Consider the following 144179-nt stretch of genomic DNA (forward strand, 5'->3'; position numbering starts at 1 on the left):
GCTGATTTGGACATTTACGAGCGTAATGCCCCTTTTGACCACAAATGTAACACCGATCAGTCCGCTTATTCCTGTTGGTCTTTTTCTTGAAAAACTTGAATCGTTTCTGCCGTCTGGACCCTTGATATGAATTAGGGAATTTAGAGAATCTAGAGAGCTTCTTGTGGTGTTTCTTCTTTGAGGGACGACAGTCACATTTGCTATCCTTGCACTTGATATGTAGGTAAGATTTGTTGCAAAATTTCTGAGCAAGATTTCTTTGGGACATGATATTGCTGAAGAGGCGTTGTTGCTCACACAATTTCTCTAGAGCAAGAAGAGTGAATTGGTGAATTTCCCCAATGCTGGTGTCAGCGAAATTTCTGCCTGTAGCTGTGATGAGACGTTGTAACTCTGGTTGGAGTTCGGTTGGTAGAGAGGCAATGTAAGTGTACCAAAGATTCGGATCATTATACCCATTTAGCATGTAGTACCTCTTCACCATTCTTTGATAATGAAAGTCTAGATCTTTTTTCTTCAAAGAGCAGCATTTCATATCAAAGAATTCTTGTTTCATCTGGTTGTGATATTTTTTAGTATCGCCGATGAACTGTTGATGGATCTCTCCCAGAGCATGACTGGCAGTAGGAAGATTGAGAAAGGCGGCCATCTTGTATGGTCCAAGACTTTGGTACCATTCTCGAAGCGTGCCTGTAAACCGGGAGACAAATTCAGTTAGCACCTCCTTCATGGTGACATCTTGTTTAGTCATTTGCAAATCTATCCATGCTGCCATTTCATGGAGATGGTCTCTCCATCGATGGGGAGGGAGATGATCAAATGTGAACCAAGGACTAGATGTTGGCTTGGTAGTTTTAGGTTCTTCATAGAACATAAAATCTTCATCAGCTGGTTCTTCAACTGTGGGTTCTGTCACACCAGGGGTTGGTGCAGAAGAATGTTGTTCATCAGCCATGAGTATCTGAGTAATATCAGTAATATCAACATCAGGTTCTGAAGGAAGATCTTCAGATGTTCCTTCTAAGGAGTCTGTAGAATACTCCGGGACAGTGGTGAGATGGTTAATCATGGAAGCCATATTGGAAAACATAGGTTGTTTGTCTTTTGAGGGCATGTGATGTTTTGGCTTCGGAGAATCTTCTTCAAATGAGCCGGAAGAATATAAAACTTTTGTGGGTGGAGCTTGAAGTTGTTCATGGATCATCTGAAAAGGAGTATATGTTTGTGCTGGAGGTGGAAAAGGTGACAAATGATGAGGGGATCTGGAAAAGGGATCCACAAATTCTGGAGGAGAGGTTGAAGGTTGAGATTTAACCTTTGCCAAGTCTGCTTCTACTTGAGCTAACTGATCTTTTAACCTCCTAATCTCAGCTTCTTTCTGGTTGAATTCTTGACCAAATCTTCGCTGGGAAATCAAAGTTCGAAGATTGTTGTCAACCTTTTGGATCTGCTATGTCAGATCTTTCTGCGTTTTGAGTGCAAACTCTGTCAAAGAATCAACCTTTTGGGACATGTGTTTCTGGGAGGAAACCATATGCTCAAGCTTGTGATCAATCTTTTGAAGATAATTATTCTGGGCTATGGCATTGTTAGTCTGCCAGTTTAGTACAGACTCAAAGGGTTTAGGTTCTTCAAGATGGCCCGTATGGATTACCGTATGGGAAGGTATGTAAGGAAAGGATACTGTTTTAGACTGGGTGTTGGTTTGTTTTGTCAAAGGTGGGAAATCTTCTGGGGTAAAACTGGTGTTCATCATACATGGTTGTACAAGAGGTGGTAGTTCTGGAGAATGAACAGGTGGAGAAGGATGACACCGTCTTTTTAATTTTTCAAGAAATTCAAGGTCCCTTTTGTAGATTGCAAGAGGCTTTAGATAAGCTGGGGTGACCTTAAATTGAGGGTCTGGAGTGATATCTTTCCTGGGATGGATACCGATCCAGGGCGCATCATCATCATCAGGCTTTGTCGGAGCTCTAGTTGAAGACGAGCGACAGGCTCCTTTCTTGGATGGCTTTGCTGTTTTCTTGTGCGAGTAATTATCGTAAGAATCATCATCAGAATCAAGATCTTCTACACATGTGCACGATGGATCACACATCCCACTACCGGGAACATCCCAGATGAAATGACCATCTATGTGTGAAACATAGGTGTGTCGACCATCAGGCCCAAAACTATGGATGGGAATCTTCTTTTCTCTCGGAAAAGAGGCCGGAGAGATCATCATGGTTTGGTGAAAGGAGTGCCTTGGGGGCTGAAAAACTGTCTTTACCAGTCCATCTTCCCTGTTTTGAAAGGATGAAGAAGTGGTTTGGACATGCTGAGAAATCTGGTGCAATTTCTCATATGCAGTGAGCCATTCAAGAGGCATCAACTGAGTAAGCTCTTCCCTGGAGATCTGGCGAGGGATTTGTACAATTGTTGGATTATCATCTTCCTCCGCAATTAAAAACAAGGCTTCAAATGAAGTACTCTGGGTTGGCATGTTAAGTGCATGATTCTGGAGCCGATTTGACACTAAGTGAATGTTGACTGGCTTGGCAGGGTACAAAGTTGTACTAAGAATTTGGTTAGCATTGAGATCATAACCATTAAGGCAACAAAGATAATTTTTGAGTGCCATTTTTTCATTGCCTTTGGTTTCCTGTATTGGAGTTAAAAAAGTATTCCACTCATAAGCTTCATTTTGAGTCCAAAATTTCCCTTGCATGTCTTGGAAGTATGGCCTGTGGATGATAAAGACTGCACTGGTTGATAAATGGGACGTTGCACTATCCCAGAGCTTGAGTCTTTCAATTATTTTCTGGAGTTCCTTTCGCCACCACGAAAAGGGGGCATACCAGTCCATTAAAGTCCATAACAGAGAATCACATTGCTGTTCTTCATGGAGGTGATGAAACATTTCCAAGACTGGTATTTCAATGGCAATAGAATAGAGAACCGTTAAGCACCAAATGCACCATAATTCGGAAGAGAGGAGATCTTGTGTAGGTTTCAGACGGAAAAGGATAAGGAAAGGGAAATCTTGGTAAAATTCATCAGGTTTAGGGAGGTTCCTTGCAGTGAGGAAGTCTTTGAAGTGAACAAACAGGTGGGTTTTGGCATAGCACTGAATCTCAAAAATATTTTTGAAATTATTTCTAGGAGGAAAGGGGTGAAGGGCTACAGGATTCTTAGGAGTAGAGGATGCCATGAAGATGAAAGGTAGGGAGGCTATAGAGGTAATAAGTGAAGGTTGTGGTCTGGAAAGTAAGTCTGGGATGAGGTTCTGATTTCCTTTTATATGCTCCACATGGAAGTCATATTTTGCAAACCAGTCCTTAAGTCTCAATAATTGTTGGCTAGGGAGAGACTTATTTTTAAATTCAAGGATTTTCGGAAAAGATGAGTTATCCATTCTGATAGTGAAATGATGGCCGATGAGATGGAATTCAAATTTCTTTATACCATTTTTTACCGCAAGAATCTCTTTGATCGTGGTGTGATAATGTTGCTCTGCAGCTTTGAATTGTCCACTAGCATGTCCACAGTAATGAGAAGTTCCATCAACTTCTTCAATAAGCAATGCACCCCAATGTTCATCACTAGCATCTGTTTGTAAAACACGCTTTCCAGTGCCAGGTATCTTTAATGCTGGAGGATTTTGAGCCACAACTTTAAGTTGCTGAACAGCTTTAGTTTGGACATGACTCCGCGATGGTGCATTCTTTTTCAGCATTTTTGATAATTGGCTAGTGTGCTCAGAGACATGAGGGATGAATTCCCGGATGTAATTGATGATTCCCAAGAATTGCTGAATTTGCTTTACAGAAAGATTCTCATCAGGGAATTTCAATAATTCTTGAGAAATGTGGAGTCCAGGCTGATATTGCCCATCATGGAATTTCATGCCTAAAAACTCCACTGAGTCCTGTCCAATAATGCTCTTCTTTTTAGAAAGCATTATGCCATGCTGGTCTACAATGTGCTGGAATTGGGCCAAAAGACTATTATGGGCCTGGACGTCTTTTGAGAAGAGTAAGATATCATCAATGTAGATAAGAGCACTATGAAGGATGGGCTCAAAAATCTTGACCATGGCCTTTTGGAACAGAGATGGGGCTGTTTTCAGCCCAAAAGGCATAACTCTCCATTGATATTGTGCTGTAGGAATGCAAAATGCTGTCTTGTAACGATCTTCTGGATGAATCCCAAACTGCCAAAAACCTGCTTTGAGATCAAATTTTGAAAAGATATGGGCTTCATTGAGATGGACAAATAAGGAATTAATCCTTGGAAGGGGGAATTTGTCATCTCTTAGAAATCCATTGAGGGGCTTGTAGTCAATCACAAGCCTTTTCTTTGCACGAACTATTTCTGACCGCTTCTCGACATAGAATGCTTGACAAGCCCAAGGAGATGTGGTTGGTTCTATCAAGCCTTGTTGCAATTATTGAGCACATTCTTCTTTTGCTAGGAGAAGGTCAGCAGGTGTCATGCCCGGATGCGTTGCCTTTGTAGGATTGACATCTTCATTAAGCTTGAAAGGCAATTTGATGAAGAAATCTTTATTTTTCCAAAGTGGTGAGGGATGCAAGAATTGTGAGTGAGAATTAGCACATGACTTCAAGAGAAGTTTTGTAATTTGTTGAAAATCTGGTGAGACCTCAGCTAGAGAGTACATCTTAGGGACGCACGTGTACAATTTTAATTGTTGTTTGAAACGAATCCCTTCAGGAAGAATTTGTAACCCTTTAGCTTTCTGGTAGACATCAAAACCAACTAAGATGTCTTTGTCTGGAAGTGCCGACCCAAGGACTTTGACCCAAATGATACAGTTAGGAAAAAACTGAATCCCAATAGGTTTTTTGGATCTGAGTGTAGTGGAAAATACCTTGCCATCTGCAGCCTTGAAATACTCATAGTGGGTTTCCCATGAGGTATTAGGCAAAATTGATGGATTAACCATCGTCTTTTGAGCCCCAGTATCCATAAGACCAATAACAGAAATGGGTCTGTCATATTTGGACGGTAATAGATGAATATTTACCAGGGGATAAGTGGGAGTAAGACTCTCTGATGAGCATGATTGTAGGGAATAGATGGGAAGCAAATCATCAGAAACTGGAAAATCATCATCAGAATCTTCTGAAGAAGAAGAATCTGTATAATCTTCAAGGGCGAAGATGGTTTCTGGTGTTGCTTCATCTTGCTCTGAGTACAAGGATTCAACATCTGCATCTTCAAGATTGTAGGAAAGTTGTTGGACCAATTTTTGAGCCTTTTGTGGCTGATTTGGACATTTACGAGCGTAATGCCCCTTTTGACCACAAATGTAACACCGATCAGTCCGCTTATTCCTGTTGGTCTTTTTCTTGAAAAACTTGAATCGTTTCTGCCGTCTGGACCCTTGATATGAATTAGGGAATTTAGAGAATCTAGAGAGCTTCTTGTGGTGTTTCTTCTTTGAGGGACGACAGTCACATTTGCTATCCTTGCACTTGATATGTAGGTAAGATTTGTTGCAAAATTTCTGAGCAAGATTTCTTTGGGACATGATATTGCTGAAGAGGCGTTGTTGCTCACACAATTTCTCTAGAGCAAGAAGAGTGAATTGGTGAATTTCCCCAATGCTGATGTCAGCGAAATTTCTGCCTGTAGCTGTGATGAGACGTTGTAACTCTGGTTGGAGTTCGGTTGGTAGAGAGGCGATGTAAGTGTACCGAAGATTCGGATCATTATACCCATTTAGCATGTAGTACCTCTTCACCATTCTTTGATAATGAAAGTCTAGATCTTTTTTCTTCAAAGAGCAGCATTTCATATCAAAGAATTCTTGTTTCATCTGGTTGTGATATTTTTTAGGATCGCCGATGAACTGTTGATGGATCTCTCCCAGAGCATGACTGGCAGTTGGAAGATTGAGAAAGGCGACCAACTTGTATGGTCCAAGACTTTGGTACCATTCTCGAAGCGTGCCTGTAAACCGGGAGACAAATTCAGTTAGCACCTCCTTCATGGTGACATCTTGTTTAGTCATTTGCAAATCTATCCATGCTGCCATTTCATGGAGATGGTCTCTCCATCGATGGGGAGGGAGATGATCAAATGTGAACCAAGGACCAGATGTTGGCTTGGTAGTTTTAGGTTCTTCATAGAACATAAAATCTTCATCAGCTGGTTCTTCAACTGTGGGTTCTGTCACACCAGGGGTTGGTGAAGAAGAATGTTGTTCATCAGCCATGAGTATCTGAGTAATATCAGTAATATCAACATCAGGTTCTGAAGGAAGATCTTCAGATGTTCCTTCTGAGGAGTCTGTAGAATACTCCGGGACAGTGGTGAGATGGTTAATCATGGAAGCCATATTGGAAAACATAGGTTGTTTGTCTTTTGAGGGCCTGTGAAGTTTTGGCTTCGGAGAATCTTCTTCAAATGAGCCGGAAGAAGATAAAACTTTTGTGGGTGGAGCTTGAAGTTGTTCATGGATCATCTGAAAAGGAGTATATGTTTGTGCTGGAGGTGGAAAAGGTGAAAAATGATGAGGGGATCTGGAAAAGGGATCCACAAATTCTGGAGGAGAGGTTGAAGGTTGAGATTGAACCTTTGCCAAGTCTGCTTCTACTTGAGCTAACTGATCTTTTAACCTCCTAATCTCAGCTTCTTTCTGGTTGAATTCTTGACCAAATCTTCGCTGGGAAATCAAAGTTCGAAGATTGTTGTCAACCTTTTGGATCTGCTGTGTCAGATCTTTCTGTGTTTTGAGTGCAAACTCTGTCAAAGAATCAACCTTTTGGGACATGTTTTTCTGGGAGGAAACCATATGCTCAAGCTTGTGATCAATCTTTTGAAGATAATTATTCTGGGCTATGGCATTGTTAGTCTGCCAGTTTAGTACAGACTCAAAGGGTTTAGATTCTTCAAGATGGCCCGTATGGGTTACCATATGGGAAGGTATGTAAGGAAAGGATACTGTTTTAGACTGGGTGTTGGTTTGTTTTGTCAAAGGTGGGAAATCTTCTGGGGTAAAACTGGTGTTCATCATACATGGTTGTACAAGAGGTGGTAGTTCTGGAGAATGAACAGGTGGAGAAGGATGACACCGTCTGTTTAATTTTTCAAGAAATTCAAGCTCCCTTTTGTAGATTGCAAGAGGCTTTAGATAAGCTGGGGTGACCTTAAATTGAGGGTCTGGAGTGATATCTTTCCTGGGATGGATACCGATCCAGGGCGCATCATCATCATCAGGCTTTGTCGGAGCTCTAGTTGAAGACGAGCGACATGCTCCTTTCTTGGATGGCTTTGCTGTTTTTTTGTGCGAGTAATTATCGTAAGAATCATCATCAGAATCAAGATCTTCTACACATATGCACGATGGATCACACATCCCACTGCCGGGAACATCCCAGATGAAATGACCATCTATGTGTGAAACATAGGTGTGTCGACCATCAGGCCCAAAACTATGGATGGGAATCTTCTTTTCTCTCTGAAAAGAGGCCGGAGAGATCATCATGGCTTGGTGAAAGGAGTGCCTTGGGGGCTGAAAAACTGTCTTTACCAGTCCATCTTCCCTGTTTTGAAAGGATGAAGAAGTGGTTTGGACAGGCTGAGAAATCTGGTGCAATTTCTCATATGTAGTGAGCCATTCAAGAGGCATCAACTGAGTAAGCTCTTCTCTGGAGATCTGGCGAGGGATTTGTACAATTGTTGGATTATCATCTTCCTCTGCAATTAAAAACAAGGCTTCAGATGAAGTACTCTGGGTTGGCATGTCAAGTGCATGATTCTGGAGCCGATAAATGAGTTGGTGGTGAATTGTTGCTGCAACAGCTGTTGAGATTTGTTCAGCACCAATTAGCTCTACTTGAATCTTAAAGGTGGAAGGAAGGTTTGGGTCATGTAATGAAAGGTTGAAGTTTGGAAAAAATGTTAGAACAATACTACCGGCATTGAGCGTTTTTAAAACTGTACCGATGACAGCATGTTCAAACTTAAGAAATCTAGTATCCAACAAGCTTACTCGTGCTGTGACTGGAAGACCCTTCCTACCATGAAGAGTCAGAATAATACGTACTGCCCCAAGGTGGAAATGGGAGTATCCTTCTTGCCTCCATTTGGATATGAAAGAAGTAGGAATCTCCAAGGTTACATATTGTTCTGCACTGGTAGCCTTCAGAGAACATTGGTCCATTTTGGAAGTTTGGACATATTCTTTAGCATGCGGTCGTCTGGTGGAGATCAAAGACCTGATACTGCGTGTGATAGAAGAATCACGCCTATAAATGTTGTAGGGATTGATCAAGGGTAAGTTGGTTTAGTGGATTTGAGCATCTTCTGGAACATAAGAGTATTCCACAAGATTTTCAATTTTTGAGGTTTTGGTTTGTCGAAAGGATGATGGGATAGAAATAGAAGAAGAAAGTTGGATGGGATTAGAATTAGAAGTTGAAGGTAATTCCATGATTGAATGATCTTTCCTCTGTACTCCTTAATTTAATCAATCATACCTCTATCTTATGGCTCTGATACCAGCGACTAGAGCACCAGAATCCACCAGATGTCGTCTATTTCTATCAGAGTTAGTTAGCAGCCTATCCTTGACACCGAGCCAAAGAAAGCTCCTGATGTAACGCCCATAAAAAAGAGAGATCAATATTATATTCATGCATTTAAATTTAAATTTTTTAAATTGAGATTTTAAATTAATTAATTAAGATTTATTATTCCAATAAAACCAAATATTAATATTATATAATTATATTTGAAAATAATATTCTTATATGTTAAACAATGGTAAATAATTAATATTAAGGGAAGTTTAAGTACGTTTTTGTACTATTTTATTTGAACAAGTTTACAGTGCTTAACAAAATATATTTGTCATTATTAGAATTATTAAAAACAAAAAACAAAAAAAATAATAACTGTTTCATTTACGGTACAACTCTAATCCCTATCTATATAATATATATGAAAGCTTATTTGTTTTTTTTGGGGAGGGAGGCCGCAAACCCCAATTTGATATTCTGAAAGAAAAAAAGAACTTAGATACTACCCATGTACGGTTTGAAGATGGATCATCATCGCTTCGTAATTTAGCGTTCTTTTCGGAATAGAGGTTAGTGGTTAATTATAAGTCTAGTGATATTGTTTGTATGTTCTTTGTATTTGATTGTTAAATTGGTAGTTGATGTGTTCGTTGATTAATGTGTTAAGTTTGTGAATATGAAACGATTGATGATGTCTATCCTTTTTATTTTTCAATGATAATATTGATGATGTCTGAAAACGAAGGGACTGATGTGACTTGCCTAATGAGTGCAGATCGTGGCATAATTATTTTTGAGGAAAACGAATGTTGGATGTCTTTGGTAAAGAAAGGAATTGTGAATAATTAAAAACTTGTCTTGACGAAATATATTCAATGGTTCATTCGTGTACGTGTTGATGGTATATTTGGTTGAGTTGAGATATGATTTGCTAGGCACTTGTCTTTGAGGATAGTGTCGGAGTATCTCGGAATGCAGAGATACTTTGTGCTATTTTTGCTACGCACCGGGATGGTGCGGGGATACCTGGCGGAGAGCGGTATACTGTGCTGTTGATTATGATGAGATTGTGATATTTTGAATTGACCGGTGAACCATTGGGTATATCTCTTCTTGACAAGCAGGGCCCTTAGATAGATGTTAATAAATAAATAACTAAAGTTGTGTTTTGATGTTTGGGTTGCCTATTAATTATTAAATGCATGTAGACTGAATTGTATGTGCGTGTCGTTGTGCTATGTATATAATTAACTATCTTACTGAGCCTCCCAAGCTCACCCCACTCTCCATCAGTTTTCTTTTCAGGTTAAAAGTATTAATTGACTAGCGGTTCAATTGTCAGGATGATCAATATGTTAAACTATGTTGCAGTCTATAGTAAAAATATAGACTTATTGTAAGTTTTAAGGTGTAAAGCTTTGATCAATTAATAAATCGGTGTATTTAAAATATCTACTTGTTTTAATGATGTTTTAGTTGTCTATTATAGCTAAATGTTAATTAAATAAAACGGTTTTTGATACGGGTGTTACACCTGATATGGTAGGGGATTTTTAAAGCCCAAATAAGCTTCCAGACTACAGAGATGGAACTTTCCTCATTCTGATTGAAGGCCTCAAAGGCAGACTTACAGGTATAAGCCCCGTTTTTAGACAAGGCCCAACAATGAATATCCTTATCTTCCTCCTTATTACTTATCTTAACCCCTCTAATCCTTAGCTTCATTAATAACACTTTGTTATTGTCCTTGGCTTGTCTAATCCCCAGGCCACCCATGTTTTTAGGTTGACAAACCTCCTTCCAAGGAACCAGGTGGATCTTTTTCCCCTCCGTGGAGTCCCCCAAAAGGAAGCGACGATTAATTTTATCAATATCATTAAGAACAGGCTCATGCAGCCTACATGCTTGCATAATATGATTCGGGACCGCACCATTGACAGACTGAATCAAAGTAAGACGGCCCGCCAGAGAGAGAGATCTAGCTTTCCAGCTGGCACAATTCGCACTAGTTTTGTCAATAGTCTCTTTAAAGGATGCTTTGGAGACTCTATCACTATGAAGAGGAACCCCCAGATACTTACCCAAAGAATTAGTCAAAGGAATACCAGAGATTTCACTCAGTTTTTTGCAGACACTCTTACTCATGTTTTTAGAACACAACATCCTGGATTTTTGGATATTGAGTTTTTGGCCAGAAGTAGTTAAGGATGTCCATAACCACACCAATTTGCTCCTCATTCCCCTCCAGAAAAATCATAACATCATCCGCGAAAAACAAATGGGTGATCGATGGACAGAATCTGTTAATGGCAATCGGGTGGAAGTTACCATTATCCACAGCTTCTTGGATAAGATGAGACAACGTTTCCATAGCAATAATAAATAAGAAAGGGCTCATAGGATCCCCTTGCCGGATACTCCGAGAAGGAGTAAACTCTTCAGACATATCACCATTGATCAGAACCTGAAAACAAGGAGAAGAAATGCAGGTCTCGATCAATCTCCTCCAGCTATTCGGGATGCCAGCTCTCTTCAGACTATCCAGAAGAAAATTCCAGTTTAAGCGGTCATAAGCTTTCTCCAGATCCTGCTTAAGAGCTACAAAACCTTTCCTACCCTTCTTTATTTTCATGGAATGAACCATCTCCTGGGCTATAACAACATTGTCCATCATCTGTCTGCCAGGAACGAAACTTCCTTGGTTTTGGCTAATAATATCAGGAAGAATACACCTGAGCCTGTTAGCCACAATTTTTGTTATAGCTTTGTACAAAACATTACACAGACTAATAGGCGTCATTTGTAAAAAGGAGGAAGGTTTCTCAACTTTCGGAATCAAGACCAGAAGAGTTTTATTAACAAGCCTAATATCCTCAGTACCATTGAAAACACCTTTAATAAAACTATAAATACCTTCATTCATCGTATCCCAATGCTTGTGGTAGAAACAGGCAGGAATCCCATCAATTCTAGGAGCTTTGGTGGCTCCTATACTAGAGAAGGCCAGATCAATCTCTTTTTGGTCAATAGGATGAAAGACTTCCTGAATAGCTTCCTCATCCAAACTAGGAAAAGAATTCCTAGACAGAGCTTTATTCGGATCCACACTCTCCTCCTTGAATAAGTCTTTATAAAAATTAAGGGCCAATCGACGAATGTCCTCATCCTCATAGACCCAGTCTCCATTTGAGTCTTTGATAACATCGATCTGATTCCTCTACCTTCTAATAATAGTAGAAAGGTGAAAAAATCTGGTATTTCGATCTCCATCTTTAATCCAGACCTTTCTTGATTTTTGAAACCAAAGGAACTCTTCCTGCCTCAACACAGCTTCTAATTCCTTCTGGAGAGATCTAAGAAGACAATTCAGACTAGGATCAAATCTTACCTCCAAATTGCATTGAATGCCTTCAACTGTTTTGTATATTAAGTCTATTATTTAATTAGCTATATTTCATCTCGAACAATAATTATTTAAAAAAAAAAAAATTCTCGAACAATAATTATCACCTACAGGGGTTGTCACTTTGATCCGATGTGTGGACTTGACTTCGGACAAGTCAAGCCAAATTAAATTGTACCGTTGAAGAAAACTCCAGATATGCCGATCAATTTATATAAAGATTTGTAAAAGAAAAATAAATTAGATAAGACATTTTAATTAGTTATATATATATATATATATATATATATATATATATATATATATATATAGTTGATTTGATATAATTTATTGGTTTAATATATCAACGGCCCTCTAAATTTGTCCAAAAAGGTTGATTGACTTTCTGAATTTACATATTGTCTTGTTAGTTCTTTAAACTTGCTTAAAATAACCTATTGATGACCTGAATTTGTTTAGAGTGACATATTGTCCCTACGAACTTACTTACAGTGGTTCATTTGTTCCATGAACTTGTTAAGTGATATATATTGCAATTTATCTAAATCTGTAAAAAAAAAAAAAAAAATTAAGACTTAAAAAATAAAGGTCTAATTCGTGATTTTAAGTTTTTAAAACAAATTAACTTTCTGTTTTGTATATTTTTATAACGTTTTTATAGATTTAAAGACTTAACCATGATATTTTAAGCAAGTTTTGGAGATTAATAGATCCAAATGAGCTCTGATACCAAAATAATGTAGAAAGGATCGAGCGAAGAAATGCATTGATTTTAATCCAAAATCAAAAAAAAAAAAAAAACGAGCCAAGGTTGAAGGAATTAAGGAAAATTCTCAATTTTGAGTTAAGAACTCTAACTTTGTCTTCAAAGAAAAAAAAAATATTTTTTATCATAAAAAGGTCGGTTTTATAAAGAAAAATGTGAATTTATACTCTATAAATCCCAGGAGAAAAAATTAACTAAAATCTCACACTTAAAAAACATAAAAAAAACAAGAAAATACTCAACAATAATAAAATTTTAATTCTGAAATGATTCGGGATCGGCTAACATGAATAGTGATACGAAACCGTAAAATTAAATCGTATCAGCGACCAGTGGTGAATACATGATTGCTCGTTTGGGGGCCGATTTTACACGTGGCGTGTAATTTGTTTTTTTTTTGCTAAATCGATGTCTAATAAAAAAAATCGGATTTAGACAGGGCCTAATAGTAAAAATTTAGATTTAAGAAAGGTTTAAAAGACCAAAAAAATTAGAAATTTGGATTTAATTAGGACCTAACAGGGCAAAAAATTTAAAATTTTGGATTTAGAGAGTGCCTACTAGATGAAAAAAATTAGAAATTTGGATTTAATTAGGGTCTAACAGGCCAAAAAATTAGAAATTTGGACTTAGAGAGGACTTAACGTGGGCCAATTTTGGATACTAATATAGCACCCGGGCTAAATTTCTTGGAAACAGGAGGCTGTAATCACCACAACATTATATCTTGTGGAGACAAGGGGCCGAAACTATTAATGACCATGGTGGTTCCGGCGGTTGGAGGGGTCCGACCCTCCTATCTCTGCCCCTGTTAGCGATACAAATTCTCTACCTTCATTCTGTTCTATCCACTACCATATTTTCTTCGATCCTCAATAAACTCATAAAAGATAAAAAAAAAATATATAACATAAAAAATAGTATAAATTTCAAATAAAACCCCTATGGTTTCATTAATTTTCAGATAAAGGACTGTGGTTTACTTTTGTCAAAACGAGGATTGAGGTTTTCAACTTTAGCAAAATAAGGACTTTTTCGATTGATACTATTAAAATCACCATTGACGACTTCAAAAATGACATATTTTAAGAACTACTAATATTCTAAACAACTTTAATTCTTCAACTTTTTTTATTTTAAGATTATTTATATGATATTTGGTAAAGAGAGAGAAAGTTAATGTTTAGAGAGAGAAAGTTCCAAAAAACATGATTTTCGAAAATCGAAAATGTAGTTCCATAAAAAATATGACATTGAAATACTTTAATTCTTGAAAATTTTCATTTTCAGATAGTTAAAGTTGGTTTTAATATCATTAATCCAAGTGTGAAACCTCAATTCTCGTTTTGACAAAAAGTAAACTACAGTACTTTATCTGAAAATTAGTGAAACTATTGGGATTTTATTTAAAATTTACCCTAAAAAATAAAATTGCAATCGAATAAAACAGGAATGATCAAAAGAAAAATAAACCCAAATGAACGAGGGACTAATCAGCATAAATATCATGAGAAGAGATCAAGAAAGAAAAAAGGGAAAAAGATTAGCTTTCTTAGTCCATGCCCATGTTTTACTGTTTTTCATTTTCCCGCTTCGCTTCTCATCCGATTTTCTCTCGATTTTCATATATTAATTCTCTTCGGAAGACCTCAATGGCCCTGTTTGGGAATTAGCGGTTAGCTGATTACATTAGCTGATTTGACTAGCTGTTTTTGTAGACATGTTTGGTAAAAATTAGCTGATTGATAATAGCGGTTTATGCAAAAAGACGAATAAGGGCATTTCTATTTTTAATACATAAAAATATATTTAAAATAATTAGGGTTAAAGAAGTCTATTAATTTTAATATTGCAAAACGCTAATTGAAAAAGCTCTTAAAATGAGCTTTTTCTAAATTAGCGTTTTCATCCCAAAACTCTCTCCCAAACTTCTCTCCCCCAAACATTCCAATCAGCGGTTTCAGTGGTCAAACCGCTAAAGTTGGTCAAAACCGCTCTTTTTATCCCAAAACGCTATTTACCAAACAGGGCCAATATTTTCTTTTATGAATTAATATATTCGTCATTAAATAAAATGGCTTGATTTTCTTTCGATCGATGCTTCTGGATGGTCCATTTTATGTCTCGATTGGCTTGATCATTTGAGTTTATCTCTTTTTCATTCTTTATTAATTTGATGTTCTTATCTATACCACGTGTTATAATGATAGATAAATAAAGGAATAGAGAATGAATGATAAACGGGATGTTGACTGTGCTGGAGGTGTCAAGGTGCCAACCTAGTTGGGATATCCGACCTTCCTTCGAATCCCAACCTTTATTCAAAAAGGAATAGAGAATGGAAACAACGTTGCGGTAAAATATCAATTTAATGTTATAAACAAACCCATTTCATTTTAAGGGTGTTTTTTTTTGGTTAAATTCACCGGGTCAATGAATTTATATGGTTGTATCAAAATGGTCATTCAACTTCAATTTATCTTAATAAAATCATTCAACTTTGAGTTTCATCTCAATTAGGTTATTTAGACGATTTCAGTGATTAAAAATCACCGGAACGATGACATACGTGACACGTCTGCACGAGTTAACTCAAATATTTGATCGAAATGACACATGATATCCACGTATGCACCACATGGCTATCACATGTCGGTTACTTCTATAAAAAAACAAAATTTAGTTTTTTCATAAACATAACCGACACGTGGATGTCATGTGTCGTTTCAGTCAGAGATTTGAGTTGGCTCATGCTGGTATGTCACCTACGTTATCATTTCGATGTTTTTTAATCACTGAAATCGTTAGGGTGACCTAATTGAGACAAAACTCAAAGTTAAATGATTTTATTGAGATATATTGGAGTTGAGTGACCAGTTTGAGACAACCATGTAAGATCAATGGTGCATTTAACCCGTGTTTTTTGACCGAATGAATCAGCAAAAAAAACCGATGATTTGTTTCAGTATAAGAGGTGTAAACACGGTCGGATCGAAATTTTATAATAAGCAGAGTGTTTCAATACTTATAGATGTTTAATTATTATTATTTTTTTCCAACAAATGAGAATTAGTCTGAATGTAGAACTAGCTTAAAAGTATCGTGGTGGTGATCTAGACCATTCAAAATTACATTGTGATAATGAAAAAGTTTAAAGTTAAACTATACTTACTTTGTTTTTTACAAAGTAAGTCTTACTTTGTTTTTTTCACCATTTGATGGTAATGAACTTTGACAAAATAAGTTCATCCAATGCAGTATTGATCACATACACCTTAATGAGCAGGTAGAATTTGCTCATTTACCGTTAGATCTAGGCTTATTAGAATCCTAAGGTGGAGATTCAAAACATCATGAGGCTTAGATTTAATAAACCTTATTCATTTGCTCATTAAAGTGCATGTGAAAATTCCTGCATCAAATGGTAGAAAAAACAAAGTAAAACTTACTTTATCAAAAACAAAATAAACATACGATGCACAAGTTTATTATTAATTTTTATTCGAAAAAATGTCAAACCTTATACAACGTATTAAATAGAGTTTTCTTTTTTGTGCTTAAAAAAAAAGAAATTAGAGTTTTCCGACAATTAATACCATTAATTGGTAAGTTGTGGAAAAGTTTACAATTGTCTTTGTCGTGGTCTAATACCATTAATTGGTAAGTTGTGAAGTTGCTTCCTTGTCGGAAAAAGATCAAACAGTGAAATAGAAGAAAAAAGAGCAATTTTTAAGAACCGTAGATTTTTCGTTATCCACAGCTTTGACTTATAAAGACTTTTGGAGTCAACTGACCAATAGTCTTCGAACCAAACAAACTCAGTTACTCACTAATTATTAAAGATAAACAATATCAAACTCATTGATTGTGGAAGATAAGACTTCGTTTTCACGGCCACCACAAAATTACGTTTCTCAGTATAGTTTTCGTGCAATATAGTTGGGAAGTCAATTTTATATATAATGCGTTCGTGTGTAAATATTTTTTTTTTCTAAATCGAATTTGTTCAATTTTTTTCCTATACATATACATATTGTTATTTGAGTGGTTCAGAATCAATTTCTATATATACAATTGTAAAACTTTTTAAAATTAAGTGAGATTGATATTATAAAAGTAAAATTGTGTGGTTTTGGATAAAATTAGAGAAATTAATTTTTTTTTGAATCAAAAGAGAAATTAACGTTATGGACAAAAACTGAAATTGCAAATAACAAATTTGAAATTGTAATTAGGATTGATGAATCTTCTGCGTCTGGAGTTAAAATTTGGCCTTGTGTTATGGATGATAACTACTGTGATTGATTAGATGAAGAATTGTATGAATGTATAAATCGAAGACTAGAATTTGTGTTGAGGGATGTTTTTAAGCTTTCAGGGAAGATGGCAATAGTGACTTGATGGAAATTTGGTTTCAAACAAATTGAAGGCTCAGAGAATGAAATTAAAGACTTAAGCACGAAATCAAAGCTTTAGAATGAAGCTTGATCGTTTGAGAAGAATGAATTTTGGAAAAAGAGGAAGAACTGAATTTTGGTTGGGGTTTGGAAAGATGGTTTAGTGTCCTTTTTAATTTTTATAATCCAAACTTCAATTCTCATGAACTTCTATTTTTATTCCCATTATTCCCATTAATCATAATGTGGAGTTTTATGGCAAAAAACGTAGGTAGTGGACGATTTTATGCTGAGAAAATGGTATTGAGAACCTCGTCTCTCTGAGATTAGAACAAATCTCATAATAAAATTAATTTTTTTTTATTATTTTTGCTAATTTTTGATATTTTTGGATATTCTAATAATTTTTATTATTATTTTCACCCCAACAAATACTAATTTTTATTTATAATACATCGATCAACGTATATATAGAAACTATACAATACTCTTTAATCAGTACAGTACTAATTAATTGATATCACTTGTACATATTTATTTCTTAATACAAATTATCTCACATAAAGTGGTACACACCGTTCATTTAATTTCTCGAATATATTATTGGAGGAATATGGTGGACCTCAGGAATATTCATATGGACCTTAATGACCAAGTAAATTTGGTCATTCACCGTTAGATCTAGAATTATTAAATCTAAGTTGTAGGATGCTTCGAATCTCCACCTTAACGTTTTAATAAACCTAAATCTAATGGTGAATGACCAAATACTGCATGGTCATTAAGGTCCATGTGATCAAAACCGGATAGGCCTATCGAGAATGTAGTTCAGTAACAGACATTTCATTCACTGATTGAGCAGTGGAATATGTCCTTGAATCCACATCTTTTAGTGGCATAGTCTCACCCAATCTGCTTTGCATAACAAAACCAGGTGGTTGAGGCACTGGTAGGGTTACAGAATCACTATTGAGCATTAAAACTATTGTTGCCATTGTAGGTCTGTCTTTTGGATCTTCTTGAACACATAATAACCCAATTTGAATGCATCTTAATACTTCATTTTTTGAATATGAATCTTCCAAAACTGGATCCAACACTTCTATAGGTGTTCCCTCTTTCCAATTTTTCCACACCTGTAAGCAAATTTACGAGCGGAAAAATAAAGTAATAATAAAATACGAGCGGAAAAATAAGTAAAAAAGAGACAAATTTACGTGGAGGATCCTTTTGAAAATCATAGAGCACCGGAAATATTTTATTAATTAATAATAATAATAATAATAACAGAAATACAAGAATTAAGATTCTCAATTGTGGATTTCTAAATACCGCTCCAATTTTACTTATCGCTGTTCTTATTTGGACTTTTTTTTTCCCTTTTTATAATTTTGATCAAAAACTGAAAATTCTTTCTCCAAAATCACTAACCTGAATAACAATAATTAAAATTATGAAAATAATTGATGCGTGGCAACCCGAGAACCATGACAATTGATGATTACGAGTGGGAAACATTAAAATTTACTTTTTTTTATCAAATAAATCATGAAAATCATGTATGCTTTTTGTGACGAATTTGCATTTTGCGTCACAAAAAATTGGATGATTTTGCATTTTCGTCTTAAAAAATTGGATGATTTTATGTTTTTCGTCACAAAAAATGTAACGATTTGTCATAAATATTTTTATGCCTAGACGAATGAATCTCCCGCCAGGCCTTCCCGCCTGCCCATAGGCCAGACGGAAGATTCATCCGACTACCCATAGGCCAGGCAGGAGATTCATCCGTCTAGGCATAAATTTTTTTTATGAAAAATCATCAAATTGTCTAAATAAAGACAGTGATAAGTAATTTGGGGTGGTAAATAGCAACACTCTTTTCAATTTCACCCAAAACTTGAGGTATATGATAATTTAGGAGACAGTTGGAATACTCATATGTAGCCTTTCTGAACTCTCAACTCTCTCTATTAATTCTCACTCTTTTCTAGGAGTATGAAACTAAATTATTTGCGAAAATATTTGATTTTAAAAGAATATCCAATGCATCCAAAACAGGTGATAAGAGTCCGAATAAAATGGGACTCCCACAATGCTACGTAAGAATGTGTTTTTAATCCGTTATTAATAAGTGAGATAATGTTTTATAACTAAGGAGAAGATTGTATTAATGATGTTTGAAATTGTCCCGGTTTACGAATAACTGTATAATAAAATTGAGTGTTTTGTCCGATAAAGGTAAAATTAAACTTTTTCAATAACTTTAGAGGCAAAAATGATCTTTATCCAATAATATTATCAACTGTTTAGGATAAATTGCTACTTACATAGCTTATAAGATCATCAGCAGCATCCTTTTGGTAGGAAGAATTGTTCTTCTTTCCACATATAATCTCAAGAACTAAGACTCCAAAACTGTACATGTCGGACTTGACAGAAAACTGGCCGTGCATTGAATATTCCGGCGACATGTATTCACTGGAAAACATAACATAATGCAGTAGTAATGGATTAAAATAAGTTTGTCAAATTGAATAGATCGAGAAAGAAAACAAATAAGAAATTTCACAAACTTACTATGTTCCGACGATTTTACTTGTGTTTCCTTGAGTTTGATCCACCTCGAGAATCTTAGCCATACCAAAATCTGAAACCTTCGGATTCATATCTCTATCTAACAAAATTTTACTAGCTTTAAGATCACGATGTATAATTCGTAGCCTAGAATCCTCATGAAGATAAAGAATTCCTCTCGCAATTCCTCCTACAATTTTGTAACGCGTCGACCAATCCAATTGTCCTCATTTTTCCTCATCTGCAGTTGAAAAACCAGATCAAATACTCATGACCAATGGACAAAAATTTATTAAAACCTACAGATTTTTTTTAAGATTATCTGACGAAATTCATCACGAATTCCGTTGTGATGTTAAATCCGTTGCAGATTCTAAATTTAGTAAGACTACAACGGAATTTTATTATTTAGAGACAAATATTTTCCGTTGCCATTCTAAATCTATTTTAACTATTAGGTGGACACTACAAGAAAAAATGCTATCACCAACGGAAATATCTGTCGGTGATTGTCATATTTGCATTGTAATCATGATCACGACGGAAGACCAACAAATATTGATGTGTCGGCATTGACCTATTGTCCCTCCACCCTTGTTCGTGTGCAGGGATGGATCTAGGGGGTCTAAGGGGGCTTGAGAACTCTGTGGTCGTTAGAAAACGCTCAAAAATTCTATAAAAATTGTGTACAAGGCTTTACTTTTTTTCTTTTAAAACACGTAAAAAATATCAATTTAACTCCCATAAATCACGAGAGACCACTAGAAGCACCCCTGTTAATGAATACTGGATTGGTTAGTGCTCGTGTGCGATTTCATCAATCAAACAAGAAAGAATTCGAACCGAAAAGGAAGAATTCAAGGCTTTTGTTGGGAACGTATTCGTATACGAGTATCTTTTCTTCTCCTTCCAAGCAGAATCCGAGCAACCTTACAAGATTCCTGTGTTGGAGCTTGGCTAACAATAAAACTTCATTCTTGAATTCTTCCGAACCTTGTGCAGAGCTTCTGCATAACTTCTTCACAGCTATTTCTTGACCATTAGGATATGTTCCCTGCGAAATTACATACATTGACATTGACATTGACATTGACAAGCTCACTTTAATCAAATCAGGAATGTGCATATGGACAAGTAAAAAAAAAAAATTACCTTGTAAACTTCTCCAAATCTGCCTTCTCCTAACTTGTTATTATCTGAGAAATTATTTGTTGCCACTTGTATTGTGTTTAGATCAATTTGTAAGGACTCCCCGGTAATTTCATCTACACCTACGTTTAAACAAATCCGAGCTCATTGTCAGATATTAATATAAGATTTGTGATTCGACCTTAACTATCAGCTTGAGCTTTTAGTTCAATCGGTTCTATGACATGGTATCAGAGATCAAAAGAAAAATAACAAATTATAACAACAAACAATAATATCAAATAACAGTTAAATCAAACTGGCCGAAATGTTCTTACCACTGCCTTCTCGCGTAGTGTTGCCTTTGTTTTTAGCCCGCCTCCTTAGGAAAATGCAGCCAATGCAAATAAGCAAGACAGAGATAGAAACAGGAGCAACAATGGCAATAATTGTTGCATTTGAGGTACCGCTGCTACCTAAACAAATGAGAAAAAAAAAAGCAAAAAAAATAATTGTTGAATTAAATTATTATTTATTGGATTCGAAACACAAGCAATATATATTTTAATGTTCATTTTCAACTATTTAATCAACCTCAATCATTTTATACAAAATTCTTTCAATAAAGGGTAAGAGTAAAATTTATTGATAAGATTATCTCGTATTTTACGGAAGAAATAATGTTGTCTCCAATTTAATGTTTCTTTTCATATCTCTCTCACGTAAAAAGGTATTATTTATTTAGAATAAAATATTATATAGGTCAAGAGGACCTTTAAAATAAAATTATTCATTTTTTTTATATTAGAGGAACATAGAAAGACACCAAATTGGAACATCTGATTTTCTCCCAAATTTTACCATTATCCTAATAAAATGATCCAATAGTATTTTCATGGAAAAAATTTGAGTTCAATTTTAGGTGTAATATATCATTTTTGTTCAAAAATATTAATTGGATCTCTGAATTTTCAAAATATCCTTATAGCATCATCAATTTACATAAATTGTCTATACAGTCCTCAACTTGCATTAAACATAATCAATTAACTACCCGCTTACAAAAAAAAATTTGCATACAAAAGTTATGTGAAACTTGTTTTCTCTAATATTAGAACTCTATATCCGACTTTGATCGTTTTACTTTTTCAAAACGTATGCAACACAAATTCCGCATATAACCATTTTTTTTTTTTGCAACCCATAGATTAATTGATTAAATTATATGCAAGTTTAGGAGACTAAGGAGGTATTGAAAGGCAAAAAAACAGTTCTACTAGTTTCAAAACATATGCAACACAAATTCCGCATATAACCTACTTTTCATTTCCTGTTTGCCTTTCAATTTTAAAAGGCAGAGTTTAAAGTGTTTGGTTAGACACCTCCTATTGTATTTTATAAATACACAGGAACAACAAATAGCCAAACCGACCATTGAGGCAGCTATTGGACACTTAAAAAAAAGAGAAACATACCTGAAACTGTAGGCGGAGGTGGAAGAATCCCCGGCGCCTGAGTTGATGTGATATTATAAAAGGGGTACACTTCGTAACGCACAATACAACTAGGTGTCAGGTATCGTGCACCTTCATTTCCGCTACAACAGGCGGACAATTCCGAGATAACGAACTCAAGACAATCTCTACAATCGGAGATTGACAGATCCGGCGTGCACTGCACAAGGTTATACAGCGTCTGAAATGTAGTAAAATTGGCTTGTTTGACAGCAAATTTCTTATTTCCCGATGAAGAATTTACAGCCGCAGTTACAGCTTCTCTCAGACTAGTCGCCACTAGACTGCTAAAACGAACATGATCGGTGACATTCAACTTATTCTGCAATAGATACGCCGGCGCGTAGGCCACGGTGGAGAAGAAAGACTGGTTTGAGTAACGTAAAAGGCAGCCCTCGTACCATAGGTAAGCATTTACAGCGACAGGGCAATATTGGATTATGCTTTGAACCGCCGATGTGACACAAGTTTTGCAAAGCTGGTTTGTCAGATCGCCTCGGCAGAGAAAAAGGCCAAACACATCGCCGGCGGTGGTGTAATAGAACCCATTACTGCGGTCTGCGTTCAAGGAAAGAGAAGAGAGGGTTTGGTTTAGATTGGTATGATAGGTGCTGTTCTTGGCGAAAACGGTGGCGTTTCGGCAACGATGATACAGATAAATGATTTGTGAATGACTGATAATGGGAAGGCCTGAAAGGAATACTAAGATTATGAAGAAATTAAGTGAAGTTTTCATTTTATGTGTTTTTTTTGCTTTTCTTGATTAACCCATACCATACCATATTTTATAGGCTCAGCAGCACGTACACTTCTGAAATAAGAGGTGAGAGATATCGACAGACTTAGAGCTTAGAGCTTAGAGCTTAGAGCTGTGTTGTTATTAGTTGTTTGTCATAAACACTAGATATTAGTTGTTTTTTCTATAAAAAAAACAGTTGTTTCAAAATTTTAATAAATAAAATCTATCTCCTATTTAGTATTAAAAGGCAAAAAACAGTTCCAAATAATGGAAATAAACGGAAACACTTAAAGCCCATTTGTTTCGAATGTTCCTGTTTGTTGTTTGTTGTTACTGATAAGCAGTAAATATTAGTTGTTTTTTCTGAAAAAAATATATATTTCAAAATTTTACAAAACACTTTTTTATCTCTTGTTTAGTATTGAAAGATAAAAACAATTCCAACAAATTGAAACAAACGGACACTTAGTTCTCAATATTTTTAGCATATTCTATGCAACTTTATTAGTAGTAACATAAAAAATCATTCAATTTTACAAATGAACAATAGGATGTTCAAATTTTCTTTGAATATAGGTAAAAATCAATCTAAATTAAAGAAAAATATGATAAAATGTAAAAATATTCATAACGTTTAGATGTAGAAACAATTTTATTCATAATGTTTAAAATTGTACAATTTATCTTTAATGTTGGCGGCTAAAAGCAATTTTGTGAATAATAATGTATAAAATTAACTAAACTTGCCAACATTAGAGTTAAATTACTTTTAGCTGCCAATATTAGAACTAAAATTGCAACATTTTAGATATTAAGAGTAAAATTGTTTCTGCCCGTAAATGTTAAGGGCAATTTTACACTTTATTCCTAGAAAAATTAAAGATAAGTTTATATTATTTCATATGCTATAGATAAATTTATACTTGTAAAAAAAATTAATTAACAAAATTGTTTAAGCAAAATTTAAATTAAAAAGGATTTATTTAAGTGTTAGAAAGCAAAGTCAAAATGCACAGCGCACAGCGACTAATTCATTACCACTCATTTCAATTTCCATGGAAGATAATGAGTGTTAGAAATATAATTTCCATTAGTTATATTATATTATATACATATTATTTGAAAAATTTAGAGTCTGTTTAGTTCAACCGTTAGCTAATAATTGCTATTAATATTAGTTGTTTGTTATTGCAGTAAAATATTTGATATTGTTGCCACTTCTTGTTATTAGTTGTTTAATTTATAGTGATTGGTAAAATTAGGTTGAAGTGTTATTTTTAGTATGTGAAATGTCTAATATGAATATATTTTAAATTAATTAATAAATAAATAAATTATAAAATAAAATATATTACGCAAATTGATACAAATAATTTAAATAAAAAGATAAAAATTTTAAAATAAAATTTTATTCCTTGTCCTTTTGGCAGTGATATTGTCGAAATAGAAATAATGTTAAAGAAAAACATATTTTTGTATAAATAAAAATGATAATTTTATTAATATCAAATAACTACAAACAGTTTTCATGGAAAAGTTAAAAACACAATTGTTTCCATAAAAAAAAACTAAAGGGGTGTTTGGTTCATTCTTTTCATGCTTCTGTTTGTCTTTTCGCTTCAAAAGTGAGAGTTTTAGATATTTGGTTAGTGATCTCTGTTTGCTTTTTACACTTGAAAAGTAACATTTTACAAAAGCAGACTCTACTTTTTTGGAAAACAGTTTTTTCTAACAGTAACTAGGAGTTAAAACAGACAAGCCATAAATGGTGTTGGTGTTTTAAACTCATTCAAACAATATATTTTATACTGTTTGGATTAAAACGTTAAAAGCTATTTCAAAATGTTGAAACAAACACCACTTACTTATCCCTTCTTTATATTAGCTGATCAGTTGCGTTCACATGGACCCTGATAACCGCGTAAATCAGTCTATAATATGTAACGGTGAATAACCAAATTTACGTGGTTATCTGAGTACATGTGAAGGCAACTGATAAGCTAATATATATCCTGCAAAGATGAGATTATGAAAAGTTGAGTATGAATGATTCAAAGAATATGTCTTATTTTATTTTATTTCTTTTCCTAGTTATTAATTTCACGGATCTCATAGCAGCCCAGCAGCCTGAATTGCAATTCAAGGAGTGTGCCGGGAAAGGTAACTATTCCGACAACAGTATCTATCAGACAAATCTGAACAACCTCTTCACTCGGATCTATACCAACACTGAAATAAACTTCGGATTCTACAATTTCACCTACGGAGAAGATCCCGACAAAGTTTACATCATCGCTCTCTGCAGACCAGATTTTACCCCTGAATACTGCCGTTCCTGTCTGAAATACGTCGGAGATTCTCTCCTAACACTTTGTCCAAGCTTTAAGGAATCAATTGGAGGAACAGATGACTGCATGATAAGATACTCATTCCGATCCACATTCAGATTCCCGGAGTTCCGACCACACTTTTTTGTTTATGGAGAGAGAAACGTTTCTGATGATGATGTTACCGGTTTCAACTTATCCCGGTCGACCTTGCTACAGAGGCTATGGAATCAAGCAGCTGCCGGAGATTCTCGTCATAAGTTCGCCGCCGGAGAAATTGGCCGTGAAATTCAGACTATATATGGACTTGTACAGTGCACTCCTGATTTAACAGCGTCTGATTGCAGAAACTGTTTGTATAATGCTTGGGGATTAATTCCCCAATGTTGTGTGAATAGAACTGGCGGAAGAGTAATTCTCCCAAGCTGTTATGTTAGATATGAGATAGATCCTTTCGTTAATCAAATAGCTTCTCCATCCCCACCGGCAATTTCTCCAGGTAATCTAAGCTAATTTTGAAAATTTTGATTTTAGAAACTATTTGAATTAGTTTGATTTTCAACTTATCCAAAAAGTTTGATTGGGTTTCTGAATTTTAAACAGTCTCGGTAACCCTCTCAACGTGTATAATATGTTCAGTTAGCCTCCTAGACTTACACAAAATGTAATTAATTGATCATTCGGTTGTAAAAAAGTAAGTTAAATACGGAAAATATATTAGACGTTTCTTAAAAAAGATAAAACAACGAAGATCAGTGTATGTAGTTCTAACATTAGATAAGATTATTTTTATAGTTGAGCAACTAATAACTTCTTTTTTAATCTATTTTTTAATTATGTAATGACATTCTAAGATGTATGAAATACATCTTCCACATCTAACTTACGTTTTTTCAGCCGAGTTATCAATTAATTACATTTTATGCAAGTTCATGAGGCTAGCTGAACATTTTATGTAAGTTGAGGGGCTATCGAGACACTTGGAAAGTTTAGGAAGTCAATCAAACTTTTTGAACAAGTTTAGAGGGCAAATAATGTATTAAGCCTATTTTATACAAACAATTATTAGCAATCGGCTAAGTTTTAGCTAAAAGTTTACACAATCAACCAGCCAAATTAACTAATAGGTAATGATTAAGATCAAAAAAAAAAAAAAAAAAACTAATAGGTAATGAACTTGTTTGGTAAAGAGTTTTTTTTGAGGTAAAATTAAAAGTTTGAGATTTGAAAGAGCTTATTAGATCTAAAAAGCTATTTTTGAAAAAACTCATTTTATAAGTTTTTTTAATTAGCTTATTGGTCCATTTTTAAGGACATTTTTACCCCTAATTACTACTCTTTAACTCCAAATAAATGCTTTAATATATCCTTATTTGTCATTTACACAAACATCTATTAACAATTAACTAAGTTTTACCAAACAAGTTTACACATCCACTAGTCAAATCAACTAACGAAAAAGATAATATAATCAGCTAACAGCTGACTGCTACTCGCCAAATAGGACCAGTAGCTAACGGCTATTTGCGGAACAGGGATAAAATGTTTCAATTATGTTTTCTTTTTTTTTCCAGGAAATAGAAGCAAAAGGTCGCGGACTGTGATAATCGTGGCTGCCGCTGTAGCTGTTTCTGCAATAATACTTGCAGTTTCCATCTGCATCTTCATAAGAACAAGGAAGAAGAAGGATGAATTTCAACGTAATTAGTTGATTAGAACTTTTTCCTTTCAATTGAAATTCTTAATTAGATTCTTTAAAATGTTTATATCCGAATTTTTAAAATATAACTAACTTGGGCTTTCTGAATTTACTGCAGCTGTCGATTCCGAAATTCAAGAAGTGGAATCTTTGCAATTTGACCTTGTTACTATTAGAGCTGCTACGGATGATTTTTCTGAAACCAAAAAGCTTGGAGAAGGTGGATTTGGTGTCGTATACATGGTAATAATAAAATAATTATAATTGATTTGGTAGTATAATTTAAGTTCAGCTTCATCAATCAAACTTAAAAATAAAATAGAAAAATGATTAAGGATGAGGTCCACGAAAATGATTCTGAAAAGTATGTAGTTTAGAAGAGAAAAAGGAATGAATCCGATAGTTTTTATTTATAGGAGGATTGAGTTGTTCGACCTAAATGAGACATGAGGTCCACGTGGTGGCTAGTTAATTAATAATATGAGTTTGCTGTCAATTTGAAATAGTTGTCACAGCTTCAATTGTGATTTTAAAATCAAGGTGCCAGATTCGGGTTGAATGTGCATGATCTTGACGACTCTTTTCATTGGTTTATGCGGCTTTGACGGTTACTGTTGAGGGGGATACCTCATTGGGTCACATGTAATATGATTAATTATGTAATATCATATGCCCCCAACAAAAGTTACAGATCGATGTGCTTTAGGGCTTCGTGGCAGTAGATGACAGAAGGCTAAATTCCTTAATTGAGACTTCAACCTAAGTTGAACTCAAGTTATCATTCGTTTGAACCTGGTGTTGAGAATTTCCTTCTAATTAAAGAATTTGTGCTTATGTATTTTCGCATGCCTAGAAGAGAAGTAGATGAAGACGTGAGATAGTGATATTAATTGTTGAGAGATCACGTGAAGCGGAAATGTGACATTATCGTTTCCGCAGTTATCGTTAGCATTCTGAATATCTCACATGTGTCGTTTTCGCTTGCCTTTTCTCTTTAACCGATGTTATTAATGAGTGTAGTTCTACTATCGTTTCAACCTTTGGGTTACTTTGAAACAATGTAATGATTGACCAAACCAATCTCTTAATTTCGCCGCCTAATCATCTTCTTTCATAATCCTATGAAAAGATGAGACTAACTTTCTAAGGATTTTTATGCTTCATTTCTTATCCTTCAAGTTTCTTGCAAGTGTCTTCGAAACACAGTAAGTTTTTGTCTTTCCAATATCTCTCCCTTAGTTTTCTTATTGTATGAATGGATTGTGATATAAGAACTCTAAGAAATTCGCTTCCCTTGAAAATCTCGAATTCGACCCCTTTCGTGAACGTTCAAAAATACATTTGGCGCCTCAAAAGTCAAAATATGTCAAGGATGCTAAAAAAATCAAAGGATATAGAGAAGGTTGCTTCTTCTAAGCAAACGAATCCACATGTTTGTAAGCAACCATTGTCCTTAACTACAGAAGAGTTGATAAGCATTATGGCTTCATATCCAGAGTTGGATAAGATGAAGGCTAGTCTTCCCAATGAGGACCAAAGGGAGTTTACGGGCCCTCTCGAGTATATAAGGGCATTTACCCAACTACTAAAATCAGGGCTGGGGTTTCCCCTTTTTAGGCGGAATGATCAATGCGTTGAAGAAGTTCAATCTATGTCCTAGCCAGATTTAAAGAATGCTTGACTGGAATTTATTGCCTTTGCCAAGATCTACAAAGATCTGGAAATTAACTTGATCGAACCCCTATTTCGTTCCTATTGGAAACCAATAAAGAAGGTTTTGGATGACATTACATACTGGTAGATGAAATTGCATTGAAAAGTGTTTTTATTGGTAAGATGGAAAGGGTCAATGATTTCAAGTTGAAGTGGTTTTGGTTGAAAGGTAGCCCCGCAATTTCGATTGGAATTTATACTGAGGACTTCCCTTTTTAAACAACCTAAGATCATTATAATCGAGACAAATGGAAGCCTAAGAATGACCTAACTAGAAAAGGAGGAAGTCGATTGTGCGCTTATATTAGAGTATTTCGCTCAATGGAGTTACAATGAAATGGTATGGGATAATGTCCATTCGGCCCTTCGTAACAATGATGTGAAGATAGTCCATAAAGATGATAAGGGTTACTGAAAGCTCTATGAAGGTGATTTGTGTTTTCACTTCATTTTTTTGGTTCATGTACTTCTGCTAACATGTCTATTCGTGCCACCATGATAGACCGCCTGAGAGTTTTTGAGCAGGCTAAGCCAATGGAGGAGAATGCTGGAGAAGGTACATCTCTAGCTGCTGGTAAGCCTCTTATCATACAACCTAACGACTTCGTTCATGTCAAGTCTGACAAATATGTTGGTGTTGAAGTTCACAAGCTTTCTTCTTCTCCTGAATATGAACCTCCAGCTCAAGGGGGGCATTGAGACATACTTCGAAAGTGTAGTAGAGATTGAGTCTTTGATGTCGAACAAAACTATTTTTTAAGCTGTTGAACCGACTACGCAGGAAGAGAGGTATGTTACCTCCTTTGAGCCTTTGAGTGTTGATAGGGATGAACCTGAGTTGCAGGCTTCGGTTCCTGGGACTGGTGCCACCTTTTTTGCTGAGTGGGCCTCCTTAGAAAACAAAAGACCGTAAGAAGTATTTGGTTTACCGTGATTCCTTTTGCTACTCTCCTCGGTAAAAGGAAGGAGAAAAGGCTTCTTGTAAATGATTTTGATTCATTCGAGCCTGTGTTTAAGAAGATGAAGGTTGTAGATGTTGAAACACATTTTCACACTGATTTTGATTTGACAAATCTATTTAAAATTAGAATTAAATCCCTAAGGTAAATTTCCAACATATTAAATTTAAATGCTTTGATTTGTTATCACTAATGTGTTTGTTGAGTATTTTTGAAGTAATTAAAAATATAAGTGCAAACGATATTAAAGACAAATCCCAAGTCCAGTAAGTCAAATCAAGGCCCAAACAAAGCCAAGAAGAAAGTCAAACAGATTAAAAGGCTTTTGATCCACTCAGCCTAACAGTAAGAAGGATCCAGAAGAATGGCCAACTCCTTCACAACGAAGCCGCTGAGTTGGATGGACAAGCAGACAAAGTGAAAGTTGACTTGTTATCTTGCGGAAAAGACTATCCAAATGAGGAAAGGTTTAGACTCAACAGAGAAGCTGGCGCGGTGCTGTCCAGGAATCTTTGCCTAAAATGGAGAGACAATCTGACGCTTACGGACTAAAGCAACTAAATCACTGATCAAACGACAGAGAAGACTACGTTCCTATTGGTCGTGACGCTGAGCAATGAGGATAAAAGGGATAGAATAGCCGTTTCCCTCCAACGGTTATTTTGAAATTTGAAATGATCGATGGCTTCAAGTGTCATTATAAAAAGCCTGTCATTTGCTTCATTGGAACTTGATCTTCAACAAGCCGAAACTCTGAACAAATTCATTCTTGAAGTTCCCTACAAAAGCAAAGGAAATGCATTTTACACCAACTCTTATTTTCATGTAAACAAATAGATTATATCGTTCAAAGTGTTCTTTGTTATAGAACAAAAACCTTATCAATTACTAAATTGTTAGGAGACTATGAGTTGTTCGGTATTTAGCACCCAGAGGTAGATAGTGTTGAGTATAGGTTTATAGAGGACGATATTTTGTAACTGCTCGCTGACTATTGTAAGGGGTTTGTGCTCTACCCAAAAGAGCTTAGTAGTGGATTAAAGCTCGGAAAGGAATTCCGAGGATGAGATGTAGGCAGGAGGCCGAACCAGGATAAAGCTGCTGAGTAACATTTTCTATCCCTTCTCCTTTATCTGCTTGCTTTTATTTTTACCTAGTAAACGCTTAACTTAAGTATTCTTAGTTGTGTGATCTGGTGCTGAGTTCAGGAATAGACTTCCAAGTACTATTTCTTGACTCAACGTTAGAAACGACTTTAGTTGTTGATCAACTAAAGCTGCCTCTGACCACATCCAATATCATTGTGCTATTAATCAAGGTGAGCCGGTAACAAGTCAGCCTCAATACTCAAAATTTTAAATAGTTTCTTTACCCCTCCCCCCCACCTTTAGGAACTTATTCTCATATCACAAGGGACCAACAGTAGAGACATGAAAGGGAAAAGAGAAATTGGTTCTAGAGCCTTTAACTGAAGAGGAGGGGACAATGTATTGTAATAACAATCATGTAGTTTTAAGTTTTCCCTTCCATTGTTTTGATTCTTATAATATGATTTGTTTCCTATGGTTGTTGAACCATATATAATTTTAGTTGTGGGATCAGTCGTATGGAGAGTGTGGCACTTTGAACAATCTTATTGGCGAGACAGGTCCTGGTCTCGGGAGATAGGATCCTTATACTATTTTTGTGGCACAACCTCGTGCGTGTCCACTAACAACATGTTTTGGCTCCATCTCTACCAAATCAATTAGTGGAGATAGTGGAAGTAAAAGTAGGAAGTTATTGGACATGAAGTGTGAAACTTTTAGCTATAAATAGGACTCCAAATCACCATTCCAATTCCAAACAAAACATCCAAACAATACAATACAATAACCCAACTTCGTGTCATGTTTTCTTTAGCTTTCGGTACCCAAATTTCGTGTTTACAAGCCTATAATCCTTCATTAACAATGTGTTTTCCAGTTCTAATCGTTTGTTTGTCAATCCCAAACCCGAAACTTAACGTTCTTCTTGCCCAAACACTACAAAAAAAGGGTTTATTACGACGCTAAAATAAATAGTTTAGCGATGCTTTTCAGCGTCTCTAAGTGGTTACCCACGCTTCTCAAAGCGTCGTTACAAGAGTCGTTAAATCACGTGTCGTTAATTTTAACGACGCATAAAACCTTATGTGGGTAAATTCAATCTGACGACATATCGCGGAGAAACGTCGTCATGCTTCCAATGCTTACATTTTAGCGTCACCGATTTTTCATATTATATATTTTTAATTTTCCAAATCTCAACTACGCTTTTAATAAAGCGTCACAAAATTAACAACATATAATTTTTGTTATGTCGTTACGTCGCTTCAGAAAATATTCATTACGTATTATTGAATATCACGACACTTTAATTTAAAAGTGTCTCCAAATTAAGGATATTTAGTTATATAAACGTCTACATTTAGCTACATAATGCAACAACATTTTGAGCTAAAATATTGTTTCTAAATTACAACACTTGAATATTATTATGTCCTCATTATAACAACATTTCATATATAAACGTCTTGACGACACTTCGATTAAAAATCTTTAAATTACGACATAATTACATAAATGTCTTCATTTAGCTATATTAAGAATAAATGCAAAAACATTTATTTGTAAAAAAACCCTCAAATTACAATGTATAACCATTCTTACATTATCAACATAACATTTTTACGAATAAACATTTTAAAATTTAAAGTACATGGTTATAATAATAATATGCCCCTATTTTCAACAACTCATAATGCTGGAGAGAAAAAAAAAAATTCTACTACAAAAAAGACCTTGAAAGTTCTAATAAAACCAAAAAAATACATAGCAACTTCCACTACAAAGAGTTGCTTAGTCAGAGTCAAATTCTTGAAAAGTTTATAGCAGAGCAAAATTAACTTCTTGAAATGCAGTTGGATTTGTTTTCCTCCCTTATTGAGCAATTAGGATGCATTCCCTGCAAATATGAGAGAGATAAAGTTAAATTCTTGAAAATCTTGTTCTTTAATATACCATAGATTAAGTGAGAAAAAAATACCAAAGAGAAAGCATATAAAATAAGTGAATAACATCGGTAGAAAACTAAAAGCCTTCTCAGTGTACCGAAACAAAGCAACAAATTAGTGGCAGTAATATGATATTAAACAGAAATAGGAAGCTTACTTACCTGTAAAAGGAACCACCACTTAATTTCCTCATCCTTTCCCATTTGCTCTATCCTTTACACTTTACCAAACCTGTAGTTCCCCAACCTCTTTTCCACAAAAAAAATCAAATCAAATCAATACAGAATGTTCTGAATCTAAATCAAACTTAAAGAAAGAAAACCCAATATTATCATTTTTTTAATAGAAAATTGTCTCAACCTAAATCAAACTTGAAAATGGCATACAAAGTCATGAAATAGAGAAAGATACTTGAAGTCAGAAAACCGTGTTATGGGTCCAGCCCATATTTAAGGTCCATTTAATATTAATTTTGGCTTCTTATAGAAGCTAAGTTAATATGTATTTAAGTGTATGAGTTGTCATTTATTGAGATAAGTGAAGGAAGAAGAAAAGACACACCAAAAGGAGATTTTCGGATTTGGCATTTTCTCTCATTAGGTCAGTTCACGTTTTTGTCGATTCCCGGAGATTGAACCGTCGGATCGTCACGATTTTTGGACAGGAGCTTCTAGACATATTGTTCCTTGTTCTCACCGTTGGGATCGCCGTTCGGAGGTCGGAAAGGTCTGTTCGGAGTTGGGGCAGATTGTAGACTGATTTCTTCTCTTTCTTGGTATTTGTCTACTTCTTGAAATCTCTTATTGTTTCACGATTGTTGGTGGGTTATAAACCTTTTGTAAGACTTTGTTGGGTTTGTTTTGCCCTCAATTTTATCATAATAAGAGAACTAGGGTGGACTCCTCAAACGTCCCGTGGTTTTTACTCTTCACACCGAAGAGGTTTGATTGTGGTTTTGGATTTCCATTCTTGTGGTTATAGTTGCTGTTTTGATTTGGACTTGGGTTGTGCTTTGGTTGATTGTTTGTTAGATTGATCATTGTGGTGTTGTTATTGGTATTCCGCGTATTTGATTGTTGTTATTGGTAACCAGTCTTTTGGGTCCTTCAATTGGTATCAGAGCAAGGTTAATTTTTGAAGTTAGCTATGGAATCTAATAACAGTAATAGTTCCATGGTCAAATTGACATCAACCAATTATTCTATATGGAGACCTATGATGGAAGATTTGTTATTTTGCAAAGATTTGTATGACCTAATTGATGCAGAAACCAAAGAGGATGGTAGTTTGTCCAAACCAGTCAAACCAGAAACATTGGAAGATAGAGAATGGGAAAAGTTGAAAAGAAAGACTTTAGGGACTATCAGACAATGGGTTGATATTAGCATTTTCAACCATGTTTCTCAAGAGTCCGACCCATATGATTTGTGGAAGAAATTAGAGGGTCTTTATGAAAGAAAGACTACTCATAACAAGGCTTCTTTGATTAAGAGGCTTGTTAATTTGAAGTTGAAAAGTGGGAAGTCAGTTTCTGAACATCTTAGTGATTTTCAAGATATAATCAACAAACTTACCACTATGAAGATTATTCTTGATGATGAGTTGTAGGCTTTATTTCTGTTGAGTTCATTGCCAGATAGTTGGGAAACTCTTGTTGTGACTATTAGTAACTCTGCTGCTCCAGATGGTGTACTTTCTTTGGATGTGATTAAAGAGAGTATGTTTAATGAAGAGATAAGAAGAAAGGAGATGGGAGTTGATAATTCACAAGCTCTGGTTGTTGAGAACAGAGGTAGAGGCAAGAGTAGAGGTCCAAAGAGGCGTGGTAACTCAAGAGGTAGGTTTAAGTCCAGAGATGGGAAAGAGCCTATGGTATGTCATCACTGCAACAAACCGGGTCACATAAAGAAATATTGCTACCGTTGGAAAAGAGAACAAGGCAAGAAGCAAGATTCTCAGAAGGAGGGAGATGATAAAAATACTGCAGCTGTCACTTCTAAAAGTGATGATGATGTTTCTTTGATTTGTGCAACTAGTGAGTGTCATCATGTTGATGGTTCAGGCACAGAGTGGCTTGTTGATACAGGAGCTTCCTATCATTGTGTTCCTAGAAAGGAATACTTCTTGAACTACAAAGCATGAGATTTTGGTAGTGTCAAGATGGGAAATCAGAGTTCGGCAAGCATTGTTGGCATGGGTGATATTCGGGTGAAGACAAGTGTTGGATGCATGCTTATATTGAAGAATGTGCGCCATATTCCCGATCTACGCCTTAACTTGTTGTATGCAAATGTTCTTGATCAAGAAGGCTTCAGGCATACCTTTGGAGATGGCAAATGGAGATTGTCCAAGGGTTCATTGACAGTTGCTCGAGGTGATTTGTGTTGCTCTTTGTATAAAACATACTTGAATGTATGTTCTGGTGAGCTAAATGCAGTTGAAGAAAAGAACTCTCCAAATTTATGGCATAGAAGATTGGGACACATGACAGATAAAGGGTTAAAATTTTTGGCAGGTAAATCTCTTATTCCTGTTGATAAAGCTGTTTCTTTTGACCCTTGTGATTATTGCTTAGCAGGAAAGCAACATAGAGCTTCCTTTTCTAAGAAGTCTACAAAAAAGGAAGGAAAGTTGGAGTTGATACACTCTGATGTTTGTGGTCCTTTAGAGGTGGAGTCTCTTGGTGGCAGTAAATATTTTGTCACTTTTATTGATGATGCTACTCGAAGAACTTGGGTTTACATGTTGAAGACAAAGAGTGAAGTGTTTGAAACTTTCAAGAAGTTTCATGTCATGGTAGAAAGGGAGACAGAAAGAAAATTGAAGTGTCTTCGATCTGACAATGGTGGTGAGTACACTTCTAAAGAATTTGAGAATTATTGTTCACACCATGGAATTAAACATGTAAAAACTGTGCCCGGCACCCCTCAACACAATGGTGTAGCAGAGAGAATGAACAGAACAATTGTGGAGAAAGTGAGATGTATGCTTAGAATGTCTAATCTTCCAAAGACATTTTGGGCTGAAGCTGTTAATACTTCAGTGTACTTGATCAATCGTTCACCATCGATTCCTCTTGGCCTTGAGATACCCGAGAGAGCATGGAAGGGTAGAGATCCTACTTATTCACATTTGAGAGTCTTTGGATGCAAGGCATATATGCATGTGCCAAAAGAACAGAGATCAAAGCTTGATTCTAAGACTAATCCTTGTGTATTTATTGGCTATGGTGATGAGGAGTATGGTTTTAGACTCTATGATCCAGAGAAGAAGAAGGTAGTGAGAAGCAGAGATGTAGTATTCTTTGAGCATGAGATGGGCTCAGAACTTCTAAGTACAAGATACAATTCTACTCCTACATTGTCATTTGATACTACTGATGTTTCTTCTACTTCTATTCCTATTCCTATTGAGCAGCCAACAAATGAGAATGTTGAACCAACATTTGATGGTGTTGAGGAGGTACAACCAAATGAAGATGGTGATGCACCAGAATTTGATAATGATGGTGATGGTGTACCAGAATTTGATGATGTTCCACATGATGATCAGAATGATATAGAGGATGTTCATGAGCAGGGGGAGCAGCCAGCTCCTTTGGTGGAAGAAGCACCGGTTCGAAGGTCAACTAGAGAAAGAAAACCTTCTACAAAATATCCAAGTTCGGAGTTTATTCTTGTCACTGATGAGGGGGAGCCAGAGAACTTTGAAGAAGTGTTGTCTAGTAAAGACAAAAATCTTTGGCTTGATGCTATGAAGGAAGAGATGGATTCCTTGAAAAAGAATGAAACATATGTGCTTGTGAAGCCTCCTAAAGGCAAGAAGGTCTTGAAAAACAGATGGGTTTTTAAGAACAAGAAAGATGGTGACAAGATAGTGAAGCGCAAAGCCAAATTGGTGGTAAAGGGTTGCAATCAGAAGAAGGGCATTGATTTTGATGAGATCTTCTCTCCTGTTGTCAAGATGAGATCTATAAGAACTGTTTTAGGTTTAGCTGCAAGTCTTGATTTGGAGTTGGAGCAGCTTGATGTGAAAACTGCTTTCTTACATGGTGATTTGCATGAGGAGATATATATGGAGCAACCTGAAGGGTTTGAAGAGAAGGGAAAAGAAAAGCTTGTTTGCAAGTTGAAGAAGAGTCTTTATGGGCTCAAACAGGCACCAAGGCAATGGTATCGGAAGTTTGATTCTTTCATGACAAAGAATGGTTACAATAGAACTTCAGCAGATCCTTGTGTGTATTTTAGAAATCTCCCTGGAGGTAACTTCATTATCCTTCTTTTATATGTGGATGATATGTTGATAGTTGGACAAGATGCAGGGATGATTTCCAACTTGAAGAAGGATTTGTCCAAGTCATTTGACATGAAAGACTTGGGTCCAGCTAAGCAGATCTTAGGCATGGAGATAGTTCGTGATAGAAAAGCTGGAAAGTTGTGGCTATCACAAGAAAAGTATATTGAACGTGTGCTTGAAAGGTTTAATATGAAGAATGCCAAGCCTGTTAATACACCTTTAGCAGCTCACTTCAAGTTGAGTAATAAAGCTTGTCCTAAGTCAGATGAAGAAAAAACGAGTATGTCTTCTGTTCCTTATTCATCTGCTGTTGGTTCTTTGATGTATGCTATGGTTTGTACTAGACCAGATATTGCACAAGCTGTTGGTTTGGTGAGTAGATACTTATCTAATCCGGGTAAGGTTCATTGGGAAGCTGTTAAGTGGATTTTCAGGTACTTACGTGGAACTTCCAGATTGAGTTTGTGTTATGGAGGTGGCAAACCGATTCTTGAGGGATATACAGATGCAGACATGGCTGGTGATCTTGATAATAGAAAGTCTACCTCAGGTTATGTTTTTACATTTTCAGGGGGAGCCATTTCATGGCAATCCAAGCTACAAAAGTGTGTCGCATTGTCTACTACTGAGGCATAGTATATAGCAGCCGTGGAAGCGTGTAAAGAGATGATTTGGTTAAAAAGGTTTCTTCAAGAGTTGGGTTTGAAGCAAAGTGAGTATGTAACATTCTGTGACAGTCAGAGTGCTATGGACTTGAGCAAGAATGCCATGTATCATGCTCGTACCAAGCACATTGATATCAGATATCATTGGTTGCGGAATGTGATTGAAGAGAAAGAATTGTTGTTAAAGAAAGTCCACACAGATAAAAATGCAGCAGACATGTTAACCAAGGTGGTTCTCGGAAGCAAGCTTGAGCTTTGTAGTAAGCTCTCCGGGATGAGATTCAAACGTTGAAGAATTTGAGTTTTTTCTTCTCTCCGTGATGGGCTGGAGGGGGAGATTGTTATGGGTCCAGCCCATATTTAAGGTCCATTTAATATTAATTTTGGCTTCTTATAGAAGCTAAGTTAATATGTATTTAAGTGTATGAGTTGTCATTTATTGAGATAAGTGAAGGAAGAAGAAAAGACACACCAAAAGGAGATTTTCGGATTTGGCATTTTCTCTCATTAGGTCAGTTCACGTTTTTGCCGATTCCCGGAGATTGAACCATCGGATCGTCACGATTTTTGGACAGGAGCTTCTAGACATATTGTCCCTTATTCTCACCGTTGGGATCGCCGTTTGGAGATCGGGAAGGTCTGTTCGGAGTTGGGGCAGATTGTAGACTGATTTCTTCTCTTTCTTGATATTTGTCTACTTCTTGAAATCTCTTATTGTTTCATGATTGTTGGTGGGTTATAAACCTTTTGTAAGACTTTGTTGGGTTTGTTTTGCCCTCAATTTTATCATAGTAAGAGAAGTAGGGTGGACTCCTCAAACGTCCCGTGGTTTTTACTCTTCACACCGAAGAGGTTTTCCACGTATAAATCTTGTATTGTTGATTGTGGTTTTGGATTTCCATTCTTGTGGTTATAGTTGCTGTTTTGATTTGGACCTGGGTTGTGCTTTGGTTGATTGTTTGTTAGATTGATCCTTGTGGTGTGGTAACCCGTCTTTTGGGTCCTTCAAACCGAAGATACTTGAACATCATAGGAATCTGAAATAGAGAAAGATAAATAGGATTTGATCAATCCTAAATTCTATTTCTAGGAAAACAGAGGTCCACAACCAATAAATCGGAAAATTAAGAACGTACCTAGAACCGAGGATGAAGAAACGGAGTGCGACAACAATAAAGGATAAAGCGTGAACAATGAACAGGTCCATCAACAGAAGGAGCCACGGAAAGGAATAGCTTGAACTGTCGAATAGTCATGTAGATTGGAATGTCGAAGTCGAGCTGCGGGAGGCATCACTGGAGCTTCATTGTGGGAGTCGGAGTGGGAGAGAAATTTAGGCTGATAGTGGGAGACGTGTGGGGAACGTGTGGGGAGTTGAGGTTAAACGGAAAAGGAAATACATATTAAATACAAATATATATATACATATATTAGATTAATTTAAGATTAATTTTTTCTTTTTAGATTAAGTGAACAACCGATTTTAGATAGATCTTTTTTGAGTTTAAATTCTTTATCCATCCTTTTTAAACTTTAAAAAGATATAGTTTTTAATTTTAAAAAGATATAGTTATTTTCTTTCGGTAAAATTTGCATTAAAAAAAAGATATAGTTTTTTTTTTTAATTTGAAAGTAAAATTTTAAAATGCCTAACATAAAAGTTAGAAAATGTTATTATATAATTATAAAAGGTGGACACAATTTCAAAAATATATGTTGAATTTATCAAAATATGGAAAAAACTAAACAAACGTCTTTAAATAAAAAAATACAAGGATATTTTTTTTATTGATACCAAATTTAAATTTTCTTAAAGATAAAAAAAAATACCGACATTTATTTTACAAGTGTAATTAAAAATTTTTAAATGCCAACAAAAAAAACGTCATTAAGTAATATAAAAGGCAGCACAAATTAAAAAGCGTGGTTGAATTTTTAAATACGGGATAAAAAAATAAAAATATATTCAGTTGAAAAAATATCGAGACACTTTTAACGACGCAAAATTCTAAGCCGTCTTTAGCTTAAAAAAATGCAGATGCTTTTTTAAAAGTGTGGTTAATTTTTTAAAAATACCATCAAATAATAAAAGGCGTTGTTAAGTGATAGTAAAAGACGACATAAATATAAAAGTGTGGTTAAATTTTGAAATATGAAGACACATGCCAAAATGCATCGCTAAAAAATGTCGTAATAGACCTTTTTTTTGTAGTGAAAGTTCATTAAAGTTCGTTTTTTTTATCCCTTTTAAACATTATGTCCATCAATTTCGTTTTAACTTTTTCAACCCCTTACAGTCTGCTTTTGTCCCATATTCTTACTCACATTTGTTCCTAACACCCCGAGTTTAATTTTAGACTTTCGTTTCGCCTCAATCCGTGTCCGAAACCCATTTACAAGCCATCCCAAAATAAAATTTTCCACAAAAATCTGTTTTTGCCCATTTTAAAATTGATCCATTTGCTATACTTTTTTGTCATCATTTTCCAGAGTCCCACGCGTTGTTCACCAATTGTTCACTTCGCTCATTTTGTTCGTGAATTTAAAGCCGCTTGTAGCTCAAGGCCTCGTTGAAATAGTCAATATTTGACTTCAAATTTATTATTTCAATTTCAATTCCAGTTTGTTATTCCAATTTTACATTCCAATTTCCATTTATGTTGATGATTTCATTTTAAATTCAATTAGCAATTGATTTAGCTATAAAATAGAATTAATATCAATTGTAATTCCTTGTTTCATCTTAAGTACTTGTAATTAAACATTTTTACATTAATATTAATAAAATAGAATTTCCCAAAACCCCTGTGTCATTTTTGCTTTTCAATTTCATTTCTTTTAGTCGTGGTAGTTATAAATTATCTAACAAAGCTTCTATAGCGACACTAGAAATTCATAAGGGACTTTTTTAATCTTTGCATCCCTCGTCAATCGTTTTGTTTAGAATTCAAATTTTCGTGCATATAAGCCATAAACATAACCGTCCTTATTAACTGATAAATAACTTTTCTGGCACGTCCGTACCCAATACATACGTGACAAGGTTGGAATTAACAATATTACAAAAATATCGCTAACAGAATGCCTAAATTCGTAAACTACAAAAAGTATAGAGACCACTATTTGTAAACTTTTAAACTCTAAAACTATTTATGGGTGTTTGGTTACCTACTTTTCATCTCATATTTGCATTTTCACTTTAAAAGGAAGAGTTTTAGGTGTTTAGTTAGACACTTTCTGTTTGTTTTTTACAGCTGAAAAGTAGTTTTTTTATAAAAGCATGAAATCTCTGTTTTTTGGAAAAACAGTCTTTTCAAAAGACAAACATAAAACAAGAACAACAAACAGTAAATAGTCAAACGGGTCCTTAAACTCCAAAATACTAATCGGATTGAATCACATGATTTATTTATACAGTTTCCTATTATTATTATTATTATTGGAAAATATAGGTTAAGTGACTACTTAAATTGTGGTGAAGCTCTTAACCTAGTGGTTGAGAGCTTACCTATACCTTGCAAGGTCATGGGTAGCGAGGATTTTTCTTTCTTCTTTAATATCGCAATTAAAAAAAAAAAAAAATGACCACTTAAATTAATTTGAATTGGTTATCAAACTTTTATATTTACAGGGTACCCTTCCTAATGGACAAGAAATAGCTGTGAAGAGATTGGCCAGAGGATCAGGACAAGGTGAACTAGAATTCAAGAACGAAGTCGTTTTAGTTGCTAAGCTTCAACACAGGAATTTGGTTAAGTTGTTGGGTTTCTGCTTGGAAGGACAAGAAAGACTTCTTGTCTACGAGTTTTTGCCTAACTCAAGCCTCAATAACTTCATATTTGGTAAATTGCTTGTAGTTCTTACACACGTTACATCTTATCGATAAAACGTTAACGTGACATTAAATTATTGGTTACATGTCAACGTTTTATTGATTAAAATATAGTGTAACATTAAATTATTGATTTAACATACGAATGATGTAGTGTATTTGACGTATAATAAAACTTCACTTACTTGCAGATCAAGTCAAACGAGAAAATTTAAATTGGAAAACGCGATACAAGATCATAAGAGGCATAGCTCGAGGTCTTGTTTATCTTCACGAAGATTCTCGACTTCGAATTATTCATCGTGATCTTAAAGCTAGTAACATTTTGTTAGATGAAGAAATGAATCCAAAAATTTCAGATTTTGGTACCGCCAGAATATTTGCAGTAGATCAGACACAGGACGATACAAGTAGAATTGTCGGAACATTGTAAGTATATATATGTGCGAAACTAAGAACAATTATATATATATATATATATATATATATATATATATAATCAAAATTTCACCGCCGAAAGTAGAAAAATAAAATATATAATTTTTGAATTTTTATTTTTTCACGTGGAATATTTTAATTTTGTATCATTCACGTTATATTTTCGGTAAATATATTTGCTGGTTTTCAGAGAAGAAAACCATAAGTGAAACAAAACTTACTGTGATAACTTTTTTTTATTAAGAGTTTAAGGTTACGGTATTTATATTTCATTCTTAACAATTAAACCAACATTGATGTAATTTGTAATTGTTCGCTATAGCGTCTTAAATGTACTAACCTAGTTGATATGTTTGACGGCTTTCGGTTCTTTTAACTCTCGACATTTTACTTAAAAAATCTTATATATTTGTAGTGGATATATGGCTCCGGAATACATAAGGCGTGGGCACTTCTCTACGAAGTCGGATGTATTTAGCTTTGGTGTTTTGATTTTAGAGATTGTAAGTGGCTGAAAGAACAATGGCTGCCGAGTTGGAGATGAAGACGAGGACTTTTTAACCTATGTAAGTATAATCGAACACCGATTTCTTTCATGTTTTATTCCATCTTGTTCCAAAGTCAGTTTTTGAGGATTGGAGGTGCAAATTTTTGAAATAGATATCTTCATAAGTTAGTTGGTCTGATCAGCTCGTCCAAGCTCTCCATTCATGGAAGGAGTCCAGATATGCATATTTAACCTATAACCCGATCCAAACCCGTAAAACCAGAATATAAAATGAGTCGAACTTATATTTTATTTCAAAACCTAAGTCCGCCCGGCTCGTCCTCATAAAAATATTATATTTTTTAAAAGGTTATTTGACATTATTTATTATTCTATGTTTTTCAAATAATTCAATCTATTAATGAGTTGCCAGTGCATAAACAAAAATCTACTGCCAGTGCATAAACGAAATCTTTTTTTTTATTATTATTCTAATGATTTATACACATTTTCTTTGTGATATTTGATCTTAAAAAATATTTAAAGATAATTAATTATTTGTTTGTAAATTCAAATTTTAATTATTCTGTTAATTTTTTTTGTTATTATATATTTTATTCACTGAATTTTATTAAATCAATTTTTTATTAAATCAGCTAACTAAACTTTAGTTTATTGTATTTTATTAATAGTTATATTTTAATTTTACTTATTTATTCATTTTTCAATATAAATATAATGTGGATTGTGTTGAGCTTAGACAAGATAAGTAGGTGTGAAGTTTAGACTCAACTAAATCCATTGACATGTCTATTTTGAGATAATTACATTTATTATCTTACATTTATGGAAATTTTGAAAAATTTAAAAATTAAACCATCAATTTTTGATTTTTTCAAATTACCATATTTTGAGCTTTTTGGTTCTGAACATACATTTTCACCCTTCTAACCTACCAATACTTAAACACAGGAAAACCATAAAGTGGAAAGAAATAAATTTACTTAGAATCACATTTCCATAGAATCAGGTGTGTAGACAGGGGCCTGGGCCCTTCGGCCGCTGGAACTACATTGACTCCAGGTAGTTTCGGCCCCCTGTCGTAATTTTTTTATCGAGTATTGAAATTAGCGCCCCCCCCCCCCCCCCATTACGTGTTAGGTTTGTTCAAAATTCAAAATTCAAATATTTTGGACATATTAGTACTCCCTAAATCCAAACTTCTAAATTGTTTTTGGAAATATTAGGCATATCTAAATTCAAATTTCTATTTTTTTTGTTTGTTAGGCCTTTATATATTCAAATTTCTAAAATTTTTTTATCTATTAGGCCTCCCTAAATCCAAATTTCTAATTTTTTTGGGCCCTTAGGCCTCTCTAATTCAAAATTTCAATATTTTTGGCCTATTAGGTACAACCTAAATCCAAATTTCTAATTTTTTTTAGGAATGTTAGGCCTATCTAAATCTAAATTTATAATTTTTTTGGCATATTAGGCCTCTATAAATCCAAATTTCTATTTTTTTTTTATGTCTCTCTAAATCCAAATTTTTTATTTTTTTTGGCATGTTTTTTTTATCGTATGCCTTTTAAAATCAATTTTTTTTTACCTGTTTAGCCCTCCCTAAATCCAATTCTTTTTTAGATGTTAGGACTTTTTTTTTGAAAGATTTACATGTTAGGACTATTAAATGAAATCTGGTTTAATTTTGAAAAATTGTACATTAATACTTAAAAATTGGTTCTTGACCATTTAAATTATAACACGCATATATACAAAAAAAAAAAAATTGACCAAGTTCGATTTAGCAAAAATTTTTTTTACAGACGCACATGTAAAATCGGCCCCCCGACCGAGTAATCTTGTATTCAGCACTACATAGAATTTTGATTTCTATCAACTTTACAATTGAGAATTACCAACTATTCAAATGATCAAATGTTAAAGGACTTTTATATTAGTAAAGTGCGTTTTTTTTTTTTTGTCGTAGGTTTGGCGAAACTGGAAGGAGGGAAGAGCTTTGCACCTGATAGATCCGAAGTTGAAGGATGGTTCGAGAAGTGAAATGAAGAGATGCATTGACATTGGATTACTATGTGTTGAAGAAAATGAAGCTAATCGACCAACAATGGCTCAAGTAGTTACCATGCTTAGTAGCTATTCCATTACTTTACCACTTCCTTCAAAACCTGCCTTCTTTAATTACAGTGAACCATTAGGGAATCCCTCCTCATTTAATTTAAGAGTAACGGAGTCGACAAGCGGATCACAAGTCATTAATTCCCGAAACGAGGCTTCAATCACTGAGTTGTATCCTCGATAGTTGTGTTCGGTGGCAAATACAGAATTGGTCCGTTGAAGGTCCAATTTTTCCTAAATCGAAGTTCGCTCAATTTTTTTTGGCGTATATATAAATGTTATCATTTAAGTGGTCAGGTGCCTACTTTATGTATCACTGTACAACTTCTCAAAATTAAGTAAGATTTGAAGATTTAGTTGTTTGGATGACATATTGGCCATGTTTGGGAATTAGCTGTTAGCTGATTACATTAGCTGATTTGACTAACTGTTTGTGTAGACCTGTTTGGTAAAAATTAACCGATTGATAATAGCGGTTTGTGCAAAAAGACGAATAAGGGCATTTATTTTTTTAATTTAAGGACCTGCAAACTAAAAGTAGGGTTAAAGAAGTCCATTAATTTTAATATTGCAAAACGCTAATTGAAAAAGCTCCTAAAATGAGCTTTTTCTAAATTAGCGTTTTTATCCCAAAACTCTCTCTCCACCAAACACTCCAATCAGCGGTTTCAGTGGTCAAACCGCTAAAGTTGGCCAAAACAGTTTTTTTATCCCAAAACGCTCTTTACCAAACAGGGCCATTATATATTAATTAAGTTGAATTTACAATTGGGGTTATCTGCCTCGCAGCAAAGGCGTGGCTTGGATATGGTGGATGATTTTTTGATAAATGATGATTGTGTTGGTTTGCCAGTTATGCCGGCTGAGGTGGAAGAGGGTATCAAGCGGGTTTGTAGATGTTTTGACATGGAGCATTTGTGTATTTGGGAACCTGCGTCTTGTGGTATTTTTACGGTAAAATTGTTTTATGATTGGATGCAGCCTCCTAGGTTGAAATTGGGTTGGTGTGGTTTTCTTTGGCGTTGGTTTATTCCTCCTGCGCATTCATTTATTTGTTGGAGGGCTTTTTTGGGTTATCTTCCTACTCACGAGAATTTGAAGAGGCGTGGTTGCTTGATTGTCTCTAGATGTCCGTTGTGTCTTTCTCATGAGGAGACAGCAGATCATATTTTGCTAACATGTGTTTTTTCGCAGGAGGTTTGGCGAGGAGTTTCTGATTTGTTTGGGAGATCTCTAGTTTTGGATGGTGGTTTCCAAATTCTGATTTTGGAAGCTGCTAAACAGAGATTTAGCTCTCAAATTGCTGAACTTTGGTCTGTGGCAATTGTTAGCACTGTGTGGGCTCTTTGGTTGGCAAGGAACAATCATATTTTTAAAGAGGAAAAACCAGTTATTTCTTTGACTCTTAGGCGTGTTTGGAGCGCTATTTGTGAAGCGGCTAATCAGGGTCGTGGTTTTACTTGGAATTCTTCTGATGAGTTACAAATTCTGAGGGAATTGAGAATTGATAGAAGATTTCCTAGGGGGCCTCGTATTATGCAAGTGGTTTGGCAGCGTCCTCCGGTTGGTTGGATTAAGGTTAATACCGATGCTTCTATTTTGGGTAGTCCGGGTGCTGCGGGTTGTGGTGGTATTTACCGATCCTCAAATGGAACATTTATGGGTGCTTTTGCTTTCCCCTTTGATGTGTCTTTTGCTTTTTTAGCCGAGTTGAAGGCTGCTATTTTTGCTATTCATCCAGCTTTTGACAAGGGTTGGCGTCATCTTTGGTTAGAAAGTGATTCGACTTATGTGGTTCAGTTGTTGTGTAGTAGGTCTTCTAACGTTCCTTGGGTGGTTCGTCAGAGTTGGGTTGAATGTTTATCAAAATTAGAATCAATGCAATTTGTCATTTCTCACATTTATCGTGAAGGAAATGCGGTTGCTGATTTTTTTTTTTTAATAAAATTTGCGCAATGCGCTTACATTAAAGAAGAAAGAAAAATCCCCACCAGACCCGGATGTGATTTGAACTCATGACCTCCCAAAGCATAGGTAAGCTCTCAACCACTAGGCTAAGAGCTTCACCACAAATGCGGTTGCTGATTCTCTTGCATCTTTTGGTCGTTTGGTGAATAGTTTGCATTGGTGGGATATTTTGCCAGATTTTTGTTGTTCGGTTTTTTTGCATGATCTTGGGATGCGTGGTTCTTATCGCTTCTCTTGATTTGGTTTTGTTTCGTTATTGGATTCTTGTAACTTTTTTCTTTTTTGTTAATAATATTGGTACGGGTTTGGTGTGATTTTCGGAGGTGTCAGCATTGCTGGGATGTCTGTTTTTTGCATCTTCTCGTTAACCGGCCTTTAATAATAAAAAAAGTTGAATTTTGTAATTAAATACAAACTCAAATATTTAATTAACCATCACAAACTTTAACTTGTGGAAAACAAAGATCGCAACCATCTATAATAGAGTTAGTTCCAATGGCTGAGGAACCGAAACCATCAATAATAAAAATGGTTTTGACCGTCGGAAAATATGGCCCTTTCAGCCCCTTGTCTCCGACCCCTGGTTGTGTTTCGGGGAAAAATCTAGAATAATTCTTAAAATTACTAAGAAATATGTACTCCACTATGATTCTCCCCTGCCCGATTCTTTATCCTTCAAAATATCTTGTGATTTTTTAATGTTGCTTTATGGTTTATAGAATTCCAAACCTAAAATTTGCACGACGTGTTTATTAGATGTGATATAGGAAGTGAGAAATGGATAAAAAAAAACGAGATAATTTATTTCATTCTGTTTCGAAGATAGGTGAGTGAGCCAATGGAGAGATAAGCTTTTTATACTACTAAATTATCTAGATGGGGTGGTATAAGACACGGCGACAATTTATTTAAATGAGAAAATCCAATTTGTCCCGTAAATTTTATTATTTATTCCATTTGTTTTGTTTTGAAAATTTAGTAGAGTGTTCTAAATATTTCTCAAGTTAATTTTAATCTTTGAAGTTTCAAAAACTTAAGTTTGTTCGTATATTATTGTAGTATAAATATCGAATAAAATTAATTAAATTTAATATATCATCTTAAAATATATTAGTTATTTCACGACAAGAAAATCACTAGTTACTGACTGAAAAATTGGCCACAAAATCTGTCCCTAACCATGTTTACTGACCCATTTCACGAGTTACTGACTGAATTGAATTCAGTCAGTAACTATGCTGGTTGGTAACCGTTTACGACCAATTTGCAAATTCGGTCTTCAATTTACGACCAATATTTTCAGTCAGAAATCCGCGTGGCTAAGTTAATGACCAATCTTTATGACTGATTGTGTAACCATCATCCAAGACAATTAACCGACCTTCTTCAGCGACGAAAGAGAACTGGTACTGACGAATTTCCGTCGGCAATTTTTGAGAAAGCATATCTATATCGACAGGTAAAAAACCAATACTATGGAATTTACGTCGGAAAAATAGAACAATTTTGGATTATTCTTTTTGAATTTCATATTCCTTCCAATATCAAAATTATATATATATATATATATTAGTAATTATATGTTCTTATTAGTAATATATTAAATTAAAATTAAATTTATATCAAAGTACAAATCGGTTAACCAAACAACATTAACTATAAATGCTCAGTAGATTTAACTACCTAAAATAGTGTACAATCTGGCTACATAATAAAGTACAAATCAATTGAGTGATAACATGTTGAATTTGCCTCAAAACTGGACCCATTTGCGCTTGAACATCTATCTATCACTCCATACGATCTCTTATCCCATTGACATCATGGCTCAAGCGGATGCCATCGTCAGAACTTGGTTGCGCTCCCTCCACCCGATCTAAATACTCTATAAAACGGACCCTGCCAGTATTAAAGCGAGTGAGCTGCTCCTATATGTGCTGAATCGTGGGATTTTCAGCACCAGAATTTAAGGAAATGCCTAGCCAATACCTGAGGATGAGGCCCCTGTTGAATATGCACCAAACCACCAGCCAAAACTTTTAGAAAAAAATATATTTAGTAAAGCCATAGTATTTAGAATTTTTTTTTAGTAAAGCCATAGTATTAATTAAAGCAATAATATTTAGAAACCTCTCAAGCCAATAGTGATTGGATAAATGGCAATATTCACATACGCAAGCCTCTCAAGCCATTTCAATATACCACTATAACCATACCAAATTGGACAATGCCGAATTAGCAAAATTTCCCCTTAATTTAAAACCCATCAAAGCATTTGATTCAGACGATCTAAAAGATTAATAGGGGCAGAACCTCTAAAGGCAGGACCCATAACCATTAACATGGGGCTTCTATATACACTCTCCATTGGAGATATAGGTGTATTGTATGAAAATTTATAGCACGTTACAATTGGAGATTACAAATAATTTGTAACGAGCTAACGTCTTTACAGTTAGCTAATTTTTGTAACATTCCGTTATAAAAGCTCATATATGTTTTAAAACAGTCCCTTACAAGTATGACATATGTTTTAAAAGCTAAGGACTCGACCACCTTACATATTTAATCCAAACAAAGAAACAAATTGAAAATCTTAGTCCTTAACCACCTTACATATGTCAAACTCAAAATGATTCAGGATTTTTGTAAATCCATGCAGCTCATAACTATTTTTGGTATGCTAGGATTTACAAGGAATCTCCTAAAAATATCAATATGTATGATGTTTCCATTGCTTATTACAATGCATTCCACTCAATAGTTCACATAGGAAATAATGTTTCACTGCTTGTTGATTCTACTCAAATATTTTGAAAGCTCACATACAGAATAGGTCCCATATTTAATGAAAGATGAATTCATCTCATTCAACCTGAATTTTAAACAAAAAAAAAGCTATACAAATTGGGTTTCTCCAATATGTTATGTTAACTGTTAACGGCCAAACATCATATGAGCTATTATGATACAAAACTTATTGGGTTTCTCCAATATTAGTAATGCCATGGTTTGGTTATTAACACAAAAGTCAAACAACAATATGAGAAAGATCAATGAATTGCATACTTAGACAAAACAGAATGTAGCAAACAAATTACCAATTATAGAAGAAAGAAAACAAATGAAGGGAATATTAATAGTCAAATAAAAATGAAAATCATACATGCTATATTTTCAATTATGTTGCACAAAAACTACATTTGCAACTCTGTTCCATAAAAACTATACTGCAATTTCATCATATGAGCACTACTACTTTACCTTCAGTCAATTATATTTGCAGTTAAGGTCCCAGTACTAGCTACCTCCACAAGGCAAGACACTTATAAATATCCTGAGGTACAAATAAAGAATATATGTAGGATTTTCACAGATAAAAAAAAGTACCTGAGCAGAGCAGAGCAGATCTTGAGATATATTCTCGAAAGATGCTTCAAGTGCTGCTTGAGAAGTCTTTTGGAATCATACTCTCTAATCTTCTTCATAGCCATTTGAATTCAATTTGAGATATGGAAGAAAACACAAATGACTCAAAGACCAGAAATTGAAAGAGAAGAGGGAAAAAACATATGAATATCAAGAACTCATCTCATCTTGCTCGTATTTTGTTGCCGGAAAATTCATATTGTTGGCCATTGTCCCCTTGAAGCCTCATTAGGTCTCTAATCTCGATTGCGTAGTTTAAAACCCTAATAAATCTCTCGTCCTCCTCTAGAGTTGGCAGCCATAGTCTCCAGCAGCTGCAATCGCCATAAGACGGCAACAAGCGAGTAAGGGGGATTAGAAGAAGAGATCGGCGTGGAAGAAACTAGCTCCAGCAACAAGCGAGTGAGGGAGATTAAAAGAGGGGATCGAGAATTAGGGTTGGAGAGAGGAAGAGTCGAATGGGTAGATTAGAAGAGGGGATCCTTACAATCTGTGGGCATTATTGTCTTTAATTGTTTCTAATATTAATAAATAATTTGTTTTTTATTTTATTTTAATTGATAAATTTAATGACTTAAACTGTGGTCTTTAAAGATCAAATGTAGTGGCTAAAATATGCATTTAAGGCCGGCCCATGTGTCCATAGAATTACCAACCAATAATCTTGTTGAGGACTAACTGTAGTCTGTAATTAATGACCCATTTCATTTCAGTCATTAAAATTAGTCATTAGCTAGAGTTTTTCTTGTAGTGTTTCATTTTTTGTGTTTTAAAAATTTAATATGGTGTTCCAAGTATTTATTAAGTTATTCTATTTTTTGTATTTTGAAAATTTAATACAAAGTTTAAGTATTTTTCAAGTTAGGTTGATAGATTAAATTTAATTAATTTCGGTTCATGTTGATGCTATAATATCAGGGGTGTTCAACGGTCGGTTCAGTTTGAAAACCGAACCGAATTGAAATAACCGAAAACCGAATAATATATAAAAAAATAAAAACAAACCTAACCGAATTACAATAACAAACCGAATCGAACTAATTCGGTTCGGTTCGTTTTTTAGTTTATACACATATTTTTAATAAATAATTAACATAAAAAATATATAAAAAAATATAAATAATTTAGTTTAATCTAAAACATAAAAACATTTGGTTATAAAATTAATACTACAGTGATTTGAATATAATATAAATACATTTGTATGTTTATGTATATAATTGGCTTAATGCATATATACACACCTAAACTTGGTTGCCTAATAGCACTCTGAACTTTTAAAATAACCTATCACACACATATAATTGTCTTTAAAAACATATCGCACACTTATATTTGGCTTTAAAAACCTATCACACACCTATAGTTGGCTCATTCGGACATCCTTATTAATGTATGTAGTATTAATGTAATTACACAATGTATAAAGGGGTAGAATAGTAATTAGACATTGTAAATAACACTATAAATACATATAAATAATGTCATAATGAAGAGTGTTTATTATATTTTTCAATTGTCTCTATTTTTACACTCTCAAACCTTATTGGTATTTTCATATTTCATTGAACCAATTATGTAATTTTACAATTCAACAGTTATAATTGCAGTACATAGGGAAGAAGAATTCCGATTGTCCTTTTCTCCTCTTCTCTTCCATCACGCCCTGCACATCTTGAAATGAAGAATCACTACTCTCAATAAGCATCTTCTCTCCTTTTAATTTTGTTGCAACGGATCCACTTCTCTAATGTCTGGTTCTGATTGAAATTTTCTTTTTCTGCTGATTTTACTGCACCGATCGGTATTCATCTGTGCTCTATTTTTTTGATCGACTTTCTCTAGATCGGTATTTCTTCTCCAAATCACGGATCGTTTTTTTTCTGGCTTCATCTTCATCGTTTCCTACAGATTTAGGAACGATTTTCTGCTGGATTTCATCTTCATCCTGTGTTTTCCAGATTTCCTCGGTTGAGCAGTATTTCTGGAGTTCATCGTTTTGCTGTTCCAGATTTCTTTGGTTGAGCGATATTTCTGGAGTTCATCTGTTTTGCTGGCTTTCATCAGTTCATCTGATCTGCTTTCTCTTATCTGGATTTCATCTTCTTTCTGCTGATTTTCATCTTATCTGCTTTTATCTAGTTCAACTGAAATGACAGAACCTGGATTTATCGATTTCGAAGTTTCTTCCGACTCTTCTCCGTCTCTATCTGTGATAGCTAAATCGCCGGTACCTCCACCGGAGTTATTCTTACCGGAATTGCCTGTTACTGCTCCGGTTCCTCCAACAACCAGACGTGTAACTTTCAATCAGTCACAAACAATGGATTCTCATTCACCAACTGGTGCTTTGCTGATGTCTCAACTGAACTCCAAGGTACACAGGCCTAATTTTTCTGATACTGTTCTATCTCCTACACCATTACATGAGATGAATAATAAACGGTTTCATGACGGAAATACTTCTAGACATCGGTCTTCTTATATTCAAGATGATCATACATACTCTCTACATACATACTCTCTACAGCTTACTGCAGCTGATAATCTAGGCACTGTGCTTGTTACAGTTCCATTGAATGGTTCTAATTAGGTTACTTGGAGGCGAGCTATGTTATTGGCTCTCTCCACTAAGGAGAAACTTGATTTTGTGCTTAGTGATGACTTTACACCTTGCAAAACCTCACCAGACTTTCATAAATGGCAGCGGGCTGACTGTATGGTAATGTCCTGGATCTTAAATGCAATTTCTAAAGATCTAGCAGATGCTTTTGTGTTCTCTTCTTCTGCTAGAACACTCTGGAAGGAACTTGTACAACGTTTTGGAGGCTCAAATGGTGGAGATTAATATCTGTAGACAGGGAAATCTATCAATTGCACTATATTTTACTAAGCTTAAACGTTTATGGGATGAGTTAGTCTACCTATGTCCTGTTTTTGTGTGTTCATGTGAAGCTTCTCACATCTGTACTTGTGTACTTGTTTAGTTATGCAGAAGATGACTGAATCACATAATACAGATAAGCTAGTGCAATTTCTTATGGGCCTTCACTCTGACTATTCTCCTGTTATACATCAATTGCTGTTATTAGATCCTTTACCAAGTTTACACAAAGCTTATTCAATGTTGCAAAATGTTGAGAAACAAAGGGAGGTCAATTCTGATCATGTTCAATTGGAGATTGCTGCTCTTGCTACAAAATCCTCTGTTCCTACTACATCTAGTAACTTACATGGTCAGAAAAGAGATTCAAGCAACAAGGCTGATAGGTTTTGTACTCATTGCAACAAGCCCGGTCACGAGAAGGATTCCTGTTTCAAACTTCATGGGTTTCCTGAATGGTTTCAGGAGTTTAAAAAAGAAGAAGAACAAGAACTCTAAGACTCGTGCTAATCATGTTTCAATTCCAAGCGATACACCTTTGGACGGATCTGACTCTGAAAATAAGGAAACATGTCTTCTAACTATACCATGCCTCATGGCTTTGCCCAACTGGTTCAGACTAAAGTTCAAAGAGTTATGAAGAACAAAAACCCCTTATCATTTGGTGATGAATATCCAGCAAACCCCTCAATGTCTTTGGCAAACTTTTCAGGTTTTGCAGGTATATCTTCTAATTCACAATTAAATTCCACTTATTCTTCCAAATCTACTTCTCCTGTTTGGACTATAGATACTGGAGCTACATCACATGTGTAATATGCTTAACATTTTTACTTCTATTACTTCTATTACTTCTAATAATTGGGTTCATTTACCAGATGGATCCAAAAATAAAATTACACATGTTGGTTCCATTACCATAAATTCTGATTTTATACTTCAGAATGTTTTACATATCCCTACTTTTACTCATAACTTGTTATCGGTTAGACGTTTAATACATGATTCTCATTTCGTTCTCCATTTTTTCCCTCATTTTTGCTTATTTCAGGCCCCTCGGTCTGATCATGCTGTTGCTGTCGGTTTCTTTCAAAGAGGCTTATACTACCTTACAGCTCAATCTTTTGATCCTACTACTATAGCCACTTATGTTTGTAATAAAGTTGACAATACTCCATCTATTTTTCCTACTTTACCAATTACTAATGTTGTTCATGACAGTGATTCTGTTTTTTTGTGGCATCATCGACTAGGGCATGCTTCGGCATCCAAGTTAGCACATATTTCTGTTGTTCCTCCTGTTTCACATACTATGTCATGTAATATTTGCCCTATGGCTAAACAACACCGTCTTTCTTTTTCCCGTACTGATATATCTACTACTTTACCATTTCAATTGTTACATATGGACCTTTGGGGACCTTATAAATTAGCTACCTTTACGGGCGCTAAATATTTTCTGTCCATTGTTGATAATTACACACGTGCTACTTGGACTATTCTTTTAAGTGATAAAAGCCAAGTTTTTAGTGCCATTAAGTCATTTGTTGTCTTAATTGAAAATCAATTCAACACCAAAATTAAACAAATTCGGACCGATCACGGAACAGAGTTTCTTAATCACAATTGCCAAGATTTTTTTTCAAATCAAGGAATTTTTCATCAGAAATCTGCGGTTTATACCCCTCAACAAAATGGGATTGTTGAACGTAAACATAAACATCTACTTGAAATAACACGTGCATTATTATTTCACGCATCCCTTTCTAAAAAGTTTTGGGGTGAAGCACTTTTAACCGCTACTTATCTCATTAATCTACTACCAACTCCATTATTGGATTGGAAATCTCCTTACAAAAAATTACATGGCACAAAACCGAATTATTCTTTTCTTAAGGTTTTTGGTTGTCATTGCTTTGTTTCTAATCTTCAACCATCCCGTGATAAATTGGATCCTCGTGCATTTCCCGGTATTTTTGTCGGTTACGCCTTGGATCATAAAGCATATAAAATTTATAATCTTCAAACACATAAAATCATTATCTCTCGTGATGTTGTGTTCAATGAAAAAATTTTCCCACATGCTTCAACTCCTTCTAATTCAAAACCTATACAAGTTGAATCTACCACATTTCCGGTTACCAATATTATACCTTGTATACCATCTAATATTACCACCATAACAATTCCTAGTACCAATCCGTCCCCTACACCTATCAATTCATCACCCACTATTCCTCCCATTGAGACCACCATTTTACCATCTGATGTCTCTCCTCCTAATTGTCCATCTATTTCCTCTCCTCGTCCTTTATCTCCTCCCAATTCTACATCTATTCAACCCATTATTTCTCCTTCACAAAATTTGGAGCCACATAATTCTCCTACTCTTCCACGACGTTCTCACTTTGGAAGACCAATTAAAACCCCATCATGGCTTCAAGATTTTGATACAACTTCCCCTAATTCCTCTTCTCATGTTTCTTCTTCGCCTGTTTTAATTTTACCTCCATTTAGTCAAACCACATTCTGCTTTTATTTCCACACTACACACATCTATTGAACCTACCAGTTACAAACAGGCTACTTCTAATCCACAATGGCTTCAAGCTATGGATGATGAATTAAAAGCATTAGAAGAAAATAATACTTGGGATATTACCTCTTTACCTAGTGGAAAGAAAGCTATTTCCACTCGTTGGATCTTTCGAATTAAACATAAACCTGATGGATCAATTGATCGATATAAAGCCCGTTTAGTGGCTCGTGGTTATAATCAAATTCAAGGTATTGATTATTTAGAGAGTTTTTCTCCGGTAGCCAAAGTTGTCACCGTTCGATTCATGATTGCCATTGCTGCCGCCAAAGCTTGGCCCATTCATCAAATTGATATAAATAATGCCTATCTCCACGGTTTCGTGGATGAAGACATCTACCTCCATCCTCCAGATGGATATCTAAAGGTTAAACCTGGCCAAGTATGTAAACTCCGTAAATCTCTCTACGGCCTTAAACAAGCGGGTCGTCAATGGAATAAGGAATTCACATCTCAGATTCTCGCTTTCGGTTTTACCCAAGCTTCTTGTGATCATTGCTTATTCACTTATACCAAACGGATATTTTCATTGTACTTATCGTTTACGTTGACGATATACTTATTACCGGTAACTCCGAGGAGGTAATTTGTCACGTAAAAGATCACTTACATTCCCTTTTTACTATTAAGGATATTGGTCCTGCTAAATACTTCTTAGGGATTGAACTTGCTCGGGATAAAACGGGCATATTTTTATCCCAACAAAAATATATTTCCGACTTGCTTTCTGATACGGGTTTAGCTTCCGCTCACTCTTCTCCATGTCCAATGCAATCTTGTACTAATTTGGACCCCTCTCTTGGCACACCCATTCCCGCTCCCGATCAGTATCGAAAGCTTGTTGGACGACTACTTTATTTAAATTTTACTCGCCCTGACATTGGTTTTGCAGTTCAACAGCTTAGTCAGTTTATGCACCAACCATGTTCTCATCACCTTGAGGCATTATTCTATCTTTTGCGTTACCTCAAAGGCACACTTCATTATGGTTTATTCTATGGCGTCAATTCGGATTTTCGACTCACAGCTTATTGTGATGCCGATTGGGGCAGGTGCAAAGAAACACGCAGATCCATCGGTGGTTACTGCATCTTTTTCGAAAAAGCTCTCATTTCCTGGAAGGCAAAGAAACAACCTACGGTTAGTAAATCTTCCGCTGAAGCTGAATATCGTAGTATGGCAACCACCAGTTGTGAAATTAAATGGATCTCTTATTTATTTCGCAAATTTCAAATGTCGCTTCCCTTACCTATACAACTACATTGTGATAGTCAAGCCTCTATTCACATTGCTTCTAATCCGGTCTTTCATGAACGAACCAAACACTTGGATATCGATTGTCATCTTGTTCGTGATCACATTACTTCTGGTTTTCTTTCTACCTCACATGTTTCTACCAAACTTCAACTCGCTGATTTGCTTACAAAACCTTTATCCGCAGCGGCGCTTCATTTCTTTCTTCCCAAACTGGGTCTCGTTTCCTCACAGCCTCCAGTTTGAGGAGGGGGTATTAATGTATGTAGTATTAATGTAATTACACAATGTATAAAGGGGTAGAATAGTAATTAGACATTGTAAATAACACTATAAATACATGTAAATAATGTCATAATGAAAAAGAGTGTTTATTATATTTTTCAATTGTCTCTCTTCTCAATCCTATACACAAAATCGTTGATTTTTCATCTTTGAAGGATGAGGTGGCATACCGAACGAACTCCCGCGCTTTTCTTTTTTCTATAACACGCATATCACCTCGTTTGTTAAAGACGAAAGATCAACGATTTTGTGTGTAGGGGTCCGAATGAGCCAATTATAGATGTGCAATAGATTTTTAAAGCCAACTATAGGTGTGTGATAGGTTATTTTAAAAATTCAGGGTGCCAATAGACAAAACGTACCAAGCTCAATGGTGTAAATATACATTACACCTATATAATTAGCTGTACAAGTTTGATCGGATTTCCATACATATACAATGAAAATTGCAAATACCTAAAGTGGGAGACATGAATTATTATTTTTTTGGAAACTGACATGAACTAATTAGCAATTGATATTCTTAGCAATAATATATTCAAAATATAAGGTAGAATGAGTCTAAATAAAAATCTTAAAACAAAAAAATTAAGTGACTCAATCATCATCATCCTCCATCGCGATTTATATTAGTTATCTTTTTCATATTAACTTATAATTTATCTAATTAAGCTTTATTTCGGTCGGTTCAGTTAATTTGGTAATTTTGATATAAAAATTGAACCAACTGAAATTACCGAAATATTATAAAAAAAATAAAACTAAAACCGAACCGAAAGACTGAAATTCATCGGTTCGGTCTGTTATTTCGGTCCGGTTTGGTTTTTGAACTCTCCTAACAATAATATATACATTCTATTTAAATTTGGATAGAAGTAATATAGTAAAATGAATCATTTTATCTCTATCTCTATCCTACATATCAAACATGGGATAATAAATCATCATATTTTATTTTTATCTTTATCTCAATCTTTTATCTTTATCATTATCCCAATCTTTATCTTTATCCTTGTCTCCATAGAATATCAAACGTCCCGTCACATTCTTTGCAAAAGGAAACCTACATGTTGTTGATAATTATAAACATTATCTTAGTGTCCTTTAATTCTAAACACGAGACTAAAAATGTTTAGTATAAATTCGAAACAACTATTTTTAATTATCTCTTCAGATTTTGGATAAACACTATCTCTATCCTATTCACTCATTTGTATAGTTACACTAGAGTTCTAGTTTTTTTATACAATCCAAATGGGACTCTATCTCATTCCCTTTATATATATATATATATATATATATATATATATATAGTTCCATTCACCTCCCCTTTCGAACTAATCCTACCTCATAATAGACCAACATTAAGTTCTTACCACTACTAACCATATACGTTTATTGCAATCAACTTAAACAAATTAATTCACTCAAATGAATAACATAATGAGTATGTAGACTGTTTTATCAGAATCATCACATTCTCCTAGAGCCATGTTAAGCCCAAAATATACCTAAAATATCATCAATAATTACATCAATGTTGCTATGAATTTGTGCTGTTTATATCTGTTTAGAATACTTTTACTCTCGAATATGTTTCTTTCATTCAAGGTACATAAATATTTGGTAACATCCAAATAGGAGTGAAAAAGGATCAAAAATAGAAGAAAAACCCTACAAAAGGAGTCGAAGACGACGAAAATTAATAACGCCAAATCGAGGACGAGAACGAAAGCCAAAGACGCGGAAAAGTTCCGTGCCACGACCGCGGCCCCCCAATTCTCGGTCGTGACACGCTCCCTCCAGCTCCTCCTTCCCTTCGTTCGAAGACCAAAATGATGCTCCCCCATTCTTGGTCGAGAATTAAATATTCTCGGTAAGAGCAGAAATCTATAGAAGCCAAATTGCACACTTTCGTTTTCGACGAAACGCGTTCGTTCAGGTGGATAAAGACGTCCTTTCACAACGGATACGATCCTTCACAACGGACGTGACGCTTCAATCAAGACTCTTCAACATCTATAAATAAAGAGTTGATGAAGAGTTGAAGAGATGTAGAAGAAAGAGATTAGTATAGAATTTATGCAAAAATTCCGAGTCAAGTGATTCAGAATTTAGATTTCATTTTCTGTTCAAAACAATATGATGTACATACATTGTTTATTCAATAATAACAAATTCAGTAGCGTTTAGACATTGTTCCAATTTAGTTTACATTTTGGTAGTAGACAGACCCCGTCTCTATTACGAAGATTCAACAAGAAGATTGAGTAGAGGATCCGCCCTTGAGCCTGACAAACTCTAACGAAACCCAAGGAAATGATTGACAACCCGTTCACTTGCAAGTCGTCGAATGTTTCCATGCTCCGTGTTCTCTGTAAACTTGTATCAATTTATATTTCATCTAATAAAGTCCGTTCTATTCGATAGATTTTTATGCAGCACTTTGGTAAAGGATCCGAAGTGGATTGATGCTGGTGTTTTCATTAAAACGTAGTTTAATTCAAAATCTTTACAAGGAAACTTTGTTGAACACTTAGACAAATTATTATCTCGGTAGAGTTTTAATTTGGTTAAGGAAGTAATCTAAACCAGTTAGGAGGATTGTTGCATTCAAAGCCTAAAAATTAGAGGTTCCGTCATTTATTTCATCTTTATAATTCATACAAAGTTTAAAGTTGTTTTCTTTGCTTAATGCAAACAAATACATTTGTTTACTTTTCTAAAAAGTACTAAGCGTTCCTGTCTTGCAAATTCATTCTTAAATCAGAATATTTTCTAACATTTTCATACTCTAATCTAATTCTCATTCTAGCAATTTCAAAACCAAAACCGATTTAACGATTGTCCTTACTATTAATCTTATAAGTAAATTTAACCGATTCAAAATAAGTTTTTGTTAAAAAAACGTTCCTTGTGGGATCGATATCTTTTATTACTACAAGCGTATACCGTGCACTTGCGGAAATCGCTCAACAAGTTTTTGGCGCCATTGCCGGGGAACGCCAAAATTTTTGACAAAAATTTAGATTTTTCATATTTTATTTCGAATCTAGATTTATTCATACTTATTCAAACTTTTATATTTTATTTATTTTTAGTTACTAACATATTTATTATTCAAATTCTGTTTTGTAGGTAGTTTCGGTTCGTGCGAAATTTCAGGTTCATGCGCAGTTCTCGAAGTTCAGGCACGTCACCAGATCCTATTGACCCAGAAATTGAAAGAACTCTTAAAAAGAACAAGAAAGAAAAGAAAAAGAAAAACAAAACTCCAATAAAAACTAAAATTACCGAGCCAGAAGTTATGGCCACACTTATGGATTACACTAGGCCAGGAGTGGCCGGTGTAACGAACAGTATAGTTAGACCCCAAATTAATGCAAATCAATTTGAGATTAAGCCAGCATTGCTTAATATGTTACAAAATAACGTAACATTTTATGGGTTACCTAACGAAAATCCTAATACCCATTTGACAAATTTCTTAGAAATTTGTGACACTTTTAAAATACCAAATGTGACTGCAGAAGCAATCAATCTTCGCCTTTTTCCTTTTACTTTGAAGGATCGAGCCAAAGAATGGTTGACTTCTATGCCAGCCACAACATTTGAGACTTGGGAGCAATTAGCCCAAGCATTTTTATCAAAAAAATTTCCTTTAGAAAAAACCGCAAGAGTCATTAAAGAGTTAACATCTTTTTCTCAAAATGATAATGAAACTCTTTATGAGGCTTGGGAACATTTTAAAGAACTTCAACGTTTATGCCCGCACCACCAATTGCCCGCTGAACTTTTAATGCAAACATTTTATAATGGACTAAATCCTACAACTAGAGGTTCATTGGACGCTATGTCTGGCAGGTTATTCATGAAGAAAACATATGCCCAAGCAAGAGAACTTTTGGAGGAAATGGCGATTAACAGCAGTATGTGGCCCGCGGAACGTGGACACGTACCAATAGCGAAACCATCATCCTCAACTACGTCATCAGTTAAAGGTATAGTGAATCTTGATCCAGTTGCGATGTTGCAAGCCCAGTTTTCTACCTTATCGCACAAAATTGATAAGTTTATGGCACCGTGTGATCTTAATGGTAAGCCAATCCAAACGGATGTGGATTATGAAGGTATGAGCGAAATTGAACAGGTAAACTTTGTCCAAGGGCAAAACCAACCTAATAACCCTTACTCCAATACATATAATCCTGGATGGAGAAATCATCCTAACTTTAACTGGAGAGATAATAATAATAAGGGTAATTAATTTATTAGTCCCTATATTTTGACAAAACACACTATTTAGTCCCTGTATTTTCAAAAACACACACTAAAGTCCCTAACGTTTTTCTCGGTGAACTGTTTAGTCCCTAATGTTTTTCTTGGTGAACTGTTTAGTCCCTGCCGTTAGACTCTCATGAAGATTCTGTTAGTCAATTTGGATTTGTGTTCTTCTTTTCCTTTATTTTGCTTTCCTTTAAACTCTAATGCATCTGAAATCAACTTTGAGTGTTCTTGTTCTTAATTTTCTTCTTAATCGTTCAAATTCGTAAGCGTTGAGTCTGTTCTTTTTATTGTTCTCCATGCAAATAGCTTCTTCTTCTAAATTGGATTACTCTTCTGAAGTTTGAAGGTAAATAGTAAAGGGTAATTTAGTCATTTCCGAAGTCATAAACGGTAAAAAATGTAACAAACAGACGGAAGGACTAAACAGTTCACTGAGAAAAAGGTTAGGGACCTTACCATGTGTTTTTGAAAATACAGGGACTAAACAGTGTGTTTTGTCAAAATATAGGGACTAATAAATTAATTACCCTAATAATAATAATGCTAATGCTAATCAAAATCGTACCACTAATTATCAAAATCAATCGAGAGATACGATTAGCACTTTATCTTCTAAAATCGACAAATTTATTGATGCTATGAGCGGAAAAATAAGTAATCACGACGATGGTTTTAAACGGATCGAGAATAAATTCGATCAGCTTATTAAAAACCAATCATCTAGCATCCATAATTTGGAGGTTCAAATTGGACAACTCGCTAAATCAATTCCATCCCGCAAAGAGGTAAGTCTTCTAAGCCATACGGAAGAAAATCCGAAAGAGCATGTTAAGGCTATCACTCTTCGTTCAGGGAAAAATTACTTAGGTCCGGAAATGCCCGGAAATTCAACTTTACCTGGAACTGATTTACCAAAGTCCAAAGAAGATATATTAAATCAAAAAGATGCACCAATTGACTTTAGTACAAAAAATTTTGTACCCAAACCACCTTTTCCACACAAAGTCCGCAATAAGGACTATGACAAACAACTTTTGACATTTTTAGACAAACTTAAAAATTTGCATATTAATTTGACGTTTATGGATGCGATTACACAAATTTCCAATTATGATAAATTCCTAAAAGATTTAATTTCAAAGAAAATCAGTTGGGAAGGAATTTCATCCATTTCACTAACTGAAGATTGCAGTTCAATTGTGTCCAGTAATTTGCCCACAAAACTCAAAGATCCCGGATGTTTTACCATTCCGTGTAAATTGGGAGATATTGAATTTCCCAGTTGTCTCTGTGATTTAGGAGCAAGCATTAACTTGATGTCATTATCTATTTTTAATAAGTTAGGTTTAGAAGAAGATATCAAACGTACCAATATGGTTTTGCAATTAGCGGATCAAACCACTAAAAGACCATACGGTATAATTGAGGATGTTTTAGTTAAAGTTGACAAATTTATTTTTCCTACCGATTTCGTTATTTTAGATTTTGCTTATAACGTTAATTGTCCGCTAATCTTTGGTAGACCGTTCATGAACACGGGACGTGCTCTAGTTGATGTGTCGGAAGGAAAAGTAGTTTTACGAATAGGAGATGATAAGATTGAGTTTGATATGAACCAAGCGATGAAATATCCTATGGAAGATTTCGCTTGTATGAAACTTGATTTGATTGAAGAATGTGTCAATGACATTGTTCAAAAAGAAGAAATAATAGAACCTATAATGAGTGAGGATGTAACATCCCCAAAACCCTAACATATGAGTCTTCCCACATTCATATATATTTTCATGATTGAATACATACATTTTAGATTCATCTCATTGTCAGTAGAAGTTTTGTATGCATAATGCGATTATCGTGCGATTAGTAGGCGATTAGTGTGTCGTTAAGATGTAACGATTGGTTAATTGAGTTAGGACTTAAATGAATGAATTAATGAATTCATATGTCCTAAATTGATTAACTTACATTTGTGGAGGGCTGGATTGGAGGTTTGTGAGCAAGCACGAGGTGTCACTCAAGTAAGACAAAGTATGCCTCTTTGTTTTAACAATGATTGATACAACTCATTTCTCCTCATTTCCAGCCACAATTTCGACCAAAACTTCAGCAAACCTTCCTTTGATATACCCTAACATCCTCCAAACAAAACTCTTCCAATTTCTTCCATTTTCAAGCCAAACAAGTCAAGTTAGGAAGCATACTAGGTGATAGACACAAGTTGAAGGTTAGTATGCTGTTTTAGCTTGTTTTCTATGAGTTGGAGATTCTGAAAAAACCTAGGTATGATCATAGGATTTGTTGTGGATGAGTTGTGATTGAGCTTGTTGAGTTTTGGTGTTGTTTTCATTGGTTTTAGGCTGTCCAAATGAAAGATATGTATCAAGTGCCCTAAACAGAAATCTAGGGTACTGCTTTCAGTCATTTTGGAGCCTGTTTTTCATATTGATATTGTTCGAATTTGAAGATACATAAAGAATAACATATGTTTCTATATGTGTTATGAAACCCTCTGTAAAATATGGGACTTTAATTCCATATATAGAGGAAGAAAACCTAGATGGATCATGACTGCCTCGAAATTGAATGTCATATGAGGCAGCCATGTTGATGTAGCATTTTGAGGATCTTAAATTCCGAATTGGAGAAAGTTTCTTTATACAAAAGTGTTCCTAAATACTTGAAGTATATGTCTGTAAAAGGATTTGACAATCCATTGTGTTTATTGTGATCTAGGTTGAGTGAATTATGGTAGATGCAAATCTGAATAGTCTGTTTCTTGGCTGGAAACAAGACCGAATCATTTTGCATGTCATATATTGTGTAGAAGTGATATTAAAGTGAATTTTGGATATGTTCTACCCATATATGTCTAGTTTCAGTAGGTTCAAGAATCAGGGCATTTGGATTCATATACAGAAAGTTATGGTAGAATGTGTGCAAGTAGGTCATGTGATGATCTAAGACAAAAGGATTAGATTGCATGAACTTTGTGGCATTAGTGTCTTGTAAATCATATAGCATTCCTTAGTTTCTATTTTCATTAAGTTTATGTTAATTCTAATTGTATCAATGTTATGTGAAATTAGGAGGGCAAGGTGCAATTGAACGCACACCCGATCGTGTTGAATAGATCGAACCAAGTGCGACGGTAAGCATATTGCTTATATATGTGTATGGATGTATTGTGCCTTGTAACTTGTTGAGTGTGAGATGTTGTTGAATCTGATGTGAATGATGTGAATCATGTTTGAGTGTTTGTGATACGTCATGATTGATAAGAAAGTGATATGATTGAGTATGTTGCAGTGGTATGAGTAAATACGGCATGTTGAGCCTTGTGCACATACTGGAACTGAATAATGGTTGGATTATAAATGAATATGAGCTTGCTTAGATGGATATGTGAAATGGTCTAAGTTGAGAGTGCTATCCGAATATTGTGAGCCGGAAGCACATGTGTTGAGATATATGAGTACGTGAGTTGAGTGTAACTCCTCCGTAGCACAGATGATTGTATTCCTAATTTAGTGAGCCGGAATACAGATTGGGCCCAATGACCATTTTATATATATTGTCTAAGTATAGCAAGGCCTTTCTAAAATCAGTATTACTATTCTAAATGAATAAATTCTAACTTGGTACTGATGACCTATTTTGGTTTGTGCTCTTTACATTACTTGTATATACATATATGTGTAATATGTTTATTGAGTAGGCAGCTCACCCCTTGCCAACAGATTTTACAGGTTAGGTGAAGTTCTTCTTGCTTAAGGTCGCACCAGCAGTGTCAGTCCATTCTCATCTAGGCATTTTAGAGTATTGTGAATGTACTTTTGTTTTGTAAATCCTCTGTGTAGGATAATGACTTAAACGTGTATTGTAAATTATAAATGCTTTCTCTTATGTATAATATGTAAAGTTTATATGAGATTGAAGTTTATATGATTGAGAATTGAAAACATGTCTATGACTGATATTGTGTGAGATATCATGTGATCCAAATGAGGGGGTTACAGAGGAAGTAGAAGATAAGGACCCAGAACCTTTGATTCGAGAAGATGGACCGGTTCCGCCTTCGATTATAGTTCTATCTAAATTAGAACTTAAAGAATTACCAAGTCATTTGAGGTACGATTTCTTAGGCGAAGGCGATTCTCTACCTATAATTATCTCTAACAAGTTAACACAGGTTTAAGAAGAGAAATTGAAAGAAGTTGTTAGAAATAGGATAGGAAGTATGGGTTGGCAAATTTCAGACTTAAAAGGTATTAATCCGAGTATTGTAATGCATATAATTCACTTAGAAGAAGATAAGCCACCTAAAGCGGATAGGCAAAGACGCCTAAATCCGAATATGAAAGAAGTAGTCAAAAATGAGATTACTAAACTTCTGGACAATGGAATCATCTACCCTATTTCGGATAGTGAATGGGTTAGTCCAATCCATTGTGTACCTAAAAAGGGAGGCATAACAGTTGTAAGGAACGAAGAAGGCGAATTAATACCTACACGAACCACCATTGGTTGGAGGGTTTGTATAGACTATAGAAACCTAAATAAAGGAACTAGGAAAGATCATTTTCCTATACCTTTCATTGATCAAATGATCGAAAGGATAGCTGGTCATTCTTTCTACTGTTTTCTAGACAGTTACTCCGGATTCTTTCAAATATATATTTACCCGGATGACCAAGATAAAACGACCTTCACATGTCCTTACGGAACGTTTGCATATAGGAGAATGCCCTTTGGTCTATGTAACGCTCCTGCAACATTTCAACGTTGTATGACTGCGATTTTTAATGATTTCATTGAAGATATCATGGAAGTTTTTATGGATGATTTTTCAGTTTATGGAGATTCTTTTGATTCGTGCCTAAAAAACTTGGATAAAGTTTTGTCTAGGTGTGAAGAAAGAAATTTGGTATTAAACTGGGAAAAATGTCATTTCATGGTTGACGAAGGAATTGTTTTAGGTCACAAAATATCTGAAAAATGATTAGAAGTGGATAGAGCAAAAACTTCAGTAATAGAAAAATTACCCCCTCCAACTACTGTTAAGGGAGTAAGATCATTTTTAGGACATGCCGGTTTTTACAGAAGATTTATCAAGAATTTTTCTGTAATTTCCAAACCACTCACTAATCTACTCATGAAAGATTCAACCTTTGATTTTAACCAAGATTGCGTTAAAGCTTTCGAAACATTGAAAACAGCTTTAGTCAGTGCACCTATTATTGCTAAACCCGATTGGGATTTACCCTTTGAAATTATGTGTGATGCAAGTGATTTAGCTGTCGGATGTGTTTTAGGTCAAATGAAGGATAAGAAACTTCATGTCATTTATTATGCAAGTCACACACTGTCCGGTGCACAATTAAACTACACCACAACAGAGAAAGAAATGTTAGCCGTAGTTTTTGCATGTGATAAGTTTAGGTCATACTTGTTATGTTCGAAAGTTATTATTTATACTGATCATGCAGCATTAAGATATTTATTTGCTAAAAAGGATGCAAAACCACGTCTCATTAGATGGGTTTTATTGTTACAAGAATTTGATATAGAAATTAAAGACAAAAAGGGAGTAGAAAACCTTGTCGCCGATCATCTATCGAGACTTGAAGATGAAAATGGTCCTATAGGTGAGACTATCGGTATATGAGATGAGTTCCCTGATGAACATCTCTACCAAATAAAAGATGTCATGTCACCATGGTATGCGGATATTGCAAATTATCTTGCAGCCAACATTGTTCCGGAAGGATTAACTTTCCAACAAAAGAAGAAATTTTTCTTTGACATTAAACAGTATTTTTGGGAAGATCCTTTTTTGTTTAAGACTTGTGGTGACGGGATAATTAGGAGATGCGTTGGTGAAAATGAATATGAATCCATAATTTCGGAATGCCATTCTAGCTCTTATGGAGGACATAATGGAGTTAGCAAGACAGTAGCTAGAATATTTGAATGTGGTTTCTTTTGGCCTATGATGTTTAAAGACGTCCGTTCATTTATTACTCGTTGTGATAAGTGCCAAAGAACAGGAAATCTAGGAAGGAAAGATGAGATGCCCCTCACAACCATATTAGAAGTTGAAGTCTTTGATATGTGGGGAATAGATTTCATGGGACCTTTTCCCCCTTCTTTTGGTAAAACTTACATATTAGTTGCCGTTGATTATGTTTCAAAGTGGGTTGAAGCAATTGCAACCCCGACGAACGATTCTAAAGTAGTCATTAGTTTTCTTGATATATTTTGTAGATTTGGTTGTCCTAGAGTCATCATTAGTGATGGCGGTACCCATTTTATAAACCGAAGTTTTGAAATGCTTATGAAAAAATATGGAGTACGCCACCGCATGTCTACGCCATACCATCCTCAGTCAAATGGTCAGGCGGAGATATCAAATAGAGAACTCAAATGGATTCTAGAGAAAACAGTTTCATCTTCAAGAAAAGATTGGTCTTGTAAACTCAATAATGCGTTATGGGCATACCGTACTGCATTTAAAACACCAATAGGAATGACTCCATACCGCTTAGTGTATGGGAAGGCATGTCATCTGCCAGTCGAATTAGAACATAAAGCCTATTGGGCTATTAGGGAACTTAACTTTGATTTACGACAAGCAGGTAAAAAACGTTTGCTCAATTTAAATGAGTTAGATGAGTTACGACATCTATCTTACGAAAATGCAAAGATTTATAAAGAAAAAATTAAAAAATGGCACGATGCCAAAATTAAAGTCAAACACTTTAATGTTGGGGATAAAGTGCTGTTATTTAATTCACGACTTCGTTTGTTTCCAGGAAAACTTAAGTCCAGATGGATAGGACCGTATTTAGTCGTCAAAACATTCGATTATGGTTCTTTAGAACTGGAAGGTCCTAACGGGGTTCATTTCAAAGTTAATGGTAATCGATGTAAAATCTATTACGAAAATATTTCACAAATAGGAATTGAGTTCGTAACAAGATTATCTGACGTATAAATCATTTAGTTTATTTAGCTTTTGTTCATTTTTATTTTTTTTTATTTTTTTTTTCAAAATGCCATTTTTATGATTAGATAACTTAATGTTATGATTTACATGCATAAAATGTGTTTACTTCATGATTTTAGATTTTATTTTAGGAAATTAGACCGAAATTAAAGTTTCAGGCAATTCTCTACCGAGAATCCTCTTTTTCAGAGTTGTCCAAATAGGTTAGGTTTTTTCTGAACTTACCGAGAATAATTAATTATCTACCGTGAATCAGAAAATGGGTTACGACGCCTGATTTCCGCAAGGAAATCAGCGTGTCACGACCGAGAATTTGGAATTCTCGGTCGCGACACGCGTTATTCCTGCACTATCAGGCCTGATTCATCTTCAACCTGCAGACAAACCCTTTCATAAACGAAAACTTAAGTTCCTTCAATTCCGAAGGGTGTAATTTTATGCCTTTTCGCATCAAAACAACACCTCATTTCGTCCTAAGATCTTATAAATTCATCCATAAGAATCTTGGTTCTGTTACAGATTTTTTTCATCTTTGTCAGATCAAATTTCTGATTTTCTTCAAACACCATTTTTCACTAAGTAACAGAAACCTTGTTTCTTTAGTTCTACACCATGCCTACTAAACACAAAACCTCAAAGCACAACGCTGCTTCAAGCCACAAACGCCCATACTTATCCAAACGGTATGGGGCGCCTTTTCCTATCTTTAATCACGACGAAGGTAGGCGTTACTGGAGGCTCCGTTACAAATTCTTCACTGGAATGTTGTATATGGATGACTTCTTGAACACTCAACTTGGCATTAGCGATGACATGAGTCGCTATTTGGAACGTTTAGGGTGGACAAAATTCGCCAAAATGCGATTTCCAATCATTGGCGATTGGATTCTGGAATTCTTTTGTACCGTTCGTTTTGTCAATAAACGACGGGTACGTCTCAGTTTTCGTCGAGATGGCGAAATCTTCACTTTCGGCTATCCCGAGTTGCATGCTTGGTTTGGTTTTCCCCTGAAGGATACCATCAAACGTCATCATGGAAAAGACATGACGTCCACAGATATTTGGAGAATGTTTACCGGTTTTTGGCGTTTCAATCCTAGACTCGCCTATAATCATTCCTTTCACTCCAGTTCCATGTTGTATTTGCACAAATTCTTGTGTCATAGTTTATTCGGTCGCACATTTAGTAGTGTGGTCCGTGACACAGATCTTTATGTTCTTGGAGATATATTCCAGGGAAATGCAGTGGATTCTTCAAAGATTCTGATGGAGGGTCTTGTCGCCGCTTCTCGATCCAAGGATAAAAAGATTGGGTTCGGCAATATAATCTGTGGAATAATTCTCGGTACCAAGGGTACCATTGATGTTCCTTGGAGTGATGATGAATTCTTCCCGACGATAGACTATGAGTTTTTAGAGTTCGAAGGACTCGTAAAACGTGTCTTTCGTGCAGGCCCGCATTTTCTTTTTGCACCGGAACGTCAAGCTTTCGTGCAGTTAAAAATCGACCATCATAGGACCACCGAAATCCCGCTTGATAGGGATGAATATGTAGAGTAGTTTAGGTTTTTCATTTTAATTTGTATATATTTTTCTTATTTTTGTTGTTGTAATTTAATTGTTTATTTTTAATTTTGTACATATATGTTCAATCAATAAATTAACTTTTCTATTTCATCTTTGATCATTTATTTTCTAATAGTTGCAAATATTGGTTAAATGAAAATAATTAAATGTTTAGATTAGTTTAAATAAGATTTCTTATTTAAAACGCATAATCCAATTTCACAAAGTTAATTCATCAAGTTTAAAACATTAGGTTTTTCCAATTCATTCAATTGATTACATTCATGCATTTAATATATAATGATATGAACTTAATATGCACTTAATATGATTCTGTTAACTTGTATGCATAAATGAGCATTTAAGTTTCATTAAATTCTTCATATACCATTTATTTTCCTTTTAATTCAATTTATTAAGGTTAAACCTTTGGTTTTCCTTGCACTGACATTTATTTTTAGTTTTTTAGTACAGGGACAATTTTTATTAAGTTCAGGACCCAATTCATCAACAAAATTGCACAAACCAAGTCAATAGGCACCATAATAGCCATTTTTGACCAATTCTCTACCGAGAATTAATAATTCTCGGTATGAGCAGCAAAAATGGACGGAATTCAGAGCGAGAAATTCTCTAAAATTCGTGTGCCGCGACCGCGGCTATGCCATTCGCGGTCGCGACACGCGATTTACAGGCCCTTTTGATTCCGATTTTTGACGCAATTTTTGCCTATTCCTATTCCTATTCTACCTCTACATCTACCTATTCCACCCTATATAAACCTACCTCTTACACAAACCTCACATCACCTTTTTTTTTACCCAATCCCCTACTCTAAACTCTTCCCCATAAAACAACTTTTACTCTTCCCAATTTATTCATTACCATTTCTATACTCTTTTCACTTCAATCACCTCCCATTCCAACTCCCAACATATCTTCAAGCTTTGCTCTTTCTCTCAATTTATCTTTTCTTTTCTTCTTCTCAAAACCCTAAACACTATTAACATGCCTATAACTAAGCGTGTTGGTCACAAGCCCACTATTACAGAAGCTAATCGCCTTCGGGTTCGATGCGGGGCTTATTTCGATATCGAAACGGAGGAAGAAGCCGCTCGTTTCAAACATTTTTCACAAGCCGATCGCCAATTTGTGGACATGCACTTCCTAGACTTCCATTCGGTAAGAGCATTGAATTTCTCCACTAGAATTGATGCTTTTATTGAGGCTTTGGGTTGGCAAGAATTCGTTAATATGTGTTTTCCCCGTATTAATGAATATGTAGTGGAATTTTTGGTCACTTTGACCATGAACAAGAAGAAAACTTTAATCTCTTTTAGGAATGAGGGTACCACTTACACCATTGATTATGAAGCAATGGGAAACATGTTTGGTTTCCCTACTTCTGATTTTTATGATAAGCCTAAGGATTTTGATAATGATGCTATTTGGCAAACTCTTTCGGACCAAGACTATTTTAATTCGAAAAACACCTCAAGCAAGTTGATTAAGGACAATTGTGTGTTCTTCTTTCATAAATTTTTGAGTTTCTCCTTGTTTGGTCGTGTTGAGAGTTTGAAGATTCAGGTTCGGGATTTGTTTGTTTTGGATAGTTTGATTAAAGGCTTGAGGATTGATAGCATTGGTATTCTGTTTGATAATTTGTTCCGTGCCTCGAGGGCTACTACCATTCAAATCCCTCTCTGTAATTTTATCACCGCTATTGTGTTGGGAGCACGGGGTGAATTGGCAGATTTTGACATGTCCACCTACCGTGGGTATGTTCCACTCTTGGACATCTCGGCTCTTGAGCGGGCTCATTTATTGCTTCCGCAAGGTCCCCCCGTCTTTATTTTGTATGCTTCCCGTATTGCTCATCTTCGTGGCACTATGGGTTGTGGCGCTTCAAGTTCTTAATTTGTAGGTACCGAAGGCGGCGGAGAGGCGGAAGGCGATGAGGATGAACCACAAGCTCAACCACAACCCCAAGCACCTCAAGAGGATGATCCGGTGGATTTGTGGAGGATTTTGAACCAAATCAATTCCAACAATCGTCAAATGAACTTAAGAATTGATGATTTGGTAGAAAACAACATGGTGATGAATGACAACCTCAACCTTTTGAGGCGTGAGCATAGGTCTACTCGGTCTCGGATGCTTTCATTTTTCCGACGCCGAAATGTGGAGACTTCACCTACACCTCCGGATTTCCCGCCTCATGCATAGGTTGTTTTCTTTATTTATATTTTTATCTTGTTAAAGTTTGGTACAATATTTCTTTTTCATATGTTTGGTACAATTTTTAATTTTATGTTGAATGATTTTAATTTGCTAATATTCTATCTTTATTTCGTATGCTTTATTTCGTGCTTATTCTTCATGATATCTCGATTTTTGCACCAATGAGGACATGGTCCAATTTAAGTGTGGGAGGAGATATACATATATCGTTTTTTTTCGCACAAATAACAAATGCAACGAATAATTTTTATGCAAATGCAACATAGATTGCAACACATTTTATTTTTCACACTATTTTTCATAAACTTGACATTTTTCATATATTTATAAATTAATCATAAGATAGTATGATTATTTGTTTAGGTTATCATTATCGTTAGAAAAAATATTTCTATACGGGTAATATTTTTCAAATTTTTCACAAATCTCCGATACGATTTTAAAGTAAAATTGTCTTGAGTGAATGTATTTTAGTTAAATAAATTCTTTATTTTTAATCTATATTTTTATCATGCAATTCATGATACAATAAATCTTATTTTAAATTTTCAATTAGGTTTATAGGCATTAAATTGAACTAACAATTTTAGCTCGGTTTGATTTCGTCTTACATTAACACCAATTGAAGTTTTTAAGGAAACTTTAGCCATAATACATGTTGAATTTTAAGTCAATATAGGATGAATGTGCTATCTTTCTTTTTCCCAAATTACAATTTCAATTTTATATTTCATATTAATTAATCAATTAGTTGAATTCTTAACTTTTGGCCACGATTGAGACCAACCTTATCACAATCGAGGTATGAAAGAGAAGAAAATTAAGTACCGTTTACTTTTGGCCACGGTTGCGACCACCCTTATCACAATCGAGGTATGGAAGGAACGTTAAAAACAAAAAAAAAATAAATAAATAATAATAATAATAAGCGTGTTTAAGTTTAAAGTAACGATTGCGTCCACCCATGGCATAGTCAGTACCTCTTAAGCAAACACTAAGCAGTAACATACATACAAAAGTTACGATCAAGACCACCCTTATCTCGGGCGTAACTAAGCAAATAAATTAATCCCAAGTACTTATTTAAATATACAATATATCTCATATATTAGTTTAGGTTTGGGAAAGGAAATTTTGTGCTTTAAAATGCCTTGATACAAAAGAGTCAATAACATGCGTGCTTATATCGTCCCGAATACTTCAGTTTTAAAACAAAGATACAAGACGAATGATATATCGTATATTATATAAAGTTAGTTTGATGTTTTGCGTATAAATTTGCCATGCGAAGTAAGTCTTTTCGGTTTAACTAATTCAAAAGGCAATACAGAGATATATGTTTTATTTTCATAAACGAGATTAGTTAAAGAATAAATTCAGTGAAATTTTGCTCGGGACTAGCAAAAGATTAAGTGTGGAGATTTGTTAAGCCCAAAATATACCTAAAATATCATCAATAATTACATCAATATTGCTATGAATTTGTGCTGTTTATATCTGTTTAGAATACTTTTACTCTCGAATATGTTTGTTTCATTCAAGGTACATAAATATTTGGTAACATCCAAATAGGAGTGAAAAAGGATCAAAAATAGAAGAAAAACCTTACAAAAGGAGTCGAAGACGACGAAAATTAATAACGCCAAATCGAGGACGAGAACGAAAGCCAAAGACGTGGAAAAGTTCCGTGTCGCGACCGCGGCCCCCCAATTCTCGGTCGCGACACGCTCCCTCCAGCTCCTCCTTCCCTTCGTTCGAAGACCAAAATGATGCCCCCCCATTCTCGGCCGAGAATTAAATATTCTCGGTAAGAGCAGAAATCTATAGAAGCCAAATTGCACACTTTCGTTTTCGACGAAACGCGTTCGTTCGGGTGGATAAAGACGTCCTTTCACAACGGATATGATCCTTCACAATGGACGCGACGCTTCAATCAAGACTCTTCAACATCTATAAATAAAGAGTTGATGAAGAGTTGAAGAGATGTAGAAGAAAGAGATTAGTATAGAATTTATGCAGAAATTCCGAGTCAAGTGATTCAGAATTTAGATTTCATTTTCTGTTCAAAACAATATGATGTACACATATTGTTTATTCAATAATAACAAATTCAGTAGCGTTTAGACATTGTTCCAATTTAGTTTACATTTTGGTAGTAGACAGACCCCGTCTCTATTACGAAGATTCAACGAGAAGATTGAGTAGAGGATCCGCCCCTGAGCCTGACAAACTCTAACGAAACCCAAGGAAAGGATTGACAACCCGTTCACTTGCAAGTCGTCGAATGTTTCCATGCTCCGTGTTCTTTGTAAACTTGTATCAATTTATATTTCATCTAATAAAGTCCGTTCTATTCGATAGATTTTTATGCAGCACTTTGGTAAAGGATCCGAAGTGGATTGATGCTGGTGTTTTCATTAAAACGTAGTTTAATTCAAAATCTTTACAAGGAAACTTTGTTGAACACTTAGACAAATTATTATCTTGGTAGAGTTTTAATTTGGTTAAGGAAGCAATCTAAACCAGTTAGGAGGATTGTTCCGTTCAAAGCCTAAAAATTAGAGGTTCCGTCATTTATTTCATCTTTATAATTCATACAAAGTTTAAAGTTGTTTTCTTTGCTTAATGCAAACAAATACATTTGTTTACTTTTCTAAAAAGTACTAAGCGTTCCTGTCTTGCAAATTCATTCTTAAATCAGAATATTTTCTAACATTTTAATACTCTAATCTAATTCTCATTCTAGCAATTTCAAAACCAAAACCGATTTAACGATTTTCCTTACTATTAATCTTATAAGTAAATTTAACCGATTCAAAATAAGTTTTTGTTAAAAAAAACATTCCTTGTGGGATCGATATCTTTTATTACTACAAGCGTATACCGTGCACTTGCGGAAATCGCTCAACAAGCCATAAGAAGTCAGGTTGATTGTGACGTTTACCTTTCTGTATTAGGTGTAGTACAATACAATCCTTCATTGGCTATATCTTTAAACAACTCCATAACTATGGAACTAGTCACCTTACATATAACAAGACGTTTGTTTTACTTATCCAGGTAGAATTAACTCTGGATAGATAGGTTAAGTGAAATCTCCATTTCAACTCTTAACCATACCACCTTGCAAGGATTTCAAGTTAATTCTCCATAAAAGGCCATGGATATATCTCCCATATATCAGGAGTGATGAATGCTCAATCTAACATTAGCTATCCCACAATTACTTATGTGATACCCAACACCTGCTCGGACACACTCCAGGTGCCAACCCTATATGGACTGTGTTAGAAACAGAGTTATAACATCACACTCTATAATCCAGAATCACTACTAAATGATTGTTTGAGTAATACATTTGAAATAAGACATCAGACACTAGATAGATACATACATGCTGTTATCTCAAGTCGGGTCCTAATCCTAATAAACTCCTTCACCGGATTCATGCAACTATCTAGATATTCGAATACCTAAAGCTTATGAGATCAACTTTCTGTTCATTAAAAAAGACATTGTTACATGCAAGTCTCTACGGTATTATGTCAATCCCTTAAACATAATACTTGACTTGGGGCGGCAATTTAAGTTTATCTATTAATTAGTTAGAATCATAAAATAAAGTCTCACTTCATGCTTGTATGAACACTTTATCATTACTTTTATAAACTTGGGATTTCCTTTTATTTAATTTGTTCAGTTGTGATAAAAGATTAATGCATTTATATAGTTAAACACAATATATCATATAAATCAAATGATTCAATAATGAACATTTACAAATACATTATATCCTAAAATAATTGTCTATAAGACATACACCAACAGGAGAAAGTGAAAATTTCTGAAAGAATGTCCAAACGATGCTTATATGAGGAAATCTCATCCCTAATTGGACATGTTGGATATAAATACCCAAGAAGACATGACGAATGATGTTCACTCATCAAGAAGGTGAAGGGAGGCACACATCCATCATCTATAAATCAAGACGATCATCAAGAAGAGACCACAATCTTTTGGCATTCAAGGTGGAAAGGCTTCTCCTCAGCCCGAGGATAAGTTTTTCTTCCCCTTATCAACTACCTTCTTCCCAGCAGATTTATTAGTCTCAAAAGCCCTCTTAGGGTTTTGTTTCTTAGCAGTCATAACCAGAAAAGAAAAGAAAGATCAAAATCACTTAACTTAAAATAAAATCATTATGGATTTTGTAAGGTTTTTTACCTTTCTCGTTTCTTGTTGTACTTGTTCTTTTCGTATCTAATGAAGATATATGCATTTCCATAAAAAAAAATCGCTAGAAAGAAGAATCGCTAGAAGGAGTAGAGTAATTTAATTAGGAGTAGTTTAACTTAACCAAAATCAATCTCAAACCCCCCCATAGCCTAGATAACACTAGAGACCGAGTAGCTTAATACTTGCAGGAATAAATCTTGTGGATTCGATACCTGGACTTGTTGAGATTTTATTACTTGATTACGACGGGGTACACTTATCCCTTAGTGAGCTTAGCGGGCCAACACCGTTAGGCGCATCATATACATCCTGGGAGTAACAAGACACACCATTCAAACTAGGGGCTAGATAACATTGGAATGCGATGTTACAGATGATGACCAGACCTGGGCAGGAGATTTAGAATTCTCTATTATGGATCGACAATAGGCATACAACATGATCATAGGAAGACCATTCCTCTCAGAGGCAATGGCTTTGATTTCTATTCGCTATCGGACAATGTACATCCCTATTAGCGAAGGGGGAGTCATGATAAAGGGAAATCAAAATATGGCTCAGGAAACTTATTCGACTTCACTATCAATGCGCCCCCAAATCAATGAAGATGAGGAAGGAGAGGACGAGGAGTTGATTACCACAACACTAGGCGATACTGAGGTATTCTTGATCGCTGAGGGAAAAAAGGTGAGAATTGCTAAAGGGCTGAAACCCAAGATAAAAGAAACAATTAGTAAAGCATTGATTGAGTACGAATGCATCTTTGTATGGGAAAATGAGGTCCTGACAAGGGTAAGTCCATATGTGATCACCCATATATTAAATCTGGCATAAGTTGCAACACCCGTGGCACAGAAGAAACGAAACCATTGACCTGAAAGACAGAAAGCAATAGAGGAAGAAATAGCAAAGTTGAAAAAGGCGAATGCAATTGAAGAGGTAATATACACCCAATGGCTAGCGAATGTTGTGCTTGTCAAAAAGGCTGGCGGATCCTACCGAATGTGTGTAGATTTCACTGATATGAACAAAGTCTTCCAAAAGGACAATTATGCGCTACCCTGTATTGATATTCTGGTTGATGGAACCGCAGGGTAAGAACTGTATTCCTTTATGGGCATCAAGTCCAGTTATCATTAGATCCAAATGGAGCCCTCAGACCAAATCAAAACTTTATTCATCACGCATCAAGCAACCTATTGCTTCAAAGTGATGCCCTTCGAGTTAAATAATGTTGGAGCCACGTACTAGAGGATGATGAATAAATTATTCGAAGGAAAAGACGAAAATAATTTCTCTATATACATTGATGACATGATCACCAAAAGTATCACAATAGAGAAACATGCGGTGGATATTGGAGAGGTTCTACAGTTGCTCTATAAGTACAATATAAAGCTCAATCCGGAGAAGTGCACATTCAGGGCCACTTCGGGAAAATTCTTTGGCTATGTTATCAGCCATAAAGGAGTCGGTGCAAATCCGAATAAAATAAAAGTTATGCTAGACATGAAAGCCCCACAAAATGTGAGAGATGTCCAGAGATTGAACATGCAGATCATCGCACTAGGAAGGTTCATATCTTGTTCTGCCAGAAGGTGCCTGCCATTTTATGAAGTAATAAAAAAGCAGAAAACATTTGAATGGACAACAAATTGTCAGTAAGCGTTTCAAGGAATAAAATAATTCCTAGCAGAACTGCCATTGATGAGCTGACCAATCCGAGGAGAGGATATGTATTTGTATGTATCCGTCACAAACAAGGCAGTGTGCATAGTAGTCATCCGAGAGGAAAAAGGTCAACATTTACCCATCTATGACGTTAACTAAGTATTAAAAGATGCAGAGACATGATATTCAAAATTAGACAAAATGGCAATGGCGGTTATAACAACATCCATCCGTCTTATGCCATACTTCCAGACGTAGACCATAATTGTACGTACTAGTATCCCAATAAGGAAAGTATTACAGAAGATGGAAATGTCAGGAAGGTTAATGGAATGGTACATACGACTTGGGGAATTTGACATTCGATATGAAGGGAGATCCACCCTCAAAAGCCAAGTTTTGCCAGATTTCATCAATGAATTCACAGAAGAGTTCATGGGTTACCCAAAGCCGTGTTAAAGGAATGGACCATGTATACAGACGAAGCATCATCAGTTGAAGGAACCAGAGTTAGGATAGTGATCAAGGATCTCGAGTATATCAAGATACATTATACTGCAAAGTTAGATCTTCCAACAACTAATAACGCAACAGAATATGAAGCCTTGGTACTGGGGCTAAGCCTGTTGAAGGAAAGTACACATGAGAACGTTCTGATTCACTATGATTCACAATTGTTGTTGAGCCAGATCACCAAAAATTACAATGTCAAAGATGAAGTTCTGCTTTAGTATGTGGAAGAGGTTCGACGAATTCTTAACATCTTGGAAAGAAAGAAGTTAAATGGGAGATAATACATGTCTGATGAGGATCAAACACAGAGGTTGAACACTTAGCAAAATTAGCTTCAAGTAATAACCAATGGGAAGATCTGACTTGCCCCTTCGAAATAAGAACAAAATCAGCATATGCCAATGAATGGGTCGCAGTGATAGCACCGGCTCAAGGGGATTGGTGAATCTCCTTGTCTCAATACCTGAAGGATGGGATCTTGCCTGAAGCCAAAGAACAAGCAAGGCAGATAATTAAAAAAAGCGGCTTACTATGAAATCATGAACTAGCAGTTATATTATAAGTCATTCAGTCAACCCTAGCTGAAATATGTTACAACAGAAGGAGGTCTTAAAATGTTATGGGAGTTACACAAACGCGTGTGTGGAGCCCATGAAGCATCCACCATTATCTTCAGAAAAGTTAGATTAATGGGATTTTTTTGGCCTAATGCAGAACAAGATGCTTAGAAAATGGTGGAAGCCTTCCATAATTGTCAAGTTCATGCAAACGACAGTCATATATCTAAAGCCATCCAACAACCTATTGTAGAAGGATAGTCATTCACCACTTGGGGCATAGACATAGGCATACCATTCTCGTCAAGCAGCGTAAGTTCGTGATAGTGGCAATTGATCATTTCAAAAAATGGGTAGAAGCAGAGGCAGTCTCTACCATAACAGATGGACGGATGATCAATTTTGTCATGGCAAACATTATTTCAAGGTTTAGGATCCCTCATACCATCATTACTGACAATGGAACACAATTCTATTGTGAAGAAATCAAGAATTTTTGTCAAGATTAGGGCATAAAAAACAGATTCGCATCTATTTACCACCCCTAGTCCAATGGTATGACAAAAGTCACAAATCAAACCATTGGCAAAGGTATAAAGAAAAGGTTGGCGAATATAAAAAATGTTGGGCGGATGAGCTAATGAGCGTGTTGTGGGCATATCGTACCTCGCCTAGAACCGCCACCGGAGAAACACCATTCGTTCTCACTTATGGGACGGAAGCCATTATCCCAATTGAGATTCAAACCCCCAATGATAGCATCTCTATTATTGTGAGGACCTCAACGATGAAAAGCTCAGAGAAAGGTTGGGAATCTTTGAAGAAAGAAGGGAAAAAGAGTACATCTGCATAGCCGCCTACAAACAGCGAATCGCAACCTACCACAACAAACATGCCAAGTTGGTGGAGTTGAACGAAGGAGATTTGGTACTACAAAAGGATGAAAAAAATCCAATCTACAAAAGGAAAAGGCAAACTGGGAGTGACTTGGATCGACCTGTTAGACAAGGTGCCGAACGGCCTCGCCCGGGCGGACCGGGGGGTGGACACCTCATGGCGACGTAAGCGGTGATTGGCGCCGAAAGCAACCAATCGTGGAATAAAGCTGCTCGGCAGGACCGGAGCTCGGAGTATGGAAGAGTCGCCATCCACGAATAGGAAAATGAACACCGATCCCTTGCGGGAGACCGGTGAGGGTTCGGGAAACTTAGATACGAGCCGAGAAGGCTAGCTCCTTTCCGGAGAAAGGCTACTAGGCACCCCCACATCGTCCGGTTATGAACCACCGGCCTCCTACTCAGCGTGTTAGGCGATAACGGACTAATCGCATATTTCTTTAAGTTTAAAATTCATTTGAAACCTTTTCTTTCTCGTTTTGAAAACCGTTTTGAGCATATATTATTGAAAGCCACTTAGGTAAAGAATCACCCATTTACATGATATTCACTCGAATCGTCGTTGGAACGACTCGAGCATTTCAAAACGTTTGAACAAGAAATTTTAACCAAAAGCGTGATTAAGCATACAAGTCCATTTATTTTTGTACAAAACCATTACGAAAACGATTCAAAACTCCATTATTTACAATCTAAGAAACGATTTTAATTACGAGGTTCGCTTAATCCGTCGTTGGAACGGATTAAGGTTTTAAAACGTGATATTTTAGAAAACAATTTAAAACGGCAAAAACCTTTCATTTACATTGAGAATCAAGAAAACTCTTTAGTTTAAATAACCAAATTGAAGTCTCTTTTTTGTGGTTTATTTCCCTTTTTTCACTCGAATGAATCTTTGCTTATCATAATCACAATAAATTAAATCACAATTACCCAACAAAATCCATTTAAAATATACATATAAATTTCTAAAGAATAAAAAGGGAATATATACATATATATACATTTTTAGTAAAAGATGGTGATTACACCTATAGATTAAAAATAAGGCAAAAACACAATATATACTATAGTTATTGATATATACTAATAAAAAGGAAAATAACACTAAGTATAGTATACTTTTATCCTAATTCAAAACATGTAAAAATAATGAATAAAGTTCATGAATGAGAAGATAATATTTAACCTCAAAATAGTTTTTTTTACATAATAACCATATGGAAATTGACCCACCCAAATATACATCCCAATATCAATAATCAAAATAATATCTAATAACCCAAAAGCATTTATTAATTAATTATCCCAAATGGGCCAAGCACATAATCCACAAAAATAGTAATTAGATATAGCTTAAACGGGCTTAAAGAAAACCTATATATACATATATATATTTTTACAAAGTTAGATTAATATAAATAATACCCAAACACAAAATGAGTAAATATATAATAGATAATTATTAGTTATATACCCCAAAATGATTTTAATAAAATAATCACATAATTATATATACATATATTAGGGACCAAATATCAAAAAGTTAAGAAAAAAGGGTTAAAAAGGCATTTTTTTTGGATTCCAGCAGATTACCGACGGAAAATCCGTCGCTAATCTGCTTTTAGTGACAGAAAATGTAGAATTACAGAAACAGTCCAGAAGTTTCCAGATTTATTCAAAAGCTTTAAATTAGATCTATTCTATCGTTTTGAGTCCCCGAACTACCAAAATTGGATCATAGTCTATAACGGAGGTTCCTAAAACGATGTTTTATTTTAAAACGTTATTTAGAAATATTTTCAAAACTTATAATTACAACGTTTTTAATCCCGAACTACCTTTAAATCGGATCACAGTTCGTATTGGAAAATAAAAACGAGGTTTTTATTTCAAAAGCAAAATAGAACGTTTATTTAACACGGGATGAAAATTAAATAAATACGGAATAAAGAATAAAACGTGATAAATATATGACTAAATAAATAAAAAACTATAATATAAAAAGATGAATAAATGAAGAAAAATAAATAAAAAAACGAGTCTAGTCCTCGGATAATACCTTGAAATCGGTATCTGACAGTCGAAGACCTTTGATTCCACGAGTCGTGATTCTCCGGTATTTTTTGTGTTTTCGATAAAATATTCAACTTTGGAAAATTTGGATTTTTTTGGGAAAAAAAATATTTTCTCCAAAAAATTGACTTTCTCTCTCTAAAAATGTTTAGAGTGAGAAAGCTCCAAAAAATCTCCCCCTTTTTTTGCATGGGGATCCGTGCCTTTTATAGGCACGGATCCCCGGAGGCTTTGGGCGACGCCCGATTCAGATTGGGCGTCGCCCAAAGCAGGTTGGGCGGACACCCAACCTTAGTTGGGCGGACGCCCAACTTATGTTGGGCGAACGCCCAACTTGCGTTGGGCAAACGCCCAATATTAGTTGGGCGAACGCCCAACTTTCGTTGGGCGCGCGCCCAACGCTGGTTGGGCATTCGCCAACGTCGTTGGGCGTTCGCCCAACGGACATCGGGCGCTCGCCCCACCTACGTTGGGCGCTTGCCCCACGTCGTTGGGCGCTCGCCCAACGGCCGTCGGGCGCGCGCGCCCAGCGGACGTCAATTGTGCGCCCCGCGCTGCCGGGCTCGCGTCCAACTGTCGTCGGACGCACGTCGGCTGCCACTAGGCGTTCGCACCACGTCGCTGAGCACTCGCGAGCCGTCCACTCGACAACCGTGACTCCCACGAATTTCTTCCTTTTTTATTATATATTTTTGTTTTTAAAACTTCCGAAACCAACCACTTCGACCGTCTTGTTACAGGTTTTCGTCACAGGTCCTCCGACTCGGTGTCTACAGTTGCCCCTACTCTCCTATTTTGACAGTGATGTGTGTGTTTTGAAAACGTTTTTTGCTAACGCAACACATGCAATGTAAATATAGTAAAGTAAAAGACACGTAAAGAGTAGGAGGAAGAATACCTGATCTCTGCGCTGCGCGCTCCCGCTTCGTCTTCGATCCTTTCCGTCCTTGCCTTCGAATCGGCTACCGGCATACGTTTTTCTTAAGGATCCTAGCCTAAATCGATTGCGGGTAAACAGCTCTTTCTAGCGACCCTGGTCTCTAAGTCGATCGCGGGTAAAGATGGCTCAATAGCAACCTCGGTCCCCGACCGCGGGTAAAATGGCCCAAAAGTAACCCCGGTCCACGACCGCGGGTAAAATGGCTGAAAAACAACCCTGGTCCACGACCGCGAGTAAAACGGCTCGAAAGCAACCCTGGTCCACGACCGTGGGTAAAATGGCTCAGAAGCAACCCCGGTCCGTGACCGCGGGTAAAATGGCTCAAAAGCAACCCTGGTCCATGACCGCGGGTAAAATGGCTCAAAAGCAACCCTGGTCCACGACCGCGGGTAAAATGGCTCAAAAGCAACCCTGGTCCACGACCGCGGGTAAAATGGCTCAAAAGCAACCCCAGTCCACGACCGCGGGTAAACAAAGGCTCAAAAGCAACCCTGGTCTACGATCGTGGGTAAAATGGCTCAAAAGCAACCCTGATCCACGACTGCGGGTAAAAGTGGCTCAAAAGCAACCCTGGTCCACGACCGCGGGTAAAAGTGGCTCAAAAGCAACCCTGATCCACGACCGCGGGTAAAAAAGGCTCAAAAGCAACCCTGGTCCACGACCGTGGGTAAAATGGCTCAAAAGCAACCCTGGTCCACGACCGCGGGTAAAATGGCTCAAAAGCAACCCCAGTCCACGATCGCGGGTAAACAAAGGCTCAAAAGCAACCCTGGTCTACGACCGTGGGTAAAATGGCTCAAAAGCAACCCTGGTCCACGACCGCGGGTAAAAGTGGCTCAAAAGCAACCCTGGTCCACGACCGCGGGTAAAAGTGGCGCAAAATCAACCCTGATCCACGATCGCGGGTAAAAAAGGCTCAAAAGCAACCCTGGTTTATGACCGTGGGTAAAATGGCTCAAAAGCAACCCTGGTCCACGACCACGGGTAAAATGGCTCAAAAGCAACCCTGGTCCACGACCGCGGGTAAAAATGGCTCAAAAGCAAAAAAAAGTTCTTTCTAACAATTCTGAATTCTAAAACACTGTCGTTCGTATTTTTACTAGAGCTATCATCTCGGGTATTTGAGTTGTTTGATAGGAGCGTCCTTATCTTTTCGTTTGGAATGCTTCAGACTAACAATTATTTTTCTATTGACTGTTGTCTGTATTTTAACTGGCGCCACTGTTCTGTAAAATTTTGGCTGTCATCTGGAGTCATATCTTCGTGGTATTGGTCACCGTTTGACAGAAGCACAGGCTGAAACGGACTGCAAATCGGAGGTTTGTGCACCTGGTAATTAATTATTTACTTTTCACCTTTATATCACATCGTACATTTTTCACTATTTATGGGAATGTCATTCCCTTTTCCTATATAAGGTGGTGGGGTTTCATTTCAACCCCACACCTTCTCTCTCTTCTTTCTCTCTCTAACTTCTAATTTTGAGCATTCTCGTGATGGATTCGGATAGATATGACGACACGAAGGGCATGGATGCGGGTTTCGAGAACCTGACTGGAGTGGTCCCCTTTCAGGATCCTGCTTCTCATCTGAGCCGGACCAACATTAACCAGGTAAGTGCCCTTCTACTCTTTTATCCTCTTTAGTAGCCCTACTTTGAACATGATTTGCATGCCAACCTCTAAGTCGTTTAGAAGACTTTTAGCTAGAAAACATGAATTTCTACGCCCATAAGCAACGTTTTATTTATCTTTTGAAAGAATGTGAATTATATGCATGTGAATAGTAAAAACACGAACAATGCATGTCAACAGTAGAAACGTGAATAGCACGTGAATAGTAAAAACGTGAATAGTGCACGTGAATAGTAAAAAGGTGAATAGTGCACGTGAATAGTACATGAATAGTGCACGTGAATAGTAGAAAAAGCCTAAACGACCAAATTAAATGTTAAAATTGGATCAATCTCTTTGCCAACACGCGAGAGAGTGGAACACCAAAGAATAATGAACTAGTCAAATCTTATACAAACGACCCTAAGAACAAAATTTCACCAAATGACGGTCCTAATTGACAAAGAGTCTCTAGGTTAGACTTAAGCATGACCGAAAGAACAACTAGGTTAACAAACCTTTATTAGACACAAGCCTAGGAGCGAGATTTAAACTTACCCGTTCTGTTCCTTCCAGGTCATTGGTATTTCCGGGACCACTGAGGAGATTCATGTCTGGTATGACATGCTGAGCCCTGCGGCTAAAGCCCGGGTTCGAGAGTTGGGCTTTGAGCCTTTTATCCTGGCGTTGCCTCACGCCAACAGAGTGTGTGATCGATTCGGCCTTCGCGCCTTATGTGAGAGATGGGTAGACTCGACCCACACCTTCCACCTTTCGTTTGGGGAGATGACGATCTCGCCCCGTGACTTCTCCCTGCTGACCAGGTTACGGGGGAGCGGTATCCCAGTTCCCCTCTTCTTCGACATAGTGCGTCCCCGGGTCGACCGCGTCGAGCTATCTACTTTGATTGGACCTGGAGTCTACACGGGTGTCAAGGTCTCTCTGGTGAAGTTTATTACCACATCCGGACTATTGAGTCGCAGGGACTCCTACGGGATAGACGACACGGATCAGGCCGTCCGCAGCTTTCTTCTATATGCCTTGGGCGAGACGATCTTCCGCACCAAGAGCGGGATGATACACGCGGGTCTTATCCAGGCCTTCCGTGATTTGGACGCGGTGTCGTCTTATAATTGGGCAGGAGCCGGCTTGGCTTTTCTGTACAAGTTTTTGGATTTGACTTGCCGGAAGCGCAAGGACTTCGGTGGTTACACCTTTGCTCTCCTGGTACGTCGTTCATCCTTAGCTTGTTTCTTTATTCTTTTCGCGATTTCTGTTAGTAACCTTTGTTTCTACGAGCAGGTTTGGGCTTACGAGAGGCGGATTCTTCCGTGCACGCGTCGGAGCAGGCCGCGGGTGGTTAGGCTCCCACTTATGGCTCGGTGGGGTGATTTTGATCTGGGCGCCGAGGAGAGGCGGATAGTGGCACGATTCCTAGCGTGGATTGACTCGTGGACCTTGGGGCAGGTAAACCTTTTCTAACTATGCTAGATTTTTGTTTGATCAGACCTGACTTTTCTCTTTTTTTTAGATTCGATTCAGATGGGACGACCTCGACTTTGGTCCCGACTACGCTTACGTTACCCGCATCCAGGGGCAGCGGTGCGTACTTATAGGCCCCTGCGTGCGGGCATGGTATTTGGGTGATCGGGGCATCACCGGGGTTAGCGCCTCGCATTGGTCGCCTGGCGAGATTCCCGTGTCCATGTTCGCAGTGAGGACCATGCCCCTGTCGGACATTCGTCGCGACTTGACCCGCGAGTTTGCCCCTCGAGACGTGTGGGACCATACAGGGGGTCACACTCGCTATTTGTCGATGCTGTTGACTCCGACGGATGCCCCCGAGGTTGCGATGGATGTGGATCCTAGGACGGACGTGTTTTCAGCAGAGGCTGTCGCGACGGTTTTTGGTCGAAAGGAGCTCCCGATGAGTGTTCGACCCCTTTTTATTCTTTATTCGTGAGATGGTTAGGGATACTCATTGTGTCTTTATATGCAGGAGGGTTCCTTGAGGAGCGCTCGGATGTCCGACTTTTTCGACGGTGCTCAGGCTCGAACGCCTGTGGGCGAGCCCTCCTATTATGCGGGTGAGTCCTCAGGCACCGCCCGGCCAGAGTGGCCTCCCTTAGGTGTACCTATCCCTAACTTTGGGAGGGATTTCTCGGTAGTTCATTATGATGAGACAGGAGTGGCCTATGCCGGCATTGAGATAGCTCCTCCCGTTTTCACATCGAGGGTGCCGTTTGATCCTCCGGATGCCCTCCGCACTTTGAGGGAGACATGCACAGATTACGTGGGGTTATCTGGTTATCTCAGAGAGCGACTCAACCTGCGTTGCGCCAGCCACCTGGTGAGTATCCTTATTTTATTTTAGTGTAGTGGAATGTATGCACATATGTATGTATGACTTCTGTTGTTGTCTGTTCTTCTTCTTTTTTCTTATATCTATATTTTTTACAGAGCGATCTCCATGCAAATGAGCGGAGTCGGAGCGAGTCACAGCGGGATGCCGATGCCAGGGTCGGCCAGGTCTATCGGGAGAGGAACGCTCATTGGTCGGGGATGATGCGAGCGAAGACCGAGGGGCGTCTTGCTGCCGAGGAGAGGACGCGAATGGAGACCGCGGGGTGCCTTGCCGCCGAGGAGGGTCGTCGGATCGCTGAGGAGGCCTTATCTGCGGAGCGGGCTTCTCGTCTGATGGACTTTGAGGACTACTGGGATCTTCCCCCTTATTAGGCTTATTATTTGTAGGTTTTTCATTAGTATTACCCCGATGTATAGCTTGTATATAGGGAGAGGGATGGATAGGACGTAGGCTTTTTATGTCAAAAGAGAGGTAAAAAATGTATAACTCATGATTCATATTACCATGCATTCAGTAGATTATAATGATTCCAATCATCCTCTTCAAATATATTCATGCCTTTATTTATTTACAAACAATAGAAATACTTAGCCGCTTATACATTATTTTTATAATTGCTCAAGATACAACTACTGTTACCAGGACCTACCTTTTTTCGGTTTTCAGATCCCAGCGATTTTTTATCTCTCCTTTTACTATCCCGGAATTTTCAAATGAGTGCCCTTTCGGGTTTTCACCCATTGGGATGTCCCTTATTGTTGCACAGGTCGCCCTTTGCGGGTTTTCAACCTATCGGGAATTTTTCTTCTTTTTTTTTGTTACGAAAAGTATTTCTTAAGCCTATCCAGATTGGTAGGTTCGGAGAACTCCATGCCGTCCATAGTGGTAAGCTTCACCGCCCCTTTGCTTAGGATTTTCTTCACGAGGAATGGTCCTTCCTAGTTTGGCTTGAACTTGCCCCTAGGGTCGGTGTGCATCACTCGGATCTATTTCAGCACCAGGTCCCCTTCTTTGATAGGGTTGGCCTTGACCTTTTTATTGAAGGCTCGGGCCATCCTTCTCTGATATAACTGCACATGGTAAAGGGCCTCCATTCTTTTCTCGTCTACCAATGCTAACTGTTCATATCGCTTCTTCACCCATTCCGTCTCGGGAATCTCTGCTTCTACTGCGATTCTCAACGATCGCTCTTCAACCTCGATTGGGAGAACGGCTTCCGCACCATATACCAAAGAGAACGGCGTTGCCCCAGTTGACATTCTAACTGTCGTGCGATACCATAAAGCGAGCGGAAGCTGTTCGTGCCAGTTCCGGTGCGATTCTACTGTCTTTACGAGAATCCTTTTAAGGTTCTTATTAGCCGCCTCTACTGCCCCATTAGCTTGTGGGCGATACGGAGAAGACCTATGATGCTCAATACCGTACTCTTGGAAGAGACTTCTCACCTCTCCCTGAAACTGGACCCCATTATCCGTAATCATGTGATGAGGCAAACCGAACCTAGTGATTAAGTGCTTTTCAATGAACTTCCTCATCTGCTTAGACCCCAACTTGCTAAATGATTCTGCCTCTACCCACTTGGTGAAGTAATCAATGGCGACTGCAATGAATTTGTGCCCGTTTGACGTATTAGGCCTCACCTCCTCGATGATGTCAATGCCCCAAGCCGCAAACGGCCAAATGGGTGCTAACACGTGCAATTCCATAGCTGGTAAGTGATTATAATCTCCGTGGATTTGACAATCATGGAATTTCTTCGCATACACGTTACAATCCCTTTCCATGGTGAGCCAATAGAAGCCTTGCCTTATGATTTTATTTGCCAATACTGCTCCTCCCATATGGGCCCCACAAATTCCCGAGTGTACTGACTCCATTGCCTCATGGGCTTCTCCCGCATCCAAGCACCTTAGTTGTAAACCATCGGCGTGCCTTTTGTAAAGCAAGTCGTTGTGGATGACGAACTGCTGAGCTAACCTTCTAATCATAGCCTGATCCCTAAGTTCCGATTCCGCCGGGTATGTTCCACTCTTCATGAAGTTCACGATATCGAAATACCAAGGCTTTTCATCTGCCCCCAACAGCATTACATCTTCGTAGCACGATTTATGGGACCTTCTCAACACTAAAGGCTTCGAGGCAAGGTTCCGAGGATTATCCCATACTGACACCAAAGTGGCCAAAGCATCCGCTGCCTGGTTCTGTGCTCGAGGAATGTGATAAAAATAACACTCGCTGAATCTTTGCGCCAATCCTTCCAGCTGGTCTAGGTATGGACGCAACCTTTCCTCCCTTACTTCCCAGTTTCCCTGCGCTTATTTGATAATTAGTTTTGAGTCGCCCCAAATTTCAACATATGACGCTCCCAGCGCTGCTAATGACTCCAACCCATAGATGCACGCTTCATATTCGGCCATATTATTGGCGAGAGGGAAGGATAACTTCTTTGCCATTGGGACCCTTTCTCCTTTTGGTGAGATAAGTAGTACTCCTACCCCGGCTCCATTTGAGTTAACCGCTCCGTCGAAGAACATTTTCCATGGTATCACTTCGATCGCGTTCAAGTGTTCGTCAGGGAAATCATAATTTATCTCTTCCTCTTCCGCATTTAGAGGCTGATTGGCCAGAAATTCCGCTACGGCTCTCCCCTTAATAACCTTTTTCGTTACATATTCGATGTCAAATTCGGACAAGAGCAACAACCATCGGGCTAGCTTCCCTGTTAGAGACGGAGTTCGGTATAGATACTTCACGGGATCCATCCGAGAAATAATGATCACTTTGTAAGATTGAAAATAGTGCCATAGCTTCTTTGTTAGCCATACTACTGCCACGCACATCTTTTCGATCATGTTATACTTAAGCTCGTATTCCAAGAACTTTTTACTCAGATAATACACCGCGTGCTCCACACCGGTGTCCCCTTCTTGGGCCAGCATTGCCCCAATAGATCGCTCCTCGATTGCTATATAGAGGAGAAGTGGTTTTCCAAGTTTAGGCGGTCTTAAAACCGGTGGATTAGACAGATAGTTCCGGACACTTTCCAATGCTTGCTGGCACTTATCATTCCAAACCGTTGGTTGATCTTTCCGTAGCAACTTAAAGATCGGCTCGCAGATCGCAGTGAGTCGTGCTATGAACCGACTGATATACTGAACCTACCATAGAAATCCTCTCACTTCTTTCTCATTCTTGGGTGCTGGCATTTCCTGTATGGCCTTTACCTTGTCGGGATCCACCTCAATCCCTTTGTTGCTGATTACATAGCCTAAGATCTTCCCCGATGAAACGCCAAAGAAGCACTTCTTCGGGTTCAACCTTAGTTTGAACTCCGCAATTCGAGCTAAAAACTTCTCAAGTGTCGCGAAATGCCCCTCTCTCGTCTCTGACTTGACCATCATGTCGTCCACATAAACTTCCACCTCTTTGTGTATCATATCATGGAACAGTGCCGTAGCCATCCGTTGATAGGTTGCCCTGGCATTTTTCAAACCAAACGGCATTACCCTATAGCAGTACGTTCCCCACTCAGTTGTGAACGAGGTCTTTGCCTTGTGCTTTTCTGCCATTTGAACCTGCATGTAGCCCATGATGCCGTCCACATTTGTGTGCAAGACGCTCGATGCAGCACTGTCGATTAATACGTCGATGTGAGGCAACGCGAATTCATCTTTGGGGCAAGCCTTATTGAGATCTCTATAATCGACGCACATTCTCACTTTACCGTCCTTCTTCGCGATTGGCACTACATTTGCGACCCAATGGGGATAGTCGATTACTTCGATGAACCCTGCTTCTAACTGTTTCTTCACTTCTTCTCTAATCTTATCCGCCCATTTCGGCCTCATGCGTCAGAGTTTCTGTTTCACGGGCTTAGCCTCGGGATATGTTGGAATACGATGAGTTACGATTGATTGATCGATTCCTGGCATGTCTTCGTATGTCCAAGCAAACACTATTTCGTATTTTTTAATTATTCTCTCAAATTCTTTCCTCTCTTCAATAGTTAATTCTTGAGCAATTTGTATAAGTTTAGGATTTTCATCTGTGCCAAGATTGAAAGTTGACATTTTTATTGTATTGATTTCAAATGTAGGCATGTTATATGAATGAGAATGCATGGAATGATCACGATCAACATCAAGCAAGTAAGCAAAATCAGAATTCATTTCATTGATAGTATTGGCGAGTACATCGTCAGATTCAAATAAAGCAGTAATACAATTATCATCATCAGGGTTTTCGGGCTTCTTATAAACTTTGGAGGTACTAGGCTCGTCCACCGCTCCCACAGTTGCTTCAATAGTGATGACCTGCTCCTCAGCATTCAGATCTAACATCATGATCTCCTCGACGAAACAGCTTGCCTCTGCTTTGCCCCAATCGGTAACATCATTGAAGATCTCAAAACCTGGCAGAATCTTTCCTTCGGTGCTAGTCCATGACTCGGGAGTCCCTGAATAAACCTTTCTGTGCCCCTCATTCACAAAATAATTTTTTAGGCCCACCTTTCCTTCACCACTTGTGTTGGACGGACCTCCGAGCTCATATCCCAAACCCCTTCGGGTTTTCTGACTCTTGAAGTCCGAAAATTCTGGCAACCCTTGATGGTGTGCTCCCAAGCCCATACCGGGGATGAAACCCCCTTTCATCATCTTCACCACATCGGTGGTCATGCTAGACTCATAGATCCCAGAAACTTGGAACCCGGAGAAAAGCTGAGGCTCAATTCCCAATGCCGCCACTGAACTCAATTTCTCAGCTCTGATCGTCACTATCTCCTCCCCGAAGGGGAATTTGATCATTTGGTGGAGCATGGAGGGCACGCCTCCTAACTTGTGGAACCACAGACATCCCAACAACACGGTAAATGTCATCGGTATATCCAGCACAGTGAATTCAGTTTCTTCCTCATGCGGCCCCACTTTCAGCTTGGCCTTAAAAACTCCTTCGATGTGCCTACGGCTATCATCATAAGCCCTGATCACGATTTCCGAGGCCGTCAGATCTCCTCTTTCCACTCCTAACTTGGACAAAAGTTTCAGCGGGCAAACATTAATGGCTGATCCATCATCAACCATCACACATCTAGTCTTCTTCCCGTTAATTTCGGCTCGGATGTATAAGGGCTTATTGTGAGCCTTACCCTCCTCTGGGAGATCTTCGTCGGTGAAGGTGATTTCAGTCTTTTTCCGGGCCATGATCGCCCCTACTAATGCTGCCGGCTCAGTATCGGTAGAAATAACAAATTTTGAAGCTCCTTCATCAGATTCTCACGGTGATACTTAGAATGGCATAGGACTTCCCACACCGTAGACTTAGCTTGCGTTTTCTTCAACTGCTCGAGGACTTGGTCATCTGGCCTAGGAGCCGATCCTTCCCCTATTTCTATCTCAACCACAGGCGCCTTCCCTTCGGCCACTCGACCTGATTTTGTCATAACGGCAATTTCCGGCTCATCATCAGATTCATCCCAAATATTGATAGGAATTCTCTGATCAGTACCCCCCTCGTCCGAGGAACTTTCCCAAATGTCCACAACCATTAGGTCCATCACGTGAGGGACGTTCGGATTTAAATACAAGGGATCTGCCGATCCATACATGGCCCAGCCTATCAATTCATTATAGTTCCGGAGAAACACCCGGTTCATCCTCCTTGCCGCTAATGGAATAGCGCCCCTCTATATGCACATGAGCTGCACCTTATCGCTCATCATTTTATGACATAACTCGTAGCGGTACCTCCACCTCCTAACATAATCCACGAATGGTTCCTCGGGGAATTGCATGATCCTATCCAGATCTTCTAGGGATCCCGTCCATGGAACATACATCTCATACCTCGACACAAAAGCATCCCTAAGAGGTATCCAATGACCCATTTCTTCCTCTGATAGGCCTTGGTGCCACAACAAGGCTTCTCCCATGAGAGTTTTCGGGAAATGTTCATGTAGTTCACATTGGGGAAATCCAGCGTCATACATGTGGTTGCGGAACAACCTTGCATGCTCAACAGGATCCCGATATCCGCCATATCTGGGCATTGCCAACACCGCCTCGGGTGTTTCATAAGAGGGTGAGTCCGGGGTTTGCTCTGCAAGCATCCATACTGTGTATTCCTTAATGAACCTTTTGGTCATTGCGGTCCAATCGCGCTTAATATGCATCGGGAGAGACATATACCACATCAGCGGCTCCCCCATCAGTGAATTGCAAAACAGACTGGTGATCTCTTCTTCCTTAAAACCCAAAGGCCATATGGCCGATAGGTAGAAGTGAAGGTGCTCCATTGGATCCTTGTTGCCATTATACTTACTGACCATCGGCAACGGGCGTTTAATAGGCCCAATCTGCAGTGCGAAGCGCTCTGCCATCCTGTTCTTAGTGTTCTTGTACTTTTCAAGGAATAGATCGGACAACTGTTCCCAATCATGCTTGCAAGAGTCGGGTAATGAGTGGAACCACCCCAAAGGCTCGCCTATTAGCGAATGGTGGAACCACTGAGCAATCTCATCCACCCCGAAGGATTCAACAAACATATCATGCATATAATCACGCAAGTGCACATCGGGATTCTCTCCTCCACTAAATAGGCTCAATTCTGGCACAATAGTTCGAGACGAACCTTCCCCGGTCTCTTCGGCACTATCTTTGTCATACGGTGCTCCACCGTTTAAACCTTCATCCATCGGTTCATCCTCCTACTCCTTGCCAAGGAAGGACACATATAAACCATTTCCCACATTGCTATTCTCATCGGAGTCCAACAACTCCTCTTCATTTTCCTCGAACGATTCCATAACTATGCTTTCTTTCAGCCCAAATCCGATCATGCTCACCCTATGATTAGGCAGTGGATTGCGCCTAGTAGAAGGGTTCGCTGACGAAGGATCAGCTTGTTGGGGTTTAGTGTCCTAAAGACAATGGTTGTAGGATGCAAACTTATTGTAAATGAATTGTTCTTTATATCATTTGTTTTAATAAGATATATGTTTGATAACTATATAAAGGCAAACCCTTTTACAGCACTAAATAAAGTCTAATAAAAGAAAATCCGTAAGTTTGTTTAAAGTGATTATAAAGTGTTCATACAAGCATGAAGTGAGACAAGACTTTATAATAAACTAATAAACTTAAAACCACCCCAAGTCAAGTGAGATGTTTAGGATTGACATATCACTGTTGAGACTTGTATGTAACAATGTCTTCTGTCCGACAGAAAGCTGATCTCACAAGCTTCACATATATAGATATCTGGACAGTTACATAGATCCGATGAAACGTCGTTCATTAGGATTGGGGATCCGATTTGAGATAACAGGATGGGTAGATTCGTCCTTGTCACCTGTTCATCTCATTAGTATTAATAGGTATAAATAATCCTCAGACTCAAAGGAATGTTAATTGGTCATCCTGAATTACTGAATGTGAGACTTTGATCGCGTGGTCCCATGATCCTTAACAGAGATGACTCTGGGGTGTGAACTGCAAAGGTTGGGTGTCACAGGAGGTAATGTCAGGGTAGTTATACATTGGATTGAGCATTTATCACTCCCGACGAATGGGAGATACGTCCAAGGATCGCTTGTGGAAGACTCGACTCTAAATCCTTGCAAGGTGATAGCTTAAGAGTAGAAATAAAGATTTCACTTAACCTATCTATTTGAGTTGACTCGGCCTGTACAAGTAAAATGAACGTCTCGCTATATATGACTTGACATCATCCATAGTCATAAGATTTAGTTCAAGGATGTAGTTGATAAAGGATCGAATTATACTGTAACTAATACGGAAGGGTTAACGGCAGAATCAACCTGTCTTCTTAACGGACTCTGGGGGAATGATTACAGACATGCCGATAACATGCTCTGTTCATCATTCCGTTATGCAAGGATTAAATATAATTCTTGGAGAAATTAATTTAATAGTTGCATACGGCCAGAAGTAGTAAGGACCTAATGGATCACACATAAGACTTGGAAACAAAAGAGAGATGGATCTGATTAATAGATGGAAGCCCAGTTGAGCCCAGTAAGGCCCATGGATAAGGGGGGGTCGAAATTATATGTATTAAAGGAAGGGAATTAATTTATTCCACTCTTCCTAATTGGATTAGGATTGTGAAATTAAATTAATTAAGAGATAATCAAGTTAGGAGTTATTAATTGGATTAATGTCCTCCTATTATTATCTAACTAGGTTACTTATTATTATCCTAATTATATTAGATATATAGTAAGATAATAATTAGAAATTCTATTCCGAATTGGATTGCTATTAAGTAACCTAATCCTATCTAACTAGGGTTTAGAGACAAGATAATATATATACCCCTTACCTAGTGAATTTCGATACACACTCTAGCCCCACCCCTTGTGATTTTCGAAATCTACTAGCTAGAGAGAGAAAGTGAATTTCATCCCCAAGTTCGTGGACAAGAATTCATTCGGCATTCCATCGATTGATTAATCTAATTCATCCCTCTTTCTCCTTGATCTTGTGTTGGTTAATTAGAGGTAATCTATTTTGGTTACATCTCATAAGGGTTGATTCTAATTTAACCTCACCATGTTCACGAAAGAAGAAAAACAATCAAAAGGGAGAAATTCGTTTTTCTTCGCCTACATCAGGTCAGTTCACTATTTCGAGGATTCCCGGAGAGTGAACCGTCGGATCGTCGCGAGTTTTGGTCAGTAGCTTCTAGACACATTCTTCCACGTTTCCACCGAAGGGATCGTCGTTCGGAGATCTGGAAGGTCTATTTCGAATAGGGGCAGATTGGTAAACAGTTTACATCTCCTTTGAAGTTGTGGGCACTTCGTTTGCAACGGTAGATTGATCATCGAAAGGTATATCTTCTTATCCCTCTTTATATGAAATAACGATTAACGGATCCTATGGTTAAAAGGAAGTAGGCTAAAATTTTTATATTTCCGCTGCTATACCTTAGCCCTATTTCCAACAGTGGTATCAGAGCCATCGTTAAATCCGTTATTTCATATATGAAATTTAGAAGCTTTCAATAGGATTTAATGAATATTTATGGTTAGGATTAATTAACAAATTGTTTGGTTAATTAATTCTAAAGATAAATAAGTGAAATAGATTATGCGTATGTTCCTAATTATTTCGGTTGATAATCATTATAACAAAATCTATTAGTTTTATGGTTAGATTAATAAAATTAGTTTTATTGATTCTAAAGATAAAATGGAAAGCTATTGTAGTTTTTCCTATTTTTGAAAATCGCTTTTCAACCGTATTGAAAATCTGATATATATATGAAATTTAAAATTAGTTTTGAATATAAAATATATATATACATGTTTCGGAAATTAATAGCTTTCTGTTTTGATTATCGAATGAAATTCGTTTAAAAGTTTGTTTTTACCAAGTTGTAAATCAAAGCGTTAAATGAATTGAAATCAAAATAATTGGGACATGCATAATTGAAGTTTTGTATGGTTATATTAATCTAATAATTAATATAAATATGCAAAACGGTTAGAAGTAAAATTAGATGGGAATTAATTTGATGAGTTAATTTGATTAACATAAATATTACATAAATAAGTTATGTAATCAACCAATTAAATTTATTTAATTGAGTCTTTGCATGTTTGGAGTTATGGACATATTTGGACCCTCTTTTATTCTTTTGGTATTTTTGAAATAGGGCCTGCGCGTCCTGTCTTTCTACTATCTATTGTAATTTCTCTTCTCATCTATTCCCTTCAATTTTGATTGAAGTTTTCTTTAGTAGTATAGAAAATTAATATGTAATTTTCAAGGCGCCAAGGAGAAGACGGAGGACCTAAAGAGAAATATGTAATAGTTAGTATTTTCTTAGGTTTGGCCTTTTATTCCGTCTCTGGCTCGACGGAATAATTTAGATGATATGTCCATAACGCCAATATATGTGAATGTATGTCTGATGTATGCTAAAGCAAATCAAGACTAAGTTAGATTATGAGACTTAAATAAAAATCCCTCGTTAAAAAGTTAAGTAAATAAATAAGTTATTAAAATCGGTTGCCCCTCCCTAATATTATAATTCAGCCGGCAGTACTGGGGGCCTTTGGGTTGTTGGCAAAAGTCAAGCTCGGGGTCTTATGGTAACACCTGGATTATCGAAAATAGTTATTTCATGAATATGGGGTAATACTTAAATTAGAGTATGACAATTGGTTGGCAAAAGTCATGTTGTTCATACGCTAATGGGCAAAATGGTTGGGATTAATATGAATGGCATATTAGTTACTAATGTGGTTAGTAACCCAATAACCTAGGAGTCACATTCGAGATGTGATTGATTGAATGAATCTACCTAACGAATGAGACTAGTTTGTTGGCTAAAGTTAAGGCGAAATCTCAGGAGTTAGGATCCTAGCTCACTAAAGGATTTGTGAAATTCTTCGAATTAATATGGAGGGTTATTAATTTGGCAAAATAGTGGGAGCAATCTGAAATAAATTAAAAGGCCTATAATTTTAGATTGTTAAACTTTAAAGCAAATGAATGACATACGTTTACTCTTTCTCACTCTCAAGTTTAATGAAACACTCTTAAAATCATGACTAACACCAATCTGCAAAATACATTTACCGATAACAAGTTGAATAGTTCAAACTTCACCGACTGGTATCGCAACCCCAAAATTGTTTTGAAGTTCGATAAAATAGGCTATGTATTTGATACATCGATACCCCCTATCCCTGAGGATGATGCTCCCATCGAGGAAATCGATGCTTACCAGAAGCACAAGGCTGATGACGATCATGCCGGATGCATCATACTTGCATCGATGACATCGGAATTACAAAGGCAAATATGCATGTTCCATCATCATGCGCCTAAAGGAATTGTTTGGGAAACAAACCAGGTGCAAACGCTACGAGATATCCAAATGGTTATATCGTTGCAGGATGCAAGAGGGCACATCAATCATGACACATTGTGTCAAGATGATTGGCTATATTACCAAACTTTCTAGTATTGGATTCGCGATGGATAACGAACTAAGTGTAGACTTAATTCTTCAATCCCTCCCAAAGAGTTATTCATAGTTCATCATGAACTATCAGATGAATGACTTGCAAACCTCTCTTGAAGAGCTTGCAAATATGCTCAAGTCAGTTGAGCCCAATAATCAGAAAGATAAGGCAATACCGGCTATTGTCATAGAGGGATCATAGAAAAGGAAAGGGAATTTTCCCAATCCTAAACATCCCAAGAAAGGTAAGAAAGATGTGTCCAAGGGAAAAGAAGTTAAGAAGCCCAAAGGAGAGTGCCACTATTATGGTGACATGGGACATTGGAAGAGAAATTGTTCTTTGTACCGAGCTACCCTCCATAAGGGAAAAGCCGGTACTCCAAACATTTGGTATGTTCTATATTTCGATAAAGAACAATAGTTGCAATTCTTATAAAGATTCGATCTTTTATTTTTCAAGAATATCACAAAATGGGATTTATGTGTTAGATGATAAAACTCCTGTTTTTTGCAATTGATACCAAAAGACATAAACTAGATAATTCAACTTACTTGTGGCATTGTCGTTTAGGCCATATAAACAAGAGACGCATGCTAAAGCTTCATTCAGATGGGCTTATAGATTCAATTGATTCGGAATCATTGGAAACATGCGAATCATGTTTAAAAGGTAAAATGACAAAGACACCCTTTAGCAATAAAGCTGAGCGTGTATCAGACACTCTAGGACTCATTCATTCGGATGTATGTGGTCCTATGTCAGTCCAAGCAAGAGGAGGATTCAGATACTTCATTAGCTTCATAGATGACCATACTCGATATGGTTATGTCTACTTGATGAAGCACAAGTCAGAAGCTTTTGACAAGTTCAAATGCTTCAAGAATGAAGTAGAAAATCAATTAGGAAAGAAAATAAAGACGCTTCGATCCGATCGAGGTGGCGAATATCTTTCAGATGATTTTCTGAATTATCTAACTGAATGTGGGATATGCTCGCAATGGACACCTCCCTATACACCACAACACAATGGTGTATCCGAGAGGAGAAACCGTACCCTATTAGATATGGTACGGTCCATGATGAGCATGGCCTTACTTCCAAAGATGTTCTGGGGCTATGCCTTAGAAACTGCCCTCTTCACCCTAAATCGAGTACCAACTAAATCCGCTAGTTCCACACCGTATGAATTGTTCGTTGGTAGGAAACCTGTGTTCTCATTTATGAGAGTATGGGGTTGTTCGGCATATGTCAAACGCATTGCATCCGACAAATTAGATTCTAAATCTGATAAATGTTTCTTCATTGGATATCCCAAAGAAACCGTAGGGTATTACTTCTACCATCCAGATGATCAGAAAGTAATAGTATCCAGATACGCAACCTTCTTAGAGAAAGAGTTTCTCGAAGAAACACAAAAGGGAAGCGTGATTGAACTCGACGAAGTTCAAGAGGAAGAGACGCCGGCTGAAACAACAGAAGCGGTTGAAGTACCCGAAGAAGTCCCATTAGATGAGACTCCAGTGGCACCTATTCGTAGATCACGAAGAGTTCGTGAACTCCCAGTTAGATATGGTTTTCTAGTGGGAGATGATGACGAGGTTCCCGTACTAGACGACGAACCCGAAAACTACGAAGAGGCTCTTACTAGTCCAGATTCTAAAGCATGGCTTGAGGCCATGGATTCTGAAATGGATTCCATGTATACTAACCAAGTGTGGACTTTGGTTGATCCACCCGAAGGAATAAAACCCATCGGGTGCAGGTGGATCTTCAAAAGGAAGACTGACATGGATGGAAAGGTTAGCACCTACAAGGCTAGGTTGGTAGCGAAAGGATATCGTCAAAAACAAGGTGTTGATTATGACGAAACCTTCTCTCCAGTTGCTATGTCCAAATCAATCAGAATCATGCTTGCAATTGCCGCTCATTTTGATTATGAGATTTGGCAAATGGATGTGAAAACAGCTTTCCTAAACGGAAACCTGCTTGAGGATGTATACATGATGCAACCTGAAGGTTTCATATCAAAGGATGCAAATAAAGTTTGCAAACTTCAGAGATCCATTTATGGACTCAAGCAAGCATCTAGAAGCTGGAATAAGCGTTTTGACGAAACCATAAAACAATTTGGTTTCGAACAAAATTGCGAGGAAGCTTGCATTTACAAGAAAGCAAGTGGGAGCTCTATAGCATTTCTCATACTATATGTGGACGATATACTATTAATGGGAAATGACATTGCTCTATTACAATCGGTAAAAGTATGGTTATCCGGTAACTTCTCAATGAAAGACCTTGGTGAAGCAGCCTATATACTTGGTATAAAGATCTATAGAGATAGATCGCGTAAACTGCTTGGTCTTTCACAGGCTACATACATTGAAAATGTGCTAAATCGGTTTAGCATGCTTGAATCGAAACGAGGTAACTTACCCATGGTACATGGAGTGAAGTTAAACAGTCATCAATGTCCTAAAACTGATGATGACAAACGACGCATGGCTGTAGTCCCGTATGCCAGCGTGATCGGTTCGATTATCTATGCTATGCTATGCACTAGACCTGACGTAGCGTTCGCGTTATCAGTAACGAGTCGTTACCAAGGGAATCCGGGAGACGAGCATTGGATTGCCGTCAAGAACATTCTTAAGTACTTGAGAAGGACTAAAGATATGTTCCTAGTGTACGGAGAAGGAGATCTGAAAATTGAAGGATTTTCAGACGCTAGTCATCTCACAGATGAGAATGATTTTAAATCCCAATCAGGATACCTGTTTATCTTGAATGGGGGCGCGGTCAGTTGGAAGAGTTCCAAGAAGGGAAGCGTGGCTTTCTCTACGACCGAGTCAGAGTACATCGCTGCTGCGGAAGCGGCAAAGGAAGCGGTTTGGATTAGAAAGTTCATTACAGAACTAGGAGTGGTGCCTGACATTGTCAATCCCATTACTCTGTACTGTGATAACAATGGAGCCATTGCGCAAGCAAAGGAACCACGGTCTCATAATGCATCCAAACACTACCTAAAGCGATACCACATCATCAGAGAGATTGTGGCTAGAGGAGATGTGAGAATAGAAAGAGTACCTACCGAGGACAACGTTGCAGATCCGTTGACAAAGCCGTTAGCCCAGAAAGTACATGATCATCATTTGACTTCTACTGGGATAAGTTTTAGAAACAATTGGCTTTAGTCCAAGTGGGAGTATGTTGGGGTTTAGTGTCCTAAAGACAATGGTTGTAGGATGCAAACTTATTGTAAATGAATTGTTCTTTATATCATTTGTTTTAATAAGATATATGTTTGATAACTATATAAAGGCAAACCCTTTTACAGCACTAAATAAAGTCTAATAAAAGGAAATCCGTAAGTTTGTTTAAAGTGATTATAAAGTGTTCATACAAGCATGAAGTGAGACAAGACTTTATAATAAACTAATAAACTTAAAACCACCCCAAGTCAAGTGAGATGTTTAGGATTGACATATCACTGTTGAGACTTGTATGTAACAATGTCTTCTGTCCGACAGAAAGCTGATCTCACAAGCTTCACATATATAGATATCTGGACAGTTACATAGATCCGATGAAACGTCGTTCATTAGGATTGGGGATCCAATTTGAGATAACAGGATGGGTAGATTCGTCCTTGTCACATGTTCATCTCATTGGTATTAATAGGTATAAATAATCCTCAGACTCAAAGGAATGTTAATTGGTCATCCTGAATTACTGAATGTGAGACTTTGATCGCGTGGTCCCACAATCCTTAACAGAGATGACTCTGGGGTGTGAACTGCAAAGGTTGGGTGTCACAGGAGGTAATGTCAGGGTAGTTATACATTGGATTGAGCATTTATCACTCCCGACGAATGGGAGATACGTCCAAGGATCGCTTGTGGAAGACTCGACTCTAAATCCTTGCAAGGTGATAGCTTAAGAGTAGAAATAGAGATTTCACTTAACCTATCTATTTGAGTTGACTCGGCCTGTACAAGTAAAACGAACGTCTCGCTATATATGACTTGACATCATCCATAGTCATAAGATTCAGTTCAAGGATGTAGTTGATAAAGGATCGAATTATACTGTAACTAATACAGAAGGGTTAACGGCAGAATCAACCTGTCTTCTTAACGGACTCTGGGGGAATGATTACGGACATGCCGATAACATGCTCTGTTCATCATTCCGTTATGCAAGGATTAAATATAATTCTTGGAGAAATTAATTTAATAGTTGCATACGGCCAGAAGTAGTAAGGACCTAATGGATCACACATAAGACTTGAAAACAAAAGAGAGATGGATCTGATTAATAGATGGAAGCCCAGTTGAGCCCAGTAAGGCCCGTGGATAAGGGGGGGTCGAAATTATATGTATTAAAGGAAGGGAATTAATTTATTCCACTCTTCCTAATTGGATTAGGATTGTGAAATTAAATTAATTAAGAGATAATCAAGTTAGGAGTTATTAATTGGATTAATGTCCTCCTATTATTATCTAACTAGGTTACTTATTATTATCCTAATTATATTAGATATATAGTAAGATAATAATTAGAAATCCTATTCCGAATTGGATTGCTATTAAGTAACCTAATCCTATCTAACTAGGGTTTAGAGACAAGATAATATATATACCCCTTACCTAGTGAATTTCGATACACACTCTAGCCCCACCCCTTGTGATTTTCGAAATCTACTAGCTAGAGAGAGAAAGTGAATTCCATCCCCAAGTTCGTGGACAAGAATTCATTCGGCATTCCATCGATTGATTAATCTAATTCATCCCTCTTTCTCCTTGATCTTGTGTTGGTTAATTAGAGGTAATCTATTTTGGTTACATCTCATAAGGGTTGATTCTAATTTAACCTCACCGTGTTCACGAAAGAAGAAAAACAATCAAAAGGGAGAAATTCGTTTTTCTTCACCTACATCAGGTCAGTTCACTATTTCGAGGATTCCCGGAGATTAAACCGTCGGATCGTCGCGATATTTGGACAGTAGCTTCTAGACACATTCTTCCACGTTTCCACCGAAGGGATCGTCGTTCGGAGGTCTGGAAGGTCTATTTCGAATAGGGGCAGATTGGTAAACAGTTTACATCTCCTTTGAAGTTGTGGGCACTTCGTTTGCAACGGTAGATTGATCATCGAAAGGTATATCTTCTTATCCCTCTTTATATGAAATAACGATTAACGGATCCTATGGTTAAAAGGAAGTAGGCTAAAATTTTTATATTTCCGCTGCTATACCTTAGCCCTATTTCCAACAGTGGTATCAGAGCCATCGTTAAATCCGTTATTTCATATATGAAATTTAGAAGCTTTCAATAGGATTTAATGAATATTTATGGTTAGGATTAATTAACAAATTGTTTGGTTAATTAATTCTAAAGATAAATAAGTGAAATAGATTATGCGTATGTTCCTAATTATTTCGGTTGATAATCATTATAACAAAATCTATTAGTTTTATGGTTAGATTAATAAAATTAGTTTTATTGATTCTAAAGATAAAATGGAAAGCTATTGTAGTTTTTCCTATTTCTGAAAATCGCTTTTCAACCGTATTGAAAATCTGATATATATATGAAATTTAAAATTAGTTTTGAATATAAAATATATATATACATGTTTCGAAAATTAATAGTTTTCTGTTTTGATTATCGAATGAAAATTCGTTTAAAAGTTTGTTTTTACCAAGTTGTAAATCAAAGCGTTAAATGAATTGAAATCAAAATAATTGGGACATGCATAATTGAAGTTTTGTATGGTTATATTAATCTAAGAATTAATATAAAGATGCAAAACGGTTAGAAGTAAAATTAGATGGGAATTAATTTGATGAGTTAATTTGATTAACATAAATATTACATAAATAAGTTATGTAATCAACCAATTAAATTTATTTAATTGAGTCTTTGCATGTTTGGAGTTATGGATATATTTGGACCCTCTTTTATTCTTTTGGTATTTTTGAAATAGGGCCTGCGCGTCCTGCCTTTCTACTATCTATTGTAATTTCTCTTCTCATCTATTCCCTTCAATTTCGATTGAAGTTTTCTTTAGTAGTATAGAAAATTAATATGTAATTTTCAAGGCGCCAAGGAGAAGACGGAGGACCTAAAGAGAAATATGTAATAGTTAGTATTTCCTTAGGTTTGGCCTTTTATTCCGTCTCTGGCTCGACGGAATAATTTAGATGATATGTCCATAACGCCAATGTATGTGAATGTATGTCTGATGTATGCTAAAGCAAATCAAGACTAAGTTAGATTATGAGACTTAAATAAAAATCCCTCGTTAAAAAGTTAAGTAAATAAATAAGTTATTAAAATCGGTTGCCCCTCCCTAATATTATAATTCAGCCGGCAGTACTGGAGGCCTTTGGGTTGTTGGCAAAAGTCAAGCTCGGGGTCTTATGGTAACACCTGGATTATCGAAAATAGTTATTTCATGAATATGGGGTAATACTTAAATTAGAGTATGACAATTGGTTGGCAAAAGTCATGTTGTTCATACACTAATGGGCAAAATGGTTGGGATTAATATGAATGGCATATTAGTTACTAATGTGGTTAGTAACCCAATAACCTAGGAGTCACATTCGAGATGTGATTGATTGAATGAATCTACCTAACGAATGAGACTAGTTTGTTGGCTAAAGTTAAGGCGAAATCTCAGGAGTTAGGATCCTAGCTCACTAAAGGATTTGTGAAATTCTTCGAATTAATATGGAGGGTTATTAATTTGGCAAAATAGTGGGAGCAATCTGAAATAAATTAAAAGGCCTATAATTTTAGATTGTTAAACTTTAAAGCAAATGAATGACATACGTTTACTCTTTCTCACTCTCAAGTTTAATGAAACACTCTTAAAATCATGACTAACACCAATCTGCAAAATACATTTACCGATAACAAGTTGAATAGTTCAAACTTCACCGACTGGTATCGCAACCCCAAAATTGTTTTGAAGTTCGATAAAATAGGCTATGTATTTGATACATCGATACCCCCTATCCCTGAGGATGATGCTCCCATCGAGGAAATCGATGCTTACCAGAAGCACAAGGCTGATGACGATCATGCCGGATGCATCATACTTGCATCGATGACATCGGAATTACAAAGGCAACTATGCATGTTCCATCATCATGCGCCTAAAGGAATTGTTTGGGAAACAAACCAGGTGCAAACGCTACGAGATATCCAAATGGTTATATCGTTGCAGGATGCAAGAGGGCACATCAATCATGACACATTGTGTCAAGATGATTGGCTATATTACCAAACTTTCTAGTATTGGATTCGCGATGGATAACGAACTACGTGTAGACTTAATTCTTCAATCCCTCCCAAAGAGTTATTCATAGTTCATCATGAACTATCAGATGAATGACTTGCAAACCTCTCTTGAAGAGCTTGCAAATATGCTCAAGTCAGTTGAGCCCAATATTCAGAAAGATAAGGCAATATCGGCTATTGTCATAGAGGGATCATAGAAAAGGAAAGGGAATTTTCCCAATCCTAAACATCCCAAGAAAGGTAAGAAAGATGTGTCCAAGGGAAAAGAAGTTAAGAAGCCCAAAGGAGAGTGCCACTATTATGGTGACATGGGACATTGGAAGAGAAATTGTTCTTTGTACCGAGCTACCCTCCATAAGGGAAAAGCCGGTACTCCAAACATTTGGTATGTTCTATATTTCGATAAAGAACAATAGTTGCAATTCTTATAAAGATTCGATCTTTTATTTTTCAGGAATATCACAAAATGGGATTTATGTGTTAGATGATAAAACTCCTGTTTTTTGCAATTGATACCAAAAGACATAAACTAGATAATTCAACTTACTTGTGGCATTGTCGTTTAGGCCATATAAACAAGAGACGCATGCTAAAGCTTCATTCAGATGGGCTTATAGATTCAATTGATTCGGAATCATTGGAAACATGCGAATCATGTTTAAAAGGTAAAATGACAAAGACACCCTTTAGCAATAAAGCTGAGCGTGTATCAGACACTCTAGGACTCATTCATTCGGATGTATGTGGTCCTATGTCAGTCCAAGCAAGAGGAGGATTCAGATACTTCATTAGCTTCATAGATGACCATACTCGATATGGTTATGTCTACTTGATGAAGCACAAGTCAGAAGCTTTTGACAAGTTCAAATGCTTCAAGAATGAAGTAGAAAATCAATTAGGAAAGAAAATAAAGACGCTTCGATCCGATCGAGGTGGCGAATATCTTTCAGATGATTTTCTGAATTATCTAACTGAATGTGGGATATGCTCGCAATGGACACCTCCCTATACACCACAACACAATGGTGTATCCGAGAGGAGAAACCGTACCCTATTAGATATGGTACGGTCCATGATGAGCATGGCCTTACTTCCAAAGATGTTCTGGGGCTATGCCTTAGAAACTGCCCTCTTCACCCTAAATCGAGTACCAACTAAATCCGCTAGTTCCACACCGTATGAATTGTTCGTTGGTAGGAAACCTGTGTTCTCATTTATGAGAGTATGGGGTTGTTCGGCATATGTCAAACGCATTGCATCCGACAAATTAGATTCTAAATCTGATAAATGTTTCTTCATTGGATATCCCAAAGAAACCGTTGGGTATTACTTCTACCATCCAGATGATCAGAAAGTAATACTATCCAGATACGCAACCTTCTTAGAGAAAGAGTTTCTCGAAGAAACACAAAAGGGAAGCGTGATTGAACTCGACGAAGTTCAAGAGGAAGAGACGCCGGCTGAAACAACAGAAGCGGTTGAAGTACCCGAAGAAGTCCCATTAGATGAGACTCCAGTGGCACCTATTCGTAGATCACGAAGAGTTCGTGAACTCCCAGTTAGATATGGTTTTCTAGTGGGAGATGATGACGAGGTTCCCGTGCTAGACGACGAACCCGAAAACTACGAAGAGGCTCTTACTAGTCCAGATTCTAAAGCATGGCTTGAGGCCATGGATTCTGAAATGGATTCCATGTATACTAACCAAGTGTGGACTTTGGTTGATCCACCCGAAGGAATAAAACCCATCGGGTGCAGGTGGATCTTCAAAAGGAAGACTGACATGGATGGAAAGGTTAGCACCTACAAGGCTAGGTTGGTAGCGAAAGGATATCGTCAAAAACAAGGTGTTGATTATGACGAAACCTTCTCTCCAGTTGCTATGTCCAAATCAATCAGAATCATGCTTGCAATTGCCGCTCATTTTGATTATGAGATTTGGCAAATGGATGTGAAAACAGCTTTCCTAAACGGAAACCTGCTTGAGGATGTATACATGATGCAACCTGAAGGTTTCATATCAAAGGATGCAAATAAAGTTTGCAAACTTCAGAGATCCATTTATGGACTCAAGCAAGCATCTAGAAGCTGGAATAAGCGTTTTGACGAAACCATAAAACAATTTGGTTTCGAACAAAATTGCGAGGAAGCTTGCATTTACAAGAAAGCAAGTGGGAGCTCTATAGCATTTCTCATACTATATGTGGACGATATACTATTAATGGGAAATGACATTGCTCTATTACAATCGGTAAAAGTATGGTTATCCGGTAACTTCTCAATGAAAGACCTTGGTGAAGCAGCCTATATACTTGGTATAAAGATCTATAGAGATAGATCGCGTAGACTGCTTGGTCTTTCACAGGCTACATACATTGAAAATGTGCTAAATCGGTTTAGCATGCTTGAATCGAAACGAGGTAACTTACCCATGGTACATGGAGTGAAGTTAAACAGTCATCAATGTCCTAAAACTGATGATGACAAATGACGCATGGCTGTAGTCCCGTATGCCAGCGCGATCGGTTCGATTATCTATGCTATGCTATGCACTAGACCTGACGTAGCGTTCGCGTTATCAGTAACGAGTCGTTACCAAGGGAATCCGGGAGACGAGCATTGGATTGCCGTCAAGAACATTCTTAAGTACTTGAGAAGGACTAAAGATATGTTCCTAGTGTACGGAGAAGGAGATCTGAAAATTGAAGGATTTTCAGACGCTAGTCATCTCACAGATGAGAATGATTTTAAATCCCAATCAGGATACCTGTTTATCTTGAATGGGGGCGCGGTCAGTTGGAAGAGTTCCAAGAAGGGAAGCGTGGCTTTCTCTACGACCGAGTCAGAGTACATCGCTGCTGCGGAAGCGGCAAAGGAAGCGGTTTGGATTAGAAAGTTCATTACAGAACTAGGAGTGGTGCCTGACATTGTCAATCCCATTACTCTGTACTGTGATAACAATGGAGCCATTGCGCAAGCAAAGGAACCACGGTCTCATAATGCATCCAAACACTACCTAAAGCGATACCACATCATCAGAGAGATTGTGGCTAGAGGAGATGTGAGAATAGAAAGAGTACCTACCGAGGACAACGTTGCAGATCCGTTGACAAAGCCGTTAGCCCAGAAAGTACATGATCATCATTTGACTTCTACTGGGATAAGTTTTAGAAACAATTGGCTTTAGTCCAAGTGGGAGTATGTTGGGGTTTAGTGTCCTAAAGACAATGGTTGTAGGATGCAAACTTATTGTAAATGAATTGTTCTTTATATCATTTGTTTTAATAAGATATATGTTTGATAACTATATAAAGGCAAACCCTTTTACAGCACTAAATAAAGTCTAATAAAAGGAAATCCGTAAGTTTGTTTAAAGTGATTATAAAGTGTTCATACAAGCATGAAGTGAGACAAGACTTTATAATAAACTAATAAACTTAAAACCACCCCAAGTCAAGTGAGATGTTTAGGATTGACATATCACTGTTGAGACTTGTATGTAACAATGTCTTCTGTCCGATGAAACGTCGTTCATTAGGATTGGGGATCCGATTTGAGATAACAGGATGGGTAGATTCGTCCTTGTCACATGTTCATCTCATTGGTATTAATAGGTATAAATAATTCTCAGACTCAAAGGAATGTTAATTGGTCATCCTGAATTACTGAATGTGAGACTTTGATCGCGTGGTCCCACGATCCTTAACAGAGATGACTCTGGGGTGTGAACTGCAAAGGTTGGGTGTCACAAGAGGTAATATCAGGGTAGTTATACATTGGATTGAGCATTTATCACTCCCGACGAGTGGGAGATACGTCCAAGGATCGCTTGTGGAAGACTCGACTCTAAATCCTTGCAAGGTGATAGCTTAAGAGTAGAAATACAGATTTCACTTAACCTATCTATTTGAGTTGACTCGGCCTGTACAAGTAAAACGAACGTCTCGCTATATATGACTTGACATCATCCATAGTCATAAGATTCAGTTCAAGGATGTAGTTGATAAAGGATCGAATTATACTGTAACTAATACGGAAGGGTTAACGGCAGAATCAACCTGTCTTCTTAACGGACTCTGGGGGAATGATTACAGACATGCCGATAACATGCTCTGTTCATCATTCCGTTATGCAAGGATTAAATATAATTCTTGGAGAAATTAATTTAATAGTTGCATACGGCCAGAAGTAGTAAGGACCTAATGGATCACACATAAGACTTGAAAACAAAAGAGAGATGGATCTGATTAATAGATGGAAGCCCAGTTGAGCCCAGTAAGGCCCATGGATAAGGGGGGGTCGAAATTATATGTATTAAAGGAAGGGAATTAATTTATTCCACTCTTCCTAATTGGATTAGGATTGTGAAATTAAATTAATTAAGAGATAATCAAGTTAGGAGTTATTAATTTGATTAATGTCCTCCTATTATTATCTAACTAGGTTACTTATTATTATCCTAATTATATTAGATATATAGTAAGATAATAATTAGAAATCCTATTCCGAATTGGATTGCTATTAAGTAACCTAATCCTATCTAACTAGGGTTTAGAGACAAGATAATATATATACCCCTTACCTAGTGAATTTCGATACACACTCTAGCCCCACCCCTTGTGATTTTCGAAATCTACTAGCTAGAGAGAGAAAGTGAATTCCATCCCCAAGTTCGTGGACAAGAATTCATTCGGCATTCCATCGATTGATTAATCTAATTCATCCCTCTTTCTCCTTGATCTTGTGTTGGTTAATTAGAGGTAATCTATTTTAGTTACATCTCATAAGGGTTGATTCTAATTTAACCTCACCGTGTTCACGAAAGAAGAAAAACAATCAAAAGGGAGAAATTCGTTTTTCTTCGCCTACATCAGGTCAGTTCAATATTTCGAGGATTCCCGGAGATTAAACCGTCGGATCTTCGCGAATTTTGGACAGTAGCTTCTAGACACATTCTTCCACGTTTCCACCGAAGGGATCATCGTTCGGAGGTCTATTTCGAATAGGGGAAGATTAGTAAACAGTTTACATCTCCTTTGAAGTTGTGGGCACTTCGTTTGCAACGGTAGATTGATCATCGAAAGGTATATCTTCTTATCCCTCTTTATATGAAATAACGATTAACGGATCCTATGGTTAAAAGGAAGTAGGCTAAAATTTTATATTTCCGCTGCTATACCTTAGCCCTATTTCCAACACAGCTATCTTTTTCTCCTCAATCAAATCTTGAATCTCGTGTTTCAGTCTCTCGCAGTTCTCAATAGTGTGCCCATAATTACTGTGGAATTCGCAATATCCCCTAGCCTGTATCTGCTGAGTGGGCGGAGCTTTGTTATAAGGGGTGAGAGCTTTCAACAACCCTTTTTTCTGCAATCGTTCGAAAACTTTTGCGTAGGTCTGATCAAATTTGGCGAATCGCCTCTTCTCGATGGCATTAAGATCAAGCACTTTCACTGCGGCCGATTCTGTACTCGCGCTTGGCCCTCCGGCACTATATCCAGACTTTGTCCACTTGGTATAAGCTTTCTTCGGCTCTCCGTCCCCCTCGACTGTCAAGGCGCAGCTATACATCTGACTGAAATCGGTAAAAGGCATATACCGCAGCTCATTCTTGATATACGGCAACGTGTTGCCAATTACCATTCGGATCTGATCCTGCTCAAACGGCTTTTGTTTCATAACCGCCGCCTTAGCTCTCCACCTCCTCACAAAATCGGAAAAGGACTCACCAGTTTGTTGCTTAGTGCTTTCCAGTTCCTTTAGAGTAACCTCAAGCATAGTGTTGAAACTATACTGAGCGATAAATGATTTTGCCAACTCCTTCCAATCTCTCTTCGTCACCATCGGCAATGCGTGAAACCATACGAGGGAAGCTCCCTCCAGATAGGTATTAAACAATCCCAGGACTTGATCCTCAGGTAGGATCGTGTGCTTCATTACCGCAACATACTGATTCATGTGGGCAGTAGGATCCCCAGTTCCATCAAACTTCTTCATGTCAGGGAGCCGAAACTTCAAAGGCAAAGCAGTTGCTGACAAACAATTCTTCAAATTATAAAAGTCCTGACTTCCGGAGCTTCCCCCACGCAGATCCTGCACCTCCTGAGTGATGTGCTGCTTCCACTCCTCTTCCTTAGCCTTCTCTTTCTCAAGCTGTTTCTGGATATAATCCTGATAGTTATCCTCGTTCCCGAAGCGGGGACCAGTGTTCACTTCATTCTCAGCGCGTTTGCTACCACTCTTGTTATCCTTCAACACTAGCTCAACGAGCTGGGCCAAAATTGCAGCCAACTGATCATTAATGTTGTTCACAGAGTTTTCCAATTCGGCCACCTTTTCGTCGGTCGCAGACATACTGGCAGAAGACTGAGTATACTCGGACGAAGATGATTCAGAAGCCACAACTGCCGATTCGGAATTGTCAATTTGTAGCTGATCAAACTGCCTGACTAGCCGGTTACTCTCGCAAAACCACAACCGCTTAATGATGAAGTCTGCGCGAACGGCATCCATTAGTATGTATGCATGATTTTATATGCATGATTCGTGGTGTGTGCGTTTATTTATTTACGGATATATAAGATAAGAAGAATAAACGTCAGTCTAATTACATGTATCACATCATCTCTCTTCCATCCTTATTCCTCCACACACTCGATGGTCCAAGTCACTTTCCTAGGATTTTGGTTTGGGGCTCACATTGTGGTCCAGGGGACGCGTGATGCCGACGATTATTGTGGAAAAAGTAAATCATCCATCAGAAAATACAGTTCGTTTTGACGTATCAACGTTCAGTGACTAAGATATCGGCCAAATGGATTGTCCTTTCGAATAACTCGTCTTTTGTTATTTCGCGAGACGCATTAGTTCGGGTTTTGATTGCCTTTTCGAGCGTATCTCGGATGTAGACGTGGTACGAGTTATTCTTCTGGTTCAATCGTTCGTTATTGACAATGACTCGTTCCCTTTTATTCGCGTAGGTTCGTGTCTCGATTACGACAGGATCTTTTGGATCTATTGAGAGACGTAACCACGTGTTTGTTTAGTGATGAAATCACTTTATTTTAGGGAACGGACTAATCGCGTAACGTGTTTGTTTTTTTAGCGTCAAGAATCCGTTTGCTCGTTTTGGCTACGTGAAAAAGACGGCGAGTCTTATTCGAGCGCACGATAATCCTTCGGCTATTAACAACTCTTTATTTCTTCCAATTTACGGGATATACTATCCTAGCATGGTTATAGAAAATCAACGTTTCGTTTAATCGCATGCTTATTCAAAGCAGGGATATTACCGCTCTCCTCATTTAGACACGAATTGAGCAAACACACCAATCGGGCCATATTTCTTGTGGTTTTGGTAATGGTCGAAATGATCGAGCCATTAGTCAAACCCACAGTCTCGTCCATATGGTGCGATAATGCGGTTTTTTAGCTTAATTCGGCTTCGTGATTTTAAACGGCGTATATACCAGTTTGAGGCACGTATTTAATGACATTGGTGCATTTTCTTTAACTACTCTCAGGATTGATATACGTCGTAGATACGGAATGATTTTGGTCATTTGTTTATTTTTTCTTTTATTTTCTTAGTCACCTTCGCGGATACACCCATTTCTCTTAAGAACAACACAAGGCGTAACGTAAGAGTTTATTTTTATTCAGAAGGGACGGGCCACGTTTATGAAACTCTTTACGTTACAACGGGGTCATTCGAAACAGAAATGTTCTTTGTTTTCGTTTTGTCATAATTTCGTTTCCTCCAAACGTATCTAAAGAATGTGAATAACGGCCATCGTTAATATAGTCTTTTGAATCGAGATATAACTGTCCGTAATACCAAGCCGACTCGTACTAATACGTGCTTACGTCATAACATATTTCCTGAACATGTGCCTTCTTCGAGACACGGAAAGGGACCAGGCGGGTCGCACAAGTTCATTCATACGAGATGACTAAGTCGTCTTTAGTTCGAATCGTTTCGATGTTTTGGGGTAGTTTGTATATCGGTTTAAGAGTATATATTAACGTATCGTTTCATTTTCTTTACATACTTTAGGATTAGACACGTATCATGGCAATTTGAAAACACGAACTGATTCATTTATCACATCAAAAATAGTAACAGGTAATCTTATGGCAACTTCTAAGGCTACTATATGCTGACACGGCTGATCGCGGGACCTCACAGGACCGCACAAATTCGCCCCTAACGAATGGATGGGGACCCTTTGGCGCCTTACTGTAAGGGGGAACTTACACTAGCCTCTTTCGAGCGATGAATGGACTCTCGCTAGAGGTTTCGCGTAAATTACCCAAAAGGTTTGCAATAATGCGTATGAATGCATACGAAAAGAAATAATACGACCCGTCCCCGTTAAGAGCTTAATACACGCCTTCCGGAATCAAATTTCTCGCTTCCCCAGCAGAGTCGCCACTTGTTAGACAAGGTGCCGAACGGCCTCGTCCGGGCGGACCGGGGGGTGGACACCTCATGGCGACGTAAGCGGTGATTGGCGCCGAAAGCAACCAATCGTGGAATCAAGCTGCTCGGTAGGACCGGAGCTCGGAGTATGGAAGAGTCGCCACCCACGAATGGGAAAATGAACACCGATCCCTTGCGGGAGATCGGTGAGGGTTCGGGAAACTTAGGTACGAGCCGAGAAGGCTAGCTCCTTACCGGAGAAAGGCTACTAGGCACCCCGACATCGCCCGGTTATGAACCACCGGCCTCCTACTCAGCTTGTTGGGCGATAACGGACTAATCGTATATTTCTTTAAGTTTAAAATTCATTTGAAACCTTTTCTTCCTTGTTTTTGAAAACCGTTTTGAGCATGTTTATTAAAAGCCATTTCAGTAAAGAATCACCCATTTACATGAATTTAAAATACATAGGAGAGAGAAGGGGGAGAAGAAAGAATTGATTTGTTCACAATGTGATTTATGCTTTATATTGTACACTAACTCTAAGCTAATCTCATTCCCCAAAACGAGCTTATTTACATGGTTCGTACCTTAATCGCCGTTGGAACGATTTAGGTACGTTTCAAAACCCTGTTAATTTACATGATATTCACTCGAATCGTCGTTGGAACGACTCAAGCATTTGAAAACGTTTGAACAAGAAATTTTAACCAAAAGCATGATGAAGCATACAAGTCCATTTATTTTTGTACAAAACCATTACGAAAACGATTCAAAACTCCATTATTTACAATCTAAGAAACGATTTTAATTACGAGGTTCGCTTAATCCGTCGTTGGAACGGATTAAGGTTTTAAAACGTGCTATTTTAGAAAACAATTTAAAACGGCAAAAACCTTTCATTTACATTGAGAATCAAGAAAACTCTTTAGTTTAAATAACCAAATTGAAGTCTCTTTTTTGTGGTTTATTTCCCTTTTTTCACTCGAATGAATCTTTGCTTATCATAATCACAATAAATTAAATCACAATTACCCAACAAAATCCATTTAAAATATACATATAAATTTCTAAAGAATAAAAAGGGAATATATACATATATATACATTTTTAGTAAAAGATGGTGATTACACCTATAGATTAAAAATAAGGCAAAAACACAATATATACTATAGTTATTGATATATACTAATAAAAAGGAAAATAACACTAAGTATAGTATACTTTTTATCCTAATTCAAAGCATGTAAAAATAATGAATAAAGTTCATGAATGAGAAGATAATATTTAACCTCAAAATAGTTTTTTTTTTTTTTAAATAATAACCATATGGAAATTGACCCACCCAAATATACATCCCAATATCAATAATCAAAATAATATCTAATAACCCAAAAGCATTTATTAATTAATTATCCCAAATGGGCCAAGCACATGATCTACAAAAATAGTAATTAGATATAGCTTAAATGGGCTTAAAGAAAACCTATATATACATATATATATTTTTACAAAGTTAGATTAATATAAATAATACCCAAACACAAAATGAGTAAATATATAATAGATAATTATTAGTTATATACCCCAAAATGATTTTAATAAAATAATCACATAATTATATATACATATATTAGGGACCAAATATCAAAAAGTTAAGAAAAAATGGTTAAAAAGGCATTTTTTTGGATTCCAGCAGATTACCGACGGAAAATCCGTCGCTAATCTGCTTTTAGTGACAGAAAAGGCAGAATTACAGAAACAGTCCAGAAGTTTCCAGATTTGTTCAAAAGCTTTAAATTAGATCTATTCTATCGTTTTGAGTCCCCGAACTACCAAAATTGGATCATAGTCTATAACGGAGGTTCCTAAAACGATGTTTTATTTTAAAATGTTATTTAGAAATATTTTCAAAACTTATAATTACAACGTTTTTAATCCCGAACTACCTTTGAATCGGATCACGGTTCGTATTGGGATATAAAAACGAGGTTTTTATTTCAAAAGCAAAATAGAACGTTTATTTAACACGGGATGAAAATTAAATAAATACGGAATAAAGAATAAAACGTGATAAATATATGACTAAATAAATAAAAAACTATAATATAAAAAGATGAATAAATGAAGAAAAATAAATAAAATAAAACGAGTCTAGTCCTCGGATAATACCTTGAAATCGGTATCTGACAGTCGAAGACCTTTGATTCCACGAGTCGTGATTCTCCGGTATTTTTTGTGTTTTCGATAAAATATTCAACTTTGGAAAATTTGGATTTTTTTGGAAAAAAAAATATTTTCTCCAAAAAATTGACTTTCTCTCTCTAAAAATGTTTAGAGTGAGAAAGCTCCAAAAAATCTCCCCCTTTTTTTGCATGGGGATCCGTGCCTTTTATAGGCACGGATCCCCGGAGGCTTTGGGCGACGCCCGATTAAGATTGGACGTCGCCCAACATTAGTTGGGCGGACGTCCAACTCTCGTTGGGCGCACGCCCAACAGGCGTTGGGCGTTCGCCCAACAGGCGTTGGGCGTTCGCCCAACGCTGGTTGGGCGTTCGCCCAACGGACGTGGGGCGCTCGCCCCACCTACGTTGGGCGCTTGCCCCACGTCGTTGGGCGCTCGTCCAACGGCCGTCGGGCGCGCGCGCCCAGCGGACGTCAAGCGTGCGCCCCGCGCTGCCGGGCCCGCGTCCAACTGTCGTCGGACGCACGTCGGCTGCCGCTAGGCGTTCGCACCACGTCGCTGAGCACTCGCGAGCCGTCCACTCGACAACCGTGACTCCCATGAATTTCTTCCTTTTTTATTATATATTTTTGTTTTTAAAACTTTCGGAACCAACCGCTTCGACCGTCTTGTTACAGGTTTTCGTCACAGGTCCTCCGACTCGGTGTCTACACGACCCTTATCGTATCCTCTCCAAGATAGGACCCACCACATTCAAGCTTGAAAACATGGAAGGACAATAAGTACTGTGAATTTGGAACATCTAGAATCTCCGTAAATGCTATCAGAAATGAATATAACAAAGTCCGGAGCACTTTTTTTCCTTAAGTAGGATTTTTTCGCATTGGGTTTTTCCTACTAAGGTTTTAATGAGGCTCCCAAAAGACAAATATCTATTGTATTTAGACAAATTATATCAATAAATGTCCTTTCCTTTTACGATGGTCTTCCTTAAATTTGGCAGAAATATAAATATTTTAAAAATATAAATATTTCCTTCCCAAAAGGGGAGGCAATAACAAAGCTTTTAAAGCGAATCATCTTTCTCAAAAGTAGGAAGATAACACAAAAGCCCGCGAGGCTAAAATTCTTCCTCAAAGATAGGAAGACAAAATAAAGGCCTCTTGAGGCAAATCATCTTCCTCAAAGATAGGAAGATAACACAAAAGCCTTTAAGGCTAAAATTCTCCCGCAAAGATAGGAAGACAAAATAAAAGCCCGCGAGGCTAAAACTCTTCCTCAAAGACAAGAAGATAAAATAAAGGATACGGCTGACCACTTATCCTAAAAACAGATTCTGAAATACAAACACATGCAAAAACAAATGGATTCTGAAACATAAACGCCTACAAAATAAAGAGTAGGTTTAAGAAAAAATAGAGATACTTATAAAGGAAAATTGTATTGTTACAAATAAAACTAAGAAAAAATACTATTTCCTATTACAAAAACAAAGTGATTACACTTAAACGGTTTCTAAGAAGCGGTCCAGTCTTCCTTGGTTTTCTCAACTTCGACATGAGAAGATACGGAAGGACCTTTGTGCGCATCCTTGACACCTGCAGCTGGTGAAGTAATCAATATGACATCCTCACCATCACTCGTGGGAGTCTCTAAAGTCTCGCCCTCCGCAATCGGAAAAGCTTTTGGACCTTCATCCACCAAGACTTCTTCATATATGACCTTAGAGCATCCTTCAAAGTGTCATAATAAAGAGCTTCTTTGATGGAGGGAATATTCACTTCGAGGTCTATAAAAGCCCACTGGATGATCTTTCTTTACAACGACACATATCCGCTCGTCGTAATATTAAGAGTGAAGACCACACGCCCTCGCCAGGTCGACCTTGTCCTGCTTTTGCCCCTTCCCAACTGCCTCCAAGGCATCCTTTGCCCCATCTAGCTCATCCTTAAGCTTACATCTTAGCTTTCATTTAATATTGTATTCATCCCCAAGTCTTACCTCAAACCGACTTAGGCATTGGAGCTGGTTAGCCAGAAAATCCCCTATCCCTTTTTTACATTGCTTCTGTCTAATTGTAGGTTTACAAATGGACTTACAAGATTCAACCACATCAACTGGTTTGGTGGTCGATCTTCTTTCTTTCTTTTTTGGTCGTTCATCAATCTTTTTTTAGTTTAAGTTTTTATTTCCATTTTGGTACCGTTTATCGTTTTCTTCTCTCTTTTTATTATCAATTTTCAGATAGTGATTTATGTTTGATAATATATGATATTCAATTGTTGTGTGTATTGAGGTTATTTGCTTTTTGTAACTCTATTCCAAAAGTTGTGAATGGTTTTGCCCTCCTGTTTCTGAAGGCTCAGGGTGCTTAATTAATTTATTGAACTTGTATTTAATTACAAATCTAACTTGATTAATATATGACAACGATAAATTTTTCTAAATTTGTTCAAAACGACTCAATCATACTGTTGTAATTCAGATCTAGCTTAATTTTGAGAAGTAACACAATATATTTTGTATTAAAATAAATCTAACTTGATTGTTTGTAACTATATTAGTAATACAATATCACTTTTTCTTCATTACGGTGCAATCAGCACCGTAATGACATTTTTGTTTAACCCCGATACAAAAACAACCCCTTGAAAGAAATATTTCCTAACCACTACCATATTAATAATTATTTTTAAAAAAAACACAAAATTGATATTTAACCCCTTTTCTACCGGAGTCTATATAACTAGTGAAAACATTATTAAAAGGAAACCTTGAAATGTGAAAATAGTTCATATGGCGTGTCGTTCCGACTTCACCGATTTTAGATGGCACGAGATAGCCTGGTGGAGGGTTTAAGATGTCATGATTAAGAAAGCTAGACTAGACATTTCACTTGCGGGTTGTTTATTAGGAGGGATATAGGAGGTGAGATATGGATAAAAAAGGGACAATTATAAAACTAGCACTTTTTAAGGGGCTAGTTTTCTTTTCTAACTCCTTTTGAGAAACTCACCAAAACAAACACATTTCATTAACAAAATTCCAACCTTGCCCTCATCTCTAACACTCCGCTCCCGCTCTTCAACATTCGAACTTCCATCTCTCTAACCTAACACCCCTCTATTCCTCTCTCTAACCTTCCGGCGATTCATTGCCCGATTCTGTACATTTCATCCAGCGAATCTCTGTTACTTCGAGTGGACATGGCGAGAACACGAAGCTCAGATAACGAATCGAATTCAGAAGGAAGGACGAAAAAGAGGGTAAATAACTTGACTTTACATTTGCGTTTCTCTCTTGTATTGTATGTACATTTGTTGTGTTTGAGAAGGAATATTTCGTTTCGTTTACTTCTTCTGGTGTTAGGGTTTATCTGGGTTCGTCTGGTGTTAGGAAGTCATTCGGTTTGGTTGAAATTCGTCGATGTGTATGTTCATCGGCAACCTAATTGTAGATAATACATAGTCATAGACAGGCTAATGGCCGATAGAACAACCATATCGACGATATATTGCCGATAGAACATTCATATCGTCGAGCTAATTGCCGATAGAACATTCATATCGACGATCTATTGCCGATAGAACATTCACATCGACGATCTATTGCCGATAACTCTCTTATTTTAGCATACGCTAGCTAATTCTAGCTCAACGTTATAATTAGCTTAATTGTATGTTCCCTGATGATATGTCTACAACATTTTTCAGCATGATTGTGTAGACAAGAGGAAGAGAGATGAGCATGGCTCTCCTTCGAAGAAGAAAGCCAAGAAGAAATCTGGATATAAATACAAAAAAGCATTTGGAACGGAAAGCGTCATCACAGTTAGGTGTAACCTAGAAGTAGCAAAACATATAAAGGATTGTTTAGCACTAAACCAAGTAAATCTATTTAGGAAGAGTTGCTTCGGCCAGTATTTGGATATGACCAATACAGTATTTGCAGGAGTCCTCTGTCATACCCTTTTAACAAGGGAGATCATACGTGAAGACCTCAAACCCAAGGAGCTTTGCTTCAAAGTTAGAGGTGTTGAGTTAAGATTTGGGGATTGGGAGTTTGGACTCCTAAGTGGGTTACGGTTTGGAGACATGGAAGCATTTCTCGAAAGGTTCAGTGCGATAAATAAGCCATATAGATTTAGGAATAAGTTTTTTCCAGGCATCCCTACACCAACCTTTAAAGAAGTGGAAACAATTATGCTGCAAACTGTTTGGAAGAATGAATCTGATCAGGATGCAGTTTCATTTGCCATGTTGTATTTTGCCATTGGCTGTGTGTTGGATAACACTGCCGCAAAAAAAAGCTCTTCCTTGGGTGTTGGAACTTGCTGAATTTCAGGAGGACAATTAGGCGCCTCAAAAGGCAGTTGGAAGTCCAAGATGGACTACGCTGACGCCCTTTTGGGTCCTGAGTACCTGAATGTTTAGTTTATGTATTTTTTGTCTTTAATGTTTATGTACTTTTGTTGTTTTGTGTGTTTGTTTCTGTTTTCTGTATGTGTTTTTTGTTTTATTGTGTTTTTTCCTGTTTTTTCCCGTTTTGTGTATTTTTTCTTTATTTTAATATAAAAATATTGTTATTGTCTATGTTTTATGTGTTTTGTGTTTGAATATTATGATTTAGAATGGAAAAAATACGTCGATATATGTCGATATTCGTCATCTAACGACACCGATATGTCTGTCGTTATGAATAAGATATCGACGGCTATCGACCTTTTCGGTAAAAAATCGCTGATGAGTGAAGTTCAAAACGAAATGCATCTTCCTATAATAATGTCTCTGTTTTTAGGGATTCGCACGAACAGGAATAACATGAAAATGCAACAGCAACAATATACATTGGGTTTTAGAGAAACAAAATGCTACATCTTGACCATGAATATGACGGAGCTTTAAATATTGTAAATAAATGAAAGACTTACATGATTGTGTATAAAATCTTGAAGCACAAACTGTGGGTTGGATTGATTGTTGTTCGTTGTCTGTAAATCGATTTGTTCTTTAGAGAGAGAGTGAGAGAGAGAGAGAGCGAGAGCGAGGGCGCGAGAAAAAAGAGGAAAATGGGGAGAAAGACAACGTTATAAAAGGATAGAGAGGAGGGCAAGGTTGGAATTTTGTTAATGAAGTGTGTTAGTTTTGGTGAGTTTCTCAAAAGGAGTTAGAAAAGAAAACTAGCCCCTTAAAAGATGCTAGTTTTGTAATTCACCCTAAAAAAAACACTAAATAAGTTAGTCCGTGTTTGTTTGAAAGATAGAAGAGTGAGACAGATAAGAGATAAGCCTCTTATCCCTCAAATCCTATACCTAAGAGGGGATGGTATAAGGAGGTGGGATAAGCTCATAGATTTAATAGGATGGAAAAGTCTATCTTATCCGTCAAATTAATGTTATACAGTTTAAATAAGGTTAAAATAATAAAATATATTATTTTATTTATATCCCTATCCCACATACCAAATATTGAATAATAATTCTCGACTATCATATTTTTATCCTTATCCCAACCATTTATCTTTATCTCTATCTCAACATTTATCCTTATCTCCATCCCAATATAATACCAAACGCCTTGTTGGAACTTACGTAAGCAAATTATTAATTATGCCTCCCATTGCTTGCATAAAGATCAAGTATTGTGATAGTTCATTATTTTCTTGTGATGTTGAAGTAGTTAATTCTATAAGTTTCAAATTTCTTCTCAAATTTCTCCTTGTGATGTTGAAGTATGATAACTTGTGGAAAAATCCTTGATCGGAGCACTTCCCTGTGAGGCGCCATTGGGATCGGCCGGGGACACTCCGATGCCAAAGTCAGTAATATTTCTGAGAATAAACTGTAAACACAAAAGTAGAGAATCAGTAAGTGTACCTTTGATCCTAGGAAGCTGGGGTATTTATATAGGTTTCTGTAACCTTCAGCATTAATGGGGAAGCAGGTGAAGAGTTGTGCCATTACTCATCTTTGATTGCTATCAATTCTCCATTAATCCCAGCATTTATCATTAAAACCCTCAGAGTTGAGGTATTCGAACAGTCAAGTCTTTATTCCCCTTTAATGGCTATTAATTGTCATTTAATTGTATTTATTCCCATTCATGGATGGTAATAAAGGCGCCTTTTGGTATTCTTGGATCCGTCAAGGCGTATGTACGCTCTCCTTGAGAACAATGGCGGGTCTCCATTACTCGCTCTCATCGGGCGTATCTCGTTATGGCGTATCTCGCCATGGTCCACGTGGTGTGGCGTAATGCTAGAAACTCCTTCCTTTTCCTCATTATTTGCATATTCACCCCTGCATTAATTATCATTAATTCCACATTAATCATGCATAAATATCTCTTTTAGAAGAAATAATGGTTTGTCATTATCTCTATTAATTTTCCCTTATTCCTTATTCAAGAATAATTTGGCTTGTTATCAGAAGCCCTCCCTAAAGGTATAAAAAGCTCTTTAGGGCTGTCTAAATGGTGTTTTATTTTTCTATCTTGGAGGAAAGTGGACCCGCCCTAGATGGGGGATCGCATATGGAAATGATGCGCCTTTTGGGGCTTCCTTATGCGGGATCTTATGAACAAGATCCGCCCTATGTGGGATCATATATGGATATGATGCACTTTTAGGGGTTTTTGCTTCCTTGTGGATAGGTGAGACTTCATTAATTGGATGAAGACGAGGCTTCATTGATTGGATGAAGACGAGGCTTCATGAATTGGATGAAGACGAGGCTTCATGAATTGAATGAAGACGAGGCTTCATTAATTTGATGAAGACGAGGCTTCATTGTTTGGAGATGAAGACGAGGCTTCATTACTTGGATGAAGATGAGGCTTCATTATTTGGAGATGAAGACGAGGCTTCATTACTTGGAGATGAAGACGAGGCTTCATTACTTGGAGATGAAGACGAGGCTTCATTACTTGGAGATGAAGACGAGGCTTCATTACTTGGATGAAGACGAGGCTTCATTATTTGGAGATGAAGACGAGGCTTCATTACTTGGAGATGAAGACGAGGCTTCATTACTTGGAGATGAAGACGAGGCTTCATTACTTGGAGATGAAGACGAGGCTTCATTACTTGGATGAAGACGAGGCTTCATTACTTGGAGATGAAGACGAGGCTTCATTACTTGGAGATGAAGACGAGGCTTCATTACTTGGATGAAGACGAGGCTTCATTATTTGGAGATGAAGACGAGGCTTCATTACTTGGAGATGAAGACGAGGCTTCATTAGTTGGATGAACCCTTTGCTTTCCAGAACTATTTTTACTAATGCATTATATCTTTTAGCAAGTAATTTTTTAGAATCTGGTTTAGGATTTCTCCGATTGTTTAGGGTAGGTGGCCAGCCGTACCCCAATGTGTGAACCTTTGTGAAGGTTTAGAAGCTGTTCTATTCCTTCTAGAGGAAGTAAAGCTGCCTAGGGGATCAACTTGCTACCTATCTTTGAGGTGAAGCGATCCGCCCGTAGGACTTGTGAACCCTTCTTTGGGAAGGGAGTGAGAGAGTTTAAAGTCCTTGCGTCTAAGGAATGTTTTAACTCTTTCTCGAATGGTGATCATCTAAAGATGGATCCGCCCATGAGAGTGTTCTCCTATCTTTGAGGAGAAAGTTGAGGGTGTAATGATCTCATGTTTGAGACGATTTTAACCCGCTTTTGATGGTGGTCAATCCTTTTCCTGTCTTTGAGGAGAGAGTTGAGCTCATTTGAAAGCTCCTGAGGGTCTGTGCTTCTTATCTTTGTGGAAAGGGGATCCGCCCGTGATGGGATCAGTTGTCCTATCTTTGAGGTAATTGATCCGCCTGTGGAACTTTTCATTCGCCAGCCACTGGGCGTATATCAACACTAAAAGCTAGGCAAATGAATATAAGAAGTATGGCGAGAAAGAATAAATTATAAAATGTAGGATACTATAACAGTTTAATGCACATATAAGAATACGTAAAAATACTGATTTTTAGACCCATGGTTCCGTCTTTTCTGAGCAACTAGAACCGCATCCTCAATGATGTTTAACTTATGAGTAATCACATCTGGGCTTACTCCTGTGGGGATCTCATTCTCCTATGTAAATACGCTTTCAGACTCAATGAGAACTTTTTTAACATCCTCTTTGATCTCAAGTTTTAATCCTTTGGCGATCCGCACCCGCTTTCCATCAGCAATAAGGAGCGTTTCTGTGTCGCCCAAAGCTGTAGTGACAAGTTAATATTTCTCACCTTCGTCCTCTTTGGATTGTGGGCGGATTGATAGTGACGCCGAGTATAAGTCTCTTTAGCCACCTTTTGGTTCCCGCTAATCATTACTCCTCCTTTGTTGGTGAGAATGTACATTGTCAGACGACGGATGGAAATTAGGGCTGCAACCTCTGGCCCATGGTCTGGATAGTGTGACCTGTCACTCCAATAATGTCAACAATGGTTGTTTCTATTTGGATCAGATCAACCTTTAGTTTGGCGAATGCACCTATGGTGATGACATTGCAAGAACTGCCCGTGTCTACCATTACTCGCTTCATTTCATCTCCCATCCTTCAATTGTCAACGCATCTGTATGTGGAGAGATTACTGGACCTGTTTCTGCAAAAGGAGCAATGGAGGGATGTTTTATCCAGAGCAGATATTTTTGCTTTTTCCACGGGTGGCTGATACACTGGTCCATCTGCTATGACATTAATGACACTTTTGAATTTATTTTTGGGATCTGTCTTCTGCTTGTCATCTTGTTATTTGTTATTCTAGACAAAGCTATCTAGTTTGCCAGCTCCCAGCAAGCTTCAGTGTGGTGGCCAACCTGTAGTACGCTTTGGCGTTTCTTCCAACGGTTACATGCTCCCCTCCTTTGGGTTCGGGATATGTAATGTCCCGCTTATATTGAATCTTTTCTTTTATATTGTGGCAAGTTGGAAGCTTTAAACATTCTGTCCGTTTCGTACCCCAGGATCCGTGCTGTGAATGGCGAATTCATGTTAACTTGATGGCGTACCTTTCTGTATTGTTCTCTTGTCTATATAGAGCGGCATGCACTCGCCTTTCAATCTCATCATTCGTGTGTTCAATGTTGAATCATGATGGTGAAGCCGGTTCTTGATCTTGATCTCGATCATGTTGAGGTTATGCTTGGAGCTATGGTTTAACGCGGATGGATGTTGTCACAACCGTGGGAGCCATTTTATCTAGCTTCGAATATCTTGTCTCCGCATCCTTCAACATTTTGCTAACATAATAGATGGAGAACTGCTGACCTTTTTCTTCTTGAATAACCACGGTGCACATAGCTTTATCCATGACAGATTGATACAAATGCAGGTCTCCCCTTCAGATTGGTCTGCTCATCAAGGGTGGTTCTGCTAGGAATTGTTTTATACCTTGATATGCTTGTTGACAATCTTTCTAGTATGATGATCCGTCCGTTCAACCTCTGGATCTTTCTCACCCATAGTGGGGCCTTCATTTAGGCGCTCTTTTCACCTTTTTCCCTCGCATGGCTTTTATTTAGGCGCTCTTTCCACCTTTTTTGCTAATGACATAGTCAAGGAATTTTTCTGAAGTGACTCTGCATATACACTTCTTTGGATTGAGTTTTATTTTTCATATCAGTGTTTGCACTGGTTGTAGTATTAGCAACTCCCTTGTACCTGTGGGTTAGCACTGAAAGAACTCCAGAAGTGGGGCATACTCTGTCCATTATTAAAAGATTGTGGTAAGGCATAAAAGCTATATTCACTTACCTTGGGGATCAATGGCTTGATCCATGGAACATACTTCATAGCAAAAGAATGTTTGCATTGGCCTTGTTGGCAAATATCATGTATGATGCAATTCTCTTTATGGAATTTTTAGTTCATCTTGGAATCAACTTAATAATTCCTTCACGTTGGTCACTGCCTCTAGAATGAACTTAGTCAAAGGATAAAACCGAGTAAATATTATATGTCAAACAAATTCATAATAGAATTTTAATCGTGCTTGTTTTAGTAATAATATCACGTATAACGGTCATAACCATAAAGATTGCTACTGCACATGAATATCATAATGAATTCTTAATAAATAACCATAATGAGAATGGTTTAAGAATAATGTCCTTTTGTATTTCAATGCGCATTAATATCCAAGATAGCATATTTATTTTAAACGTCATAAAAGTTATGACATTCTATATTGGGTAAGATATCTTACATAGTTGCTATTTACTTGCAATTAATATTGTGCATCCATACATTAATGGCATTCAGAGATCATTAAAGGCTCATTTGAATGAGATGTAATTAAAGAAATGTAAGTGATGATTTAATAATATAGTGATATATAAAATTACTCTTATATCATTTCATTTGTACGAATAAAATAAAAGAGAAAGGGTAATTTTAGAAGAATTCTCCTCCAATTTAGAGTGTAAGGAAAATTACTCAAAATCCACTCTCACCTACCTTCACATACAATCCTCCAATCTTTAAGGAATTCTCATATATATCCTAAGAATTTTGCATAAATTAATGTTCTGATCCGAAACCGACACTTGCACTATTTTGTAGTTAGCTCAGGACATGAAAGTTTTGTTTATCCAATTTGGTAATTCATCATCCCATAATGGCCTTAATAGTTAGGGACAATTACAGATAGACTTAATATTTTCAAGTCTCTTGTGTTGGTAACAGAAATTCTAACAATGTCAAATAAACAGTTTTTATATGAATAGACACATCCTTGTAAAAAATGGAATGAAATAACTGTTTGACAAAACAATATTCAAAAATATGAATTTCTGATATTAAACGTACTATATAGGAGAAAAGCCATATATAGATGGTGAATTGTACAAGGAAAAACCAAATATGATTTTTTTGTAATTTCTTCTAATAGTTATATGCATGTTCATCCAAGAGACCGACCAGATCTAAATCATTTGTAATTACATGAGCCCTTTTATGATATTTTAATATCAAATGACAAAATCACATTGAATGGATGAATTTTTTTTTTGTAAATCCCAAGATTACGGGTCTTATACATGCGTTTTGTACTAATTCAATGATAATATCATATTACACTTGTCATGCATAAAAATATGAGGGCATAGTAAGCATGCAAGATTTAATGAAAGATTTGTGTCCATGACTTCATCTTTCATAGTTTATTAGATTTATCATAATAACATGTAACGATATTCATAGCACTTGATAAAGGTAAGAAATTTCAATTTTCTTTAATTAAAAATGGAATAAGAAAGGGTAGAAAACTTATCTTTTTCATCATAAAGTTCCAGATTTATTGTAGAAAACTCTTTCCCACCAATATATGGAGAACTGTATCTTTGGATAGATTTGTTGTACTGATTGAGCCAAGGTTGGAGATTGTGATTTCTATTCCGTTGACTCCATTGTTTTGTTCTTTGTGAAACTCTATACAATCAAGATTTTGTGATCTTCTGTTTGTTAGAGATCCACGATCCCTAAGGCGAATCATAATCCTATGTCGTAGGAACAAATGGTCCCATAAAGGGCGGGTTATTCCCTTTCTAAAGGAAATATAACTCTCAAGAAGCCCCTAGAGGATAACAATGGATACGGTTGGCCACCTACCCACAAGGAAGCAAAAACCCCTAAAAGTGCATCATATCCATATATGATCCCACATAGGGCGGATCTTGTTCATAAGATCCCGCATAAGGAAGCCCCAAAAGGCGCATCATTTCCATATATGATCCCCCATCTAGGGCGGGTCCACTTTCCTCCAAGATAGAAAAATAAAACACCATTTAGACAGCCCTAAAGAGCTTTTTATACCTTTAGGGGGGGCTTCTGATAACAACCCAAATTATTCTTGAATAAGGAATAAGGGAAAATTAATAGAGATAATGACAAACCATTATTTCTTCTAAAAGAGATATTTATGCATGATTAATGTGGAATTAATGATAATTAATGCAGGGGTGAATATGCAAATAATGAGGAAAAGGAAGGAGTTTCTAGCATTACGCCACACCACGTGAACAATGGCGGGTCTCCATTACTCGCTCTCATCGGGCGTATCTCGTTATGGCGTATCTCGCCATGGTCCACGTGGTGTGGCGTAATGCTAGAAACTCCTTCCTTTTCCTCATTATTTGCATATTCACCCCTGCATTAATTATCATTAATTCCACATTAATCATGCATAAATATCTCTTTTAGAAGAAATAATGGTTTGTCATTATCTCTATTAATTTTCCCTTATTCCTTATTCAAGAATAATTTGGGTTGTTATCAGAAGCCCCCCCTAAAGGTATAAAAAGCTCTTTAGGGCTGTCTAAATGGTGTTTTATTTTTCTATCTTGGAGGAAAGTGGACCCGCCCTAGATGGGGGATCATATACGGAAATGATGCGCCTTTTGGGGCTTCCTTATGCGGGATCTTATGAACAAGATCCGCCCTATGTGGGATCATATATGGATATGATGCACTTTTAGGGGTTTTTGCTTCCTTGTGGGTAGGTGGCCAACCGTATCCATTGTTATCCTCTAGGGGCTTCTTGAGAGTTATATTTCCTTTAGAAAGGGAATAACCCGCCCTTTATGGGACCATTTGTTCCTACGACATAGGATTATGATTCGCCTTAGGGACTTCTTTTGTTTAGTTCTGCCATATTGAGGAGAATGACCCGCACTTAGGGATCAGTAAGAATGATCAGCCATTTAGGGACTTTTGTGCATTTTGTGGAGGCGAGACTTTGTTATTTCTATGATGAAGATGCAGATTCATTACTTTGATGAAAACGAGACTTCATTGTTTGGATAAAGACGAGATTTCATTAATTGGATGAAGACGAGGCTTCATTGATTGGATGAAGACGAGGCTTCATAAATTGGATGAAGACGAGGCTTCATTATTTGGAGATAAAGACGGGGCTTCATTAGTTGGATGAACCCTTTGCTTTCCAGAACTATTTTTACTAATGCATTATATCTTTTAGCAAGTAATTTTCTAGAATCTGGTTTAGGATTTCTCTAATTATTTAGGGTAGGTGGCCAGCCGTACCCCAATGTGTGAACCTTTGTGAAGGTTTAGAAGCTTTTATTCCTGGTGAGGAAGTTAAGCTGCCTTAGGCGATCGATTTGCTTCCTATCTTTGAGGTGAATCGATCCGCCGCCAGGTCTTGAGACTCTTCTTTGGGAAGAGTATTTGAGAGTGTAAAGTTCTCACGTCTGAGAAATGTTTTAACTCTGTTTCTGACGGCAATCAATTGTTTCCTATCTTTGAGGTAGATCGATCCGCCGCTGAGATTATTGTCCGATTGTTTGTAAAACTTAAGTACAATTGTTTTAATCCTTATGGTCGCCATTTACTTTTACGTTTGCGTAAGTAAATATATAAGTTTGTAGGATTTAATATGGAGTAGGTGGCCAGCCATACTCCGTTGTGCGAACCTTTGTGAAGGTTTGAAGCTGTTCTATTCCTTCTAGAGGAAGTAAAGCTGCCTAGGGGATCAACTTGCTACCTATCTTTGAGGTGAAGCGATCCGCCCGTAGGACTTGTGAACCCTTCTTTGGGAAGGGAGTGAGAGAGTGTAAAGTCCTTGCGTCCAAGGAATGTTTTAACTCTTTCTCGAATGGTGATCATCTAAAGATGGATCCGCCCATGAGAGTGTTCTCCTATCTTTGAGGAGAAAGTTGAGGGTGTAATGATCTCATGTTTGAGACGATTTTAACCCGCTTTTGATGGTGGTCAATCCTTTTCCTATCTTTGAGGAGAGAGTTGAGCTCATTTGAAAGCTCCTGAGGGTCTGTGCTTCTTATCTTTATGGAAAGGGGATCCGTCCGTGATGGGATCAATTGTCCTATCTTTGAGGTAATTGATCCACCTGTGGAACTTTTCATTCGCTAGCCACTGGGCGTATATCAGCACTAAAAGCTAGGCAAATGAATATAAGAAGTATGGCGAGAAAGAATAAATTATAAAATATAAGATACTATAACAGTTTAATGCACATATAAGAATATGTAAAAATACTGATTTTTAGGCCCATGGTTCCGTCTTTTCTGAGCAACTAGAACTGCATCCTCAATGATGTTTAACTTATGAGTAATCACATCTGGGCTTACTCCTGTGGGGATCTCATTCTCCTATGTAAATACGCTTTCAGACTCAATGAGAACTTTTTTAACATCCTCTTTGATCTGAAGTTTTAATCCTTTGGCGATCCGCACCCGCTTTCCATCAGCAATAAGGAGCGTTTCTGTGTCGCCCAAAGCTGTAGTGACAAGTTAATATTTCTCACCTTCGTCCTCTGGATTGTGGGCGGATTGATAGTGATGCCGAGTATAAGTCTCTTTAGCCACCTTTTGGTTCGCGCTAATCATTACTCCTCCTTCACTGGTGGGAATGTACATTGTCAGACGATGGATGGAAATTAGGGCTGCAACCTCTGGCCCTTGGTCTGGATAGTGTGACCCGTCACTCCAATGATGTCAACAATGGTTGTATCTATTTGGATCGGATCAACCTTTAGTTTGGCGAATGCACCTTTGGTGATGGCATTGCGAGAACTGCCCGTGTCTTTACTCGCTTTATTTTATCTCCCATCCTTGAATTGCCATTGTTACTACCAATGCATCTGCATGTGGAGAGATTACTGGACCTGTTTCTGCAAAAGGAGCAATGGAGGGATGTTTTATCCAAAGCGGATATTTTTGCTTTTTCCACGGGTGGCTGATACACTGGTCCATCTGCTATGACATTAATGACACTTTTGAATTTATTTTTGGGATCTGTCTTCTTCTTGTCATCTTGTTATTTGTTATTCTGGACAAAGCTATCTAGTTTGCCAGATCCCAGCAAGCTTCAGTGTGGTGGCCAACCTGTAGTACGCTTTGGCGTTTCTTCCAACAGTTACATTCTCCCCTCCTTTGGGTTCGGGATATGTAATGTCCCGTTTATATTGACTCTTCTCCTTTATATTGTGGCAAGTTGGAAGCTTTAAACATTATGTCCGCCTCGTACCTCAAGATCTGTGCTGTGAATGGCGAATTCCTATTAACTGGATGGCATATCTTTCTGCATTGTTCTCTTGTCTATCTAGAGCGGTATGCCCTCGTCTTTCAATCTCATCATCCGTGTGTTCAATGTTGAATCGTGATGGTAAATCCGGCTCTTGATCTTGATATCGATCATGTTGAGGTTATACTTGGAGCTATGGTTTAACGCGATGGATGTTGTCACAACCGTGGGAGCCATTTTATCTAGCTTCGAATATCTTGTCTCCGCATCCTTCAACATTTTTCTAACATAATAGATGGAGAACTGCTGACCTTCTTCTTCTTGAATAACCACGGTGCATATAGATTTACCCATGACAGATTGATACAAATGCAGGTCTCCCCTTCAGATTGGTCTGCTCATCAAGGGTGGTTCTGCTAGGAATTGTTTTATACCTTGATATGCTTGTTGACAATCTTTCTAGTATGATGATCCGCTCGTTCAACCTCTGGATCTTTCTCACCCATTGTGGGGTTTTCATTTAGGCGCTCTTTTCACCTTTTTCCTCGCATGGCTTTTATTTAGGCGCTCTTTTCACCTTTTTCCTCGCAAGGTTTTTATTTTATCTGGATTTGCTCTAACTCTTCTTTGGCCAATGACATAGTGACATAGTCAAGGAATTTTTTTGAAGTGACTCTACATATACACTTCTTTGGATTGAGCTTTATTTTTCATATCAGTGTTTGCACTGGTTGTAGTATTAGCAACTCTCTTGTACCTGTGGGTTAGCACTGAAAGAACTCCAGAAGTGGGGCATACTCTGTCCATTATTAAGAGATTGTGGTAAGTCATAAAAGCTATATTCACTTACCTTGGGGATCAATGGCTTGATCCATGGAACATACTTCATAGCAAAAGAATGTTTGCATTTGCCTTGTTGGCAAATATCATGTATGATGCAATTCTCTTTATGGAATTTTTAATTCATCTTAGAATCAACTTAATAATTCCTTCGCGTTGGTCCCCTGACTCTAGAATGAACTTAGTCAAAGGATAAAACCGAGTAAATATTATATGTCAAACAAATTCATAATAGAATTTTAATCGTGCTTGTTTTAATAATAATATCACGTATAACGGTCATAACCATAAAGATTGCTACTGCACATGAATATCATAATGAATTCTTAATAAATAACCATAATGAGAATGGTTTAAGAATAATGTCCTTTTGTATTTCAATGCACATTAATATCCAAGATAGCATATTTATTTTAAACGTCATAAAAGTTATGACATTCTATATTGGGTAAGATATCTTACATAGTTGCTATTTACTTGCAATTAATATTGTGCATCCATACATTAATGGCATTCAGAGATCATTAAAGCCTCATTTGATTGAGGTGTAATTAAAGAAAGGTAAGTGATAATATAGTTATATATAAAATTACTCTTATATTATTTCATTTGTACGAATAAAATAAAAGAGAAATGGTAATTTTGGAAGAAAAATATATGTACCATGATTCTCCTCCAATTTGGAGTGTAAGGAAAATTACTCAAAATCCACTCTCACCTACCTTCACATACAATACTCCAATTTTTAAGGAATTCTCATGTATATCTTAAGAATTTCGCATAAATTAATGTTCTAATCCGAAACCGACACTTACACTATGTTGTAGTTAGCTCAGGACATGAAAGTTTTGTTTATCCAATTTGGTAATTCATCAACCTATAATGGCCTTAATAGTTAGGGACAATTACAGGATAATTACAAATAGACTCAATATTTTCAAGTGTCTTGTGTTGGTAACAGAAATTCTAACAATGTCAAATAAACAGTTTTTATATGAATAGACACATCTTTGTAAAAAAAAGGAATGAAATAACTGTTTGACAAAACAATATTAAAAAATATGAATTTCTGATATTAAAAGTACTATATAGGAGAAAAGCCATATATAGATGGTGAATTGTACAAAAAACCAAATATGATTTTTTTTTTTTTTGTAATTTCTTCTAATAGTTATATGCATGTTCATCCAAAAGACCGACCAGATCTAAATCATTTGTAATTATATGAGCCCTTTTATGATATTTTAATATCAAATGACAAAATCACATTGAATGGATGATTTTTTTTTGTAAATCCCAAGATTACGGGTCTTATACATGCGTTTGTACTAATTCAATGATAATATCATATTACACTTGTCATGCATAAAAATATGAGGGCATAGTAAGCATGCAAGATTTAATGAAAGATTTGTGTTTATGACTTCATCTTTCACAGTTTATTAGATTTATCATAATAACATGTAATGATATTCATAGCACTTTATAAGAGTGAATGATCTCAATTTTCTTTAATTAAAAATGGAATAAGAAAGGGGAGGAAACTTATCTTTTTCATCATAAAATTCCAGATTTAATGTAGAAAACTCTTTCCCACCAATATATGGAGAACTGTATATTTGGATAGATTTGTTGTACTGATTGAGCCAAAGTTTGAGATTGTGATTTCTATTCTGTTGACTCCATTGTTTTGTTCTTTGTGAAACTCTATACAATCAAGATTTTGTGATCTTCTGTTTGTTAGAGATCCACGTTCACCGCACCAATTGATAACTTGTGGAAAAGTCCTTGATCGGAGCACTTCCCTGTGAGGCGCCATTGGGATCGGCCGGGGACACTCCGATGCCAAAGTCAGTAATATTTCTGAGAATAAACTGTAAACACAAAAGTAGAGAATCAGTAAGTGTACCTTTGATCCTAGGAAGCTGGGGTATTTATATAGGTTTCTGTAACCTTCAGCATTAATGGGGAAGCAGGTGAAGAGTTGTGCCATTACTCATCTTTGATTGCTATCAATTCTCCATTAATCCCAGCATTTATCATTAAAACCCTCAGAGTTGAGGTATTCGAACAGTCAAGTCTTTATTCCCTTTAATGGCTATTAATTGTCATTTAATTATATTTATTCCCATTCATGGATGGTAATAAAGGCGCTTTTTGGTATTCTTGGATCCGTCAAGGCGTATGTACGCTCTCTTTGAGAACAATGGCGGGTCTCCATTACTCGCTCTCATCGGGCGTATCTCGTTATGGCGTATCTCGCCATGGTCCACGTGGTGTGGCGTAATGCTAGAAACTCCTTCCTTTTCCTCATTATTTGCATATTCACCCCTGCATTAATTATCATTAATTCCACATTAATCATGCATAAATATCTCTTTTAGAAGAAATAATGGTTTGTCATTATCTCTATTAATTTTCCCTTATTCCTTATTCAAGAATAATTTGGCTTGTTATCAAAGTAGTTTATTCTATAAGTTTTAAATTGATCTATTTTGAGAAGATCAAACTTTTCAATTTCCATTGAAATTTCAGTTCCATTTCCATGTCTCTCTATTGATGAACAAAGCTTAATTCTTTAATTTAATCAACAACAAAAAAACAAAATGAAACTTTCAATTAATTTTTTCAAAATCCTACCACTCATTTTAGGGTTTTCCATTACCACACAAGCTCAACCCACTTATCTCTGCCACATCTGCCCAAACGCCACCGTTTTCGCCATAAACAGCACTTATCACACCAATCTCAACTTAACCCTCTCTTCTCTTTCCTTAAACGCAAATCGGACTACCGGATTCTACAACACCTCCGCCGGACAAGCCCCAAACCATGTCTCTGGCCTCTTTCTCTGCCGTGGCGATATGACCACTGAAATTTGCCGAAATTGTGTAAAATCGGCAGTACCGGACATCACCCAACGCTGTCCCGTCGAGGAAAATGCGGTGGTATGGTACGATCAGTGCCTTTTACGGTATTCGAACCGATCGATTGTCTCGAGAATGAGTGATTCGCCGGTGGTGTATTTGGTGAATACGCAGAATATCAGTAATCAAAATGTTTTCAATAGTCTACTGGCGACGAGTATGAGAGATGCGGCGGATAGGGCGGCCACTGGTACGCCGGGAGGGAAGAAGTTTGCGGTTAAGGAGGCTAATTTTACGGTGTTTGAGACGCTTTATAATCTTGTTCAGTGCACGCCGGATCTGTCCAGCTCCGATTGTAGACGGTGTCTCGAGATAGCTATCTCGCAATTGCCGGCGTGTTGTAACGGGAAACGAGGAGGACGAGTGTTGACACCTAGTTGTAATATTCGTTACGAGGTTTATCCATTTTATAATGCTTCAGTTGTTGAGGTGCCTTTTTCGCCACCGCCTCGGTCGCCGGAGATTCTAAGTTCAGTGCTTACTTAAATTCCACGTGGCTGGACCGGACATGATTAATTAACCTTAAATATTAAATTATCTTTTTTTCAGAGAATATTAAATTATCTTTTTTTATAAACAAATATTAAAGGGATAAAGTACAAAAATAGGTCTAAGGTTTTTGCGGAAGTACTAATTTAGGCTTAACGTTCAAAATAGCACCAATATAGGCTTAACGTTTACGACATAATATCAATTTAGACTTAACGTTTACAATATAGCATCAATTTAGGCATCACATACAAAATAGCACTAATATAGGCTTAACGTTTACAAAATAATACGAATTTAAACTTAACGTTTTATAAAAATATATCCAATTTAAAACTAAACATCATAATTAAATTAATCATATTATAATTTTTTCTCTGTTAACTTTATATGTTATCTTTTGATTTAGTTCTATATTCTTATTTATTATAATACAACTAATTAGTATTCTTGCCTATTGTCATGGAATGGTTGATGAAAAATAAATATAAGGTTTTAATGGACAAAAAAACTAATTAATTATATTATAATAAATAAGAAAATAGAACTAAATAAAAAAGATAACATATAAAAAGTTAATTAGTTTTTGCATATATTATAATACAATTAATTAGAACGCGGGGGAGCCGGCAGTTAAGGAGGCTGCCTAGGGCGGGGCCCCGACGGTAATAATGGAGTCTAGGGCGATTAGGGATTTTGCAGTTCCCCCATTGAGCAGGGCCTTGACCCAGGGGGCTGCGGGCCAGAAAGTCTCAATTCCTAGTACTAATCCCGTTAATTATGTTAAACCGGGAATAGGTCTGGAGAATTTGTCCTGGAGAGATGAGGTGATGGGGGTGGTTGAGGAAGAACCCATGATTGAGGATGATATTTTCGAGGAGGATTCTGAGGAGGTTTTTTCCGACTCTGATATTGAGAATGGTGAGCAAGAGGACCCGTTGTGTCCTGTTATCCGGCTTTCATCGGAAGATAAGCGGGTTCTCAGATCCAAATGGAAACTTTCCTTAATTGTCACTGTGCTTGGGAAAATAATAAGCTTCAATTACTTTGCCCAGAGGATCCAGGCGCAATGGGCAAAGAAAGGGAAGGTTACCATCACGGACCTGGAGAATGACTATTATGTCACAAAATTTACAAGGGCAGAAGATTATAATGCAGTTGTTAATGGTGGATCTTATATCATCTCCAATCATGTTTTGGCGCTGAGGCCATGGGTCCCAAATTTTAATCCTCATGATTGCTCTGTTAATAGGATCCTTACTTGGGTTAGATTCCCAGGTTTACCCATTGAATACTATAACGAAAGATTTCTGAATAAGATTGGTGGCTTGGTTGGGAAAGTTCACCATGTTGACAAAACTACCGTTGGGGCAGTGAGAGGCAAGTTTGCCAGGGTTTGTATTGACATTGATCTTGCTAAGCCTCTTCTGTCTAAATTATCCGTTCAGAATAAGGTCTTTCATATCGAATACGAAGGTATTCACAATATCTGCTATGAATGCGGTATGTTTGGCCATACCTATGATGGCTGCCCCAAAAGAAGGAAAGTGGTCGAGGAGGTGGTGGTGCCTATCATAGGCAGAGCTGAAGAGAACCAAAGTGAAGGGAAGAACTTCGGTCCCTGGATGCTGGCCAAAAGGTCTATCAGAAGGAAGCCACGAGCAAATGCTACTCAGAATCAATTTCCAGATATCAGCAAGGAGATGAATTCTCTCCAAATTGCTCCTGAGATCAAGGCGAGGCCACCTGATATTAAGATTGGTGCTGGTGCTGGCTCAGCTTCCGGGTCAGGATCTAGATTCGGAGTCCTATCTCTTGAGGATGGATAGGATTCGGATTTACCTAATAAGCATATGGAGCTAAGCATGCCAGGCCTTGAGTCTGCCGAGCCAGCTACCATCCTAGGTGACTCTATTAATCCTCTTTTCGACCCCAAAGCTTATGCTAAGGGGAAATCCCAGATCATTGGCTCGACAGGGAAAGCAAAGCTCAATGAGGTTAGTAATTTGCAAACTCTTGTTGAGATCCCTATTGGAAAGTCTATGGGAGTTAATAAGTTGAATTTGAAGAAACCTAGGGCTAACCATAAAAAGAACCATAGTTCTCTGGATTCTTGGGATAAAAGAGGGTCTGATGGCACCTCTTCAAGGCTCTCAGGAGCCCCGAATAAATACCTGCTCTAGGGTTTGGGCCTGTGATCAGTTGTCTTCATTCTGATGGACTCTTTTTGTTTGGAATGTTAGAGGTGCGGCTAGCAAGGCGACCCGCATCCATATTAATAATCTTATTAAGCAATTTAATCCTTCTTGTTTTGCTCTTCTTGAAACCAAGGTTAGTGGTTCTAAAGCAGATGAGGTGGTTAAAAAGTTTAAGAATTGGAATTGTGTCAGATCGGAGGCGACTGGTCGGGCAGGGGGGATTTGGCTTTTTTGGAAGCCAGGTCGTGTTAATATTGATATTATCAGTATAGATAATCAATTCATTCATAGTAAGGTGTGTTATCCTGGCAATAAACCTTTCTTTGTTACCTTTGTCTATGCCGATCCTGTTTTGACTAACCGGAAAAGGCTTTGGGAGATCCTTTACTCTATTAGTACAAGCATGGTGGATGCTTGGATGGTTGCTGGGGACTTTAATGATATTGCCCTGATGAGTGATCAGAAAGGGGGAGGTAATCATTATGTCAACCGGTGCCTTAACTATAAGCAGAATATGGATTTATGCGGGCTGTCTGACCTGGGAGCTGCTGGCCACAAGTTTACTTGGAAAAGGAATAGCGTGTTTGTTCGGTTGGACAAATTGTACGTGAATGTTGCGGCTATTTGTAAATTTCCCGAGGTGAACGTGCTGAATCTCCCTTTCCGTCATTCTGACCATTGTCCTATCCTCGTCAATCTGGTTAAATGTCGGCCTAAAGGGAATAGACCTTTTAGGTACCTTGTTGCCTGGGAATCTCATCCTGAGTTTAGGAATTTTGTTAAAGATAATTGGCAGCCTCATTCTAATGTTCTCCTCGCCGTGGAGGGGTTTAGGAAGAATGTGGTGGCATGGAATAAAAACATCTTTGGCCATATTATCAGACGGAAAAGTAAGCTTTTAAGAAGAATTGAGGGCATTCAACGCTGTTTGGAGATCCGTTTTGCTCACAGTCTGAGTTGTCAGCTTAGATCCCTCTAGAACGAGCTGGAAGCTGTTCTTAGACAGGAAGAGCTTCTTTGGTTCCAGAAATCTAGGAAGGCTTGGATTAAGGACGGAGACCGGAATACCAGGTTTTTCCACCTCTCGACTATTGTTAGGAGGCAGAGGAATCAGATCGATGCTATTAAAGATTCCAATGGAGACTGGGTCTATGAGGATGAAGAGATTCGTCGCCTGGCCCTTGACTTCTACAAAGTCCTTTTTAAAGAGGACGAGGTGGATCTGGATAAAGCCCTCGCTGGGATTTCTTTTCCTAGGTTGGAGGAGGATGCTATTAAAGAAGCTTTCCATCCTATCGACCAGAAAGAAATTGATCTGGCGTTCTCTAGTATTGGAGCCACTAAAGCTCCGGGGATCGATGGTATTCCTGCCAGTTTTTACCACAAACACTGGGACACTGTGAAGGAAGGCATCTACAGTTTTGTTAAAGGTGTTTTCAGCGGTTCTAATGATATTAGCCTGGTAAATAAAACCCTCCTGGTCCTGATCCCAAAAGTTGAAAAACCTTCCTCCTTTTTGCAGATGAGGCCGATTAGTCTTTGCAATGTGTTATACAAAGCTATCACTAAGATTGTGGCTAATGGGATCCGGCGTATTCTTCCTGAGATTATAGGCCAAAACCAAGGCAGCTTTGTCCCTAGCAGGCAAATGATGGACAATGTGGTTATCGCCCAGGAAATGGTTCATTCCATGAAAATGAAGAAGGGTAAGAAAGGGTTTGTGGCGCTCAAGCTGGATCTGGAGAAAGCTTATGACCGTTTAAACTGGAGTTTTCTTCTGGATAGTTTGAAGAAAGCTGGTATCCCGGAGAGCTGGAGGAAATTGATTGAGGATTGCATTTCCTCTCTTGTTTTCCAGGTTATGATCAATGGAGATATGTCTGATGAGTTCTCTCCCTCCAGGGGAATCCGTCAAGGAGATCCCATGAGCCCCTTCCTTTTTGTTATTGCTATGGAAAGATTGTCGCACCTGATCCAAGAGGCTGTGAGCAAGGGGATTCTCCATCCTGTGTCCATCAACAAATTTTGCCCTCCTATTACCCATTTGTTCTTTGCTGATGATGTGATGCTCTTCGTGGAAGGGAATGAGGAGCAAATTAGTGTGGTAATGGATATCCTTAATTGTTTCTGTGCTGCTTCTGGCCAGAAGATTAATATCCAAAAGTCTCGGATGCTTTGCTCTAAAAACATGGACAGAGGAATTTGTAGAAGGCTGAGTGATCTTTCCGGCATTCCCCTTACTCACTCTTTGGGTAAGTATCTTGGGGTCCCTCTCCACAGCGACAGAGTCTCCAAAGCCTCTTTTAAAGAAACTTTGGACAAAACCAATGGTTTGTGTGCTAGTTGGAAAGCTAATTCTCTTTCCCTAGTAGGCCGTCTAACTTTAATCCAATCTGTCAATTGCGCGGCTTCTAATCATATCATGCAAGCCTGTAGACTGCCTGAGCCGGTCCTCAACGAGCTTGACAAAATCAACCGGCGTTTGCTTTGGGGAGAGTCTGGAGAAGGGAAAAAGATTCACCTTGTCCCTTGGAAGGAGGTCTGCCAGCCAAAAAGCAGGGGGGTCTTGGTATAAGACAAGCTAAGGACAATAATAAAGTCCTTTTAATGAAGCTTCTCTGGAGAATGTGGCAATGCCCATCCTCTCTTTGGGTTCGTCTTCTCTGTGAAAAGTATCGGAAAGACAAAATCTTTGGTGGCCCTAAGGAGAGAGTTGTCAGTTGTTCCTTCCTCTAGAAAGGGCTTAGCGCTGTGTTTACAGAGTTCTGTTCGGGGGTTGGTCTGGAGGTGGGTAATGGTAAGTCCATCAGCTCTGGTATGATACATGGATTGGTGACAAACCGCTTGTTGAGGTGTGTAGATCCCCCCCGCCTAGTAACATCCGTAACTGGAGAATTGCCGATGTGGTGGACTCTGAGGGAGACTGGATCTGGTCAAAGTTTGATACATTCTTCAGCCTGGAGACTCTCCTTAGAATTAGAGGAGTTAAGATTAGTAATCATGAGGAAGATAAGGATAGGCATTGCTGGGCCCTGACTACCAATGGTGCTTATTCTTGCAAGTCAGCCTTTGAAGCTTTTACCCCTAACAGGACCGATCCTCTTTCGGATACGTGGAAATCCATTTGGGCACTTAAAATCCCTTACCGTATTAGGAGTTTCCTGTGGCTGGGAGTCAAGAACAGGCTGCTTACTAATTCGGATCGACACAGACGGCACTTAGCGGATTCAGGAGCTTGCAGTAGATGCAGAGGCCATGATGAAACTTTGTGTCATGCTCTGAGGGATTGCTCTAAGAGTAAAGAGGTGTGGAAGAAAATTATCCCTCACCACATTCTTCCTTCCTTCATGGCCCACTCTGAGTATAACTGATTCTCTGATGGTGTTAGTGGGAATTTATTGGCTAACATGGAGCATGGTGACATTTTCATTGCTATCATCTGTCACCAAATTTGGAAGTGGAGGAACGAGGAGATTTTTGCTGATAAAACTGTCTTTATTCCTGACTTACTTGATTTCTTCTCGAAAAAACTCTCTATTATTACTGAGAGCTTCAAAGGGGATCCCCTTGCCAGGTCTACCCAGAAAAGAGAGGTCCACCTCGTTGGATGGAGCAGGCCAGGAGAAGGGGTGGTGAAGCTGAATACGGATGGCTCCTGCCTTAGCAATGACAAGATTGCTGCCAGAGGAGTTCTTCGTGATGCGGGTGGCGCCTAGCTGTCTGAGTTTACCCAGAACCTGGGGATGGGTTCTTCCTTTTCGGCGGAACTGTGGGGTATTCTTTCGGGTATCAAGCTTGCCATTAGCCTGGGTGTAAAGAGGTTATCTGTGGAGTCTGATAACATGGAGGCAATCAACAGGATTTCAGATAACCAGGCTATTTGTCCTAACAGCCAAAATCTTATCAAAGCTATTTTAAGGCTTCGCCCTTCCTTTGAGTTCTTAAAGTTCAGCCACATTTACAGGGAACAGAACCGGATTGCGGATCGCTTGGCGGCAGCTGGGCATGAGGGGATGTTAGGTGTCTCTACCCTTTCTGATCCTCCCATCTTTCTTTCGTCTCTTCTTTTAGAGGATAGAATTAGGGTTTAGCCTTCCTAGGCTGATCCCGGGTTAGTTTTCTTTGTTTGTTCGTTTTCTTTTCCTATTCCTACAAAAAAAAATAGGAAAAGAATATAATATGATTAATTTAACTTAAATTGGATATATTTTGTAAAACGTTAAGCTTAAATTCGTATTATTTTGTAAACGTTAAGCCTATATTGGTGTCATTTTGTACGTGAGACCTAAATTGATACTATATTGTAAACGTTAAGCCTAAATTGATATTATGTCGTAAACGTTAAGCCTATATTGGTGCTATTTTGAATGTTGAGCCTAAATTGGTACTTCCCTAAAAACTTTAGACCTATTTTGATACCTTATCCCAATATTAAATTATCTTAAAAAAATGTTTTGTAATAATAAAATTAAAAATTACTTAAAAATAAATACAAAAATAAATATTTCTATTGTTAATTTATATATTGTTTTTGTTTTAATTATATACATTGGTTTTCCTTTATAAGTTACTGAATAAATTTGACCAGTTATCATTATTTTAACATTTGTTTGGAAGTTTAAAAGTTAATATGGATTAGAGCGAAAGAATGTAATGGAAAGGAAAGGAAAGGAAAGCGATGAAAATGAAAATTAAAAATTAACTTTATTTGAGAGTTTATAGAATGTAAATTAGAGTTAAAAGTTTAACTTCTTTGGGAGTTCAAATATATAAAAGAATAAAAGTTAATTTTACTCTGTAAAGATAAAGAAAATTAAAATAAACTTTACGTTACTTTTATTAACCCCCAATTTGGAGGTTGGAGTTTGAATGAAGTAAACATTTAACTTCCATTAACTTTCATTTATTTTCGAAAAACAATTCTAAAACAAGATTAATGTGATAACTTTCCATTACTCTCATTTACCTCCATTAACTCTCTCTTCCAAACAAGGGCTTAGGTTTTTTTAGTATTGAGATTAAGGATCCGTTTGGTTCAGCTGTTAGCTAATAGTTGTTGCTGTTAGCTGTTTGCGGTTGCAGTAAGTTGTTTGATGTTGCTGTTAGCTATTTAATTATTAGTGTTTGGTAAAATTATATTGAACTGTTGCTGTTAGTATTTAAAATGTCTAATATATACTTGTTTTAAATTAATCAACAAATAAATTATAAAATAAGAAAGATAATTTTGTCAATAATTAATAACTATAAACAACTATTCATGAAAAACTCTAAAAATGAGATTTTCGTGAAAAGCTCCAAAACACTGCAGTATCCTAAGAAAATGCTAAACGCATCAGTTATATAAACCTAACCAAACGCTATATTTCTTGCGGTTTGGAGTGAAACGCTAAATGTTACTCCGAAAAGCTGAAACAACCATCCTCTAAAACCATCTTAAATGTTAGATTTATGATCATAAATCTAATGGTAACTAACAATGTAAAAACTATGTGTGTATTGTTGGGCACATTTTTTTCCCAATTGAAGTATGTGTGTATTGTTGGGCATATTTTTTTTCCGAGTTGAAGCTCGACCTATTGAATATGGATGTACAATTAGATGTGATTAATCAAACAAATGAAATGAATACAAAAAAAAAATGTATGAACAGTAAAACTAGAATCATAAAATAGAGTTAGACAAATCTAATACCTATATTAAGAGTCTTTTTAAGATAAATTTCGTTACTATAGATGATCGTCTCCAGGATACAACCTAAAATAACGTATTTATAATTTTCTTTCCAAATATATTGCTATGTTTAACGTATTTTACAACAAATAAATAAAATATATGACATTCTCAAAATATTTATAGAGATATTCTAATAAAACAACATTATAACTAATACATTTCAGTGACTTCTTAATCTGTTTAAGAAAAACCTAAAACAACGTCCTTTCAAAAATGAAACAAATAATCGAAGAAAATGTCGATATAGAATCCATCGATTCAGATGAATATTTATTCATATCTTTATCGAGGATACACTTCAGTGATCGATGCTTCATCCACGGATCCCGACACTGCTGATTTAGTAGTGGAATATGTATCTGACTCCAAACCTTTCATCCGCATACTCTGGTCTGATCCGCTATGAAAATGGAAAGCTGGCTTCTGAGGCATTGGAAGAGTTACAGAATAACTATTGAGCATAAGAACAACAGTAGCCATTGTAGGTCTATCAACCGGATCTTCTTGAACACATAATAACCCAATTTGGATACATCTTAACACTTCATTTCTTCAATATGAATCTTCCAAAACTGGATCCAATACTTTCATAGGTGTCCCCTCCCTCCAATGTTTCCACACCTGCAGAGGTTTTTTGGGGGTTTACAAAACAGTGGCATTTAGCGTTTTTTTTTAATAGAAACAGTTGATTTTTGAACATTTCACGAAAAGCTTCTTTTTTAAGCTTTTCATAAATAACTGTATGAAGTTGATTGATATTGACAAAATTATCCTTCTTATTCCTAGAAAATATATTTCTTCTTTTAACATTATTTCTATTTCTATAATATTATTGTCGAAAGGATAAGGTTTTGCTGCATTCAATAAAATATGATATTATTTATTTGTTTGTTTATTTAGATTATTTTTATTAATTTGTATAATATATTTTTATTTTATAACTTATTTGTTAATTAATTTAAATTTTACATACTACCAGCAACAGTTCAACATAATTACCAAACACTACTAAGTAAGGGTACAACCTTTACCAGTTGTCACACTTTGGTGTACAACCTTTAAT

At 37.1% G+C, this 144179-nt stretch overlaps 3 protein-coding genes, 2 long non-coding RNA genes, 1 other non-coding gene and 1 pseudogene across 6 annotated transcripts in view; 3 read left to right on the plus strand and 4 right to left on the minus strand.

The window, feature by feature from the left end:
* Window positions 1-17525: 17525 nt before the first annotated feature.
* On the minus strand, window positions 17526-23132 carry LOC136232943 (cysteine-rich receptor-like protein kinase 10; annotated as a pseudogene).
* A 1949-nt stretch (window positions 23133-25081) lies between these two features.
* Window positions 25082-45010, plus strand: LOC136233315 (cysteine-rich receptor-like protein kinase 10). Its single transcript, XM_066022941.1, has 7 exons — window positions 25082-25881; window positions 26957-27082; window positions 27200-27324; window positions 41380-41590; window positions 41772-42009; window positions 42434-42584; window positions 44496-45010. Exons 1-6 carry the CDS (start codon window positions 25098-25100, stop codon window positions 42531-42533), a joined length of 1584 nt encoding a protein of 527 aa, XP_065879013.1. The 5' UTR covers window positions 25082-25097; the 3' UTR covers window positions 42534-42584; window positions 44496-45010.
* A 3185-nt stretch (window positions 45011-48195) lies between these two features.
* On the minus strand, window positions 48196-50545 carry LOC136234275 (uncharacterized). Its single transcript, XR_010691169.1, has 2 exons — window positions 50003-50545; window positions 48196-48616 (listed from the first exon to the last, which is right to left on the minus strand). It is a non-coding gene; the product is annotated as an uncharacterized lncRNA (long non-coding RNA).
* Window positions 50546-51571: 1026 nt separating this feature from the next.
* LOC136234018 (uncharacterized) lies at window positions 51572-54327 on the plus strand. Its single transcript, XR_010691019.1, has 2 exons — window positions 51572-53646; window positions 53977-54327. It is a non-coding gene; the product is annotated as an uncharacterized lncRNA (long non-coding RNA).
* A 6409-nt stretch (window positions 54328-60736) lies between these two features.
* Window positions 60737-60843, minus strand: LOC136234385 (small nucleolar RNA R71). Its single transcript, XR_010691270.1, has one exon. It is a non-coding gene; the product is annotated as a small nucleolar RNA R71 (small nucleolar RNA).
* Window positions 60844-134372: 73529 nt separating this feature from the next.
* On the plus strand, window positions 134373-135199 carry LOC136233781 (cysteine-rich receptor-like protein kinase 25). Its single transcript, XM_066023472.1, has one exon. It carries the CDS (start codon window positions 134373-134375, stop codon window positions 135177-135179), a length of 807 nt encoding a protein of 268 aa, XP_065879544.1. The 3' UTR covers window positions 135180-135199.
* Window positions 135200-143131: 7932 nt separating this feature from the next.
* The window catches only part of LOC136232289 (cysteine-rich receptor-like protein kinase 10), an 8179-nt gene continuing 7131 nt past the window's right edge, over window positions 143132-144179 (minus strand). The window contains exon 7 of the mRNA XM_066021349.1: window positions 143132-143737. Within this exon, the coding sequence (XP_065877421.1) occupies window positions 143669-143737 (69 nt within the window). The 3' untranslated portion in view covers window positions 143132-143668. The remainder of the gene's footprint in view (window positions 143738-144179) is intronic.

This window comes from Euphorbia lathyris, chromosome 6 (assembly GCF_963576675.1).
Source record: "Euphorbia lathyris chromosome 6, ddEupLath1.1, whole genome shotgun sequence".
Lineage (NCBI taxonomy): Eukaryota > Viridiplantae > Streptophyta > Magnoliopsida > Malpighiales > Euphorbiaceae > Euphorbia > Euphorbia lathyris.

Coding starts and splice junctions, on each gene's coding strand:
- LOC136233781 (XM_066023472.1), top strand. CDS start 134,373: ATGAAACTTTCAATTAATTTTTTCAAAATCCTACCACTCATTTTAGGG.
- LOC136233315 (XM_066022941.1), top strand. CDS start 25,098: ATGAATGATTCAAAGAATATGTCTTATTTTATTTTATTTCTTTTCCTA. Junction 25,882..26,956: donor CCCACCGGCAATTTCTCCAG/GTAATCTAAGCT, acceptor TTTTTTTTCCAG/GAAATAGAAGCAAAAGGTCG. Junction 27,325..41,379: donor GATTTGGTGTCGTATACATG/GTAATAATAAAA, acceptor TTATATTTACAG/GGTACCCTTCCTAATGGACA.